A 123,858-nucleotide genomic window follows, 5' to 3' on the forward strand; every position below is an offset into this window, starting at 1 on the left:
CCGGAGGGCCAGATTTTTTTATAAATGAGTTTTTCAAATATGGTACAACATCTTTACTACCGTATCTGCATAAACTTTTAATAAGCTATTGAATGAAGGGTACTTTCCATATACATGGGCAGAAGGTTTTATAATACCTATATTTAAAAAAGGAGATCCAGCCTCACCAGAAAATTATAGGGGGGTCACATTGTTAAGCACACTAGGAAAACTTTTTACCAGGATCTTGAATACACGACTAAATAAATGGGCTGAATACTATCACGTATATATTGAAGCGCAAGCAGGGTTTAGATCGCAAATGGGAACAGTTGACAACATTTTGTCCTGCAAAGTGTAATAAATCACATACTTAACGAAAATAAACATTTGTTTGTCTGCTTTGTAGATTACACGAAGGCTTTCGATTTTATTGTGAGGGATAATCTTTGGCTGAAACTAATCCAAATAGGCGTAAGAGGGAAAATAATGTCAGTTCTAAAATCTATGTATTCAGCCGTTAAGTCAAGAATTAAGGTACAAAATCGCTGAGCGAAAGCTTTATTTGTATGCTAGGGGTTCGTCAAGGGGACTGTCTGTCGCCTTTTCTTTTTTCTATGTACATAAACGATCTAGAAGATACTTTTATGCTCAAAGGTTTTCATGCATCGATTTAGGAATGCTCAAACTATTTTTACTATTGTACGCCGATGATATCGCTATTATTTCCGAAACAGCAGAGGAACTTCAATATGGGCTAGAGGTATTAAAGGATAATTGCGACAAATGGAAACTTACCGTAAATGCAAATAAAACAAAAGTAATGGTTTTTAGAAAAGGGGAAGAAATAGAAGAAATCTTAGATTTGTATATGGAGATGCAGAAATTGAAATAGTTAGTAAATTCACATATTTAGGATAGTTTTTACCACAGGCGGGTCATTTTCAAAAACTTATGAAGCTCTAGCAGGTCAGGCACTAAAGGCAATTTTCAAACTTAAAATGTATATACAAAATTTCAACAATTTTTCAGTAACACACACACTAGATCTTTCGATAAGCTAATTATACCAATTTTAAACTATGGTTGTGAGGTATGGGGCTTTAAAGAATCAAAGAAGTTAGAAAATATTCATTTGCAGTTTTGCAAAAATTTATTAGGCGTACGGTTACAAACACAAAATTCGTTTATATATGGAGAGTTAGGACGAGAACCTTTAATAAATAATAGACTGTATCAGATAATAAAATTTTGGTTTAAAATATTGAAATTAGAAAGAAACCGATATATTAGAAAAGTTTATGACATGATGATACATCAGTTGGAGCTTAAACCAAATAATAATTGTTGGGCAAAATCAGTCAAATCATTATTAGAACAATTGGGATTTCACTATGTTTGGTTAAATCAACGAGTAGGAAATGAAACTTTATTCTTATTTATCTTCAAACAAAGAATAAGAGACAATTTCATGCAACATTGGAATGAATCTTTAGAGAATTCTTCAAGGGCTTCTTCTTACAAACTGTTTTCAACCTTCGTTTTAAGTCTTACTTAGATAATGTTTATGTAATGAAATTTAGAATAGCATTAACACGACTGAGATTGTCAGCACATAAATTATTGATAGAAACAGGCAGATGGCACAAGCCGAACAAAATCGAAAGAAATGAAAGGAAATGTGTGATATGTAATAACCTAGAGGACGAATTTCACTTTTTACTAGAATGTAAACTATATAAAGACCTCAGAGCGAAGTATATACATAAATATTACTGGAAAAACCCAAACATACCTAAATTTACAGAACTGTTATCAACTGAAAACATTTCTACCCTGAAAAAATTGTCCACTTTTGTATACAGGGCTTTTGAAATTCGTAAAACTATCTATTACCCTAACACACTTTTCTCCTCTCTGATATTATATGCAGATAATTACATGTTTATGTAGGTTCTCATTTAATTATAACGAGTTTAGTATGTAGTTAATATGTTCAAGAGATTTGTGTTAACTGACAGAAATGTTTATGATCAAGACAAATGATAGTATATCTAGATAATTACAGGTTTAAGTAGTAGATTCCAACTTAATTATAACGAGTTTAGTATGTAGTTAATATGTCCAGGAATTGGTGTTAATTGACAGAACTGTTTATGACCAAGACAATTGCTTAAAGATATGTCAAATTGCATAGGTATACATCTGATCTTATGTGTATTTGTAAAATCACTAATTTTCACACCGCCATTGACATTACTATTTAAATGTTATATGATTATATGTTATATGTGAACTCATGGGTTTGTAACCTTTTGTTAATAAACTATCTATCTATCTATCTATCTATCTATGTACCAGGTTCCGAGCTTATCAGATGGCCAATGCCATAAATACACATTAACTGATTCTTAATGGGACATCATACTAACAAGACAACAAGCCTGAAATTTCAAAATCAAAACTGATTCTCCGGCTGTAGACACTTGTCCTAGAATTGGATAGGCAAAATAACTGTTAAGCCAGTATCTGTTGAGAATGTATATATAGCCATATACCTGAATCACTGCAACAATCACTAAAAGATTATTATTATTATTGGTTGCAAAAAAGGAAAAGTGTTACATAAGCAAGATCAAATAAATGGCGTGATATACAATAAAAATATAAATAATAATAGCATAACGTTTGTTATAATACACTGAAAAGAAAAAAAAGGCATTATTTACTTCTTTAATATCTTTTAAACAAATTGTCCTAGAAAAATAGTGGTAATACTCACATTTCATTCTTTGTGAAATTTAAATGAAGAAAAAAGCTTCATTTCATCATTTTTGTCAATTTGAAATCTGGTTTTATATTTGTTATTCATTGATAAAACGTAATATGTTGATGTGCTTACAGAGAATTTGTTGTAAAACAACACACATTGCAGTAACAATATTCTTATACATTATGCTAGTAAACTAAGATATCCAAAAACAAAATTTATTATCAACTCAAAAGTTTCGAAAATTTTAACTGATCTGGATTTTAATGAAACATATCAAAAGCAACGCAAGACATAAATAGGAGGTGTCAGGCAAACAATTCATTTGATATTCCTCAGTTTCCATTGAATATCGAGGCCAGATTTGTCAAATTCGGAACTGGACAAACAGAAAGTTACATTGCACCACATACTTTTGCTAAACACTTCCATTACAATGTAATTACAAAAGTATAACGTAACAGTGCTAGATATGTAGTGGACGCAACTTGACCCCGATGGTTGACCTTTATATTATAATGCTTAATGAGGCACAACATATTATTGAAAAGGGGTGTACGTAAAACACGAGCTGCATGAGAAAGTGGAATGTCAATTTATGTAATTATAAATTATTGTATTGAAAAGTTTTAACTGATCAAAAGTAAGTATACATACTTTGATACTGCACTGTGTACTAACTAATTCCATAAAAATATATATGGCTACCCTATTTATCCTTTATTTCTACAATGAAATAATCAACATGAATAATCAGCTTAAGGTCAACCATCGCGGTCAAGTTGCGACTACTATATGTTTCATGGTTCAATTAACAATATTTCTTTGGCAAATAACTTTCTTGGTTGAATGAATTACCACAAGAAAAAACTGATGATTTCATAAATGCAAAATTAACGGAAATAAAAATTATCAATTTGAATTTATCTATGTTATTTTTGTCATAGGTTTTAATTTTTTGTCGTGAAAATTTTGTCATTAGTAATATGACATTATGTAGATATTGCATTCTTGAGAGAGTGATATGAAAAATGTTCCGCATATAGCTCCCTGGTCTTGTTGCAACATGGCCATGTAGTTGTTACTAGTAATTCATTTATATGATTTAAGATATTGAGACTGATTTCTAAAAAGCAACTTTAAATATAGAATAGTCCGTAACCACATTTTTTGAGTAATGTGTGAGGCTCTAGGATTAGAACTCAGCATTGAAAAACGAAAACCGAGCACGACCACTAGCATCAGTTTTTATATTTGACTGAACAAAATGATTATAGAGCTGGAATGCCAGGCTCGGCTGTTGAAATTTAATTTTTCATAGCAAAAAAATGAATGTCGGGCTTGAAACCCGTACCTGACGGTCATGCTCAATGTAAGGCATTTGATAGAGAATGACAGACCGGTTAGAAAATTAAGTTACCCTTGAAACATCGTGACATTATCCATTATCGCGTGTTCTTTTAAAGAGGGTTACTGCGTTGTTTTTGTAGGAGCTGCGGCATAAACAAAACTAGAATTCCGTCGATAACATACGAATATCCCTTGTCAAATGTCGCAACACCGCTTAATGTCGCAGCACTGTTAAATGTCACAAAATCACCTGCCGCTGTATGTCGCACCTTTAACTTTACATATGTCGCAAGAACTTGCCCATCGTTATTTGTAGCAACACCACACAGCAAATAACGAAAGAAATAACTAAGATATGTTCAGGGGCCGTAACAACCTGAGATAAGATTAAGTGTGTACGTGTATGCCATGCATGTTAGTTTTTCAATGTAATTGATTTGATATTTAAAGGTTTGGGCCTGGACGCGGTACTCGCCGCGGTACTTAGAATTATTATAGGTCTAAGCTACACTACGACATTTTATCTCGAGCACCAATATCTTATCTCGAACGCATGGGATCCTTTATCGAATTGACGATGTCTTCTTTCGATCACACGAAATCTTATTTCGATTGCTCGAAATAATTCAATTTAAAAATTATAACATAGTCGCCGATAACTTTCATACACGATACATTTAAAAAAGGCAATTGACCTGTAAAAAATGAAGGCTTTACTAGCCCAGCCCAGTCCAGTCTGATTCGTTTAAGTAAAGGCTGCAACAAGATATATTTTTGTAAATAGCGAAATGTTTGATAAATGCGACATGAAACGGCCTTGCCACCGAAGGATCTCACCCTGATATGTTGAAAGACAACCAGTCATAAATTGATGGACATGCGAGTAATACGAAATTCCACCGACTTTGATAATGCTTGTTCATACAAAGGCGTGCACAAGGGGGAATTCAGCCTGTTCGTTTCATCAATTATATGCCCGCAGTCAATTAACCTAACATCGTACCTGTGTTTTGTACCATGCAGTAGTAGAAAACTAATTAATACCTATTTATTGATCATGGGTTCTATTTCTTTGTTTGAATTTTACAATGAAGGTCATAGTAACTCATCATCATCGTCATCATCACTACTGACAATATTCCCTAACTCTCCCTTTCCATCCCTACACATTTACTGCCCAACCTCCCCGCCCCCGCCCCCCGCCCTTATTTTTTTTTTTACTATTTGTGTCTTAGATTCCCGTATCATCATTCACCCATTTCCTTACCCCTACCCCGTTTTACCGTGTTATTACTAGACGTCTAGCAAAGGCCAAATTGAAAAGTCAGGCATTCAGTCAAACGTTTGTAAAATACTGGTATTCTAAGTTTCACATAAAACATTTTATTATATACCTATATAAATTCTGTAAAAAATTTGCTTGTATTTCACAATTAAGTATGAACAGACAGACAAAAATTCCGTATTGTACCTTTTAAATTCCGTATTGTACCTTCCGTATTGTATGCTGCCGGACTATTTTCATTAATATGCATTACCCGACACATTTCTATAAAAAGCGCACATAAAAACTTCACTATGTTCCATTTAATATCGATAAACATTGAAGATTTCGTTCAAGAACAAAACAAGAATCAAAATGGTAAAGGTATATAATAAAAGGGTCATTATAACAGTAGCTAGATCTGGGACTTTGTATTCGGCTCTCGTGGATTTTGCAAGGTCGGATCACACTCGGCGCTTGCGCGCCTCGTGAGATCCGATCTGGCAAAATCCACTCGAGCCGAATACTGCATCCCAGATCAAGCTACTGTTATGATAACCCTATTGTATTTCTTGAATCTGACTCTATCTTAATTATTACCGTTTCATCCAATCAGCTCATGCCTCATTGAATCTTACGGGTTTCCTACATTTGTTCAACCTATCCAATAATAGCATCTGAACTATCAACGGTAGTGCTGCTTATCTTGCAATGGAAGTACCGTGCGCCATGCTAATTGTCAGTTGCCAAATACCTTATGAAGAATATTTCGAAAACGAGTGACATATATTACAATGAAAGGCCGATGCACCATGCTAATTGCCAAATGCTATAAAGCAATATTTTTATGCTATAATATTCTAATTACGTAATGCAAAAAAAAAATGACAAATATGTAATAATAAATGCAATACATGTATGTAATATTGAGCATAAAGTATTTAGCATTTAGCATTAAAAAATGCCATTTCGGATTAAGTAGTTGAATTTATCATTGATTATTCAATTTATCATGCAACTACTATGCAAAGTGCCTGATATCACTTGCCTGATATTTTATTTTGTTATCAGGTCATTGACCTGATATCAAAATTAAGCTCCTCCCATATGGACTGACTAGTTTTTACATCAGTTTCCTTCAAGACTGAATGTTATTACAGAGTCCAGTTTCAATGTTGCACAACTCTTTTTTTTTCTAAATAGGTTCTGTAATCTCAACAAATTTCCTTGAATATGGTTGTCTCTAATTTTATCACACAGACAATAACACTGATTATCGCAAAGCCCATATCAGCCTCGACCTGATAACATTGATATCAAAAGACAGTAGCCTGTTATTCTCTATTTATTTCAAGCATTTATCAAATGGCCATTACCATGGTACACTGGCGTTTCATATTAAATGCAACGTACCAAATGCTGTATACATGTGTCTGTGTGGAAGGCCGATGCGCCTTTCTAATTAGCAAATCGTTAATGAAAAATGCTTTTTACCAAATGCTTGAATAATATATTGGCTGTCAAACGGTAATTGTTAATGGTAAATGCTGATTGTTGAAACAATCAACGCTAAATGCTTATTGCTGAGTAAATATCTGAAAATATCAGTGGATGAATGCATTCTTTTTATACTCATTGTTCATCTCTCTATGTGATAGTTTAGTAAGCATTTAGTTTAGTAAGCATTTTACAGCAAAAAGTTCCATGGTGATGATGATGTCCCCATAAAAGGTGCAACATATTATTGCTTCAAATCAGTCAGGTAGATTTTTTCAAAGGAGTAAAGTGACATTCATTAGTTGAAAAAAACAACAACAAAAAACCAACTGATCATACATATATATGCATAAAGCCCAATAATTTGAGAATTACCATTTATCATTTGACTATAAGAATTAGTTTGTATAAAAATTAGCATTTGACATTAACCATTTTGTATATAGTAGTAGTAGCAGCAGTAGCAGAAGTAGTAGCAGTAGTAGTAATAGCAGCAGCAGCAGCAGTAGTAGTAGTAGTAGTAGAAGCGGTAGCAGTAGCAGTAGTAGTAGCAGTAGCAGTAGCAGTAGCAGTAGCAGTAGCAGTAGCAGTAGCAGTAGCAGCAGCAGCAGCAGCAGCAGAGTAGTACCAGTAGTAGCAGTGGCTGCAGCAGCAGTACTAGCAATAGTAATAGCAGGAGCAGTAGCAGCAGAATAGTACCAGTAGTAGCTGTCATAGTAGTAGCAGTAGTATCAGTAGCAGTAGCAGTAGCAGCAGCAGCGGCAGCGGCAGCAGCAGCAGCAGTAGAAGCAGTAGTAGTAGTAGCAGTAGCAGTAGCAGTGTTGCAGTAGCAGAAGCAGTAGCAATAACAGTAGCAGCAGTAGTAGTAGAAATAGTAGTAGTAGTAGTAGTAGTAGCAGTAGTAGCAGTAGCAGTAGCAGTAGCGGTATTAGCAGTAGCAGTAGCAGTGTTGCAGTAGCAGAAGCAGTAGCAATAACAGTAGCAGCAGTAGTAGTAGAAATAGTAGTAGTAGTAGTAGTAGTAGTAGTAGTAGTAGCAGTAGCAGTAGCAGTAGCAGTAGCAGTAGCGGTATTAGCAGTAGCAGTAGCAGCAGCAGTAGAAGCAGCAGTAGTAGCAGAGTAGTAGCAGTGGTAGCAATAGCAGTAGTAGTAGCAGTAGCAGTAGTAACAGCAGCAACAGTAGCAGAGTAGTAGCAGTAGCAGCAGCAGAGTAATACCAGTAGTAGCAGTAGTAGTACCAGTAGTAGCAGTGGCAGCAGCAGCAGTACTAGCAGTAGTAATAGCAGCAGCAGCAGCAGAAGAAGAGAAGTACCAGTAGTAGTAGTAGCAGTAGAAGCAGCAGCAGCAGAAGCAGCAGTAGTAGCAATAGTAGTAGCAGTAGCGGTAGTAGTAGTAGCAGCAGCAGCAGCAGAGTAGTACCAGTAGTAGCAGTCGTAGTAATAGCAGAAGCAGTAGTAGCAGCAGCAGCAGCAGCAGTAGTAGTAGTAGCAGCAGCAGCAGCAGTAGAAGCAGCAGTAGTAGTAGTAGCAGTAGCATTTGCAGTAGCAGCAGCAGCAGCAGCAGCATCCACTGCCCCCAACCATACACTCGTGTTCGTTGGAAAGTTCACGCGGCTCCTCGGCTGTTTGGCCGCTTATGTCTTAAAAAATTACGGCTCAGCTGAGAAAAATCTCAAGACTAGAGAACAAGTTTAGTGAAAGCCAACTTAAGAAAATTCTTAGCTGAGACAATTCTCAGACAGTTCTGAGAAAATCTTGAGCTGAGAATTTTCTCACTTTGAGAACGTTAGTGAAAGCGGGGCCTGGAGTTACTTTAAACATGTATAATCAAATTTGCAAAGCATTTCATGCTAGGGAAGTAACATGGATAGCTTTTTAGCTCGACTGTTCGAGGAATAGTGTCTTCGGGGTTATAAAACTAGTTGATATCATCAACATGATCAAGGCCCGTAACTCTGACATGCATTAGGCCAAATTATACCCTCTTTTCGACTTACAAAATGCTGGTTAAAGTTTTGCGTGCAAGTATATATATATAGGTATTACTTAAAGACAAATAGATTTGAAACTTATTTTTTTCCTTTTGTAGATCAATTACCAACATCACTGGGTGAAGTCCCATAACTTTGACATGTATTTTGGGCAAATTATGCCCCCTTTTGAACTTTGAAAATTCTTGGATAATCAAAATAAAGTTTTGTGTGCAAGTTACTATCTTCAAAACAAATGCAGATATTAAATCGAAACTTCACGTGTCTTCGGGGTTATAAAACTAGTTGATTGCATTAAGTTCTATAACTCTGACGTACATTTTGGCCATATAATGCCCCCTTTTGAATTTAAAACTTCTGGTCAAAGTTTTGCATACAAGTTACCATCTGCAATACTAATGCAGATACTGGATTGAAGCTAGTTTTTTAACATTTAGGGTAATATTCCTGTTTCTGGGACAACGATTCGAATAGTAGAGCACTGGCTGTCTCACGGACAGCTCTTTTTTTTGTTGTTGTTGTTTTTTGTAACATTTGTATCAACACAGGGCTGTTTTCATTCTTCCCTTTCCCCAATATTTTTCCTAGTATTTATCTTTAACTTCATCGTTATATTTCTCATTATCAGTTATCTGAATGATACAAATACAAATTATATACTTTTCGTTTTGTTAGGCCTAATATAATCTTAATTGCTAAGGGCCAACCATCTAATGTTAAAACTTGCAGCCCGATCCTTTAAGTTGCTTTTGTATATAATTTTTATACCCTTACATTTTTAGCTCGGCTTTTCGAAGAAAAAGTAGAGCTATTGCACTCGCCCAGGTTTCGGCGTCGGCGTCGCCGTTGGTTAATGTTTTTTTTTATAAAGCCAAATATCTCTGTTACTATCAAAGCTATTGACTTGAAACTTAAAATACTTAATTACTATCAAAGTCTACACCGGGAGAAACAATCGCCATAATGCTGGTTTGAATTTTGACAGATTTATGCCCCTTTTTAACTTAGAATGTTTGGTTAAAGTTTTTGATAAAGTCAAATATCTCTGTTACTATCAGAGCTATTGACTTGAAACTTGAAATAGTTATTTACTATCAAAGTCTACACCAGGAGAAACATTTCCCATAACTCTGGTTGAATTTTGACAGAATTATGCCCCTTTTTAACTTAGATTTTTTTTGTTAAATTTTTTGATGAAGTCAAATATCACGGTTACTATCAAAGCTATTGGCTTGAAACTTAGAATACTTATTTACCATCATAGTCTACACCTGGAGAAAGAAACCCCATAACTCTGATTTGAATTTTGACAGAATTATGCCCCTTTTTAACTTAGTTTTTTTTTGTTAAAATTTTTGATAGTCAAATATCACTGTTACTATCAAAGCTATTGGCTTGAAACTTAGAATACTTATTTACCATCATAGTCTACACCAGGAGAAAGAAACCCCATAACTCTGATTTGAATTTTGACAGAATTATGCCCCTTTTTTAACGTAGATTTTTTTCTCAAATTTTTTACTAAAGTCAAATATCACTGTTACTATCAAAGCTATTAACTTGAAACTTAAAATAGTTATTTACTACCAAAGTCTACACCAGGAGAAACAATCCCCATTACTCTGACTTAAATTTTTGACAGAGTTATGTCCCTTTTTAACTTGGACTTTTTTACTGGCAAAGCTTTAATTCAGAGCCAAGCACTGAGAAACCTCGAGCGCGATGTCTTACGGACAGCTCTTGTTTAACTAAAATTTTGTTCACCTTTGCATTCACGCCTTATAAGTTGTATTGCCATATGGAGAAATAAATAAAATGTGATTAAAGTGAAAAAGCCATCCATCTTGCTGGCAGCCTTATGCAGATTGCTTTCGCTCGTGACTGCAATAAAGTCCAGAGGGGCATCTGGAATCTTCTTACACCACGACCTAGAAATTAACCATGAACATGTGTGACGTTAAACCCAACAAAAATCGTTCAGTGTGTTGATCTGACGTGGGCTGTACATGATCCATTACAGCGCGTTCCGCTGCATATGCTACGTGACGATGAGGAAGTCACATTACACTGTAGAATGGCGGAGACGCCAAAGAAACAAATTCCGGCAACCTGTTGCATTTATCAAACGCCCAATAGATATTGTTTACAAACATCACTTCTTTGTGTTTTTTGAACAATTATGTGCACGAATATTACTATGTAGATGCGAATAATGCAATTCAAAAAGTAAACAAATCTGAAACAACTCATGATTGCGGTAAGGGGAAGTAATCGCAGTGGGTAGTTTGGTCCCTTCTTGGAGTTAGGGAATAGGTATACGTAGTTTCGTGTTTGGCCCGGGTACGTTTTCTAGATAAAACAGATAGATGTATTTTAAAACAGATAGATGTATTTTAAAGCCGTCTATATTCAATTAGTTATTTATGATGCTTTCTAAACTAAAAGACTTTCGCGAATGAGTAATTGTTACATAAAATAAATAAATGCTCGAATTGAATCTTCTAGCTCCTCAGAGACGGTTGAGTCTAAAACTTACCTAATGTATCGGAAGTCAGTCAAAAACGGAAACGGTCATGCATCTGTCTAGATTTAGCTCAAAATTGATAAAAAACTTAATTGTTTTGAGACACTTATGCTGCCACTGTCACATGCTATAAAATGTACAATATGTTTCATCTGTTAGATACTATTAAGTGGAATACCTCAAAAAATTATTATACATGTATGATAATGTTAGACCTTCAGAAAGCTTTCGATACAATAAATCATGATATCCTTTTTAAAAAATTAAAACTGATGGGCGTCAGGTCAATTCCATGGTTTGAATCCTATCTATCAGGTAGAAGTCAGGTCGTTAGTCTAGGAAAGTCAATGGCAAATGCTTATCCGATTACCTGTGATGTGCCTCAAGGCAGCATGTTAGGGCCCCTCCTGTTCCTGTGTTATGTTAATGACATGATTACTAGCATAAAGAATGCAGACTTATTTTATATGCTGATGACAGCACAATTTTGTTTAGTCATAAAAATCCAGATTTTATTTCTGTCAACTTTGGTCAAGTACTGGAAAGTTGCTCAGACTGATTAATAGACAATAAGTTATCCCTTCACCTAGGTAAAACAGAAAAAATTCTCTTTGGCCCAAAGCGCAAGCTAAGTAAGCTTGGATCAGCCTCTGTAAATTGCAATGGATATAGTATAAATAGTTCTAGTCAGGTAAAATACCTTGGTTTATCAATATACCATTTTTACTAGGTGACTCAGTTGTAAACAATATTATAACTAAAGTCAATTGAAAACTTAAATTCTTATATAGACAAAACAGATGTCTGGATTTTAACGCAAGGAAACTTTTATGTTCTGCACTTTTACAATGTCATTTTGATTATTCTGTTCGTCCTGGTATGAAGGTCTGAATAAACGTTTAAAACACAAATTACAGGTAATGCAAAACAAAATTATTAGATTCATAAAGGGTTACTCTCCCAGGGATTCTGTTACTAGATTATGTGCATCTAAATATGAGCCGTGCCATGAGAAAACCAACATAGTGGCTTTGCGACCAGCATGGATCCAGACCAGCCTGCGCATCCGCGCAGTCTGGTCAGGATCCATGCTGTTCGCTTTTAAAGCCTACTGCAGTTAGAGAAACCGTTAGCGAACAGCATGGATCCTGACCAGACTGCGCGGATGCGCAGGCTGGTCTGGATCCTTGCTGGTCGCAAACCCACTATGTTGGTTTTCTCATGGCACGGCTCATATGTTAAATGTAGAAAATAGAGTGAAGTAGCTACGACATAATCATATGCATAGAGTGTTTTATGGCACTTGTCCATCATACTTGAGTAATAATTTTGTTAAGAGTTCCAGATCCACTCAGAAGAATTTTATGTTACCTTGTATTAATAATAACACTTGTAAACAGACATTTTGCTATACCGGATGTAAGGAATGGAATTTTCTTCCTGAAAACATAAAACATGTTAGGCATATTAAAATTTTCAAATGGTTAGTTTTTTTTTTCTTTTTCTTTTGGATAAGCAAACTTCAGAAAGTAAAAGTGATTTTGTATATTACTGATCTATATGTGATATGTGTATCTGTGATAAATAAGTTTAACACAAATGTGATAAGTTGATAAAAAAAGCCGTATTAATTGTGATAAATTTTATGTAATATATGTTATTCATACTTTTAATAATCCCCTGTTGTACCAAAATCTGGGTATTTCTTATATTAGTTTTCCTTTCTTACACTGTATCTCTTAATAGATTAGCATGAACCCCATTGGAGATAAGCTTTTAGTATAATGGGTTATCGGTCTCTAAAATATAACACCTGGCTTAGAATTTTCAGTTTTAGTAAAAGTATGCATCTAACCCTAGTCTTAAATATAGATTTGATTTTATAACTATGTAAAGAAAATGTTTTTAAATGCTGTGGTATTATATTTATTGCCTTGTGTTATGTTTTTTGCTATTGATCCTACATGTCAATAAATAAATAAATAAATAAAAGTATGTTTACGTCCATACGCAAGAGGTCTCACTAGGTGTGCAATTCAGGCTTAAATTTTTACCACATAATTTTGCGTCCTGAAACCAATATTTTACTTGAAACGGTCGTAACAAAGCTGACTGCCTTTCCTGTTACCTTCAGTTTAGTAGTACAAAAAATTCAGTATCGTGAATCTGATATCTATTTCAGGACAAGCAACCAGTATCCCTTCCCTAAGCAAGCTCCACACAACAGCCGTAAATCAACCAATCACAGCACTACCTCCAGCATGCCTCCTCCAACATGCAGGGGATCAACCAATCACAGAACAGCAGGGCAGAGGACAACAAGTGTATATGTGTCATATAAAATTACAGGACAAACTACTCAGAGCGTGAAATGATCCAGCCGTAAGTGCTGACGGGTTTTCATGGTACGCGCGTGCGCTTTTTTTTCAAACAGTTTTTATTTTTCTTGTGTGTTGCCCCATAAAACACTAAAGAGTTTTTCAGTGTGTGTTACCCCATAAAAGAACTTAGAATTTTTCTTTATTTTGTGTGTGTTGCCCCATACAAAACATAAAGTTTTTCATTTTTTTGTGTGTGTTGCCGAATATAAACATAAAGTTTTTCACGTTACACGCATGCGCTTTTTGAAACTTATTATTCATTCTTCGTGTGTGTTGCCCCATAAAACACTAAAGAGTTTTTCAGTGTGTGTTGCCCCATAAAAAAACTTAAACTTTTTCTTTATTTTCTGTGAGTTGCCCCATACAAAACATAAAGTTTTTCATTTTTTTTTTGTGTGTTGTCGAATAAAAACATAACGTTTTTCACGTAACACGCGTGCGCTTTTTGAAATTATTCATTTTTCTTGTGTGTTGCCCCCATACAATACTAAACAGTTTCCAGTGTGTATTGTCCCATAAATATCTTAATTTTTTTCATTTTTTTTTTGTGTGTTGCCCCATACAAAACATAATGTTTTTCAGATTTTGTTGTGTTGCCCCTTACAAAACTTAAGAGGTTTTTCTCATACTTTTGCACCAAACAATAAGATTAAGTATAAACTCAAACCGTTTGAACTAGGTGGCGGCAGGGGTTGGACAGGTGGGTGCGCGCGCGTTTTTTTTTTTAAACTTTCTCATTTTTTGTGCGTTGTCCGATGCAAAACTTAAAATTTTTCATTTTTTTGTGTGTTGCCCCATACAAAATAGTCATAAAGTTTACAAAATTTAAAATTTTTCATTTTTTCTAAAGAGTTTACCAATGTATGATGTCCCGTAAAAACACTTAAAATTAAAATTTTCATTTTTTCTAAAGAGATTACCAGTGTGTGTTGTCCCATAAAAACATTAAAAAAATTCATTTTTTCTTGTGTATTGACCCATACTAAACAGTCATAAAGTTTACAAAACTTAAAATTTTTCATTTTTTTCTAAAGAGTTTACCAATGTGTGATGTCCCATAAAAACACTTCTTGTAGTGTAAAGAAACACACTTACTTTTGTAAGAATTCTAGGTTCAAGTCCTAGCAAGAAGCCCTATGCACATTGACATAACTTTATATGCACATAAACATGATTAGTATATAAATACATATGCAAAGCAGGTCTCTAGCCTGACTAAAAGATGCAGTTTTAAATTTTCAGAGCAAAATGATTATTTTATTTTCATGCATACAACTATTCATATCAATGAACATTTCATTTTCCAACTAAAGTTTCATTTTTTTTATCCCTGACAAGATATTAATTGAAAATAAATTGAGTGACAGCTCTAGGACCTGTTAACTTATGCAGAAAAATGGCCGAAAAACACTGCAAAGTCATAAATACTTGTGAGGGACTAATTTTCATGGATTTCATAGCTGTGTAATTAATTTCTAACAAGCCGAAAAATGCCATCGTTTTTATCTTCAAAAGTTGAATTCCATAAATTCGTGTCCCCATGAAATAACCATTTCAATATAGACAAAGCAGTTATCAACAACAAAAATAAAATGACTATTAAGTCTGTAAAAAGAACTGATCCTTGTTGTCAAATGTTGTACAATTTATTACAACGCTTACTTCGGAAACAAGTTTACACAAGTTTGTTTCAATTGATAATGCATTGTCTCGTTAGTGCCTTGATGATGGTGACTTTCTCCTTGTAACTCAAAGGTTTTGTTGGTTGTTCTGACTGAGCTCCTAGCTTAGCCAGTTTGTCTTCCTCTTCATTGCCTGCAAGTCCACAATGGGATGGAATCCACTAAAGTGCTACTTTGTGGGTTGTACTCAGGCTCTGCATTCTCTTGGCTAGCTGCGGAGCTTTATTGTTGATCAGAGCTTCCATGACAGACAGTGCATCTGTGAGAAAGACGACTGAGGAGCTTTCTTCTGCCGAGTCTTCAATCATTGAGACGGCCTTCATGTGTTCTTCAGTCTCTGCCTCGTAATTGCTGCAGTGTTTTCCTGTGGCTGCGTATAGTGTAGAGAAATTTCAATTCACCGAAATACATCTAACTATATACATAAGTATCAATTATGTTTAATAATGTATATCCATGGTTTCTGGTTCCCCTTAATACAGTGACATAAAAGTTCAAAGTATTAAGTATTATCTGATCAAGTCAGGGGTGTCATTGGATGCCATCCAACTCATTGTTGCCAGATTTTGGATGTACAGTGTGTCATCAGAAAAAATGTCAGAGGTTAAATATGTCAACCATTTTTTGAAGAATCTTAATTAATATTTATTTAAACAAGTTTTTGTGAGGTAAGATACACTCGCTGGCCTAAAATACAACTGGTTACTTAAATCAGTCCAGCACCAGAGTCGGAGTATATGTGCTTTGCTTTTATCTTGAGTAGTATAACATCATCTATTTTTGCACATTAACTTCATCACAACTGTCAAACTTTGTTAAGTATGTCTAAAACAAGGAAACAGCAATGATTTCAATTTAGGAGCTATCCCTGTTACAAAACACTTAATCTCTAATTTTCAGCAAATTGAAATAAAAAAGTCTGCTGGATAGTGGATACAGTTAAATGATTGCATCTCAGTCTTAGTCTTTGTGGTCGGATGGTTAGGGTAGTTGATTTTAAATTATTTGTCCTGCACTGCTGTGTGTTCGAAACCTTGCTCAGGGTGTAGAATTCTTTTATGCGTGGATTTTTACGTAATTCAGTTGACTTAAAGGACAGTGGTTTAAACTAGCTGCCCGCCCATGCCTTAAATAATGCATTGAAAGTTGATATATGACCTATAATTATGTCAGTCTGACATTAAACTTAACAAAAACAAACATTTGTATTCACTAAATTGGTCTAATGGTTTATGTTGTTGAGTGCAATAGGCAGTTACTCAACTGTCTATGCCATAATTATCCTTGCTATATACACATGTTAAATAGTGTCGGCTCATGAGGAGTAGTAATAGTAGTACATGTTATTTAATATGTTTGGCTCTTAGATACAAAATCTGTCATTTATCTCCATTTAGAATAAATGTAATCAGCAGTTTTTCTAGATTCGTCATTTTGTTCATATAAACCGCCTGTTTGTTCAAGAACTCATTTTAACAGAAACCAGTTTAAGTTTATCATTATTTTTTATACAAACCAAAACCTAAAACCCAAACCGGTTTTTTTGCAAACAAAAGCGCCCTTAGCCTATAATAGTCTGCATTAAACCCAAAGATTTATTGCACAGCAGCTGGTACACGCTGGAGTAATTACTCTCGTATTACAATTACACTCGTATTACAACCGAAAATGAACGTATTGTCCGTATTTACCCATGTGTCCGTATTTTTAACGTATTTTAGCGTCCCCCCCCCCCCCTCCCACCCCCATAGACAAATAGTAATAAAATTGATTTTCCGTTAGGTCGATGTTACTTTAAAAGTTCGTAATTAATATATTGTGTCAGCATTATTGTTTTGCATTTCTCTGTAAACTATCACCTTTTATCATTTGACAATTACCTGTAACCCAGGTTACAGCACACAGATGTCACAAAACTACCAATAGATCTAATACAGACCAGTACAGAATGCTTTGGGTTTAGGTTTTTTTTCTATTTACCAACTTAGATCAGGTCCGGAGGCGCCTAGCACCAGTTAAGAGCTGCTTGGTTGGTTTGAGGAGGAGGGAGTGGGGTCAGCGGGTTCCCTTGGAAATTTTTGAAATACAGGAACGAAATATTAGTGGCCTCTGGTGCATTTATTTGGTTGGGGTACTCCCCTCATTTTTTTTTATTGCGGGTGGGTGGTCAGGAGACTATCCAAACTCCCCCCTGGAAACTTTTGAAAATTAGGTATGAAATTGAGTCATCTGGTGCGTTTTGGGGTCTAACTTTCTTTGCCAAAATAGTAGGGTGCATCTTTGGTGAGTATAGGTCACTTCTCAGCCAACTGGGGTGGAGGGTGGGGGCACGAGCCCCTTCGGCTTGGCCCTTGATCCGGGCCTGTAGATATCCATGGAATCATTTCCAAAAACCTGATTAAAAGATAACCAGTACTGGAGTTAAGTATCTAAATTGAATTATTTCCACCTTGCTGTATCAAATTCCTTTAGCAAATAAAATCATTAATAAAATCTGTAAAAAGATCTTTGAAAGCAAAGAATGCAACCGAGAATAATAATAGCAGAATCGGTTTAATTGAGTCTATTCATGAGAGGTAATGAAATGTGCAACACCTCTAACGCCCCCTAGCACCGGCTTAAGCGGAATTCTAATACGCATATGTTGAATGGACTCCATGATCCTAAAGGACCAGGAAATATAACAACACTGAAACCAAGTACGATGTGACTTTTATACAGCCATCTTTTTACAAAAACAAGGAAGACAAAGGCAGTCTGAAAGACAGCTAAATCCCCCGCCACTGCTATGGATAGTGAAAGGGTAAACCTTTGATTTTAGCTGTGACCTTGACCTTGAACTGACATGGCTGACTCATGAATTCTGCACAACGTCTTGATGAGGAGATCATTTGACCCAAGTTTCATGAAAATCCTTCAAGGGGTTTAGGAGATACAGAGCTGAAACCTTTGACCTTCAGTTGTGACCTTGACCTTGAGTTGACATGGCTGACGCATGCGTTCTTGATGAGGTGATCATTTGACCCAAGTTTGATGAAAATCCTTCAAGGGGTTTAGGAGATACAGAGTGGACACCAAATGGAAGGCTCAAACCTTCGACCGTTAGTTGTGACCTTGACCTTGAGCTGGCATGGTTGACTCATAATTTCTGCATATCGTTCTGATGAGGTAATCATTTGACCCAAGTTTTATAAAATTTCTTCAAGGGGTTAAGGAGACATAGAGCGAACATGAAATGGAAGGCTCAAACTTTTGACCTTCATTTGTGACCTTGACCTTGAGCCGACATGACTGACTCATAAGTTCTGCACATCGCCTTGATGAGGTGATCGTTTGACCCAAGTTTGATGAAAATCCTTCAAGGGGTTAAGGAGATATAGAGCGGACACAAAATGGAAGGCTCGAACCTTTGACCCTAAGTTGTGACCTTGACCTTGAGCCGGCATGACTGACTCATGGGTTCTGCACATCGTCTTGATGAGGTGATCATTTGACCCAAGTTTTATAAAATTACTTCAAGGGGTTTAAGAGATATAGAGCGGACACCAAATGGAAGGCTCAAACCTTTGTCCTTGAGTTGTGACCTTGACCTTGAGCCGGCATGGCTGACTCATGGGTTTTGCACATCGTCTTGATGAGGTGATCATTTGACCCAAGTTTTATAAAATTCCTTCAAGGGGTTTAGAAGATATAGAGCGGACACAAAATGGCAGGCTCAAACCTTTGACCTTGAGTTGTGACCTTGACCTTGAACCGACAAGGCTGACTCATGGGTTCTGCACATCGTCTTGATGAGGTGATCATTTGACCTAAGTTTTATGAAAATCCTTCAAGGGGTCTAGGAGATATGGACCGGACACGATTTTGTTACGGACGGAAGGACGGACGCAGACCATTCCTATAATCCCTCCGCCACGGCGGGGGATATGGAATCCCGGTGCGACATGCTTTTTGCTCTTTGCGTTATGCTTATTGCGTTTTGCTTTTTGCGATTTGCTCTTTGCGCTTTGCGTTATGCTTATTGCGTTTTGCTTTTTGCGATTTGCTCTTTGCGCTTTGCTTCTTGCTTTATGCTTTTTGCGATTTGCACATCCATTTGCATCTTTTTACAGCGTCAACAAATAAAAAGTGACTATAATATGCAGTGATGGATGCCTTGTAGATGTTCAACTGCATAATACAACAAATGTAGGTCTTTACACTTCTTGGACAATACACCCTAGGACTTTACTCCTCTCAAAAGAAAGGTGTAAAGTCCAAGGTTATATATATTAATTTACAACTTTTATTCATATCTTATAATTATTTTATTCAAAATCTTGTTGATTGTTGCATTAATCAAACTTTATAACGGTAATAATAAATAAATGTTAATGATTCTTGTCACACTTTTCTGAGTTCAAGATTCAAGAAACTTAGTTCTGGCTACTGTATGTACCATAACTTAACTGACGCTGTTTTTATTTTCTGATGGTCGCGTCCGTAACAGCATATAAACATCTCTGGGCTGACATTTTTTAGCTACAAAAAACTTTGATATGATAAATGATTGATCATAACGAAAGAAACATTAACATCTGCTTAAAAGTATTTTTATTTTTTTAATGACAGTTGATTGATAATGTTTAAAGAAGCATATTCTTAAACACACCAGAATTTTGAGATAGTGTTGTATTATTTCTGTATGGGGGGAGTATGGGTCCTCCCCCGTAAAATTTTGCAATTTGTGATTGCTTAATTCTGAATTCTAAGAGGATTTCAACAAATTATCAGAATAACATATTGAAGTAACAATTTACATACTCTACACAGAATTAATCTGGCACTCTTCTTCAGCAGTGTCCAATATATAAATGATGAAAGAAATGCTGCTCAGAAAAAAAGTGTTATGTTATGATATACAAAAACCTTATTATATAAATAAATTATAAAATATTAAACCTAAATGCAGTTTCTGAACCAAGGATATGTCATTCAGAGTGATATAAATATATATATATATTTTAAATCTGACTTGGAGCCTGATTTTTTTCATTGGTATTGGAGTCAGAATTTTAATTAATTCTAACACCAAAGACAGGAATTTTCTAGAATCTGTTTTACTGCATATTATAGTAATATTACTTTGCTTATTAGTGTATTGTATACATGTGTTTATAATTAAATATGTGTGTTAAAGAACCAGATATGATCAGATATAATCTTGAATAGAATGATTACAAGTAATTTGCACCTATGTAAATGAGTTATGAGATACGATTCTACGAGTTCCCCCTTGGCACTTGTGTATACTGCTAACTTATTAGCTTCATATTTTATATTCTGTTGACTGCTACCGGAACAAACACTACATTGTTTAAAAAAAACATATTGCATATCCTCATGTTGTATATTATATACCTTGGGTGAATAAAGTATCTGTCTGTCTGTCTGCAAATGCTTGTCAATAACCTCGATATCATATTGAAAAAGATATTGTGTAATACTTATTCGAAAATTTACTTTGATATGATTTTAAAACTGTATGATAATCAGTACTAGTTTGTTTATTTCATTTAATAACAATCAATTAACAATGTGCTAATCTAATCACATCTACATTAATGGGATTATCGACAGGTGCTAAAATGATTGTTTGAATAAACTGTTGATTGTTCAATTTCAATTTAATTCATTTCTCTCAAGTCATAATACATGACAACATGAGGTATAACATATATATTTGATTGTATCATGTTTTATGGACGAGGAGCATAATGCTCAAGTCTAAAATAAAATTTCTGTTCTGTTCTGTTCTGTTCTATATATTACTTCAATAAGTAAGGCTACAAAAAAACACTATTATAAAACTTTTCTGACAGTTATCTCACAAGTATAATTTTTGAATATTTTTGAACCATACTTAAGATTATGGAGTAGAATCCATATCTTCAAATAATAACAACATGTATATGCTTCATTTTTCATGATAAGATGGGGAGTTCCAGGGTAAATTTTTAAACTTTGACATTTTTTCTGATGACACACTGTATATATCCAAAATCTGGCAACAATGAGTTGGATGGCATCCAATGACACCCCTGACTTGATCAGATAATACTTAATACTTTGAACTTTTGTGTCATTGTATTAAGGGGGACCAGAAACCATGGATATAAATTAACTTTATGGAAGATAAAAATGATTAATTACAAAACTATGAAATCCATGAAATTAGTCTGACACAAGTATTTATGACTTTGCAGTGTTTTTTAGCCATTTTTCTGCATATGTAATGGGTCCTTCTGCACTTTCAGTATTAATTCAATCAGTAAGGCCTAAAAAATTCTTTGTTTCCGGTAACATGCTAAAAAAATTAGGGTAGGTAGGTCGGAACATTTTTTTTTTGAGGAGGGGGGTGATTTTTCAGAAATTATTTTTGTGTCAAAAAATGAATACAAATAAGGCAGTTATGCCTTTAGAACATTAGTTAGTTGATTTCTAACATCACTGACCATGTTTAAAGCATAAAAAGTGCAGTTTTGCAAATTTTTCTTAAAAAAATGAAAAAAATATTCTCAAAGGTCATAAAAACATTTAGGGTCGGGCCAAAAATTTAGGGTAGGTCGGGATACTAGTAACAAACAATTTTTATACGCCTAAATTTATTTCTATTTAATATCTTGTCAAGGATAAAAACTGAAAATTTAGTAGGAAACTGAAATGTTCATTTATATGAATAAATACTCATTTTGCTTAAAAAATTAAAACTGCACATTTTAGTCAGGCTAGATAACTGCTTAGCAGTTTATGTGCATATAAAGATCTGTCAATATGCAAAGGGCTTCTTGCTAGGACTTGCACCTAGAATTCTTACAAGAGTAAGTGTGTTTCTTTACACTACAAGAAGTGATCCCTTAGCAACAGAGACATTTATCTAAATATTAAATATTACATATGTATGTAATCCTTCAGAAAAAGATACATTTTCTATAAATTAAAACTAAAACAAAAGACTATAATATTGTTTACATCTTATGTAAATATACTGATACAGCAAAGTAGTATGTAAATCATAAAATGCATAAAAAATGAATAAAAAAATGGCAAAGGATAATTAAAAACTCAGCAGTAGCTATTATTTATAAACATTAACTAATACATGTATACTTTGATCACAAGTTATACCTCCTTGTTCAAATTTTATCAAATTGAATACAGAAGTAAGGTTAGACTGATGTCCACTTTAAAACCACTGCATTATATTGTAGTATAAAGTATGTTACTTGTTGACAATTGCAAGATTTAGTAAACTGCCATAATAACCTCAGGATTGCATTCCCTACTGGTCATTTGTGTGCAGATACATATACACACATTTGATATGTATGAAAGTGCAGACATCAAATGTCACAAAATCATATAGTGAGAAAAATGTGAAACCGGGTCCCCTTGCTGCCAGCACTGCTCTCCTGTCAGAGTTAACTGGACTGCTTTTACAACTCATCTCCACATTAGCTATTAAGTCTGAACCGTGACTCGGAATCATTGTAATTTAATTACAATATTCACATACCCAGCTAAAGTTAGGGCTGGAAATTTTATCCCTATAGCCCCCCAATCCATTGGCATCAAGCCAATCTCCAACATCTTTTACCGTTTGCATTGTGACATATGGCACCAAATTCAGAAGAAACTGACGAAAAAGCAGAACGCAAATAGCAACACGCAAAAAGCAAAGAGCAAAACGCAAAAAGCAAATAGCAAAACGCAAAAAGCAAAGAGCAAAGAGCAAAGAGCAAAGAGCAAAACGCAAAAAGCAAATAGCAAAACGCAAAAAGCAAATAGCAAAAAGCATGTCGCACCGGGATTCCATAATTAAATATCCAACAGGAAAAGCCACGTTCAAAAAACGCAGCCTCCCCAAAGACACACACGAACAACTCTCGCACATCACACACAAAAATGGACACAAAAGGACAAAACAAATACAGGAACGCAGTGGGGCACAACCTTGGAACGGTCAGTGGCAAAACCACCACTGGGGAGTTAAAACCGGTTTATGGTGCACCTAACCTCACTCTTACCCTCACCATGTACTAAAGTCACAAGACAGTGTAAATAAAAGTAATCCCCGCCAGGTGAAACCCTAACATACGTAAAGGCAACAGAAGATATGTAATGTAAAACACAAAGATGCCCTTGAAGACAGAATATAAAAAAATGAAGTCCTGTATGTACTCAATGCCTTTGCAGAAGACAAAGCAACAAGGGAAACACCCTTAAGGGCCCGACGAAACAGGCTAGAAGACGGAAATCAAAGTAGCTCAGTCCTGGTGGGATTTATGAACTACTAATCATAGAGTCCTCCACCTGATCCGTCAGACACAATCAAAGAGGAAAGCGCGGCGTCCAACTGTAAAAGGGTTGAACACCAAACATGCGGTGTGTCTCAAAACAGGTGGGTCATAACCTCTTTTCATAAAACGTTTAATTAATTTACTAAATGCAATTGGAAAATTAGCATGACACAAAATCTTACGAAGTTTGTAAACCACGTCCCCATAAAAAGCGGATTTGATATACCTTCTCGCAGAAGTGATTTCAAATTGCTTTTGTATTTTAAAATCAAATCTGAATTACGATAGTAAAATTTGGAAAAGTATTTACGTAATTTATAGTAACGGTAGCCCTGTTGAAGAAGCGTATTTGTAATAAATAAGTTACATTCATTGAAATCTTCAACATGACTACACACTATTGCAAACCGAATTAACTGAGAAATATTTATATATACCCCCATAATATGTAGTCTGGTGTACATCTCCATCTAAATGGGGGAAATTTACAATACTGAAATTAAAATCATCCCTCTTATCATTAATTTAGGTTTGTATGAAATTGTCGTAAATAGAGAAAATATTTTCCACTAAATGATCAAAAAACGGATTATCCATATTAAGTATATATCATCCAGATAGCGTGATGTATTATTAAATGCAGTTATAATGTCTGCCTGTGTATCTTGAGAAAGGGTCAACATAAAATCTCTTTCATAACACTATAAAAACAAATCTGCAACAAGGGGAGCACAGTAAGTACCCATGGGAATACGAATTACTTGTCTGAAAACTGCATTCCTAAACCTGACGTAAATATTGTTCAATAAAAAGGAAAGGGCTTTACAAACTTCGTCACAGGTCCACATAGTAAAATTCTTTACAATGCAACTTCGGAGTTACTTTACAGCTGTGGTATGACTAGGGTCTGATATGCTATGGACTTAAGAGGTCTGGAGTTGACCTTTATATTCCTGCGGGGGAAACCTAAAGTTTGATTTGCTTTTTTGGTTGACCTATTTATCTGGGCGTCCCACGAGAGATCATATGAGATATACACGCCAAGGTATTTGCTGAGGTGACAGATTCTAGAAAAATATTATGCAGGTAATATTGCGAGGGATAGGAAGTTTCCTTCTTTTGACGGGGATAACTCGACATTTGTCGAGATTGAATTCCATATCCCAGTCCAACTCCCGTGCATTAACGAAATCGAAAGTAGGGCAATTTTAAGGAAATCTGATGAAAATAATCACATAAAGTGTATATACAAGTACGATGTGATCAACGACTTCACATCTAAGGTACTTGATACTTGCTATATTCAAGGAAAGTCGCATTTAAGTTTCATAAACATCGCACGATGTTCATCCGAGCCAGTACCCCCTTCTACATTCCATCTTCGTTTGGACTTGTGTGAACTGATAAAACAGATGTAACGGTAAAATAGCAATGGTATATAGGTAGGTCTTTCCGTGGTTCATATGTTTTTATGCACAAACATGTGTTCAGGACGAAAATTTCGATTTTCCGAGCTCCCTGACGCTGGATTTCATTGTTTAGCACAAAGAAGGTCCTGTGCGCGAACAGGGCGGGATCCGTTTTTTCATTTACCACAGAGAGGGATCAGATAAACATACACCGTGACATTAGATGGTGTAAGAAGATTTTGTCACATCCTAACTGAATGGTAAGGGGAGCGCCGGTCCAGTGGTTAAGGTTTCGTCAGCTCAACATGAAGTTCGTGGGTTCAGGTCACACTGGGGTCACGACCACTTTTTCCAGGAAGAGGATTCGAGGGTGGTTCAAATAAGCTTGAAGCTTTCATGAATCACAATCGAGCTTAAATAGATTAGTATTAAGTAACAACTTAGTACCGGTATACGGCATACTGTGCCAGTGGAGAAAAGTTTGGAAAAAAAGTCGCGGAGGAAAATAGAAGACAATTCAGAAAATATAGCTACTGATCCATCATCCATTCCTGATTTTGTATTTTATATGACAATCAACCATTATCCTCCATCATGGATAGTTTTTTGCAGTGTTAAATTTGCAAAAAAAAGGAACTTAAATTCAAAAATGACTCTGGTCGCGAATGAAAAAGATAAAATTTCGAAAGGCACTCTACGCTAATTCTTATGAACTTTAGGCGATAAATCGGGATATTAAAATACATTAGGACATTATTTTTCCAAAAATAAAAAAGCAAAAGGAAATGGATTAGTTTTTTGGAAGTTGAAAAGCAAACTCTCGTGGATAAGGAATAACACACGAGATAGAGGGCGTGGACGGTAGCATGTATCTCCACTACCGTCCACGAACAGGCTCAATGAAACCGAGCCTGCAACATTTTCGTTTTTGACGTGTTTAGCGACCTGTGGAGTTTCCACTTTTTCTATTTTAGACAAAATGTTTTTCCAAAATTAAGACAGGAAATTCTGACACAAAGGGCCCCTTCCAACATTATACTAAATATAAAAAATAAAAATTTCAGATAAAAGTCTTGTAATGACAGAATGAAATAATCATCAGTCATTTATGTTCTCTTTGATAAGCAGGTGCGACTGACTGCAGTACCCTGCTGCACCAGTTGTTGACTGACTGCAGTACCCTGACAAAGAAAATACAAATAAATGAAAAGAATTTCGGTGTTCAAATATTATCGAACCTAGATTTGAGACAGTTGAAAGCAACTGCTGAAGCTTTAGTTCCAGTTAACATTTATTACACAGTTATCACGTTAATTCATGTATTCATTACATAATACACAATGTACCTTTTACAAAAACAGCATCAAACAAACAATACGTTGTATTGCAGCGGCTCTTGCTGTAGGTGAGACTGATTGCAGTACCCTATCTTAGATAGACCATGGCCTCTAACTATCTAAACTCTAAATCTACTCTCCGTCTATACAAATTTCATGCAGTGTATCCAGATAAAAAAAAGATAAAGGAATTTATAGCCAAGAAAGTGTCCAAGAATAGAGACCTCAAGTATAAAAGGAGTGTTTTCCTAACAGGCAGCAATGGTAATTATTTGAGAACAGAAACTGATAAACTAAATTTGGGTGACACTGATATTGTATAGTGGACTAGGCCAGGCCGAAATACGAAAGAAGGGACTGAATTTCTGGTTAAAACATTGAAAATATAAGAGATGATAAAAAACGTTAGTAGTCTTCTGTCGTATAACATGTGACTGACCAGGAAAACAGGGACTGCATCTTTCAGCGTCATAGGCTAATCGGCGATCTGACTCCCAATATTACGCCATATTTGGATGTACTGAAATATATACATCAAACAGAGGGAAATACCGACATCGGTATTCTTGAGGCTCTAACTATCTTTACTAGAGTCGAACAATACCACAAAAACGCAGAAGGCTGGGAGACAAATGATGACAGCACCTTACATAAACACGAATCAGAAATCAGTGAAATGGTGAAGGTCTACAACAGGGAATTTAACTACAAATCAACAAGATTTGTCTGTGATTTTCAACAGCGGCATAGAAGAAACGTAGTAGTGGGTTGACTGAAACTACTGACATACCAATTAAGCCCTGTTCTCGTAAAGAACGTTGTCTATCCCCTGGGTGGTAGTCTTAAAGTGGTTAATGAAAATTATAGATACAGTTTGCAAATAGATACAGAAGGCGGGAACTAAGTGTAGTGTTGTTCAACCTTAAAGAAGGTAACAAATGGAAAAGAGAACAAGGAATATGATTAAGAAAATCTAAAAGAAATAGCTGCAGCAATTGGTGTACCAAATTTACTTATAGACACATCATACAGACTTGGTAAAGTAGATTAAAAAAACTCGAGTACTTAAAGTTATTCTAAAGTGTAGGAAGCAAAGAAAGCATTTCTCGAAAACTCTTCAGACAAGAGAACGCAGCAAAAGGCAAAAAAAAAAAAAGAGAAAGAGAGAAAAAAAAGAAAGAAGAAAAAAGGAAACGAAGAGAAAAAATAAGAAGATAATGAGATAATGAAAACAAAATAGAGACTAACCTACTACTAGTACCACCAACAGAAGGAAATAATCCGATGGAGTTATCTCACCTGTTGTAGGGGTGTGTGTGTGCGCGGGGGAGGGGGGATTCAGGCTGGCAAACACACTAATTTATGAGCTCCAGTCTGACTGTAGTAACATGCACAAACTGCAGTCACACCGATAAATGTTTAGCTAAATAAGATTGGAACTGTTTTAACCGATTTGTAATGAAGGGAATAAACGCACTTTCTGTAAAACATCAAAAAGGATTTTTATTGACGCTTTATAAGCGTTCGGACGGTCACTATGAAATACGCATCGCATATTCTGCCTTGTAAGTGAAGCCAACAGCAGAGACAAGGTATATAATATAAGATTCTTTCAATGGTTGTAGGTGCAGATGGTAATATCCGGCCTCGAGGGTAACTGTTTAGGCGGTAACGAGGTTCCTACCGAGTTACCGCCTAAACAGTTACCCGAGAGCCGGATATTTCCATCTGTACCTAAAACCAGTGACAGAATCTTTTTCTTGCATACCGATTTCAAGAAATAATAATGAAAATAAAATCAATCGAACGGCTTTCTTTTTAGAACTATTTCTTATGGCAGTGTATTTAAACAAAGCGCGGGAAACCAACGTCCGTAAACAGGAAAGACGTCATGACGTTTCAAAACAAATAACAATGTTTAGTTCCGGTTTTGTTTTATCAGTTGCAGCGTAACGTTATCAATTTATGATAAAATAACGTGTTTTGAATCGGGAAATATACTATCAGGAACAAATAGGAACTGTCAAGGTATTGATTTTTTATTCCGTTTTTTTTTAAATAAAATGTAAATTACTACAAATCTTCTACATACATGTAGTTCGTAGTACGTCATTTACAGCACGAGAGTCATCTTACACCCCGGGGTGTAAGATGGATTTTTCCAGCACTGGTTAAAATACCGGAAATCCCCGTCTGGTATGCAAGAATAAGGGCTCTGGAATATTGAGGCAGGCCTTCGGAGGTCCTGTTGCAGCCGTTTTTGTTTGAAAAGGCGCTTCTATCACGTCGTGATCTTGGTCGGCGCGTTTGTACGGTCGTACTGACGCTCTATAAGCTTTTGGACGGTCACCTACAGCATCTTTTTGTTGTGGGCCTACTTTGAGATGATTGGCCCTATGGCTGTATTCGGGGTGTTGTGTGCTTCCGGAAAATCTACCCTTACCTTTTATATTTGCTTAATATGTTATGTTTTAAATTGAAAAGTAAATGTTTCTTGTCTGTCAAATATTAGCTGTTACCATTTAGCCTAAAATATATCTTTGATGTAATAAAACATTTGAATACTCTTCAGTAATTGAATATGATATGATATTCTTCAAACGAAGACAATATTGACTTTATGAAGTAAATATGATATGCCAAAAAATTGACGCAAATTTCTGTGTTTATATGTTGTGGCTGATCCCTTAGTGTGTAAAGGGGTCGTGTTAATAAACAAACAAAACCCTATATACAGCTACAAAAATGTTTTACAGTATGTCAAGTACATATACAACTTTTCCAAACACAGCTATGACACAAACTAGCCTGAAACAATTCTCTTATCTGGACTCTAGTTTCCCAACTAGCCAAGCCGTTCCTTTTTAGAAAGATTTTTAGAGAAGAAAATGAGTATAAATACACAAAATTTGAATAGCCTCAGGAGAAATCCCCTATGAACAAAACATAGGGTCTGGATACAGGCTATAATTATACATATGTGTATAACTTTAATCTTACAACCACCTAGCTTGCATTGTTTCATGAAAGATAGTCTCACTCGTGCGTTTTTACTACATATTTTAGTGCTAAGACAGATCAGTGGAAGATTAAGACTCTTCCACGCGTCCATACTACATATATTACATGTCTGTATTCGCTAAGACAGATGAGTGTAACAAACTATGGAATATTAAAACCTTCTCCGCAGAAAGGACGCTTTAGTATCAAATCTTTTCTTTTCGGTACTTTTTTTAATCGCACCTGTTTTTAGAATAAAATTTTGTTTTATTTTTTGAATGACAAAAGTTGATTTTTTAAATGCCGGGAAACTTTATTTTAAACGATGACTGAGTTAGCAAATATATACAAAAAAGGAAATTGTTCAATAAATCTCGTTTAAAATGTAAATCTCGCGGCTACGAGATTACCTCATTACCGAATTTATTGACAACTTGCGAAAGGATTCCAACCGTTTTTCTTTAACGCTGATAGTTGTGCATTTCTGTTTGACAACGCAGATGAGCTTTATATTCCACATAGCGGTTATACCTTTTCAAAGAATATTTATATGTTAAGGTAATATGATATGAATATATTTGGAATTGTTTAGAAAATCGAACGCACGTCGGCCATGTTTTGATTTCCGACGGAATGACATGACATGCAACTGTCACGCCGAAATAATTAGGCTTATGAATTAATTATTCGGATATACTCATCGTAATAAACTGGTTGCAAAAACGATTGCGTTACCCATTACCTTCAAGACATGCGTTTAATATGTCATGAAAATATGAGGTGATCATTCTTGTGTGAAAGTGAAAGTTGAAATTTTCACTAACCATGATGACATTGGAGTTCCAAAAAGAAACTAATTACAAAAAGTCAGTCCAGTGACATCTGTTAACACAATATCCTTGGTCATATTGATTGCATTAAGGCAATTGTAAAACCAAATTCATAAGGTTTTGTTTCAAGGCTTGGTACTGATGATAAACCCGGACAGATGATAAAGTCGAACACCTTGGAAATATTCGATTGCAATCGGTTATTTATAAAATTGAACACACCATCTAATAGTTTCCACTTACAACACCAACTGGTGTAAACAAAAACAAAATTGGTAAATATTCTGTATAAATAAATGACTTACATAAATTTGTATAAAAAATATTTTTCCAAAATTACTGGGGAAGAGGGTGTTTTTTTGCGCTATGACTAGATACCGGAAAGGGCCCTTTCCGCAAAAAGGACTTAACATGATCGGAAAGGGCCTGCCATATGTTTATTAGGCGCCGTTTATTACTGGAATTTAGTTAATTATTTCTTCATATTTCATTATGACATAATAAAAGAAAATAAATTACAAAAAAAGTTATCAATTTGTTATTTTTAAATGAATTATAGACAAAATACGAGTCATGACATAAACCGCGCTGATCGGAAAGGGCTTAACATGTTCCGAAAAGGGCCTGTCACATGTTTATTCTTGGAAATTATTTAATTATTTCTTCATATTTCATTATGACATAATAAAAGAAAATAAATTACGAAAAAAAGTTATCAATTTGTTATTTTTAAAAGAATTATAGACAAAATACGAGTTATGACATAAACCGCGCTGATCGGAAATGGCTTAACATGATCGGAAAGGGCCTGTCACATGTTTATTATTGGAAATTATTTAATTATTACTTCATATTTCATTTAACAAATGAAAAAGAAAATAATTTTAAATAAAACAATTATTAATACTCGAATTTTAAATGAATTATAGATAAAATACGGGTCATGACATAAACCGCGCTGATCGGAAAGGACCTGCTGTTTGTTTATTATTGGAACTTATTTATTTATTTATTCATATTTCATTTATGAAATAGAAAAGAAAATAAATTATGAATTATGAAATAGCTATTTATGATTTTTAAATGAATTATAGACAAAATATGGGTTATGACATAAACTACGCTGATCGAGAAGGGCCTAACATGATCGGAAAGGGTCTGTCAAATGTTTATTATTTGAAATTATTTAATTGTTTCTTCAGATTTCGTATTTCGTTTAACAAAAGAAAATAAATTAAGAAAAAAGATCATTATCGATTTTTAAATGAACTATACACAAAACACATGTCAGTGCATAAACCGCGCTGATCGGAAAGGACCGGCCTTTGAATATATGCGGCGTAACAAACACGTGCCTCTGATTAGTCCTGATAGAGTTTGATTGGATTATCACACCTATTGATTATATCAATTAATCAGTATATTTGTAAGCACACACAAGTGCCATGTGACAAATAATGTCTTTATATTATAACAATATTTTTATACACTTTGCCTTTTGGACAGATAATAGCCTTTATTGACTTTCATTGCTTCTTCAAACAATGCCGCTAAATGTTTTGGGTAAAAAGTCACCTGATTCTTAGCATGCATGTTTCTTAAGCAAAATGTGTGTACGTTTGCACGGAACAGTGTAAGACGAACTGTATATTCTGTGAGGTAAGTGCAGTTAATATGATAAGCTTTTATCTAATTTTAATACTTGTCGTTATTCTGCAAATTGAAGAATTGAAGAAAAAAAAACAAGTACATTTGGTAGTATTTTTATTTTGCACAAGAAATGCTTATAAAGCCGTAAATATATCAGCCGGCGAACAGTAGTTGACAATGTTGTTTCCTCCGATGTTTAAGAAGACATACCTGAAATATAAAACATATGTATTTAAAAATCATTATCGTATACGTTTATAAAAATAATACGTATTCGTAGATATATAAAAAAATAATTGGTATATCCAATCTGTAATGTTATTTCTAAACGTCGTATTGATGCTTTTATTTTATATTGTATCACTATTTTGTTAATAATGTATGTATTCACTACACGTCATTTCACATACCAACATTTGAATAGGTACTGAAGCTTATTATTATAATGTGTTTTTGGCAACTCACGGTAGTAACACATAAGGCGTAACAGTGTTGCATATTATGCACGTGCATGGCATGTGCACCAACATGCACATGTTTGTTTACTATGATAGTACGTGGTTTACAGATTGTAACTATTTCCATTACTTAGATTAGCAAAAGTTTATAATGTCTTGTTCTTTCACCGAAAGAAAATATTATAAATATTTAGCAAAAATAGAAATTTACTTCTTACCTTGGTTTGTCCTTTAATAATCTATCATACATTGGCCTGAATTTTTTACGTGTTGACATTCCAGATACACCATAGAAGGCACATTTATATTTGAAATGCATATTGCCACTGGTATGCTTTTCTAGGCGTGTAACGTAACTGTCACCAAATATAGCATTATTATTCGAATGTTGCGTTTCTGTAATCAGTCTATGGTTTATATATTATATTATTGAATAAAGCATCATTTACTCAATGGCAAATTATTTTGTCAACGAAAAGCCGTAAAAACATCTAACCCTCTTTAAATATTTTGATTGACACGTAGCAATCAGTGTTTACACAACTTGTTGATTGATAGGTGACATATGAATAACCTGTCCGTTCGTTAATTATCGCGTATTTTGCCTATAATTCATCTAAAAATCAAAAATTCATATATTTTTTTTCGTATGTTCTTCTCTTTTTGATTTGATAAATGAAATATGAATAAATAAATAAACAATTTCCGATAATAAACATATAGCAGGCCCTTTCCGATCATGTTAACCCCTTTCCGATCAGCGCGGTTTATGTCATGACCCGTATTTTGTCCATAATTCATTTAAAAATCGAATATTGATAATTTTTTTATCTTAAATAATTTCTTTTTCATTTGTTTAATGAAATGTGAAAAAATAATAAAATTAGTTCCAATAATAAACATATAGCAGGCCCTTTCCGATCATGTTAAGCCCTTTCCGATCAGCCCGGTTTATGCCATGACTCGTATTTTCATTTAAAAATAACAAATTGATAACTTTTTTTCGTAATTTATTTTCTTTTATTATGTCATAATGAAATATGAAGAAATAGTTAAATCAATTCCAATAATAAACATATGGCAGGCCCTTTCCGATCATGTTAGGCCCTTTCCGATCAAATATCACGGAAAGGGCCCTTTCCGGTATCTAGTCATGCCCGTTTTTTTGCGCATGCTCACTGTCGAAACATGAAGGCCTGACATTTGTTAACTTTTCATTACTTGATCAGGAATGACTGTTGCAGCTTTTTGGGGAAAGTTTCAATACAATAATACCAAGAAAATTTTGTAAATGACAAAGGGTTCGAATTTATCATCAGTCAACGTTCATAAAGTCCCCTTTTTACATACCCCTTTCAGGCCCTCACTTCGTGTGAGTTTGCTTACTAAATATAAATTTGAATTATGTAAAGTTTTCAGCAAAGGTTAAGCTTTATTTTGATACCGACCATTGATTTAAATTTGCAGAAATAAAAAAGTTACAGGTAAAAAAACCTCATATTCTGTTCGGGTTTATCATCAGTACCAGTAGCCATTTTCTCGTTCTGCCGAGTCCTTTACTCAAATCACTGTCATTTTTAAGCTCTTTCCAGTAATCAACAGATGTTTTCTCCATTTCAACTGTTATGATTAACCACAATATGCAAAAAAATCGGATACTGCTGCAAGTGAAATTTTCCAATGGCTTGATCAAATTATGAGAAGGTTCAGATTTATTAGAAAGACTTCAAAGAGGCGTATCACGGGAGTAGTCCAAATAATTTGACATCAGAACTGATTCTAAGATATTTTTGTGATAGAGCAAAATCCGTCTGACTCTCTTTACGTCAAAACCCAGTGAAGACCTTTTCTTTGGTGAATATAGATTTAGATAAAAACATCATCAGGCAATATGCGTACATGATGAAATCGTAAAACAAAATAAAATTAATCATTTTACACTCCGTACAGCTGATAGTGCGGTTGGTCATTATCGATCACATGACACAAATCGGCACCATGTAAAATTTGTGTAAACTTTAGGATGCGTTGTTTACAAACTTGTGTTTTGCCGTTTATTCACATAAACATCTGTTGAATATATGGCAGAAAAAAATGGATATTTTTTCAAGGTATCATAAAATTTCCAAAATATTTTTGTTTTTAAATACTAATTGTTCAAATGCAATTTAAAAATTGCTGAATGTTCAACTCAGAAAAGGTCCTTCCTATGTTGATGTGGAGGAGAGATATTGAACTATGCAAAAATTAACATAGTATCGCGACTCGCGTACAATTAGTTGGACTACCCAGGGAGTCCATATTCCGATGACAAGGGAATCATCCCACATAAATGCAAAAAAATCAGTATGAAATATAGAAAAAGATACATACTATTAAAGAATAAACCCTCCGCCAATTTTTGCACCATTTTTCATCACAAATGCAATCCAAATATAGTCCCCAGAGCTTTAATATAACAAGTGCACAGTTATTTTAGGCACTCATTTAGAGTGATTTGTGTCAATGAAAAATGCTGCTTGTCGTTCGATTTTTCTGATGTAGTTGAAGGTACTCGTCCTCAGTTCAGTTGAAATTGTTTGACAAGCTCATTTCCACAAAGTTTGGCATATGAAAATAAAAAATGATAAAGTGAGTGAAAATAAATATTACATACTGGTAAAAATGCACGAAGAATGTAAATTGTCTGCATTATTTCAAAAGCATTACAATGGTTTTCAACATTCTGCACAATATTTTTTTGTTATTTATAAGTATATCTTGCAAAAGTCTATGTCAGTAAGTTTAAACCATGCACAAGTGACAAGTCACTTTCAGAGTAAGTACTCACTTTTTATGGAGTTTTGAGGGAAATTATTTTTTGCCTAAAATGTGTGGGTTAGTCCCTTTAATGGTGTAGAGAATTACCTTTTTCTAAAAATATTAGAGAATGGACCACAAAGTAAGTATTACAAATTATTAACCTTAACCTCCTCGAGGTTTCCTCTAGGTCAGTTTCACTTTGCATCAACAAATTCGCCAATCAGAAAAAGTTTGTGCCCTCAGGTCCAAAGTTGGAGCCAATACTCTGTGAGAGGCGATATGCCACTTTTGGTTGAGATAAAATAATAATAACATAAATTTATTTCAATCATTTAGAAATTAGATATCATTTAACAACGTCAGTGACATCAAAAGCCACATTTCTTTTCATTGTTTTGATTTTGCTACAGACAACATTAACCAATGTGTATGTAATTATCTAATCAGCTGTATTATTAAACTCATCAGTTTAATCCAATTAGGGATTTTTCTAGAGCGGAAAATAGCAGGGCACAGCGCCCTACCCTTTTTGAGCGGCGTCCTTCTGCTCGAAACCAAACTGCCCGTCAATCATCTGTCAAAATATCAAATGTCCCAAATAACTGTCAATCATCACACAGGTGCTGTGTATTTGCCCAAGGCGTGTATGCAGTAACAGTTATTAAATGATGATTGTATCATAGCTCGGGGTTTTTTCTTAACTAATTTGGTGGAGGTAAATCGTATACACTGAGTTTATGGTGCAGTAACTGAAAGTGTGCAGGTATTAAATACCCATACGTTAGTTACTGCACTGTTGGCGCCCTATTGCGAGTGTTCAGCGCCCTTTCAACACTGCCCCTTTGACTCTTCAGCAGTAAAGTAGTTCTAACCAAACTGCCCGTCGATCATCTGTCAAAATATCAAATGACCCAGATAACTGTCAATCATCACACAGGTGCTGTGTATTTGCCCAAGGCGTGTATGCAGTAACAGTAATTAAAAGATGATTGTATCATAGCTCGGGGTTTTTTCTTAACAAATTGGGTGGAGGTAAATCGTATACACTGAGTTTATGGTGCAGTAACGGAAAGTGTGCAGGTATTAAATACCTGCACGTTAGTTACCGCACTGTTGGGTAGGAAAGTATGCCAGGAACATGTATTTTATTGATTTTCTGCTCTCCCATTGGTTTATTGTACCCCCCGACAACAAAGTTGTAAGGGGGGGTATACTGGTTTCAGGTTGTCTGTCTGTCTGTCCGTCTGTCCGTAGACGCAATCTTGTACGCACCATCTCTCCTCATCCCCTTGACACAATTTAATGAAACTTCACACAAGTGATCAGTACCAACAGTAGTTGTGCATGGGGCATGTTAGGTTCTTTTAGAAAAAAAATTTGCAGAGTTATGGGACTTTGTTTTTAGCTCACCTGAGCAATGCTCAGGTGAGTTTTTCTGATCGCTCGATGTCCGTCGTCTGTCGTCCGTCGTCTGTCAACATTTAGCTTGTGTATGCGATAGAGGCTGTATTTTTCAATTAATCTTCATGAATATTGGTCAGAATGATAACCTTGATGAAATCTAGGCCGAGTTCGAAAATGGGTCATCTCGGGTCAAAAACTAGGTCACTAGGTCAAATCAAAGAAAAACCTTGTGTATGCGATAGAGGCTGTATTTTTCATTTAATCTTCATGAATATTGGTCAGAATGATAACTTTGATGAAATCTAGGCCGAGTTCGAAAATGGGTCATCTCGGGTCAAAAACTAGGTCACTAGGTCAAATCAAAGAAAAACCTTGTGTATGCGATAGAGGCGGTATTTTTCAATTAATCTTCATGAATATTGGTCAGAATGATAACCTTGATGAAATCTAGGCCGAGTTCGAAAATGGGTCATCTCGGGTCAAAAACTAGGTCACTAGGTCAAATCAAAGAAAAACCTTGTGTATGCGATAGAGGCTGTATTTTTCAATTCTTCTTCATGAATATTGGTCAGAATGATAGACTTGATGAAATCTAGGCCGAGTTTGAAAATGGGTCATCTCGGGTCAAAAACTAGGTCACTAGGTCAAATCAAAGAAAAACCTTATGTATGCGATAGAGGCGGTATTTTTAGCTCACCTGAGCAATGCTCAGGTGAGTTTTTCTGATCGCTCGATGTCTGGCGTCTGTCGTCCGTCTTCTGTCGTCTGTCGTCTGTCAACATTTAGCTTGTGTATGCGATAGAGGCTGTATTTTTCAATTAATCTTCATGAATATTGGTCAGAATGATAACCTTGATGAAATCTAGGCCGAGTTCGAAAATGGGTCATCTCGGGTCAAAAACTAGGTCACTAGGTCAAATCAAAGAAAAACCTTGTGTATGCGATAGAGGCTGTATTTTTCAATTAATCTTCATGAATATTGGTCAGAATGATAACCTTGATGAAATCTAGGCCGAGTTCGAAAATGGGTCATCTCGGGTCAAAAACTAGGTCACTAGGTCAAATCAAAGAAAAACCTTGTGTATGCGATAGAGGCTGTATTTTTCAATGGATCTTCATGAATATTGGTCAGAATGATTGCCTTGATGAAATCTAGGCCGAGTTCGAAAATGGGTTATTTCGGGCCAAAAACTAGGTCACTAGGTCAAATCAAAGAAAAACCTTGTGTATGCGATAGAGGCTGTATTTTTCAATTCATCTTCATGAATATTGGTCAGAATGATTGCCTTGATGAAATCTAGGCCGAGTTCGAAAATGGGTCATCTCAGGCTAAAAACTAGGTCACTAGGTCAAATCAAAGAAAAACCTTGTGTATGCGATAGAGGCTGTATTTTTCAATGGATCTTCATGAATATTGGTCAGAATGATAACCTTGATGAAATCTAGGCCGAGTTCGAAAATGGGTCATCTCGGGTCAAAAACTAGGTCACTAGGTCAAATCAAAGAAAAACCTTGTGTATGCGATAGAGGGGGTATTTTTCAGTTGACCTTCATGAATTTTGGTCAGAATGATTACCTTGATGAAATCTAGGCCAATTTCGAAAATGGGTCATCTGGGGTTAAAAACTAGGTCAAATCAAGGAAAAACCTTGTGTATGCGATAGAGGCTGTATTTTTCAATTGATCTTCATGAATTTTGGTCAGAATGATTACCTTGATGAAATTTAGACCAAGTTCGAAAATGGGTCATCTGGGGTCAAAAACTAGGTCACTAGCTCAAATGAAAGAAAAACCTTGTGTATGCAATAGAGGATGTATTTTTCAATTGATCTTCATGAAATTTGGTCAGAGTGATTGCCTTGATGAAATCTAGGTCGAATTTGAATATGGGTCATCTGAGGTCAAAAACTAGGTGACTTGGTCAAATCAAAGAAAAAACTTGTGTATGTGATAGAGGCTGTATTTTTCAGTTGATCTTCATGAATTTTGGTCAGAATGATTGCCTTGATAAAATCTAGGTCGAGTTTGAACATGGGTCATCTAGGGTCAAAAACTAGGTGATATCTAAGAAAATGCTTGTTTTATCGCAAGAGACCAATTTTTTGGTCCAATCTTAATGAAAATTGGTCAGAATATTTATTTCCATGAAATCACTTGGTCAAACATGTTTTACACTGTTATGGTGTGTTTCTTAGGTGAGCGACCTAGGGCCATCTTGGCCCTCTTGTTCAATTGATCTTCATGAATTTTGGTCAAAATGATTACCTTGATGAAATCTAGGCCGAGTTCGAAAATGGGTCATCTCGGGTCAAAAACTAGGCCACTAGGTCATATCACGTAAAAACCTTGTGTATGCGATAGAGGCTGTTTTTTTCAATTGATCTTCATGAATTTTGGTCAGAATGATTACCTTGATGAAATTTAGACCAAATTCGAAAATGGGTCATCTGGGGTCAAAAACTAGGTCACTAGGTCAAATCAAAGAAAAAACTTGTGTATGCAATAGAGGCTGTATTTTTCAGCTGATCTTCATGAAATTTAGCCAGAATGATTACCTTGATAAAATCTAGGCCGAGTTCGAAAATGGGTCGTCTGGGGTCAAAAACTAGGTCATTAGGTCAAATCGAAGAAAAACATTGTGTATGCAATAGAGGATGTATTTTTCAATTGATCTTCATGAAATTTGGTCAGAGTGATTGCCTTGATGAAATCTAGGTCGATTTTGAATATGGGTTATCTGAGGTCAAAAACTAGGTCACTAGGTCAAATTAAAGAAAAATCTTGTGTATGCGATAGAGACTGTTTTTTTTCAATTGATTTTTATGAAATTTGGTCAGGTTGATTGCCTTAATGAAATCTAGGTCGCATTTGAATATGGGTCATCTGAGGTCAAAAACTAGGTCAGTTGGTCAAATCAAAGAAAAAACTTCTGTATGTGATAGAGGCTGTATTTTTCAGTTGATCTTCATGAATTTTGGTCAGAATGATTGCCTTGATAAAATCTAGGTCGAGTTTGAACATGGGTCATCTAGGGTCAAAAACTAGGTCATATCTATGAAAATGCTTGTTTTATCGCAAGAGACCAATTTTTTGGTCCAATCTTAATGAAAATTGGTCAGAATATTTGTTTCCATGAAATCACTAGGTCAAACATAGGGCCATCTTGGCCCTCTTGTTTTTTTGTTACTATACTGTATATATAGACACAATCTTGTGCGCACCATCTCTCCTCATCCCCTTGACACAATTTAATGAAACTTCACACAAGTGATCAGTAACAACAGTAGTTGTGCATGGGGCATGTTAGGTTCTTTCAGAAAAAAAATTTGCAGAGTTATGGGACTTTGTTTTTTTGTTACTATACTATATACATAGACACAATCTTGTGTGCACCATCTCTCCTCATCCCCTTGACACAATTTAATGAAACTTCACACAAGTGATCAGTAACAACAGTAGTTGTGCATGGGGCATGTTATGTTCTTTCAGCAACAAAAATTGCAGAGTTATGGGACTTTGTTTCTTGTTAACATACTATGTACATACAGTCTGCATATGCAATCTTGTGTGTGCCTAATCTACCAAACCCTTGCACACAATTTAATGAAACTTCACACAAGTGATCAGTACCAACAGTAGTTGTGCATGGTGCATGTTACATTCTTTTAGATAAATATTCTGCATTGTTATGGGACTTTGTTTTTTGTTACTATACTGTATACATACGGTCTATATACATACAGTCCACATAATTATGCAATCTTGTGTGCGTCAAATTGCAGTGTATTGTGTCAGTGCATGCGGGGGGTACATTCATCACCTTTAGTGATAGCTCTAGTTTACCAGGGCTTTACACATTTTAAACCAAGGATTTGAAGTACTCACTGAACTGCTGTATATGGCAATGTGAAACGCCTACTGAACTACCATATACGGATGACTATGATTCAAAACAGAAAGAACATAAAACTCACGGGTAAACGATTCATACTCGTACGCCTTCCTCGTACAAATCGTTTACCCTCGAATTTCAATGCTCTTTCTGTTACTTACCACCTAAACAACAATCATACTATCTATGACTTTTTTTGATAATTTTTCTTCAAAATACTATTTAATTTATATGAAATTAATTTTGTTTAAAAGAAAAATAAACTACTCAAACTTTACTAAACATAATGGCAGTCTTAGATTTTAGCATAGGCTGTTAGCGCGGAGAGTAGTTTCCCTTTACCGAAATGGTGAAAATCGTAAACAAACTTATTTTGAAGCTGGAGAATCTTCTTGAAAGAATACAACTGTTGTTACTGACTGATTACTTTTATCTGATGCGAAGGTTTTCCAAGAGTTGTAGATAAAAGAATATGCAGAGCTTTTGCAAAACACAGAAGTATGTTTGTGTGTATGGCTGTGTATTAATACTGCTTGTTAGAGAAAGTTGCTTATTCATGGTAGTCTTTATTTGTGGTGAATAAGTCCGAGTTTGAATGACTGATTTGTAAACCTTTGTTTCAGTGGCAAGTATGACAATCGTAATGAGAGGTAGCCCTGCTGGCGGAGACACCTCACAGGAAGCTCAGCAGCCTGGGGCAAATCCAGCCACAGCTCCCACAGCACCAGCCACAACACCACAACCAGTACCCCCTACTCAGCAGTCGAGTCCAAGCACACAGCAGGGTGAAGAGAATGGACAAGGGGATGTAAATATGGAACCAGGAGAGGATGGGGAACCAGACTTCCCAATTCAGGAACTTGCACGTCTTGATGAGATGATTAACAGACCACGTTGGGTTGTGCCTGTCCTTCCCAATGGTGAACTTGAAGTTTTGCTGAATGCCAGCATTAAACTTTGCAGAGAAGGTAAAAAGCAAATCTGTATGATTCATATTATATCATCAGGTTTTATTTTCCTTATACAGGGGAGGACAGTTTCTTTCCACAAACAAATTTTTCCTGTGTTGGCGAAAATCCTTTTGCTGAAAAAATATTTTTGTAAAAAGTGGCCCTTTTATGAAAAATTCATTCAGTTTGCATATTTTGCAACAGATTTTAAATAGCTTTGGTTTGGTATTGAAAGTAAACAATCATGTTTTATAACTGGAAACATTTTACAAAAACCACTAACAATCAGTTGCAGAGGGTACACTTAGTATCAGGAATGTTTTGACAAGAAGATCTGAAACTTACCCTGCTAATCTTAACAGTACCTTGTAAGGTGTGTGAAGAGGCAACTTCCACATCAAATTAAACTTGTGAATAGTCTTGGAGAATTGCTGGTTGTAGAAATTTCCATAGATTTCAGCATCAACAAGTGAAACTCATGAAACAACTGGGGAAACTTCCCTAAGCTGCCGTAATTTATAAATAACATCACTTTCGGCTTTGGTTCTTTATTCCCCATCAAACAAATGATCTTAAAAAAAGCTCCCAATGATGCCAGATTGATGTATAAGCCTAAATATGACAAGGCATATTTAAATAGTTGGAAAAAAGGGTACATAAAAATCTCAAACTTAAAAACACTTGATTTTTTTCTGCTAAAAATGGTGGGTTCCTTCCCCTTTTCCTAAATTAAATCCCTGATTACATTTTTGGCAAAAATAGAGAATTCTAACTTCCTAAAAATGGTGTTAAATAAGACATGATTGTAGACATTATGTAACATGCATTTAAATCTTGCACTGAAATAGCATTTAATACCATGTTTGCTCTTGACTTGAGTCTTCTATACCCAAAGTGGTAGCATAAAACAGCAACCGGGCAATTAATGTCTGATTATGAAGAATGCAGGGGTGAGTCACTTTGGCCCTGTTATCACTAGTTACCATCTAGTCATTTTTTTTTAATTGTAGGACTTGATACAAGGAGTGAGGCTTGCCAGAGATTTTTCAGAGAAGGTTTAACAGTCTCTTTCTCAAAGATTATGACCGATGAGGCTGTCAGTGGCTGGAAATATGAAATCCATGTAAGTTTACTTTCAAAAATGATTATATAGCTTTGGTTACTGAAGGTTACATAATTCATTTGTAGAAATAGAATTTGTTATGGTAGTTTTGCATGTTTGATAAACCGGCAGTAATGGTGTAACTTTATTGATCCAGATACAAATGTAACGTAGAATAAAGCGTGGACTTTGTTTACTGAATGAAAATTATTTCATGAATTAGTGGTAATCTGTGAGTAAATTTATTACAACGGCAACCTTTCTTTCATTCTAAAGATAAAATACCATTTTAAAATGTTTGACACATAAAACAAGTAAAAATGATGTCTTAGAATCAACATGTAATGTTTGGATCTCCTTGATCCTGGGCAAATATCCCAAAAACAAAAAGCAAACCAACCTGTACATTTTATTTCACCATAATAATATTTTTATAATCCTCTTGTTTATTTATGACTGAGAAGTTTCATTAAAATCTACATTGTAGAAAAATTTCAATCAGAAAAATTGTTAACAAAATTATGATCTTCCCACAGACTCCGGACTATTATGAAAAGTTCAGTGTAGCCCAAATTTTTCCCATCGGTCTAGCAAAAACTCCAGAACACGACCTTATTTTTTATTAGACCCAGGGCATATTGTGATTGGACCATCAGTCAGTTTGTCCATTTGTACGAACCTGGACTTACATTAATGACTCAATTTAGTTCATACTCGCATTTAGTTTAGTTTATACTAATTTATTTTAGCTCGATTGTGATGAAAGCTTCAAGCTTATTGGAACCACTCTCAAGTCCGCTTCTTGGAAAAACCAGTACTGGTGTCATATGAGAAGTCATGGTCATGACCCCAGTGGGGCTTGAACCCATGACCCCTAGATTGAGCGGCAACACCTTATCCACTAGACCACCACTCCCCCTTACTCGCATTTAACAACCCTTGTGGCAAGACCAAGACCTACAAACTGGCCCATATATAGATGACTTTAACCTTTATCCATTCGTATGAACCAGATTGCCTACAACCCACTTTAATGACCCTATTTAGTTCATACTCGCACACAACAACCCTTGTGCAAGACCTACAAACTGACCTATATCTAAATGACCTTTACCCTCATATGATCTTCATCTTCAAACTTAAAACCTTTATAAACCGCATTTTTGGTCCTACAGCCCACATAAATGTCCGAATTCAGTTCATACTCGCACTCGGCAATCCTTGTGGCAAGACCTACCTATTGACCTATGTAGATAACCTTGACCTTCATATGATCTTCACCTTTAATCTTCCTAAAAAAAACCACATTTTTGGTCATGCACCCAGGGGCATGATTTTGCATTTTGAAAATGCAGCCCCTTGATTGCCAGATTTTAAGTCTGTTCTGAAGAGTTGAAAAATTAAGGTTTAATGAAGTTCTACATTGTAGGAAATTTTTATTAATCTGAATATGTAAAACTACCATAACACTAAAGGCAGATTTTTAATGAGTTAACAATTATTAAGGAAATATTTGTAAAATCTTGAGTTAAACATTAAGTGAAATTGTATAAACTTCCTGAATCATTACAAACAGAAATTATCATGAGTTGATAATCATATTCAGTTTTTTGCTTTTTGTGTAACAGTCCAGGTCTCTCAAATTATTGCAATCCTTCTAGATTAGTTTGAATAAGTTGATTATAGATGCTTATGAAACACCAATTTTTACAGTTCAGAATATGTACATGTATGTCTTGTATATTGCAGAAATGTATATTGAACAATGCAGCCAAGTTAGTAGAGTTGTGTGTAGTGAAGTTGTCCCAGGACTGGTTTCCTCTGCTAGACCTTCTTGCTATGGTTTTCCATCCACAGTGCAAGTAGGTCATAATTTCACAAGTTCTTAGTTATGTTCATTGTTTAGTAATTGGCAAGTTATTTTTCACTGTAAATATATTAGTCAAGACTGTAATTCTTGTATAATAAGGTTATTATAACAGTACCTTGATCTGCAGTGTTACAACAAGTGTGACCTGGTCTGGCAAAATTCACTCAAGCCGAATGCTTTGTTGTAGATAAAGTTAGTTACTGTATAGTGTTTTTGTTTATTTCATCTGAACCAAAGGTTCATGGTGAGCTTTTAGTAAAGGTTGATGGTCTGATGTCCACAATTTTCATAAATATCCTGTCTGAAACTACTGCTCAAAATTACACCAAACATGTACCATCCTCTCAAGTTTGCTCAAATAAGGGAACTTGGCACCTTACAAGGGCTGCTAGAGCTAAAAGTAGAAAAAAACATCAACACAGCTTCTCACAAACAGCTTTATCAAACTTGGTCTGTATTATCACTGTAAGGTCCTCTTGCAAAATAGATTCAGATGGGAGCACTTGACTCCTTTAGAAATAAAAAGTTTTATCAGTATAGCAGTGATTTTGTTGTTACAATATTTATTGTGTTTATATGTAGGTTTCACACTTACAATGGAACGCGATCCTCGGATACAGTACCTGCAGGCTCTACACTACCAGATGATGCACTGTTTGCTAGACCTCCTGATCCTAGAACTCCAAGGGTAAGTTAACATATCTCACCTGCTTTTGAAATATTTGTTAGTCAGCAGGGGTATTTTTTCTTTCCTTTGCCATTTTGTTCTGGGTGGCATGTTGCCTTGTCTGATCTACTATGACACTACAGAACTGTAATTGAAGATTGTTATGTAAATCAAACCTCAGTTGATCTTAAAGAATTAGAAGATTGTCTGTTAGAAAGTTATATGTCTGAATGGTCTGTTTCAGAATTGATAACTTAATGTGCAGTTTAAATCTGAGTATGCTACAGAAAAGTGTCTTCAGAGTAACTTATCAAAAGTCGAAAGGTCACATTTAGCTAGTTTCATTGTCAAATTTTACCTTTGAAAGTTGGAACTGGTAGATATTTTGGCCTTAAACCAAACAAAAGAATATGTCAATTTTGTAACAGTGGTCCTATAGAAGATGAAATACATTTTTTACTGAGCTGTCTTGCTTGTACAGATATCAGAGTAAATATGATGAACAGAGCATTAGAAAGTAAAAACATTTTTCTACCTCTATCTTGTGAAGACAAGCTCAAATATTTGATAAATACCCATTATGTTCTTATGGCTAAATTTATTGTAAATGCTGTGTAGATGAAACTCCCTCTTGTTTAAATAATTATACAAACTTGAATGCTCGCGAGTGATATTTTGCGTTACACTATTTATGGAATTTTAACATATTGATTAGCACAGTTGACCATGCTTTAGTATACCTCGTTGGGCATTTGAAGTCGGCAGTATTATTAGTTTTTGTGCGAAACATCTATTTCACTATTTTTCCAACAAAATATGTTGAGAATTTATTTTTATAATTCTTTCAATGGTAAAAATATTTAATGATTAGTTGCATAAATAAGTTACATCTTAATAGTGACTTACTGGCCCAATGTGGCCAGGTGTTGTAAATTGTTTCCATTGGTTTTGTACATATCAAAACTTACTTTCTGAAGAAGAAAATTGATTACTGTGTTTCATGCATATAGACTGAATGCTATTTTAAAGTCTTTGCATTTATACAATATTAAAAGAAGTCTGTGATAGATTGTGGGGGTAGGGGGTACTATAAGAGTAGATCAGTCATTCAGCATGCATGGAGTCTTTGAAGTAGCCTGCTTGAAGAGTTTTTGGACTTTCTAAATCCCAGGAAAACAAGGTTATTTGGACATTTTCTTTGTCCCCATGCTGATATTGTACTGAAAATTGTTTCTCAAATGATATTTTTATATGTTTGTTATCTTGCAGGGTTGGCTAGTAGATTTAGTGAACAAGTTTGGCAGTTTAGAGGGTTTTCAGATCCTACTTGACAGATTTATCAACAGTTCTACATTGTCTGTTCCTGTAATAGCTGCCCTTGTCAAGTAAGTGTACATTTGATTAACATGCGGTGGAATACTGTAATATTTAATTGCACAGATCATTTTCCTGGTATTAAACAAATGGATTTGAAAATTTTTGTGAACTTTTCGGACCAAAAAAATTATGTTTATGTCTCCCATTGCACAGTGGTGTGGAAGACGTATTGATTTACTCTTGTCTGTCTGTGTGTCCATGTGTCTGTTTGTCACGAATCTTGTCCATGCTCTTAAGTTGAAAAGTTCTCATCTGATCTTCACCAGACTTGAACAAAATGTGTTTGTCAATAAGTCCTCGGCCAAGTTTGATAACCAACCAAATCGGCCCAGGCACTTCGTAATTATGGCTCTTGTATTACGAAAAATACTAATGCCAGTGCTACAGGTCTTGGTGCATGGTTGACTCAGATACATTATGGAGAAGAAATGCCAATCTAGATGATTAGGCAGTTGTGGGAGACATGCGCTTTTCTCAAAAGTAGCTCTAGTTTGATAATAATTCTAAAATTATAATTTGCAAGTAAAATTCATTGGTAACGGTTGAGTTAGAATGAAAACTCTCTTGGTGAGAAAGTATTTGCTCTGCTAAAAGATAAATTATGCATTCTTACCTGTTAATCTAGACTTGCAAATCCATTTGCAGTAATTGTTTCTAAGTTCTGCTGTTTCATTGTGCTTCTGACTGCTACACCTCTACTGTGTAAATGGCTATAATCATTGACAAACTTCTTAATTCAATTTCAGACCTTTCGGATTATGTACAGAAGTTCTTACACCACATACTGTGCAGAAATATTTTATGCCGATCGTGGTAAGTAAACATAAAGTGTGTGCTTTATTTTCTCTGATGTTAAACTGTGTTTAACACTTCAAACATGCTTCTGATATGAATTTATGAATGGCTAATTTTAGTAACTGTGCAATAACATAATTTTTGGCACAGTTTTTAGCTCGACTATTCAAAGATGAGTAGAGCTATTGAACTCACCCATGCGTCCGCGTCCGTGTCCCGATTTGGTTAAGGTTTTGTATGTAAGCTGGTATCTCAGTAACCACTTGTGGGAATGGATTGAAACCTCACACACTTATTCACTATGATAAACTGACCTACTTTGCACAGGTTCCATAACTCTATTTTGCTTTTTTACAAAATTATGCCCCTTTTTCGACTTAGAAATTCTTGGTTAAGGTTTTGTATTTAAGCTGGTATCTCAGTACCCACTAATGGGAATGGATTGAAACTTCACACACTTGCTCACTGTCATGATCTGACATGCACTGTGTAGGTCCCATAACTCTACTTGCAATTTTTTCAAAATTATGCCCCTTTTTCGACTTAGCAGTTTTTGGTTAAGTTTTTGTATGTAAGCTGGTATTTCAGTATCCACTTAAGGGAAAGGATTGAAACTTCACGCACTTGTTCACTTTTTGAGCTGTTAAGCTCTGTGAAGGTTCCATAACCCTTTTCCCCATTTTTACAAAATTATGCCCCTTTTAAGGTGGAATGCGCCCCAAATTTTTTTCCGAATTTCGTCCTGAAATTTATACTGTAAAAAATTCAGGATATATGCAATTGAATACCGATTTTATTTTGATGCCATTTTGTTTGAGGTTTTTCCTATTGTGTCACAAACATGGCCCCTGACGTCGCTTTTCGTGCAAAGCCCAGCTCTGACTGCTCACGGCATTTTTCCTTTCCTGCGCTCTGAATGTCACATAAATGAAAAATACAAAATAATTGTCACTTTGCATGCAGAAAATGCCACTCGATGGTATAAAATTTAGCGAAAAAAGATTGACGCTTAAGACGTCAGAGGCGAAATTGTCACGTCAAAACGGAAAAACTCGCATCGAGTTTTGCTGCAAATTTTGCCTTAAAATCCAATTTGTGAAAAATTGGCTCGATAAAAAAACGTATAACTTTGGTATGTTGTTTAACGGTATTTGTACTTTTAGCCAACACAAAGATAATTAGGGGTCACCGACTTACATTTTTCAATATTTGACAATGTTTTACCCCTACCCCAATATGGTTTGAGGCTTTGCGACGTTAGCGTTTAAAACTATGTTTTCAGCTTACACAAGTCACGTTCGTTAATCTTAGAGACAGTATTTTTAGTTAAGACTGTGACTCAGTCCAGACTTGAAGCACCGGTATAAACTACAGACTCCGGTATATACCGGGTTAACTAAATTTGAACGAAAAATATCTTAAATGTATATATTTTGTAACCATGGTGATACTAACCCTAACTTTTAGTCAGTATTTTATGCTTATTACACTAAATGCGTGCGGACATGCAAAATTATGCATATTTTTGCCGTGAGCTACAATTAATGATACCATTAATGCCATTAATGGTGAAAGGAAAACACTTGACACAATATATGTTTTGTACTACCCACTATTTATTTCCTATTGATGTTTTCGAAATGCAGATTCAAAGCTCGAATAATAGTTGTCTTTTCGGTTACTCTCGCTTTACCGTTAACCTTTTCTCCTAAAACATACCGCAAGCCATTCACACAGTCCCTTGCAAATGCTAGCTGTAAATGATCATAGGAAAGTCCGGTGACAGCTATTTTCCTTGCTAAATACTTGGAAATTATTTTGTTCTCCACGCAGAGTTTTCGCTCAATTTGGTTGCGATTTCTTTTAACAACACTTACATTTTTTAAATATTTCAAAGCATGATCAAATTTTATGAAAGAAGATGATGCTCTTTGTTCGAGATTTTTGTGATAAACAAATGCATAAGTGCTTGCGTATCTTCACATGAGTCATGTGCGTTGTATTTACAACCGAACTCCCTCTGATATATATTTACTAGCGATGCTGAAACTCCCTTTTCTGATATAGATCTAAACAGTGGTAAAGTGTCAACATATCCATAAATCTGTTCAGATAGCTCGTCCAGACATCCGGCTTTAATACAACTTTTTACCAAGATTCTCATGTCAAATTGTTTTCCATTATGGGCAACTAAAATGTTATGTTTTTCATCCAACAACCGAATCCATTCAATAAAACTTTTCAAATCATCACAAATGGTGCGCCCGGGGAGCGGTTTTCCTTCTTTGTATAAAACCTTTTTATCGTTTATTACAGAAATCGTAATTCCGGTAACTGCCGACGTTTGTTTAGTGATGTACCCGTCGGGAACGACATACTGGTTGAATTTTGTGCCGTTCCTGGACATCGCAGAAAGTTGCACAATTTCAGCTTCGTTCCCTAGTGACGTAGTTTCAATGTCGTAAAATATGAAATTTCCGCCAATGGTTCCTGCATTTTCGTTTGCTTGGCAAAAGTCTGTAGCATCCGGTTCTTATTTACATATATCAGTTTTCTTCATTAAGAGGGAAGTAACTCCAGAAGGTAGTTTCTACATTGAGATTTTTTATTCCCCTGGCTCCGAACATAGGTATGTATGGTTCAGCCATCAGATAAAATTGTGCTATTTTAGAGGCGTAAAATTTTCTTACAAAATGTTTCCAGTATTTATATAAAAATAACCATGCAGCCAGGGAGCCAGGCTAGGGATAAACAGGAGACAGGGAAGTTCCCGCACGTACGCGCTATAACTCGCTTAACTAGTGCGCGTGATTATAGCACGTGGTCGATAACCATACAGCTGATATATTGATTTCGGTGATGCTTTAAGTTAAAATATTGTTTGCTTTTTTTTTTAAATGAAAGACAGTTTTAACACATTTTTTAAGCTTAAGCATTTGCATAGCATCTGGTATATTAGGAATAAGGTCAGTAATTCGGTCAAAAATGTGCTTCCTCCATGTAATCGAAAGAAGTCCATAATAAATAAATCCTAGTTTTCCCAATGTTTGCGCAAAGTCGTGTAGAATGAGTGCTTTAATCACAGTTTTCAGTACTAGAATACATTCTGCATGAAATGAGACGGTGTAGGCAAATCGTACACTAGCTCCTAGACTATGATGTACCTTTTTACACTTTTTATGATTGAATGAATTGGACAGAGCCAGTCTATATCACATGTCTAATATCATAGTCTGAAATTTCAACAACATTGTGAAAATATCTAACATAGACTGGCTCTTGTCTCTATGAAATGGAATTAGAAAAATAAAAAGGAGAAAATGTAGGAAGTATGTTAACTGTCAGTCTAGGGGGCAAGTGTATGCAATTCGTAGACATTCGTCTCATATATCAGAGATAATAATGATTTATTACCATATTCTTCTAACATAGCCATTGCCTCATCAAAAGTTATTTGATCAGTGTTGGTGTCATCTGCTGCACAGATCTCTTTGTCGTCTGCTGCAACCCGATCAGTATTTGGTTCATGAAGGAACGTGTCTCTTATGTTATCGCCATCACATCATTCTGTGACAGTCGCTGGTAACATACAAGCTTGTGATGCCGTCTTTTCCTCTTCGCACGCATGGGCACATGAATCTCGTGCATTTTCCTCCATAACTTTTCCAACTTTCCGTTCATGTTTTTTCAATGTTTTATGGTGTATTGGTGGTATCCCTAATGTCACAAGCAAGCCATTCATGTGTATTTCTCCTATACCTGTGTGGATCATGCCTGTTCAAATTAATTACAATAATGGTGAATTAACGTACTCTTTGTGTACCTACGGAAAGATCGGGAACTGTCAATTTCAATAAATACTCTTTTTAATTTTCTTAATTTCATTTGTTTTACATAATCAAATTTGCTTCAAAAATCACGAATTTAACTCAAACTTCCTACACAAAAATCTAAAACATTTTGGGAAGCGCAGTGGTGTAGAGATAGAGCTTCTGACTCCTAAATCGAAGGTTGCGGATTTATATCCTGTCAGCGGAATTTGACCGTAATTTCCACATTTCCTTCTCTCGGTGCGAATCCTGGTCAGTGTGTCATTATTGGTTATTCAGGGTTTACTTCATGGTAAGTCAGGGTTTTCTTTATAGCCATACGATTCAAAGTAGTACAACTATCAGAGCCTTCGGGTGAGACAGGAAGTACAATTACAAAGATGTACAAATGATAGGTAAATAAACTATTAATGAAGTCATACATATTAGAAAAGATGTTATAAAACTCTCACTGATTGCAGCTTTCAGATTAACTGAGTACGGAGATTTTGTCAAAGTCTTATCAGTTTCTCCGGAAGCCCTCGATGTAGAAATTGTAGTTTCCTGTCGACATTTTGAACACTTAAATTTCACTAATGAACAAAGTCCATAAATGTTTTCTGCGATGATATCCTTGAATAAGAAATGTCGTTTACATGATTTACACCCTTTATCAAATATCTCGCCAAAATATTTCATATCTACAATTCTTCTTTCCGGAACATGTCCGTAATCACATGAATGTTTCAGTTTATTACTTGTTTTTAAAAAATCTGACTTTTTCTTCAACACTTTCTTAACAAATCTCCCCTTATGTCTTTCAATACTTCCATGTGGATCCATTTTATCAATCCGTTAAATGTTTACGTGTGAAGGAAATTTGACATCAAATGACGTAAGATGGAGAAAATGACGACATATGCAGTTTCACGGATTTTTTTAGATTAATTTGTCAGATAAAACAAGATTTAGCGTGTCATTTCTTAATGGGGGTAGGGGTAAAACATTGTCAGATATTGAAAAATGTAAGTCGGTGACCCCTAATTATCTTTGTGTCGGCTAAAAGTACAAATACCGTTAAACAACATACCAAAGTTATACGTATTTTTATCGAGCCAATTTTTCACAAATTGGATTTTAAGGCAAAATTTGCAGCAAAACTCGATGCGAGTTTTTCCGTTTTGACGTGACCATTTCGCCTCTGACGTCTTAAGCGTCAATCTTTTTTCGCTAAATTTTATACCATCGAGTGGCATTTTCTGCATGCAAAGTGACAATTATTTTGTATTTTTAGCTCACCTGTCACAAAGTGACAAGGTGAGCTTTTGTGATCGCGCAGTGTCCGTCGTCCGTCGTCCGTGCGTGCGTGCGTGCGTCAGTCCGTAAACTTTTGCTTGTGACCACTCTAGAGGTCACATTTTTCATGGGATCTTTATGAAAGTTGGTCAGAATGTTCACCTTGATGATATCTAGGTCAAGTTCGAAACTGGGTCACGTGCCATCAAAAACTAGGTCAGTAGGTCTAAAAATAGAAAAACCTTGTGACCTCTCTATGAGGCCATATATTTCACAAGATCTTCATGAAAATTGGTCAGAACGTTCACCTTGATGATATCTAGGTCAAGTTCGAAACTGGGTCACGTGCCATCAAAAACTAGGTCAGTAGGTCAAATAATAGAAAAACCTTGTGACCTCTCTAAAGGCCATATTTTTCATGGGATCTGTATGAAAGTTGCTCTGAATGTTCATCTTGATGATATCTAGGTCAAGTTTGAAACTGGGTCACGTGCCATCAAAAACTAGGTCAGTAGGTCTAAAAATAGAAAAACCTTGTGACCTCTCTAGAGGCCATATATTTCATGAGATCTTCATGAAAATTGGTCAGAATGTTCACCTTGATGATATCTAGGTCAAGTTCGAAAGTGGATCACGTGCCTTCAAAAACTAGGTCAGTAGGTCAAATAATAGAAAAACCTTGTGACCTCTCTAGAGGCCATATTTTTCATGGGATCTGTATGAAAGTTGGTCTGAATGTTCATCTTGATGATATCTAGGTCAAGTTCGAAAGTGGGTCATGTGCCATCAAAAACTAGGTCAGTAGGTCAAATAATAGAAAAACCTTGTGACCTCTCTAAAGGCCATATTTTTCATGGGATCTGTATGAAATTTGGTCTGAATGTTCATCTTGATGATATCTAGGTCAAGTTCGAAACTGGGTCACATGCGGTCAAAAACTAGGTCAGTAGGTCTAAAAATAGAAAAACCTTGTGACCTCTCTAGAGGCCATATATTTCATGAGATCTTCATGAAAATTGGTCAGAATGTTCACCTTGATGATATCTAGGTCAAGTTTGAAAGTGGGTCACGTGCCGTCAAAAACTAGGTCAGTAGGTCAAATAATAGAAAAACCTTGTGACCTCTCTAAAGGCCATATTTTTCATGGGATCTGTATGAAAGTTGGTCTGAATGTTCATCTTGATGATATCTAGGTCAAGTTCGAAAGTGGGTCACGTGCCATCAAAAACTAGGTCAGTAGGTCAAATAATAGAAAAACCTTGTGACCTCTCTAGAGGCCATATTTTTCATGGGATCTATATGAAAGTTGGTCTGAATGTTCATCTTGATGATATCTAGGTCAAGTTCGAAACAGGGTCATGTGCGGTCAAAAACTAGGTCAGTAGGTCTAAAAATAGAAAAACCTTGTGACCTCTCTAGAGGCCATACTTGTGAATGGATCTCCATAAAAATTGGTCAGTATGTTCATCTTGATGATATCTAAGTCAAGTTTGAAAGTGGGTCACGTGCCATCAAAAAGTAGGTCAGTAGGTCAAATAATGAAAAAACGTTGTGACCTCTCTAGAGGCCATATTTTTCATGGGATCTGTATGAAAGTTGGTCTGAATGTTTATCTTGATGATATATAGGTCAAGTTTGAAACTGGGTCAACTGCGATCAAAAACTAGGTCAGTAGGTCTTGAAATAGAAAAACCTTGTGACCTCTCTAGAGGCCATACCCTTGAATGGATCTTCATGAAAATTGGTCAGAATGTTCACCTTGATGATATCTAGGTCAAGTTTGAAACTGGGTCACGTGCCATAAAAAAACTAGGTCAGTAGGTCAAATAATAAAAAAACCTTGTGACCTCTCTAGAGGCCATACTTTTCATGGGATCTGTATGAAAGTTGGTCTGAATGTTCATCTTGATGATATCTAGGTCAGGTTTGAAACTGGGTCAACTGCAGTCAAAAACTAGGTCAGTAGGTCTAAAATTAGAAAAGTCTTTTGACCTCTCTAGAGGCCATATTTTTCAATGGATCTTCATGAAAATTGATCTGAATGTTCACCTTGATGATATCTAGGTCAGTTTCGAAACTGGGTCACGTGCGGTCAAAAACTAGGCCAGTAGGTATAAAAATAGAAAAACCTTGTGACCTCTCTAGAGGCCATATTTTTCATGAGATCTTCATGAAAATTAGTGAGAATGTTCACCTTGATATCTAGGTAAAGTTCAAAACAGGGTCACGTACCTTTGAAAACTAGGTCAATAGGTCAAATAATAGAAAAACCTTGTGACCTCTCTAGAGACCATATTTTTCAATGGATCTTCATGAAAATTGGTCAGAATTTTTATCTTGATAATATCTAGGTCAGGTTCAAAACTGGGTCACATGAGGTCAAAAACTAGGTCACTATGTCAAATAATAGAAAAAACGACGTCATACTTAAAACTGGGTCATGTGGGAAGAGGTGAGCGATTCAGGACCATCATGGTCCTCTTGTTCATTTATGTGACATTCAGAGCGCAGGAAAGGAAAAATGCCGTGAGCACTCGGAGCTGGGCGTTGCACGAAAAGCGACGTCAGGGGCCATGTTTGTGACATAATAGGAAAAACCTCAAACAAAATGGCATCAAAATAAAATCGGTATTCAATCGCATATATCCTGAATTTTTTACAATATAAATTTCAGGACGAAATTCGGAAAAAAAATTTGGGGCGCATTCCACCTTAACGACTTGTATTCATTCAATTGACAAGGCTGTTGAATAGTCGAGCGTTGCTGTCCTCCGACAGCTCTTGTTCAGTAATGGAATTTTCACACCTTGTATATCTACTAGGTGCCAATGTAATTTTTATGCCAGGATCTCTCGAAATAATATTTTTAAAGTAAGGAGTTGAATAAATGTTAAATAGGTAGTAGTAAAAGCATCAGTTTTTTAACTTGACTATTCAAAGAACAGGTAGAGCTGTTGGACTCATTCATTTATCTGCAGTTTTTGCAGGTAAGCTGGTATCTCAGTACCCGCTTATGGGAATGAATTGAAACTTTACACACTTGTCCACTATGATGATTTGACATGCATTGTACAGGATCCATAACTCTGTTTTGCACTTTTACAAAGTTATGCCCCTTTTTTGACTTATATTCATACACTTCACAAGGCTGTTGTAATGGAGCGTTTTTGTCCTCCGAAGCTCTTGTTCTTAATTTGTTGTCTCATTTATTTCAGGAAATTGTTCCAAAGTTCTTGGATGGTCTGACAGATGAAGAGTTGAAGAAGGAATCCAAGACAGAGGCAAAAAATGATGCATTGTCATCCATAATCAAAGCACTGAAACAGCTTGTCTACAAACTTCCTAACCAGGAAGATACAATCAAAAGCTTGGAGATATTCAGACTCAAAATGATCCTAAGGTTAGTATGGACTTCCATCCCATTGTCCAAGTATGTGCATTTCTCTTATTTTAAAGGATCCAGCTTGGCAGAGTGGTTAAGGTCCCATGCCTCTCACGCTATGGGTCTGAAATGCTGCATTTGGTGTAGAATTTGTCTTGTTAGGAATCTGTCCAGTTGGCTTGCTTAAATCAGGCCTTAAATAATATCTGATTGGGCATGTTGGGTAAAGCTGGATAGTTGCTACATGACCTAAATTAGTTTGGTGGGATGTAAATATTAAAACAGACAAACTTACCAGGAATGTCTGCAGGAGGAAGAATGGCATAACTATTGGTCCTTTTCAGATTCATGGCTTGGTTTCCTCGTCTGCAATTTCAGTTAAAGTCGTAACAATGTATTGCACAGATTTTATCTAAAATAGTCAGCTGTGATTAAATGCATAGATATATTGTATTGTCTTTTATGCTCTGATGTTTAAGTTGTGTCCTTGAAAAATGGAGTAGCATATGAAATTGCTATTGTCCTTCATCTTGTTTGTCTTACCCCTCAGGCACATTTGAAGAACATAGCTTCAAGTTTTCAAATGTTTGATATAACATTGTTATAACATAACATTATTATAACTTTGCATTAACAATATGTTTAGTTCCATGCAGAGTCATTTGACAGACCGTGGTTTGTGGGATGCATGTTCGATTTATATATCGTATGTTGTTATTGCAGATTGTTACAGATATCATCATTTAATGGGAAAATGAATGCCCTGAATGAGGTTAACAAAGTGATCGCTAACGTGTCATTTCACTCCAGTAGACACTCTCAGTCTGAGGAAGATGAATGGCTTACAGCTGATAAAATGGCGGTAATTTATACACTTGCTTCTTTCTGGTTCATCTAACTATTCTGAATTATTTGGATATAAGTGATCTAGTATTTTTTGTTCACTGTTTTCTTCCAACTTTGCTGCATGATTAAGAAAGAATATCTTAGACTTTAGATTAAATGAAAGTGGGAGCCTGTTCAAGGTTCAGTTAAACAAAATCATGTTTAAAGAAACATAAAAGTTGTGTCCAGTTACATGTAAGGCAGTTCATTTCAGTGTAACACAGGACTTATTAGGGAATAACTTGGATAAAAAAAATGTGTGTTTCATAGTGGTTGAGGTCATTCTCATCCAGGATGGTAAGGGTGAAAGTACACTGTAATAATTCATGTTGTACTGATATAATTCACTTGGATAAATATGGAATAAATAGATTCTATTTCGTTTGTTTGTAGGAATGGATACAGGAGAACGATGTATTATCTATTGTGTTGAGAGATAGCTTACATCAGCCACAGTATGTTGAGAAGTTGGAGAAGATTCTACGCTTCATGATCAAAGAGAAAACTCTGTCATTACAGAATTTAGATAAACTTTGGGAGGCTCAGGTACTTTAGGAGTTGTATTGTTCAGTGTTATGCAAATGCTTCATCCACATGAATCGAGAAGTGTTTTGATGAAAATGAATCTTTGCCAAAGGCATTTTGACCACAAGCACTTACAGAATTTAGTCCTTGTGTTGAAAGAGTTTGTTTATAGTAATTGACAGTTTATTACATACATGTAGGTTGGTGCTTTAAAAGAATATTACGTCAATTTCAGTTTGACTAGAGAGTGCAAGTTACAGAAAACACAGTCATGTCCAAAGTTTCCTGAGTTCCTTCACTCTAGTTGTAAATCACAATGGCATGGTACCTTGTTTTAAAGTTTATTTGAGAGACTATTGATAATATTAGAAGTGGGAAATAATAAAAGGGAGGAACGACACATCAATAATATTAGTTAGATTCCAGGATTGATCTTGCCACTCCTGATATCCCTGTGATTTATTATTGAGACATGAGTCTTTTTCCTTGCTACTTTAGACCTACAGCCAAGAATTTCCGATGCTATCATAAGAATGTGCAAGTTCACACTTATTTCATGCATCTGTGTTATATTGATGTTTTATTAAGCTATGATTGCTTACATTTTCAGTCTGGGAAACATGATGCTATAGTGAAGAATGTACATGATTTGCTGGCAAAGTTAGCTTGGGATTTCTCACCAGAACAGCTGGATCATCTTTTTGAATGTTTTCAAGTGAGTTGATCTTGTAATGATAAGAGTTTCTCACTTGAGAAAGTAAGAATCAAAACACTCCTTTGTTCATGACAGAAGTTGAAAAAGTTCTGCTTGTGGTATATGAGCAGTCAGACCAGAATATAACCCAAATCCTTGACAACAACAAAAAATGTCAGAAGGGAGCTGCTATAGTGATGTAAAGATCAGGTTTTTGATCACATTATTTGCTGGCACTTCAGTTGTGTGTAACATTTTGTATTGGTCAAAACTGACTGACAACACATAAAAAGCCCACGTTGAAACTATCATTAAACCAAGTTCTCATGAACATTTTTTGGATCAACTCTTATTTTGAACCTTTTGATATAGGCTTGATCGATGTGTACTTCTTATAAAATTTACAAAAAAGAAAAAATTCTTTGGCTATATTATCTGTTTTGGATCTTGTGGAATTTGATTGTTCCGAATTTTCCCAGACCATACTATTCTACATGTGTTGTGTATTTCCAGGTAAGCTGGGCACATGCATCAAAGAAGCAAAGGGAGAAATTGCTAGAATTGATTCGACGTCTAGCCGAAGATGACAAAGAGGGTGTCATGGCTCACAAGGTACTTTACTGCATAAACATTATAAAATGCGCTACATAGACACTTTTAATCGTTGTGTGTTTACTTCAGCTAATTCAAGGACATTAATTATTAGCAATTTATAACACCCGCAGTTTATTTACGCACATATGCTTTATTTACTTAATTTTTGTGTCCTTGCTTAACTTAGTAAGGAGAGCTAAGGTACAAAGATACCTGGGTTGTTACTGGTACTGAATTGAGAAACACTGGTTAGGTGAACTGCCTGCCCTTGCACAATTGAAATGCTGTAGCAAAATGGCATAGAACCTAAATTAACGAAATTTGTGGATTTGGGATTGAGTGAACATGATGTCTGCAATTTCTTTTATATTGGGTCTACATTTTGATATGAAGAGGTTTCATGTTTAAAACTTTGAACTAATTTTATTTCTGTGCAATGCTCTTAAATGACTTAATACATTACTGTATTGTCACAGCATTGTTTGTTATTGTTTTGAAGGTGTTGGGTCTGTTATGGAACCTTGCCCACAGTGAAGATGTTCCCACAGATATAATGGACCAGGCTCTATCAGCTCACATCAAAATTCTGGACTACAGCTGCAGTCAGGTTGTACTTTCTACATTGATTTTAGACCAAAGTTAACAGTTAAAGCAAGATCAGAACTTTTCACAAGGAATTAATTTTTGCTTTTTTTTAAACATTGATGCACATGAAAGTGCAACAGGAAACTAAATTGATTTAAAATGAAAATCTTAAAAACACTGCATCAGGTAATGTAGTGGCCGTGTTCATAACAAGCAGGCGTAAATATGTTTTGGCATGCCTACAAGTATTGTAATTTCAGATAAGTAAGAAAAATTACTTGACTGTAGTTACAAACATTTGGTATGTAGATCCATCCACACAAGGTTTTAATCCCCCACTACAAGTGGTGGGGGTTATAGGAATTGTCTCTTCCATCTGTCTATCCATAACACTTTGTGTCCACTCAGTATCTCCTAAATCCCTTGAAGGATTTTCATGAAAGTGGTCAAATGATCACCTCATCAAGACAATGTGCAGAACTCATGTCGGCTCAAGGTCAAGGTCACAAATCAAGGTCAAATGTTTGAGCCTTCCATTTTGTGTCCGCTCTGTATCTCCTATACCCCTTCAAGGATTTTCAAATTCATTGATATCATCATACATGGACTATAAAAATACTTAACAACCTCAGTGCTTCCACCCATCCACCCTTTCACTATCCATAACGGTGGCGGAGGATATAGCTGTCTTTCATACTGCCTCGTTTTGATTACATGAATTTTATACCTAGTGAATGTATTCAGTACTAAATGTAACTATTCATGAAATACTTGCCCTGCATAAATATCTGACTTTGCAGTGTCTCAACTGTCAAGTTTAAGAATTTGTTGTTTTATGCTAAGAAATTTTCTCAGTATATGTCATAAGGAGCCTCTGTGGCTGAGTGGATAAGGTCGCTGACTTCGAATCACTTTCCCCTTGATGTAGGTTTGAGCCTTGTTTGGGGTGTTGAATTCTACATGCGAGGAAGACATCCAGCTGGCTAACAGAAGGTCGGTGGTTCTACCCAGGTGCCCGCCTGTGATGAAATAATGCATGGAGGGGCACCTTGGGTCTTCCTCCACCATCAAAAGCTGAAAATTCCCCATATGACCTATAAGGTTTGTGTGACATTAAACACAACAAAAGCAAAGTATTTTCTATATATACATTGGTGTCTCTGTTGCAGCCCTTTCCCACTACAGGTTTTGTAATCCTTGAAAATGTAGCTGACAGGAGACCAGACCATTTTACTGTATTTGGTGTTAAAAAAAACTGTCCTCTTACCTGAAAAGCCAGTAACAAGAAACTTGTTTATCAGAATAGATCACTTTGTGGTCCTGTATCAAAAGAGCTCAAGTCTGTCTGATTTCACAGAAAAATTGGCAGTTTCATTCATTATAAAGATTGATGATATAGAATAGCTTTCATAATGACATTAAATGAAGTATTGAAAATGTTAAAATTTTACCAGGACCGTGATGCACAAAAGATGAGCTGGATCACTAAGTTTGTAGACGAACTCAAGAATGACAAGTGGGTGTTGCCAGCTCTGAAACAGATCAGGGAAATATGCCAGCTTTTTCCAGAGGTATGGACAATGCTACTGCATTTGTATAATGATTTAGGAAAGGAAATTTGAACGTTTTATGAAGCTACCATGAGTGACGTTCATGAGAGGATGGAAAAGATTTGGGAAGACTTTAAAAAATAATCAGTTTGAAACTGAGCTGTATGGTGCCCTAATACAAAATAAAAGAAAAAAGTAGTTCTATGATTTATAAAACAAGTAAACAATGGTCAGTTATCATAGTAGTGTTAGCATACAGACATGTATATAAAGACTGCATTATTGAGCCTGAAGGTAGTCTCTGTTTTCAGATGGTCTTAATTCACAGGTTGAAATACACAGCAAGTGTATAAATAATGGTCTTCAGAGGCAGGCTGTCATATTATTATGTGTTTACCAGATTATTACTTGAAATAATGATGTATGTCTTTAAAATACATGGTTTTCCTATGCCAATGAGGTATTGTGTTCTTGTGCTGCAGGATAGGGTACATTTTATCGATTTGATGGAATATGTAATATATTAGTAGCAATACCTGTACAATAGGTTATATTGAATATTTTCTACAGGCACCACAGAACTTCCCTCATGTACCAAACAGAGTGAGTCATGTGTACTACAGGAACTCTGTGATCAGTGTTCTCCAGTCAAACCATGCTATAGTTATGGCAGTGGCACAAAATCTCTCTGCATATATGACTAAAGCGAGAAACTACTTCAAAGGTGAGAATGAAAAAATGTGTTGATTTGATCTACTCTATATTTTACTGTAAATTGTCTTACATAGCTGTATGACATTTTTTTACCCATGCCAACTGTGCAAATTAGTCAACTGATAGTAATTAGTTGGGACTGAAAGATTTTCCTTCTATTATTTTGTCTCTACTTGGTACTGCCATGCTGTTTGAACCTCATGTGATCTGTAACTCTGACATGCTTTGAGGGATTTCAGGTAGCTTGAAATTCACCACAACAACAATTAGTACTTGGCAGGATAGTTGTAAAGCAATTTAGTTTCTATGCTAAATCTGTTGAATCCCAACATGTACGTTTAGTTCTCTATCATACAGAGACTTAATAGGCAGAGCATGTCAGTTGTGCTGCTGGCCAGTTATTGACCAGTTCATTACAAAGATGAGTTCATTTTGCCAAAGATCACTGACAGTGGTAAAATTTTAATTCAACAAACCCTTTCATATCATCCTGTAACTTTGTTAAGCATTGATAAATTTTAAAATAATTTGGCACATGTGATCAGATACAGGATACTGTGAAATCATTTATATTCATGGGGTAACTAATTTTTGTGGTTGAGTCAATCCACGAAATTTAATCTCAACAAACAAGTAAAATTCCCATTCATTTTATGTCCAAAAGTTGAAATCTGCTAATTCAAATCCCCGCGAAATTGCCGTTTTGACCAAAACCCAGAATTTAATGCCCACAAAATTAAATGATTTTACAGTAATACGTAACTTTGCTGTTGAGTCAGATTTTGACAGACCTACTTTCCTTGTTCAAGATGATTTGCATGTAAACTACAGATCAGTGATGTTTATAAATGTTCTGACTCTTACTGTATTTGCAATTAAGTAAAAGTTATATTCAAAACAAAGGAACGTGTAGTGATTGCAGTAGTGAGCAGTAATCATGTGATGTCTTGTTTTCTTCAGAGCATCCAAATGTGGACCCAGCTAATATTTTGCCAGATGGAAGGTTTAATCATATAGTTCAAGTGCAAGAACGGTTAAGATTTCTCAGGTAATGTATATGTATGTTACAGGTTATACCAATATTCTTTTGATATATGCATAAAAATGTTTTCCACTGTTGTCATAAATCATTTTAAATAACATACTATTTGTCAGGTATGAAATTTTTTGCCTCTTAAGAGGTACTTTCTAATCATGTATTTGTCTGAATTAAATCTGCCTGTACTCTTTTCAGTACTGTTTTCAGTTCTGTTTGAACAGTGGCAGCTGCTGGATTATAATTGGATAAAAACAGCTGCATAAGGTTGTATCTATATTATGATTACGTTTTACATTTTCAGATTCCTGTTGAAAGATGGTCAGCTGTGGTTATGTGAATCTCAGGCCAGACAAGTGAGTATCTGTTCTAGTTATGGTAAAAGGATAGAATATAGAAATTCCTTACTGGCTAACAAATTTTAACCTACTGTCAGAGATCTCCTTTCTTTCATGTTGATTTACTCATGGAAGTGTTAATTGAGTATTGCGTGTTCGAAATCGTGATCAATTAAAAAGGCTTTATATCAATATTGCCAATATATGGATATAGTAACATAATCTCTGTACCTGTGTTTAAATCCATTAATGTGACATTTCTGATCATGAATTATTTGTAATTTCAGATCTGGCATTGTTTAGCTGAAAATGCAATATATGCTACAGACAGAGAAGCCTGTTTTAAATGGTTTGCTAAGGTAACAGCCTCTTCAGTTTTCTTTCTAAAGTTTTGTTTGTTTAATCATTTCATATTTTGATAAGCTAGTGAAGTTATTTTTTTTATATCATTGATACATTGAATACTTCTTAAGCTCCTCGCTGAGTGGTCATTTAGTGAATTAGGTGGTGGCAGGTCAACTGGTAGTCATTTATGGGGTCTCTCCTGAAACTGACCAGTGGTAGGGCAGCAGTCTGAGACTGGTCTCCTCACTCAGTTTTATTACCTAGGACTCTCTGTCTATTTTACCATAGCATGTGGACTCTTTTTTAATGATTCAAGTAAGCTTTTTACAAGGGATGGCAACAAATATTCGAATATTCGTGTCATGAATGAATATTCGAATATTCTTTGCCAGATTGACATACGTGATATTGACAGATTGTACATGTATTTTTATCCACAGTTAATGGGAGAAGAACCTGATCTAGACCCAGAAATCACTCGAGAATTCTTTGAGAAGAACATTCTTCAGTTTGATGCTTCACTTTTGTCAGAAAATGGAATGAAGTAAGATATGTTACCTGTAAAATTGTTTCATCTTTGGGCATGTACATTTCTGTACAGTCTAGCTCTGTTTTGGCTAGTCTGGCTGTTGTTTTGCAAGTGACAGCAAAATGCCTGTTCGAAAACTATAGTATTGTGAAAGATTTTTGAAGGTAGAATAAAATTCCATTTTATTAAAAGTAACAGTTTTATCACTTAGTTATGTCTAGTTTAGACCAACTGCATCTTCTTAATAAATGTGTCCATTTTTGGCTGAATGTTATAACACCTATTGTATGATAACAACAGTACATGGATATTTTGGAGCCTGAGTTGTAAGAGACAAGTTAAGCCTCACATTACTTCCTCCAGCTGCTTGCAACAAAACTGTTCTATATTTCAGTTGCTTTGAGAGATTTTTCAAGCATGTCAACTTAAAGGAAAACAAGTTAATCCAGAAAAGAAGAGGAGGATACATGATGGAAGATCTTGAACTTGTTGGTTATGACTACCTCTGGAGGGTATGAGCACACTGATTTAATTTTAAGTCTTTTAACAATAGAAAATAATGCATACAGAGCAATGCCACTAGGAAGACTGGGGCCACCATTAGCTGAGTACTTATTAGTCCCCTACTGGTTGAAAACCACTTTCGCGGACTATAGGAATGCGCTTTTCCGTCATTCCGTCTTTCGTCCTTCTGTCATTCCGTCATTTTATTATTACTTGGCACAAATGTTCCCCATGATGAGACGATGTGTCATGTGCAAAACCCGGACCCCTACCTTAAAGGTCAAGGTCACAATTGGAGGTCAAAGGTCAACAGGGCTTTTTTCCTGTCCGGTCCATAACTCTCCCATCCATAAAGGGATTTTAATATCACTTGGCACAATTGTACCTCATAATAAGACGATGTGTTGTGCACAACTTTCAGACCCCTGGCTCAAAGGTCAAGGTCACACTTAGTAGTCAAATGTTAACATGGCATGAACAGGGTCTGTTTCGTGTCCGGTCCATAATTCTTTCATCCATGAAGGGATTTTAATATTACTTGACACAAATGTTCCCCATGATGTGACGACATGTCATGCGCAAAACCCGCTCCCTAACTCAAAGGTCAAGGTCACAATTGGAGGTCAAAGGTCAACAGGGCTTTTTTCCTGTCCTGTCCATAACTCTCTCATCCATGAAGGGATTTTAATATCAATTGGTAAAATTTTACGTCATAGTATGACGATGTGTCATGCACAACTTTCAGACCCCTAGCTCAAAGATCAAGGTCACATTTAGTAGTCAAATGTTAACATGGAATGAACAGGGTCTGTTTCGTGTCCGGTCCATAACTCTGTCATTCATTAAGGGATTTCAATATTACTTGGCGCAGATGTTCTCCATGATGAGACAACGTGTCATGCACAAATCCTGGAGCCCTTGCTCAAAGGTCAAGGTCATACTTAGAGGTCAAAGGTCTAATTCAAGAATGACTTTGTCTGGAGCATTTCTTCTTTATGCATGGAAGGATTTTAATGTAACTTGGCACAAATGTTCACCACCATGAGACAAATTGTCTTGCGCCAGAACCAGGTCGCTAGGTCTAAGGTCAAGGTCATACTTAGAGGTCAAATTCAAGAATGACTTTGCCCGGAGCATTTCTTCTTCATGCATGGAGAGATTTTGATGTAACTTGGCACAAATGTTCACCACCATGAGGCACACTTTTTAGCTCACCTGTCACATAGTGACAAGGTGAGCTTTTGTGATCGCGCAGCGTCCGTCGTCCGTGCGTGCGTGCGTAAACTTTTGCTTGTGACCACTCTAGAGGTCACATTTTTCATGGGATCTTTATGAAAGTTGGTCAGAATGTTCACCTTGATGATATCTAGGTCAAGTTCGAAACTGGGTCACGTGCCATCAAAAACTAGGTCAGTAGGTCTAAAAATAGAAAAACCTTGTGACCTCTCTAGAGGCCATATTTTTCAATGGATCTTCATGAAAATTGGTGAGAATGTTCACCTTGATGATATCTAGGTCAAGTTCGAAACTGGGTCAACTACGGTCAAAAACTAGGTCAGTAGGTCAAATAATAGAAAATCCTTGTGACCTCTCTAGAGGTCATATTTTTCATGGGATCTGCATGAAAATTGGTCAGAATATTAAACTTGATGATATCTAGGTCAAGTTCGAAACTGGTTTACGTCCGGTGCAAAACTAGGTCAGTAGGTCAAATAATAGAAAAACCTTGTGACTTCTGTAGAGGCCGTATTTTTCATGGGATCTGCATGAAAATTGGTCAGAACGTTCATCTTGATGATATCTAGGTCAAGTTCGAAACTGGATCACGTGCCTTCAAAAACTAGGTCAGTAGGTCTAAAAATAGAAAAACCTTGTGACCTCTCTAGAGGCCATATATTTCACAAGATCTTCATGAAAATTGGTCAGAACGTTCACCTTGATGATATTTAGGTCAAGTTCGAAACTGGGTCACGTGCCTTAAAAAACTAGGTCAGTAGGTCAAATAATAGAAAAACCTTGTGACCTCTCTAAAGGCCATGTTTTTCATGGGATCTGTATGAAAGTTGGTCTGAATGTTCGTCTTGATGATATCTAGGTCAAGTTCGAAACTGGGTCACGTGCGGTCAAAAACTAGGTCAGTAGGTCTAAAAATAGAAAAACCTTGTGACCTCTCTAGAGGCCATATATTTCATGAGGTCTTCATGAAAATTGGTCAGAATGTTCACCTTGATGATATCTAGGTCAAGTTCGAAACTGGGTCACATGCCTTCAAAAACTAGGTCAGTAGGTCAAATAACAGAAAAACCTTGTGACCTCTCTAGAGGCAATATTTTTCATGGGATCTGTATGAAAGTTGGTCTGAATGTTCATCTTGATGATATCTAGGTCAAGTTCGAAAGTGGGTCACTTGCCATCAAAAACTAGGTCAGTAGTCAAATAATAGAAAAACCTTGTGACCTCTCTAAAGGCCATATTTTTCATGGGATCTGTATGAAAGTTGGTCTGAATGTTCATCTTGATGATATCTAGGTCAAGTTTGAAACAGGGTCATGTGCGGTCAAAAACTAGGTCAGTAGGTCTAAAAATAGAAAAACCTTGTGACCTCTCTAGAGGCCATACTTTTGAATGGATCTCCATAAAAATTGGTCAGAATGTTCACCTTCATGATATCTAGGTCAAATTTGAAACTGGGTCACATGCCGTAAAAAACTAGGTCAGTAGGTCAAATAATAAAAAAACCTTGTGACCTCTCTAGAGGCCATACTTTTCATGGGATCTGTATGAAAATTGGTCTGAATGTTCATCTTGATGATATCTAGGTCAGATTTGAAACTGGGTCAACTGCGGTCAAAAACTAGGTCAGTAGGTCTAAAATTATTAAAATCTTTTGACCTCTCTAGAGGCCATATTTTTCATTGGATCTTCATGAAAATTGATCTGAATGTCCACCTTGATGATATCTAGGTCAATTTCGAAACTGGGTCACGTGCGATCAAAAGCTAGGCCAGTAGGTATAAAAATAGAAAAACCTTGTGACCTCTCTAGAGGCCATATTTTTCATGAGATTTTCATGAAAATTAGTGAGAATGTTCACCTTGAAGTTCAAAACAGGGTCACGTACCTTCGAAAACTAGATCAATAGAGAAATAATAGAAAAACCTTGTGACCTCTCTAGAGACCATATTTTTCAATGGATCTTCATGAAAATTGGTCAGAATTTTTATCTTGATAATATCTAGGTAAAGTTCAAAACTGGGTCACATGAGCTCAAAAACTAGGTCACTATGTCAGATAATAGAAAAAACGACGTCATACTCAAAACTGGGTCATGTGGGAAGAGGTGAGCGATTCAGGACCATCATGGTCCTCTTGTTTAGAATTACGTCCCTTTGTTGTTACTATAAATAGATTACATTTTAACTTTTTTATTTCTGGCTGTAGGGAAAAATCGAGACCACTTTTCTGTGGTACAACATGCATGTTACATCCAATATTTAGGTGTATTTTGATCTATCTCTACCTGGTAAAGATTTTCTTGTGGACTTACATTTTATAATTTTTTTTTTTTTTTTAGGATTAATTTCACTTTGTTGTTACTATAACTTTTATGATAACTTTTTGTATATTCGGCCAAAAAAATTCCAAATGAAAACAACTGTACGTTTTTATATATGCAAATTTTAATCCAAGTGCTTTGTTATATTATATTGTATATATAGTACAATATTGTTTATACATCATTGACAGATATCAGTTCATTATGTTATACTGCAGTAAAGAAAATTAGGCGCCTTCCAGTAGGGGACTTTGTATTGCATGGCAATACTTCATTCACTTGTTATCACTAGCTTCAAATCACATGCCCCAAGCGCTTGTAGGTTCTAACTCTGCTTGTTTTGTGACGTGGGTAAACCATCCAGTATCCTTGATGAAGGTCATTGGTTCTAACAACAAACCATGTGGAGAACTGAAATTTGTTTTTTGGTCTGCAGAAGGTGATTAGCTTATCAGTTGTTTTAATTGGAAAGGAAATATTTGCCTTTTTAGTGAGACACTTTATCTGTAGTGGTGTTGTAATCTGAGACTGTTCTTTTCTGTTTTATAAAAAATATTTTACTGGTGTGGATAAATGTTGCAGGTATTATTTCTTTTTGACTGTATGAATATCTTAGTACATAAGCAGGGTTCGAATTTAAGCTCGCATACTCGCGAAATGCGAGTGCAAATTTCAAACTGCAAGGTGAGATTTCAGACACCAGCATTTTTTTGGGAGTGAAAATTTTTGGCCGAATAATGTGCATTTCTAACGGTCGTCTCGATCTTACACTGTTCTTTCTTTCGGAGCACTCTTTCATCTTTCGTCGTGAAAGGACGTTTACACTCGATACTTGTCCTGTGCGCATGTCTTTTCAACTGCTGACAAGTACCTGCGCCAATTTTGATGACGTTTACCGCATCCGGTGGTTTTTTTTGGTAATCCATTAATAAGTTACTATTTATATAGCGCAAATACGATTGGCAGGATTTGTCTCCTGGATGTTTGTGTTGATGTTCTAAGAAAGTAACATGTCGCGGAAAATGCAAGTTGTTTTTCATTTAGCAAGTTAAAAAATTACCACTTGCGAAAAAATGCAAGTAGAAAATCAGGCTAAATTCGAACCCTGCATAAGACTCCTTATTTGTATTGTACAAACTCTGTAGTTTGGGGCAGTAAAGATTCTGATGTTAGAGATTAACACACACCTACATTTGAAGTAAAACTGTCTACAGTGTCTTGTATTACATGTCTTGAGTGTTTCTGTATGATCAGGTTGTGATGCTGGCGCCGGAGGATGTAGCAGAGAAAGCTATTGTGCTGCTAAAGGATACATTCACAAACCTTGGTCCTCGCCTCCAGCAAAGTCAAATAGAAATCCATGAGGACTTTATACAAACAACAATGGACAGGCTCAAGGTTTGTTAAGAGATTTCTTCATTTTAGATTGTCAACTGAACATGTCTGGTGGTGTTATTTTTGTTTGTTTTAGACTGTGTTAAACAACATGATATTAGCACTGAGTTTTGCATTCTGTGATTGATTAAATAACAAAATTAACAAAACAGAATTACAGGGCTTTTACTGCAAGACTTAGAGACACTGAGAAATATATGTTTATATATAGCACTGCAGAAATTTATAAATAGGACATTTTTTCGATGATTCAGTCATCTATTTGAAGTGACGTAAACTTGCTGAACAATTTCAGGCATTGTTTGACACAGTGTCAATCCTAGAGGAAGATAAGGAGTCTACAAAGAGTATGATGCAGGAGACAACACGGATGATTCGTGTGTTGACTGTATTGAAGGAGTATGTGAATGAATGTGATGAACTATTTGGTGAAGAGAGGTCTATATTGCCCCTTAGCAGGTCAGTAATTTAATATCTTATTAAAATTGCACAATCCGTCTGTCTGTGCATGTGTGCATTTATCCATCCGTGTAAATTCTTGTCCAGGCTGCAACACTGCCATTCATAAAGGGATTTTGAAATAACTTGGCATAAATGTTCACCATAATGAGACAATGTGTCTTGCGTCAGAACCAGACCCTTAGCTCCAAGGTCAAGGTCACACTTGGAGGTTAAAGGTTAACATGGTCTTTTTCTTGTCTAGTCAATAACTCTGCCATTGTTGAAGGGATTTTGAAATTATTTGGCAGAAATCATTCCCATAATGAGACATGTCATGTGCAAGATCCAGACCCGTAGCTGTAAGGTCAAGGTCACACTTGGAGGTTAAAGGTTAACATGGTCTTAAAAGACTTTTTCTTGTCCGGTCCATAACTTGGCCATTGATGAAGGGATTTTGAAATTACTTGGCATAAATATTCCCTGTATTGAGATGATGTGTCATGCGCAAGACCCAGACATCAAAGTCACACTAAGAAGTCAAGGTTTTTTGACGAGCTTGCTTGCGGTGAGCTCGATGTAGTCGCCACTTTCGGTATATGTGTGTGTCCATGCATGTGTTCTTGCATGCGTCAGTCTGATTTTGTCCAGACCATAACTTTGACATGCATGGACCAGTCTTGTTTATATTTGGCATGAATGTTTACCTCAATGAGAAGGTGTGTCCTGTGCAAACCCCATGTTCCTATCTCAAAGGTCAAGGTTACAGTCAATGGTCAAATTGAAGTTTGTCCGGAGCATTTCTTCTTCATGCATGGTGGAATTTTGATTTGACTTGGCATGAATGTTCACCATTATGAGACGGAGTGTCATGCGCAAGAACCAGGTCCCTAGGTTAAGGTCACACGACAGCTGGCGGGCTTAACATTCTGCCCGTGGGCATTCTTGTCTTGTCTGGTCCATATCTCTGTCATTTATCAAGGGATTTGAAAATAATTTTACACAAATGTTAACCATATTGAGAAGGTGTGCCATGCTTATGATTTTTTTCGCAGACAACTGTACCATTCTTGGGCATGCTTCGGGGGGCATTTGTCACCAATAGTGACAGCTCTTGTTTCACATCAGAAGCTAGTTTTCCAGCAGCTTTTTGACATTATTCACTTAAAAAATAGCATTAGCTCAGTAGGTAAGAGCGTTGGTCTACGGATCTCGGGGTCGCGAGTTCGATCTCGGCGGCGTATGTTCTCGTGACTATTGATAAACGAATTGTGTCTGAAATCATTAGTCCTCACCTCTGACATGTGGGAGTTGGCAGTTACTTGCGGAGAACAGGTTGTACTGGTACAGAATCCGGAATACTGTTAGGTTAACTGCTGCGTTACATGACTGAATACTGTTGAAACGTTGTTAAACCAAAACAAAAAAAACAAAAAAAAAAAAATGCTGGCAAGACCAGGTCCCTAAGTCAAGGTCACACTTGACAGCTGGCGGGCTTGACATTCTGCCCGTGGGCATACTTGTCTTGTCTGGTCCATAACTCTGCCATTTATCAAGGGATTTGAAAATTATTTGACACAAGATTAATGTTAACCATATTGAAAAGGTGTGTCAGTCTCTCGGTCAAGGTCAAGGTCAGGAAATGATGTGTGATTTTTTTGCAGAGAACTGTAGCATTCTTGGGCATGCTTCAGAGGCATTTGTCACTAGTAGTGACAGCTCTTGTTTCACATCAGAAGGTAGTTTTTCAGCAGCTTTTTGACATATATTCACTTAAAAATAGCAAATGTTATACTTTAATGAGTGTTTTTAAACACTCTGTCATGATGTCCTGGGCACTCATATTATTTGATGATGATGGATAAACATGTCTCTAGTGTTTTAAATATAGGTTTGATGTCTCGTAATATACGCTTGAATTAGTATCAACTTTTGTTACAGGGCATGTCGTGGTAAACTAGTCACGTTAGTTGTGAGATTTCCAAATCAAGGCAGGCAGGTAGATGATATAGAGATCTGGTCTCACACTAATGAAACTATAGGTAAGAAAATTTATTATGACAATGATAAATTATTGATGTCTTTTTGGAAAAAAAGTGTAATTACATGTCTGGTATCAATATTGTTTCTTAAAAACATCTCATAAACTCATTCATGATTAAAGCATGTCTGACCTTTCTCATGCACGTGCACATATATTTACCAAAGCAACCTTAATTCTATTTTCACCTTAAACATAAAAAAAAGTTATCATATTGTCATATTGCTATATGATCTGCAGGTGCTGTGAGGAGACATATATTACACAGGGTTAAAGCCAACACAAATGTTAAAGTAGATCTATACGTAAATGGTGAAATCCTGGAACCAGGGGAGGATAAGAGATTGATATCTCAAATTCCACTGAGAGATAAAATGGTAAGCTGAATGGTGAACTTTTCATTCTTGAAAAAAATCTTTGTTTAAATATTATAAACTACATGTCCTTAATATTGTACAAACACTTGTCAGTAATGTAAGGAATACATTGCTGAAAAGGAAGATTATCTTGTGTTTTTGTTGCATTAATTTTCAAAGTAAAGTATTGTGAACTGGTGACATTTATTCATTTGCATTAAATTTCGTGTGTTTTGACCAAAACAGCTATTTCAGAGGGATTTGAATCTATGGGTTATAAAAATAAATAATAAATCTGTGTAGAAATAACTTATGTTGACTTTTTGTGATGGTTTGTCATTTCAGTTGATTACAGCAAAGTTGGTGCATGTTGGCAACTCTATGCCATCTAGTCCAGACTCGAGTTCAGATAGTTCAGGTGGTTCCCCACATCATACATTTGATGGACCAAATGTTGAGGCTGAGAACTGCCTGCCAGGCGTGGTAAGTCCAGAGAGGGATTTTGTACCTCAGCATAGCTGTGTTTACTACATCATACTTTATGTCTCCTAAAGTTTTGGTTAGGATGAATTAGAACTGTTTAATGGATGTTCTCCATATCAGAAGGAAAGGTCATGGTCTTCTTCAGTTGAGCAACATTTTGGCCTCTTGGAAATAGTTACTTCAATATAAATGATAAATTTGTTAATGGAATCTATCAAGAACATGCATGATCAGACTGATAAATATTCAGCATTGAATTAAAATAATGTCCCAAGGTTTTCAGGTACTTATCATGAGAAGGATATTTGGCAGTTTGAAACCCTTTTATTGTGGGAAATTTCAGTATAGATTTATCTCACTTGCTTTTTTTTTCAGTTGATGTCTAACAATCAAAGATATGCTCAGTTTTTGTTTCAACTATCGGACCTGGGGTGTTCATTGCAAGTGCCAAAGTTAAGAGATACCGGAAGAACTCTGCTAAAGTTGATGCCAGCAGGTAAATAAAATGAGATCCAAGTTATCTATCTCCTGTTGACATATTATCAAAAGATTGGCCACATCTTTTTGTAAAACAAAAACTTGTCGAAGTTTTAAAGTGCTGAGTTTGTGAAAAATGATATTGTTAAACTGTGTAAGTTACCAAAGTTTAAACTGATACACTTATGAATTTAGAACAGGAATTATGGTTAATCTCAGAATATTATAATATTTTTGTCATTGAGTTAGAATTTTCTATCAATACAAGTCTGCCAAATTTGTATGATGGACAAATAAAGCATTGAGATGATAAACTAGGAATTTACATGACATTGTACAGTTACTCTATTTGATAATATGTTCTGAAAGCAACCAGTAAAGTCTGTAGGTTTATGCTGTATTAATGCTTGTAGACAATGAACAGATTATTTGTTTAAAATTTTTACAAGAAAAATCTGATCTCTACACACTGCACAATGTACAAATGGCAGCTATATGACAGTACATTATAAAGAGAACATAGTAAATAGGTTTAAGCTTGACTTACGTATTTGTAGGAAATGTAAGAGATGTAACTTATAATTGAAAATAGAACATGATAGTACACATTATTTCAGATGCGAGTTCAAAGGAGAAGTTTCGGACAATATGTTCTGAGCATGTAAGGTCTGTAACAGGAACAGGAATGTCACAACAGTTAGAGGCTATGTTTTTCAACTCTTCACCTACACAAGTGCTCTACAATATAGAGGTATGCATTTTATAGTATTACAGTAAATATAAAACAAAATTTTAGTGTGCTAAAAAGACGATTTTGTCATCCACTATACATCTAAGAAAGGAATGAAATAGCTTGAGTAAGTAATATCTGTCAGACAGAGTGGCTGCATTTGTATGTAAAGCACCTTGAGTTGTGGAAAGGGTGCTGTAAATAACCTGGTGTAATATGTGTCCTTGACAGCTTGAGGGAGAAGCTGTGTTTAATATCATGCATCCTCTTGTAAAAAGTTGTTCTTTAAATGCTTGGCCAAGTGGTTAAGGTGGCTGACTTTCATACCTTTTTTGCTCTCACCTTGCTTTGGGTATAAAATTCTTCGTGTTAGGAAGCCGTCCACTGGCTTACAGGTCAATGATTCTACCAAGGTGCTTGCTTGTGCCTGAAATAATACCTTCAGGGGTACCTGGGATCTTCCTCCACCATCTAAAGCTAGATAGTCACCATATGACGTAAAATTGTACTTGTGTAATGTTACACCAAACAAAAACAAAATTTAAATAAACATTTTCAGACATACAGCAATGAACAGTGAAGTGAAAAGCTTTTATCATATTTTCAATAGCTAAACTTAATTTACTTGATGCTTGTCTCGGTAATTTGGGTATGTTTAAAGAGAACTTTGTTTATTTTTCAGGTGGCTTATAGTTTGTTAATGCCATCACAAGATCCAATGGCAGAAGATGCTTTTGAATTCCAGGTAAATACTGGTGTATTCTTGTATGATCAAATATGACAAATAAGCTTTTTTGCCTGTATGTTTTTGAATGATCTTTAAAATGTAAATGTCTAATTATCCCCTGCAAAAGGTAGAGGGATATAGATTCCGGCAGTTCGTCTGTCTGTCCTGTGCCTGCATCCATCCATTTTTTCAGCCATCCTTCCATTTTAAATGAAAAAGCTTAAAACTCAAAAAGCATTGTGGCTAGAATCACCAAACCTCGTATTAATTAGCAAATGACCTTAAAACCAGTAGTATTTCCCCCTTTGACCCAGTAAAGACAGTGTGTTTCATCTTTATTTGTTAAAAAATAGCAATTTTCGACTTTTGTTTAAATAACCTATTGATGGATCTTTGCGAAACTTTACACAAAAGTAGTTATAATATCAGTATCAGTAGATCAAATATGGATTTTTATTGGACAGTGTTGCACTTGCAGCTTTTGTAGGGATCTCTAAGTGCAACACTACAACAATATTGATATTGCCAAGTCAGAAATACTACCAGGGTTGGTGTATTATATAACCAAGAGAAAAATGATGCTTAGCAATAAGCATTTTTTTAAAGACCAATGTTGGCTGTGAAAGTTTAGGATATATTTTGTTGTGCAGTTCTGATATATGTTTTAACTTTCTTTTCATTGCAGTATAATTTTATTCGAAGTGGAGGTGTTCAATTAGCATTGAATATGATGACCAAAAACAACTTCCTACCTAATGCTGACTTATCAACTAGAAGGTACGTTTCATATGAAGCAGCTGTTTACAAGTTGTATAGCTAATTTTTGCTGGCTTTTCATAACATCACTAAAGACACTAAACTACTTCAGATGTTTAATTTTTAGTATCTTTGCATTCACTGCTTAGTAGGCATCTTAATTCACTTCACAGTAGTTATCAAATTATTAGCACCTTGGAACTCATTCAAGCTGCAAGGAGATAAGCAAAATACTGGAGTTATCTAGGGACTGTGGTGATCCAAACAGAAACAAGTTGAGGAAAATTGCTGTGGATCACATGAATTGCTTGAGTGAGACTGGGTGGGTCAAGTCATAGATATGTGATTGAGCAATTTATCATCGTAGGGGGGGGGGGGGGGGGGGGGGGGGGTGCGCATATAGATTTGCTCTTGTCCGTCCGTCCTTCCGTCTGTCCGAAAATGTTGTGTCGTGCGTAGCTCTGAAAGTATTTGATGTAGAGTCACAAAACTTTACAGGAATGTTGGTCAGCATGTGTAGTTGTGCACCTGGGGTTTCGCGTCCGGATTCATTCAGTCATGTAGAAGTTATGGCCCCTGACTTTGTAAAAATTGGTCATTTTAATGTTGTGTCGCGCCTAGCTCCAAAAGTATATGACCTAGAGTCACAAAACTTTACAGGAATTTTGGTCAGCATGTGTAGTTGTGCACCTGGGGTTTCGCGTCCGGATTCATTCAGTCATGTAGAAGTTATGGCCCCTGACTTTGTAAAAATTGGTCATTTTCATGTTGTGTCGCGCCTAGCTCCAAAAGTATATGACCTAGAGTCACAAAACTTTACAGGAATGTTGGTCAGCATGCGTAGTTGTGAACCTGGGGTTTCGCGTTCGGATTCATCCAGTCATGTAGGAGTTATGGCACCTGACTTAGTAAAAAATTGGTCATTTTAATGTTGTGTCGCGCATAGCTCCAAAAGTATTTGACCTAGAGTCACCAAAGTTTACAGGAATGTTGTTCAGCATGTGCAGTTGTGCACTTGGGGTTTCGCGTCCGGATTCATCCAGTCATGTAAGAGTTATGGCCCCTGACTTAGTAAAATATTGGTCATTTTAATGTTGTGTCGCGCATAGCTCCAAAAGTATTTGACCTAGAGTCACCAAAGTTTACAGGAATGTTGGTCAGTTATAGCCACTGACTTAGTTAAAAATGGGTCATTTTAATGTTGTGTCGTGCATAGCTTCAAAAGTATTTGACCTAGAGTTTTTGGACCCTGACCTTGGAAAAAATTGTCATTTTAATGTCATGTAGTGGGGGCATCTGTGTCCCATGGACACATTTCTAGTTTAAGTACTTGTTGTTTATTATACTATTTAATTGAAATGTTACAGGTTGGCGTATGTCTCCGTGTTGAAGATGTGTAAGCTGATGTTGACTGTAGTGGGGTATGCCAAGTTACAGGTTGTAGTCGATGCATGCAGTAATGAGCCACGTGGTCCTCCCATCACGTCGGCTGAACATAGTCATGCTGTTATACTTCAACAGGCGTTACATCATATACCTAACCATACAACCGAGTTCACCACAAGAAATGTTGCAATTAGGCTTGGGCAACAGCTTGCTGAACAGGTACATATTATACATTACTAATTTGGTTCATATCTTTGTAATTTGAAAGGTAGATGCCACAAAAATCCAAGTGTGTATAAATAAAGAAGCACTTAGACTTCATTCTCCCCTGAAAATATTCGTTTGGTATTTTATGTAAATCTTGTGTTTTGATTTACAAACGTTCTGAATGATGCTTTCCCATGTCAGTGTTCCAGATAATTTTTTGACCCCATGGGTAATTACCCCCACTTTTCAGAAGATGGGGGTAAATTCAAAATTCCAAACTCGGATAAAGGGTAATTTAAACAATAATTACCGTTACTATAGAGACAAAGACAGACATTATAACAACACCATAAACTGTCCTTTTTAGTAAGTTTTATCCAAGGATACAATTTTTTCCAACTTTCAATGGTAGATTCTGTGATAGTCCTGGCTTCCAAAACTCTAAATGCCGCTTTTTATATTTTATTTTTTTCATAATTCCGTCCAAATCCAGTATATAAACCGAGAGAGCTGAAGATCTTAAGCTAATTCTGTGACAGCCACATGCGACTTTTTATTTTTTAAAACGGCAGAAATAATGTCTTCGATTATTGGTTGCACCAAGTTCTTAGTCGGTAGAGGTGTTTTAACCACAAAAACTTATCAATTTTTCTCTGTTTTGCTTCGGAAGCCATGATAAAAAATAATGTGTCTACTTTCGTTTTAATAGAACGATCAAACGCTTGATTTTGATAAGTAAATACATAAAATTTCTAGAGCGCCTAGACGACGCAGATGTTCAAGTAGACTAGTTTACGGTTTCTAAGACAGGAAGAACGTTTTAGCGAAGTTAATAGTGGTTACCCGTCGCATTGTTTATACGAAAGTAGTGACATGTTTTCATTTGAATATATATTAAGGTACGCTTCAAGTTTTAATGTCGTGCGTAAGTTCAAAGTCATGTATGTATAATGTACGCATCAAAATGAAATCATGTGCGTTTTTAGTTGATTTTTATGCGTAAAATACGCCGATACGCAGCTTATCTGGAACACTGCCCATGTATAATCTGAACTTGTATAATTTCAAGTTGTTGACCTTGAGTTTGTAAAAAGTCCTATTTTGCTTCAGATAGATAAAGCCTATCATGTAGAAAATTAATTTCGTGTGTTTTCAGTGGTAATAATCTATGAAGTTTTGTTCACTCCTTCAAACAGTGGCAGAGTTTTAATTTTAGCATAAAAGAGGTAATGTATTTTTTTGTTTATGTAAAATTTTGCTACCTCGAATTGCATGGCTGTAATGTAGTTTTCATTTTCTCCTTCACAGGCAACAAGTGTGGTACCAGATTTAAATACGATCAAGGCGATACAGAAAATAGCGTGGTCATCAGGGAGTGGTTCCCTTCATCTAGTGCATGCCTCCAATGATGAGATACATAAGGCTCATGAAAAGGTAATGTCACAGGTTAGTCACACTCTGTTTACTTCTTTTCTTTTTCTGCATATTTCCTTCTCTACGTCTTTTATTATATAAAGGTGGAAAGGCGAATCCACATCAAAAAATCAGTGAATTGGTGATTGATATAGCAGTTCCCATGCTTCAGTGGAGCATTATGTACATCTGCTTTTAATTTTCCAGTCATAGCATGACACATGATGGCAGATGAAGTGTAGTAAAGCTTATCATACTTTTCTAAAAATAACTTTTCCTTCTTTCTGTCACCTTTGTGAGTTTTACATATATATTTCTCTTTAGTAAGAATATATGCACAGTTAAGCTTAACAGCTTTGGTTCAAAACTGAGCTGACAGTATTCCAAGTCCTCTCCATAACTTCTAAATGTGTGTACAACTGTGTCCTTTAATTACTGTATTAAGATATGATTTTTAAATACATGAAATGATTTGACTGTTGTCGTTTGCATGTCAGTGTATTATTTAGGATATATATGATGAAAATGTCGATATGTTTTATGCATGCTCTTTTACTTGAATGACTTAATCGTTTATCAAACTTCATTTGGCTGCTCTTATGACAGCTTTATGTAGATTCACTACTGAATACACCAGTGAATGAGGGAAGTTTGTTTTAATTAATATTTTACAGGATTTAACACCTGACCCAGATGACTTATCTGTAGCCCGGGAGGCGATGGAAGTGCTAACTGTATGTATGTTGCTGTGTCCCAGTGCCACTGAGGCCCTGCATAAAGACAAGGCCTGGCAGCTGTTCATTATAGACAACCTTCTACACTGTAGAAACAAGTATGTCCTTTATTCTGATATGTCCATAAATTTGCATTCAATTTCTTTGTTGATTTTGCCTGCAAAAATTTGTTACTTCATTTATGGTTTATTAAAGGACGTTTCATTGGTGGAATGCAATCTTGTATAAATCTAAATTAGTAAAAAGCAAGAAACAGTTTGTCATTAAAACTGAATCTCAAACAACTTTTATCATTGAGAGAACTAATTTCTTACCATTGAAGATTATGTTTATAGTCATAAAATTTAATAAAATGATTTTTACCAGTGAAAAGCTTATTACAGCATCATACAACAAACTGAAATGCAAATAGGAAAATATAGTATACTTATTACATTACAGACCAGTTCGACAGTCCTCTTCAGAACAGTTTTTCCTGATGGCAACCAAGTGTAGCAGCAGCCACAGACCAGTTGTGTTCTTTATTACTCTCCTCTTTACTGTTCTCTCCGTAAGTATTGCCAAGTTTCTTAGCAAGTACTGTATAGTTTTATAGGCTAATATCACTAAATTGAAATACTTTACAGTATCAGATTCTTCCAAATATTACCAGGATATGGTTGTAGTTACTATCTGTCTGCTTTCCCAATGCTTTCAAGCATCCTTTGATATCTTCCAAATTCAGTTGGTAAAATTTGATGGTTATCTGTACCATCTATTTTGGAGTCCCTGAACTTAGAATATTTGTAATCTATAGATGAGTTAGCTTTTTCTGTCCAAGGGTCAAAGTCACGTTGAACTTGCCAAACATGTAGTTTCCGAGTTAAGTAAAAGATATGCAATTTTATTAACATTGTACATAGAAGCAGACTATATATTTACACCAGCTTTTCTGTTTTAGAATTTAGCAAAAGACAATGCTAAGCAAGCAAGTGAATATTTCCAGTTACTATGTAGGTATGTATCCTGTAATCAAGTGTTTTCATACATTAAATATAATTTAATCTTGTAGCTGCACTTAACATTTAATGGAAAATTTAACTGAGCCTGAAAATACAGACCTAACAAGAATGTAAATGGTGTAAGTAATGTCCTTAAAACAGAAACTTTTATTGTGTATTATTATAAATCCTGTGAATTAATTACCCAACATAGTATGTCAGTGAAAGTTAGCTTATACTGCTAAATCATTAATTTTCATGGGGACTAATTTTCAAAGATTTCGTAGTGTGTTGGTCCATGAAATTAAATCCCAACAAACATAAATAATTCCTCATTTTGAAAACAAGTTTCAAAGTCTGTGAAGTCCCCACATAATGTTTGTTAGGGCAAAAAAAAACCCATTAAATTTTATGTCAATGATTTTACAGTAGTATGAAATATATAATTACAAGCTGCTTCTTGATGATAAAACATCTGCAGTCTATATACTTCAGCGCATATAAGGCAGGTATCCGTCATTTAAATTTAGTGATAAATACACCAGTCATGTATTCAGAAATATGCACATGTATATCTGCATTTTATGGTATGCATATTCTGTAGTAGTAAGTGTAAGAGTTACCTTTCATTTACAGGTTGTTGAATTATGCATGTAGTACTGATGTTCATCTACCAAATGCTGAAGTGCTACTGAATAATGAAATTACTTGGTTAAAACGGGTTCGGGTAAGTTAATTACATAGCTTTTTAGTTTCTAACATCAAAATATAACTCAAATGAAACCGTGCTTAGGGTAAACTGTGTTTTATTTCATGTGAACAGTAAGTGCATAGCAGAGTGTTACTTACTGAAATTTGTACTCCCAAGTTTCAAATGTGAATTGAAAAATCACTGCTGGTGATGTAAACATACATAAAATTAAACACTATCATTAGTAAAATATCTTCCAGTTCTGTGTCTTTGAACAAATGGCATCACTTGTAACTTATTTCATAGTGCTGTTATAATCTGATTATAATTGGCTTATCAAGTTTCAGTGAGTTAATTACTTTAAATAGAAACACAAATTTCTGAGATGATGTAACTTATTATTAGTTTTACTGGATAAAGTTGCCCATCATTTTGAGTAAGGTATTTATGTCTCCCCCAGGAGACATATTGTTTTTGCCCTGTCCGTCCGTCCGTCTGTCCGTCCGTCCATCCGTACGTCACACTTCATTTCCGAGCAATAACTGGAGAACCATTTGACCTAGAACCTTCAAACTTCATAGGGTTGTAGAGGCTGCTGGAGTAGACGACCCCTATTGTTTTTGGGGTCACTCCGTCAAAGGTCAAGGTCACAGGGGCCTGAACATTGAAAACCATTTCCGATCAATAACTAGAGAACCACTTGACCCAGAATGTTGAAACTTAATAGGATGATTGGTCATGAAGAGTAGATGACCCCTATTGATTTTGGGGTCACTCCGTCAAAGGTCAAGGTCACAGGGGCCTGAACATTGAAAACCATTTCCGATCAATAACTAGAGAACCACTTGACCCAGAATGTTGAAACTTCATAGCATGACTGGTCATGAAGAGTAGATGACCCCTATTGATTTTGGGGTCACTCCGTCAAAGGTCAAGGTCACAGGGGCCTGAACATTGAAAACCATTTCCGATCAATAACTAGAGAACCACTTGACCCAGAATGTTGAAACTTCATAGGATGATTGGTCATGAAGAGTAGATGACCCCTATTGATTTTGGGGTCACTCCGTCAAAGGTCAAGGTCACAGGGGCCTGAACATTGAAAACCATTTCCGATCAATAACTAGAGAACCACTTGACCCAGAATGTTGAAACTTCATTGCATGATTGGTTATGAAGAGTAGATGACCCCTATTGATTTTGGGGTCACTCTGTCAAAGGTCAAGGTCACAGGGGCCTGAACATTGAAAACCATTTCCGATCAATAACTAGAGAACCACTTGACCCAGAATGTTGAAACTTCACAGGATGATTGATCATGAAGAGTAGATGACCCCTATTGATTTTGGGGTCACTCTGTCAAAGGTCAAGGTCACAGGGGCCTGAACATTGAAAACCATTTCCGATCAATAACTAGAGAACCACTTGACCCAGAATGTTGAAACTTCATAGGATGATTGGTCATGCAGAGTAGATGACCCCTAACGATTTTGGGTTCACTCTATGAAAGGTCAAGGTCACAGGGGTCCGAACATTGAAAACCATTGCCGGTCAGTAACTTGAGAACCACTTGACCCAGAATGATGAAACTTCATAGGATGATTGGTCATGCAGAGTAGATGACCCCTAACAATTTTAGGGTCACTCTGTTAAAGGTCAAGGTCACAGGGGCCTGAACATGGAAAACCATTTCCAATCAATAACTTGAGATCCTCTCGACCCAGAATGTTGAAACTTCATAGGATGATTGTTCATGCAGCGTAAATGACCCCTATTGTTTTTGGGGTCACTCCGTTAAAGGTCAAGGTCACAGGGGCATGAACATTGATAACCAGTTCCAATGAATAACTTGAGAACCACTTGACCCAGAATGTTGAAACTTCATAGGCTGATTGAACATGCAGAGTAGATGACCCCTATTGATTTTGGGGTCAGTCTATTAAAGGTCAAGGTCACAGTGGCCTGTTCATGTAAAATCATTTTTTGGAAATAACTTGAGAACTACTTGACCTACAATGTTGAAACTTAATAGGATGATTGGACATGCAGAGTAGATGACCCCTATTTATTTTGAGGTCACTTGATCAATGTCACAGGAGCCTGAACAGTGACTTGAGAACCACTAGGCCAGGTGTGTTGAAATTTAGCGGGATGACTGGACATGCCAAGTAGATGATCCTATTTGCAGCCAACCATCAGTGTCTCTTTGACTTTCGCTCCTGACCCCTATTGACTTCTTGCCTATAGGACTTTGCATTGGGGGAGACATGCGCTTTTTTACAAAAGCATTTTCTAGTTTTATCTGAAAACATATTTGACCTAGAGTCGCCACATATCATAGGATATTTATTCAGCATGTGAAGTTGTCCACCGGAGGTTTTGCTTGGGACTTGTCTCGGTAAGACCAGAGTTATGGCCCTTTGCAGTCAAAAAAATACATAAAGGGACAACAAATCATCATTTTGCGTACCAAAAGTAATTGACCCGAGTCGTGAAACTTTATAGTAAGTCCAGATTTGAAGTAATACACCTAGGACTTTGTTTGGGATTTCACTCAGCCAGACCAGAGTTATTACCCTTGATTTAGTCAAAATAACTCAAAGAACCTGAAAGTTTGTTTGTAGTATATCTAAAAAAGTATTTGACCTAGAGTAATGAAACATAGGAATGTTGTCAGCATGTGAAATTGTTTACCTGGGAATATATTTGGAATCCCCAACCACCACCCTAAAAAATGATTTACTCTTTATATTTCTTTTATCTTGTATTTCTTGATGATTTATAGTATCCATATGCCTCCCACCTCCTCCTACAATTACTCACATCCCAATCCAAGGTGTTATTAAAGTTTACTTAGTCTTGCATTGTCAGCAAGAAGTAACATATGACCTACAGTGACAGGATGTGGAGGCACCATTAAGTTGCTGACTTGTTGACATCTTAAGTATGACTGTCGCCGAGGATGCTTTTCTCTTGGATGTTATTTTAGCAAACTGATGTGTGTGCATCTTATAAAAAAATGATAACATTTTCTTTCATGTTTGAAATCTAAGCCTGCAGAATACACCTTCCTTTGATTTTGTTGATAGGACCAGGTGTTGACCACTGGAGAGAGTCATGTAGAAGAGACACTATTAGAGGGTCACTTAGGGATCACTAGGGAACTACTCTCCTTCCAGTCAGCAGAGAAAAAGTTTCAGATGGGCTCTCAACAGGGAGGGGCAAACTTGATAAAAGTAAGTTTGTATTCTTTTAATTGAGTTAAGCCTAGAGTAGCACAATAGTAAAAGTGTTTGTTTGTCACAATTTTACGTTTCTTATAATTTTATGAGAAACAGTTTACGACAAGTATAAAAGAATATTTGAGTGAAAAGAATATTTAATTTGAATATAAAAGATAGTTATTAGGAATGGTGATCTGAGTTAAACACAATCCTATAAAATGATTTTTTTGCTGTCCAGTGTTGAAATCCTAGGAGGTTTATAGTGTTTGAACTGTCTTTCTGCCCCATCTATCATACTTTCTTGTGTACCAGACTCCTGCAGTTTCCATCTAACTGAAATGAAACTTAGTATACATCATCAATGTAAAAATAGACATGCACATATTTTTTAGGACTTTAATGTCCGATAATTTTTTTTTTTTAGTTATATTCCTTTCTGGTCTGAGAAATATTAAAACTGCGTCTTAAGATTGTGTACTCAATTCCTCCTACAGTTTCAGTCTTATTAGAATGAAATTTGGTATGTAGTGGACATGCACATATTATCAGGACTTTCATTTTTGATAATTTTTTCTGAAGCAATGGCCTTCATTAGACTTAAATGTTAATTACATTGTGTACTCAACTGCTTGTATAATTTGTTTACTCAATGACTCTTTCAGTTCCCAACCAACTGAAATGAAACTTGGTGTATATCATCAGCATCAATTTGACATGTGCATAAAATGTCGGAAATTTTATCTGTTAAAACATCTAGTTTATTTCAGAAATCTTTTGTCAGCCTCCTCTTTTATTAGTTTTGATATGATTTGCAGGTGATCTTTTTGAATGGAATTTTGAGTCGTCATAGTTAAGGGCTCTGTATTATAGAAAGACATATGTTTGTGGGGAATTTAAGTAGACATACTTGTATAATGATAAACAGAATAAGTCAACCCCAATTCCTTAGATAAGATAAAATCACAAAATGATGTTTGTATTTGTAGGAGTTGGTGGAAGATTTCGTGTTTCCAGCATCAAAAATAGTGCTACAGAGTCGGAAATTAAATGGGGAGTTTCCGACCGACCAGGCAACACCTGTTTGTACATCCCCAGCAACTGTGATAGCTGCATACGATCTCCTGGTAGCTTTGTGTACGGGATGTGTACCTAACCTGAGGTCACTGGCAGCCATGCTTATTGATATGTATTATAGTGGTAAGACTGTAAAAATAATCCTTGCAGTAGCTAGAAATTACAGTTTAACAAGAAGATTGTTCAAGACAATTTTTCAGAATTATTGATCGAATATGTAGTAAATGATATTTAGGTGAGGCTAAAGTTTCGCAATTTTGAAAATTATATTGAGAGCAAGGGAGAATATTAGCATGTAATTGCCAATTTCCAAAAGATAAAGGGCTATTTATAACAAGAATAGTATTTTCTTGATGAATACAGTTTGCAAAATCTTGCAATAGAATTTCTGATTTTACTGCATTTATTTTTTAGCTCACATGTCACACAGTGACAGTGTGAGCTTTTGTGATCGCGCAGCGTCCGTCGTCTGTGCGTGCGTCCGTGCGTAAACTTCTGTTTGTGACCACTCTAGAGGTCACATTTTTCATGGGATCTTCATGAAAGTTGGTCAGAATGTTCATCTTGATGATATCTAGGTCAAGTTCGAAACTGGGTCAACTGCGGTCAAAAACTAGGTCAGTAGGTCTAAAAATAGAAAAACCTTGTGACCTCTCTAGAGGCCATATTTTTCAATTGATCTTCATGAAAGTTAGTCAGAATGTTCATCTTGATGATATCTAGGTCAAGTTCGAACCTGGGTCACGTGCTGTCAAAAACTAGGTCAGTAGGTCAAATAATAGAAAAACCTTGTGACCTCTCTAGAGGCCATATTTTTCATGGGATCTGTATGAAAGTTGGTCTGAATGTTCATCTTTATGATATCTAGGTCAAGTATGAAACTGGGTCACGTGCCATCCAAAACTAGGTCAGTAGGTCTAAAAATAGAAAAACATTGTGACCTCTCTAGAGGCCATATTTTTCAATGGATCTTCATGAAAATTGGTCAGTGTTCATCTTGATGATATCTAGGCCAAGTTCGAAACTGGGTCACGTGCGGTCCAAAAACTAGGTCATTAGGTCTAAAAATAAAAAAACCTTGTGACCTCTAGAGGCCATATTTTTCCATGGATCTTCATGAAAGTTGGTCTGAATGTTCACTTTGATGATATCTAGGTCAAGTTTGAAAGTGGGTCACATGCAGTCAAAAACTAGGTCATTAGGTCTAAAAATAGAAAAACCTTGTGACCTCTCTAGAGGCCTTATTTTTGAATGGATCTTCATGAAAATTAGTCAGAATGTTCACCTTGATGATATCTTGGTCAAGTTTGAAAGTGGATGATGTGTGGTCAAAAACTAGGTCATTAGGTCTAAAAATAGAAAAACCTTGTGACCTCTCTAGAGGCCATACTTTTCATGAGATCTTCATGAAAATTGGTCAGAATGTTCATCTTGATGATATCTAGGTCAAGTTCGAAACTGGGTCACGTGCCTTTAAAATCTAGGTCCTTAGGTCAATTAATAGAAAAACCTTGTGACCTCTCTAGAGGCCGTACTTTTCATGAGATCTTCATGAAAATTGGTGAGAATGTTCACCTTGATGGTATCTAGGTCAAGTTCGAAACTGGGTCAAGTGCCTTCAAAAACTAGGTCATTAGGTCAGATAATAGAAAAACGTTGTGACCTCTCTAGAGGCCATATTTTTCAATGGATCTTCATGAAACTTGGTCAGAATTTTTATCTCAATATCTAGGTCAAGTTCAAAACTGGGTCACATGAGCTCAAATACTAGGTCACTATGTCAAATAATAGAAAAAAAACGACGTCATACTCAGTTCAAAACTGAGTCATGTCGGGACAGGTGAGCGATTCAGGACCATCATGGTCCTCTTGTTATCCCCCGACGAAAGTCGGAGGGATATAGTATTGGCGTTGTCCGTCCGTCCTTCCGTCCGTCTTTCCGTCCGTCAGTCCGTCCTTCCGTCTTTCCGTCCGTCCGTCCGTCCGTCCGGAGCCATATCTAGGAAATGGTTGGGAATATTTATTTAAAACTTCATATACATGTTCACCACAATGAGTTCTTGCGGCCCGTCAAGTTTCAGTCAGATTGCCTAAGTAACACCAGAGTTATGGCCCTTAGAAGTTTCTAGTGTTAACTATATAGGGTACTATTAATATGGCAATTTCTGCATCATAACTTTTGATATATTTGACCTAGAACTATGAAACTTAAACAGAATTTAGATCACCATAATGTGGTTGTGTACACACAATTTCATTTGGATTTATTTGTAAATTAAGAGTTATTGCCCTTTAATTGTATAAAAATCCACATATTTGTACATAACAAACTTACCATTTGGTACAATTTCATTAAATTTCTTTCATTCTTTTCCATGAACATTTATTGTAAACATGTGAAGTTGTGTACCCACACCTGGTCACCCCCTTACCTTGATCACACACCTCCCCCCTTATCCTCTGACCCCCCCCCCCCCACTCCCACACCCAAAAAAAAAAAAAAAAAAAAAAAAAAAAAAAATCATTCCTTATTTTAGATTTTTTCAAACAAACTTCATATACATGTTCACCACTATGAGGTTGTGGGCCCATCAAGTTTCAGACAGATTGCCCAAGTAACACCAGAGTTATGGCCCTTAGAAGTTTCTAGTGTTAACTATATAGGGTACTATAGATCTATAGATATGCCAATTTCTGCATCATAACTTTTGACATATTTGACCTAGAACTATGAAACTTTAACAGAATTTAGAGCACTATAATGTGGTTCTGCACAGACAATTTTGTAAGGATTTCTTTTTGTAACTTTAGAGTTATTGCCCTTTAATTGTCTAAAAATCCACATATTTGTACATTACAAACTTACCATTTGGCAGAATTTTATTAAATTTCTTTCATTCTTTTCTGTGAACATTTATTATAAACATGTGAAGTTGCGCACCCACACCTGGTCACCCACTTGCCTTGGTCACACCCCCTCCCCCTCCCCCACCCCCTCCCCCCCCAAAAAAAAATTTTTTTTTTTTTTCATTTCTTATTTTAGATTTTTTTCAAACCTTCCAAGTTGTACCATTCCCCCACCTCACTTCCCCATCCAGTCATGCCCACCACTGATCATGCATCTTCTGCCCCCCCCCCCCCCCACTCCAACTTCACCCTTTTACCTTTTTTTTTTTTTTAATTTTTAATTTTCAATCAATATTTATAATCAACATGTGAAATTTTGTTTCCTCTCCCATTCCCCTGCACCCCCACCCCTTAAAAAAATAAATATATACATATATCTATATATAGATATATATATTTCCATTCCTTTTTTTTTTTAAATGTTCAAACCTTCAACATGTTAAGTTGTGACTGCACAAACCTTGCCCTCAGCCGTTTCAAGATATCTTACCTGTGTTCTCTTAAGGACATCTGATCTTTTAAGTTCAAATGTACATGTAAAACAGCAACACCTGGTGCCAAACCACTCAAAGACAATATTTCATTCCAGTTAAACTTCAAGCTCACATTTCAATTAACTGCATTTAATTTTAAAAGCTAAGCTTATTACAGTAAGCATATCCCATTCAAAATAAATTCTTTAGTCAGGATCAAAGTATCATACATTTATTATGTACTCTTTAATTAAACATTTGTTTTCTGTTAAATTGATTTTGACTAATGGAGTTATTTGCTTCTTATTAACATCCTTAACTTTTTGCCGGATATATCTTTTTGCCATTCCTCACCACAAACCCTTTCGGCGGGGGATACCAATTCATCGAATTTGCTTGTTTATTTTAGTTTTTTTTTTTTACACATTTAAAAATAGTACAACTTGTGAATTTAAAACAGTTTTGAATGCTAACAAAATATACAATTGACTACATTTTGCATACATTTAATAAAATGAGAACCAGCTGTTGATTATCAAAATGCGAAATACACTGACTAATATGGAGTTAAGTAACAGTTTAAACTTCAGTTTCTGTATGCTTGGTAAACATTCAGTATGACTCAAAGGCCAGTTTTCTGAAGATTGTTTGTTTTTCAGGGGATGTGCCCTTACAGGAGTGGGAGTTTCTACCACCAGTTGGGGCTCGGCCCCAAAAGGGATTTGTTGGTCTGAAGAATGCAGGGGCAACTTGTTACATGAACTCTGTACTTCAGCAGGTAAATATATCTTGGAAGAGTTTTTATGCCCCTTAACTTTTACCCTGCTAAATTTCTAAAATGGACTGGTCTATCATTTAATTTGGGCAATTTTCGAAGGGGTGTTCACTGAAAATTTACTAACTGAATAGCAAACAGTGCAGATCTTGATCAGCCTGCACAGATGTGCCGACTTCCCTGAGCTATAAAGATTTTGTACAGAACTGTTAATTGTAATGAGATGCGTCATGTGGACAACTGGAGTCTGTACAACCAAGGTTAGAGGCAAAAGCAGACTGCTTTTGAGGGCTTTTCACTTCCAAGTGACATCACTTACTCTGTGTTATAATATTATGTAACCTCAGTACTATATATAGCCATGTTTTAAAATGCTTATTGTTAACAAGACAGTATAAATATAGACAGCCTAGGTAATGAAGCAGTATTTGAACAAATTATTTTAATGAAAGCAACATAGATGCAATATTATGTATATTTGGTATTTGCAGCTGTTTATGATAGAGCCAATTCGAGCTGGTACTATGTCAGTGGAGGGTGCAGCAGATGATGTAGAGGAAGATTATTCCTCCATGGAGAAGGGAGAAGGAGAGGTAACAACTCGTGTACATTCTTATTTCAGATAAGCTTCTTACTATCCGTTTAACCTGAGTCTTTTGGTCTCTGTGGCAGAATGGTTGAGATTGCTGCTTTGCAGTCATTTGCCCCTCACCATTACAGGTTCAAAATATTGCTTTAAATGTAGAATTATTTCATGTGAGGAAGTCGTATTCCAGCGGGCTTTTGGAATGTCAGTGTTTCTACCCAGGTGAGCCCCTGGGGCACTGGGGTACTTCCTCTCTCATCAGATGCTGGAAAATCACTATATGATGTATAATTGTGTGGGTGTGCCATCAAACCTAACAAAAAAGGGGTATAGAATCTTAAAGAATGGACTATGAAAGTGGAGCCAAAAATCGTATTGTCATTGCAAAAAGATACATCGTTTTACAAGAATGAGATAATTTAAAATAGTAGGCTGTATATGGAAAACACTAGACTAAGAAGTTGTGATTTCAGTCCAAGGACAAGGCATCTATTCTCGGTATAGGCAATTTTATCCTCCAGAACAGGCTCATAGTAGGCAGGTGATAATTACTAATAGAAAACAATTTAGCAATTGTGCAGAATCTGGGCATACTTATTTGGGTTTACTGAATTTTATCACATAACTAAAATTATGTTTAAAATACAGCTTAAAATACCATGAAAGTGAAGATAAAGTATTGTTTGTTTTAGACAAATGTGGACATGGCAGAGGAGGAGAGGAAGGACGAGGAGAAGCCTGTGTCGAACAGAGATGAGGAAAGAAAAGAATATAATCTTGGTATACTCAAACAGATACAGCTTATCTTTGGTAACCTCTATGCCAGCAAGCTCCAGTACTATGTTCCTAGGGGATTCTGGAAACATTTCAAGTAAGTGCTTCTCATGATTTCTTTATATTCATTGCGTTTTGGAAACTATGTAAAATATTTTCCTGAGGTAACAGGAGCTATTTCTTGAGGCCAGTATGCAGAAGCCAGCAAATATAGATCTGATCACCAATTAAGAAAGTAGTTTTGACTTTTCCTATCTGTAATAGTTACAAGCAGAACATATTAAGTATGACATTGCCAGGGTGTGAACCCATGATTTCGCATCCTGGAAGTAGATGCTGTTCCACTAGGCAATCAAGGTAGATACATGTAACATTTAGTAATAAGTAGTGATGAACGCTTCATACAGTAATGAAACTTTTCTTTTGTGCTTCATCCATTTGCTTGCCCGAGCCAGACTGATTTACTGATAAGTAACCTGTCATATTTTTTTTTTTTCAGATTATGGGGTGAGCCAGTGAACCTGCGGGAACAGCATGATGCCCTAGAGTTCTTTAACTCCCTTGTAGACAGTGTGGATGAAGCTCTGAAAGTGCTGGGACAGCCTACCATACTTCAAAAAGTGCTTGGAGGCTCATTTGCTGATCAGAAAATCTGCAAAGATTGCCCACATAGGTAAACTTGTGCTAAAATACTTAATCATTAAGATAGGAGAGATACTTTGGTAGGCAAACTTTGTATTAAATAAATAAATAATTAGGAATGCAGGTTAAACATAATTATGCAGTTACAATATTTTTTTTTCTAGATCTCACTTTATGAAACTCATATGCAGAATTTCATCAGTCATTAGATGTAGGGGTTTTTAAATGACAGTAAAGCTGTTGAGAGTGACTGAAATTATGATATTACCTTTAAGCATTGCTACAGACTAGACAGCAAGAAAAGTTGCCCCTATATGTTATAAATAGATATTTGAAATTGGTAGGTTGCAGCTTTTGTCCTCAACATCTAATTCAGATAGGGAAGTTGTCATTTAACATACATAGAATGGGTTAATGTTGATAAAGAAAATACGGAACACTGGGTAACAGATAGAAGAAATGAAATACTATTGAAAATCGATGTTCAACCCAACAATATGTTATACAGCTTTCCAGACATCAGAATTGGCTGATATATATTTTGTCATTTCAGGTACCAGAGAGAAGAACCGTTTACTTCATTGAATGTAGATATACGTAATCACCATAATTTATTTGAGTCATTAGAACAATATGTGAAGGGTGACCTGTTGGAGGGAGCAAATGCTTATCACTGTGATAAATGTAATAAAAAGGTGAGGCTTTGTGTATAAAATATTTCATATTGGCATTTTTATGCCACTTTGGGGGCATATAGTTTTGCCCTTGTCCGTCCGTCCTTCCGAGAATGTGTCGCGCCTAACTCCAAAAATATTTGACATAGAGTCACAAAACTTTACAGGAATGTTGGTCAGCATGTGTAGTTGTGCACCTGGGCTTTCTTGTCCGGATTCTTTCAGTCCTGTAGGAGTTATGACCTCTGACCTAGGAAAAAATTTGTGTCCTTTGTCATGTAGTGGGGGCATCTGTGTCCCATGGACACATTTCTAGTTATTCACCTGAAGTGTTTGTGTGTCAGAACTGTCTTGTTGCTCTGTCCATCCACTTTATTTTTTTTTTGTCCAGACAATAACTCCATTGTTCATAAAGGGATTTTAAACATACATACTGAAGGTGATTCATCAGAGATTCTCGTTTTAGTAATAAATACATAATTACTTTCAACAATGTATTCTCACACAGTTTGCATCCTTTAATACAAAAATGAATCTGTTTACTTAGAAAATATTCTTTCATCCAGTTGGCATCTTTTATAAAAAGTAAACTGAGCTAAAACTTCTGTTTACAGATTGCTTTTGCCTTAACTTATAGAACAATATGTTGTTGTATATCCTACAGACTACAGTATGATTAAAGAATGGAATTTTTTTTCAGGTCGATACTGTGAAAAGACTTGTGATACGAAAGTTGCCTAAAATCTTAGCCATACAGTTAAAAAGATTTGATTATGACTGGGAAAGGTAAGTTTAAAATCAGTTCATGTTTTTAATTAGAATATATGTTTGTAAAGAAACTATAGTCTACATTTATTCTGCACTTTGTGCTAAGCTTCAGCCTTTAAAATGAATATAAAAAAACTAAAGTGAAGAATTTTCATGTTGTTTTTTTTCAGGGAAAGTGCAATAAAGTTCAATGATTATTTTGAATTCTCACGTGAATTTGACATGGAGCCATATACAGTTCAAGGACTGGCAAAAATAGAAGGTTAGTTCGTCTACATGTACCAATTTCATACAGAAAGTAATATTTTGTCTGGATGATAGTTGTAATGTTCACTGGCATTTCATTCATAATTGATATGGTCTTACAACAATATTAGACATTTTATCCTAAGATTGTTAAAAGAAGACATCTGCTATATTCATAACACTGGTTTTGTCCAGTCCTTGTAGTAGGGAACTTATGTGATGGTGCAAAGTTCCCCATGGCAGAGTAATTTTGGCTGGCTACTTTGAGCTTCATGCTGGTCACTGATGCAGGTTTAGGTTTTGCATGTGGAAGCTACCCACTGACTGCTGGAATGATGGCGTTTTTAACAGTTTCTTAAAAAAAGCAAAGTGGAACCTTGTTTTCTGCCATTCTGGTAGGAATGTGAAAATGGCCATATCGCAGCTTATGATATATTTACTTGAGTTTGTATGGTGTATATTTACAGGTGAGATTATTGATGCTGACTGTGATGAAAAGGGACAAAGTACGAAGTACAAGTTGATAGGGGTTGTTGTACATAGTGGACAGGCTAGTGGAGGACATTACTACTCTTATATTCTACATAAGTAAGTCTGTTCTTTTATTGAACTTGATTATGTTGTTTCCTTATAGGAACGATTAAGTATATTTGACAGTGATTTTCTTTCTCTGCTTTTTATGAAGAATTATTGAAGTGTGTATATATGTTAAAGGTCAGCCATACCAGTAGTACCTATGACACACTTTAACAGGCAAGTGTGTTAGGTGGAGCTATGGTACTTCCAGTTATTATTAGTAAAAACAGTCCTTAAGTCTACATATGTACTACCAGTAAGTTTTTAATGGAATGTAGTAAAGATCAGTTCTAGTGGTGCAGTTGATTGTTTCCTAGTTTAATTACACCTGTTGATTGCCTCTTTAAAGTATAGTGAGATATTATCTCTGAATGTGTTTACAGGGGTGAGGGTACTCCAAAGTGGTACAAGTTTGATGATGGTGATGTTTCTGAATGTAAGATGGACGATGATGAGGTTAGTCAGTATTTGAATATACTTAGAGTCTAAAGGCTCTTTATTTCAATCTCAGAATGATGAATATAAAATGTTGTGTTATTTTGAATGAAACTAATCGAATCATATCATGTTGAAAGCATATCAGTGTACTTGTCATGATTTTTAATGACAGCAGTTTCATCATGCCCCAACATTTAAGACAATTACTACTGTAACTTGAAACAATAAAAGATATAAAAGGAGTGAATATGAAGGGTATAGGAACCAAAATTTTCACATATCAGTTCCAACACAAACTCTCTTCAACAGAATTTTAGTGCAACAATCAACCTCACATCAACAGAATGTTAGTGCAATAATCACTTAACCTCACATCAACAGAATGTTAGTGCAATAATCACTTAACCTCACATCAACAGAATGTTAGTGCAACAATCACCTAAGCTCACACCAGCAGAATGTTAGTGCAACAGTCACTTAACTTCACATCGACAGAATGTTAGTGCAACAGTCACTTAACTTCACATCAACAGAATGTTGGTGCAACAATCACAACTTCACATCAACAGAATGTTAGTGCAACAGTCACTTAACCTCACATCAACAGAATGTTGGTGCAACAATTACTTAACCTCTCATCAACAGAGTTTTAGTGCAATGATCACTTAACCTCACATCAACAGAATGTTAGTGCAATGATCACTTAACCTCACATCAGCAGAATGTTAGCGCAACAATTACTTAACCTCTCATCAACAGAATTTTAGTGCAATGATCACTTAACCTCACATCAACAGAATGTTAGTGCAACGATCACTTAACCTCACATCAACAGAATGTTAGCGCAACAGTCACTTAACCTCACATCAACAGAATGTTAGTGCAACAATTACTTAACCTCTCATCAACAGAATTTTAGTGCAATGATCACTTAACCTCACATCAACAGAATGTTAGTGCAACGATCACTTAACCTTACATCAACAGAATGTTAGTGCAACAATTACTTAACCTCACATCAACAGAAATTTAGTGCAATGATCACTTAACCTCTCATCAACAGAATTTTAGTGCAACAATCACTTAACCTCACATCAACAGAGTTTTAGTGCAATGATCACTTAACCTTACATTAACAGAATCTTAGTGCAACAGTCACTTAACCTCACATCAACAGAATGTTAGTGCAACATCACTTAACCTTACATCAACTGAATGTTAGCGCAACAGTCACTTAACCTTACATCAACAGAATGTTAGCGCAAGTCACTTAACCTCACATCAACAGAATGTTAGCGCAACAATTACTTAACCTCTCATCAACAGAATTTTAGTGCAATGATCACTTAACCTCACATCAGCAGAATGTTAGTGCAATGATCACTTAACCTCAAAATCGACAGAATTTTAGTGCAATGATCACTTAACCTCTCATCAACAGAATTTTAGTGCAACAATCACTTAACCTCACATCAACAGAGTTTTAGTGCAATGATCACTTAACCTCACATCAACAGAATTTTAGTGCAATGATCACTTAACCTCACATCAACAGAGTTTTAGTGCAATGATCACTTAACCTCACATCAACAGAATGTTAGTGCAACGATCACTTAACCTTACATCAACAGAATGTTAGTGCAACAATTACTTAACCTCTCATCAACAGAATTTTAGTGCAATAATCACTTAACCTCACATCTGCAGAATGTTAGTGCAATGATCACTTAACCTCACATCAACAGAATGTTAGTGCAACAATCACTTAACCTCACATCAATAGAGGAATGTTAGTGCAACAATCACTTAACCTCTCATCAACAGAATGTTAGTGCAACAATTACTTAACCTCTCATCAACAGAATTTTAGTGCAATGATCACTTAACCTCTCATCAACAGAATTTTAGTGCAATGATCACACCCTTTGAGCAGGCATATGAATCCCCTTCAGTGATAGCTCTAGTTTATGTCTAGCAAATTCTAAGTAAATGTCTTGCAGTATTGTGTAATACTGTTGTTCCTTTTGAACATAATTGTGTTAGATGGTAAAAGAAGTATAATTGTATAACTTCATTGTACTCTTAGATTTTAATGTTTATATGAAATTCAAGATGGATTTACTGATGATTTCAGGAGATGAAGAATCAGTGTTTTGGTGGAGAGTACATGGGAGAGGTGTTTGACCATATGCTCAAGAGGTAAAGTATTTCTTACAAGAAACAATCAGTTTTGTTTTTATCAGATTTTGAAGCCAGTTGAAGTGAAGCTTGTCATTATTTTATTTTATGCTGCAAATTTGTGATTTTGATTTAGAGGGATGTATGAGAGCGAACAACTGCACTTTGTAATGATTTGCACACAGGTGGCATAAATAGGTGTCAGATAAATAGATGGAACTAACATGTTAATTCTGTATTTCAGCATGTATAATTCATCAATGGATACTTATATTTCGTTCCATGTTTCAGAATGACATACAGGCGACAGAAGAGATGGTGGAATGCCTATATTTTGTTCTATGAACGTGTGGATGATGTGGAGGATGAAAAAATCTCCAAGACAATACAGGATCTTAGCATTAGTAGTATGTAACAAATGATTTATTCATGTTGAGCAAGAAATAATAAATTATAATTGTGATTTGTATATTTCTCTTAAAGTGCAGATGAGTAAGCCATTTTATCAGTAAGTGAAATTGTTATGATAGAAGACTATAGCTAACAGAAGTTCATGTCATATTGACTTAATTGACTCAATGTTACGATTAGTTCATACGTACTTGATACTTTCAGACCCAAAACCGAAGATGCCAAAGACAATAGAAAAGTGTGTGCGCAAACAGAATATAATGTTTATGCATGAGAAGACACAGTTCAGTCCCGAATATTTCCAGTTTATGAAGAGATTATTGACATGTAATCAGATATATACACATACAAGTAGTACACAAGATAAACTGGTAAGTCTCTGTGTTAGTGGGGACATAGTGGAAATAAAATTTGATATTTAGTGAGATTTTCGTATTAAAATTATAGAAGCCATGTTTATGACAGTTGTCATTTAAATATGTTATCTTCTTATTTCATTTAAAACATCTAAATTTTAGAATCTGAATGTTAAGCCCAACATGCACTAGAGATTTTAAAAAATATTTGAACTTACATACATTGACTCTGTTGTCACATAAATATTTAAAGAATTTCTTACCTTCAGTTTTATACAACTGGAAAGTTGTTACTTCAAATATTTATAAATGCTGTTTTGATCTTTCAGTCACAAGAAGCGGAACACTTGGCAATGTTGAGCACTGAACTTGCTTCTAAATTCCTATTTACAGTGGGCTTTCATACAAAGAAATCTCTAAGGTAGCATAATTATGTTTTAAGCTTTCAAAAAAGAACAGTTATTTAGTAAAATCATCTTGTATTTAGTCATGAATTTTGAATGAAATTGGCTATATTTCAAATAAATTTACTTACATAGAAAATTCAGCTGAATTCATGGTAGTAAATTTGATAATTTTATATGAAAAATGGAATATAGTCATTTAGTTTGCTTATATTCAGTTGAGCAGTGAGGACTTCATTATAAGTTTGTAAAGGTGTTTTTTTTAAATGCAACATGATGAGATGCATGCTGATTTGAATTTGAAGAGAATAAAGCATAGCTTGGATGCTTTAGATTTTTAGCTCACCTGTCACGAAGTGACAAGTTGAGCTATTGTGACCGCTTGATGTCCGTTGTCCGTCAACAATTTCTAAAAAAATTTTCTTCTTGAAAACCACCGGGCAGAATTACACCAAACTTCACAGGAATGATCCTTGGGTGGCCCCCTTTCAAAATTGTTCAAAGAATTGAATTCCATGCAGAACTCTGGTTACCATGGCAACTGAAAGGAAAAACTTTAAAAATCTTCTTGTCCAAAACCACAGGGCCTAGGGCTTTGATATCTGGTGTGTAGCATCATCTAGTAGTCCTCTACCAAAATTGTTCAAATTATCCCCCTAGGGTCAAATATGGCCCCACCCCGGGGGTCACATAGTTTATATAGACTTATATTGGGAAAACTTTGAAAATCTTCTTGTACAAAACCACATGGCCTAGGGCTTTGATATTTGGTATGTAGCATCATCTAGTGGTCCTCTACCAAGATTGTTCAAATTATCTCCCTAGGGTCAAATATGGCCCTTTCCCGGGGGTCCCAAGTTTTACGTAGACTTATATAGGAAAAAAAGTTTAAAAATCTTCTTGTCTGAAACCACAACACTTAGACCTTTGATATTTGGTTTGTGACATTGTCTTATGGTCCTCAACCAAAATTGTTCAAATTGTACCCCTTGGGTGAAAAGAGGCCAGGGCGCCCTGGGGGTCCCAAGTTTTATATAGACTTTTTAGCTCACCTGAGCACTTTGTGCTCAGGGTGAGGTATTGTGATCGCTCACCGTCAGGCGTCCGTCCGTCCGTCGGTTGTACGTCCGTCCACACTTTCCTTTAAACAACATCTCCTCCTACACCAATAGGCCAATTTTGATGAAACTTCACAGGGATGTTCCTTGGATGGCCCCCTTTCAAAATTGTTCAAAGAATTGAATTCCATGCAGAACACTGGTTGCCATGGCAACCGAAAGGAAAAACTTTAAAAATCTTCTTCTCAAAAAACTAGAAGCCCTAGAGCTTAGATATTTGGTGTGAAGCATTGCCTAGTGGACCTCTACCAAGTTTGTTCAAATCATGACCCGGGGTCAAAATTGACCCCGTCCCAGGGGTCACTTGATTTTACATAAGAAAATCTTAAAAATCTTCTTCTCAAAAAACCAGAAGCCTTAGAGCTTAGATATTTGACATGCAGCATTGCCTAGTGGACCTCTACTAAAATTATTCAAATCGTGACCCCGGGGTCAAAATTGACCCGCCCCAGGGGTCACTTGATTTTACATAGGAAAATCTTCAAAAAATTTCTAAAAATAAACCAGAAGGCCGAAAGCTTAGATATTTCACATGTAGCATTGCCTAATGGACCTCTACAAAATTTGTTCAAATTGTGGCCCCCGGGGTCAGAATTGACCCCGCCCCAGGGGTCACTTGATTTTACAGAGGAAAATATTTAAAAAATCTTCTTCTCCAAAACCAGAAGCCCTAGAGCTCAGATACTTGACATGTAGCATTGCCTAGTGGACCTCTACTAAATTTGTTCAAATTTTGACCCGGGGGTCAAAATTGACCCCGCCCTAGGGGTGACTTGACTTTACATAGGAAAATCTTCAAAAGTTTTCTAAAAATAAACCAGAAGGCCTAGAGTTTAGATATTTCACATGTAGCATTACCTAGTGGACCTCTACAAAATTTGATCATATCATGACCCCCTGGGTCAAATTGACCCCGCCCCAGGGGTCACTTGATTTTACATAGGAAAATTTTCAAAAAATTTCTAAAAATAAACCAGAAGGCCTAGAGACTAGATATTTGACATGTAGCATTGCCTAGTGGACCTCTACAAAATTTGATCATATCATGACCCCGCCCCAGGGGTCACTTGATTTTACATAGGAAAATCTTCAAAAAAATTCTAAAAATAAACCAGAAGGCCTAGATCTTAGATATTTGACATGTAGCATTGCCTATTAGACTTTTACAAAGTTTATTCAAATCATGACCCCTGGGGTCAAACTGCCCCTGCCCCATGGGGTTACTTGATTGTACATAGAAAAATCTTTAAAATTTTCTAAAAATAAACCAGAAGAGCTTAGATATTTGACATGTAGCATTGCCTAGTGGACCTCTACAAAAAGTTTTCAAATCTTGTTTTTAAAGTTACTTAATGAAAATTTCAACTATATTTTCTCATAATTCTTTTGATTGATTTCTATTATCATCTTTTGACCTTGAAGACTTGTCCTTAAGTGCAATGATAACAGGTGAGCGATATAGGGCCATCATGGCCCTCTTGTATAGGAAAAAGCTTTAAAAATCTTCTTGTCTGAAACCATACAACCTAGGCTTTTGATATTTGGTATGATGCATTGTCTAGTAGTCTTCTACCAAAATTGTTCAAATTATGCCCCTGGGGTTAAAAGAGGCCCTGCCCTGGGGTCACTTAGTTATTATGTGAGTTATATAGGAAAAATACTTAAAAAATCATCTGATCCTATTTCCAAGACTGTTTAATTATAATTACCTGATGACTCCAAGTAATATGATGTCACTTAACTGTGACCTTGACCTACTGACCTACTTTCTTGTTTTTTAAGATACAGCCTTGAAATTTTGATGACATACACAGTTTTGCACACAAATCATAAAACTGAATTTCATTGACCATGAATGTGACCTACTGACTTTCTTAATATTTTATCATCAGTTTGACATTTGAAACATGTAGCTCATATTACTCAGGTGAGCGATCCAGGGTCATCATGACCCTCTTGTTAATATGATGTAACCACTGTTCTTTAGAAAAAAGATCTCTTTAGTTAAAAAAACAGTTATGTATCTCCAAGGTAGAGTATACTTCCAGTCAACTATACAAAGGCAAACAACTTTTCCAGTTGGAAAACTGTCCAGATTGACAACATTCATCAGCAGGTTTTAGTCTCTCTGGTTGTGTTTCGATACAAGAATTGCACTGCATATGACTGTGATCATTCTGTTTCAGTTGTATTTTTATGTGTTCTGTGCCTCTAACCTAACTTATGTTTGCTGTTTATAGAGGGTCAGCCACAGAATGGTACGAGGCTCTTACATGTAACCTGAGGTCTAGTAAAAAAGTGAGGATGTGGTTTGCCCAGAATGTCATGTTTTCACAGCCAGGAAGATTTGCGGAGTACCTTTTGGAGTGCCCTAGTTCAGAGGTATTTACTACACCAAAACATATTACTGATTTAAGTGTTGTTGTCATGATTAGTTGACTTGGACAGTTATTTTGTTCAGAGCATTTTTATTCACCCGAAGGGGCGTATTCTGTTATGATGCCTGTGTCCGTCCGTCCGTTAGCAATTTTATATCCACTCTGTAACTCTATAACCCCTTGAAAGGATTTCGAAGAAACTTGATGCAAATTTTCACCACATCAAGACGACTTGAAGAGCGCATGTTTTGGATGGCTTACTTCAAGGTTAGGGTCATAGTTAGGGGTGAAAGGTCATATGAGTTTGTTTCATTCATGTTAACTGCTTAAGGATTTTAAAGAAACTTGGCACAAATGTTCACATCGAGAGGACTTGCAGAGCGCATGTTTCGGATGGCTCGTTCAAGGTCAATGTCACATGTAGGGGTTAAAGGTCATACCTTCGGGCATATATTTCTCTGCATTGTGGTGCTCTTGTTTGTGTTGTGATGATAAATTGATGTATAAATATAAAATGAAATGATGCAGAAAGTCTTATTAGAACGTTTTAGAAACCTGCGGAAGAAAAACAGAATATTTAACTTGAAATTTTGCATAATTTTTAAGGTACGGAATGCATTCTGCAAGGTTGTTGTATGCCTGGCTCACTTTTCTCTCAATGATGGTGTGTGTCCACCTCCACTATTGCAGGGTCTCTATGGTAAGTAAGATCTGTTATACATTGTCTTAGCTTGTCTAAAAAAAATACCTTGTTTAGGGGATGAACAAAGCTGTATATAAGGCCTTATGTTATTGACATAAAATGGATATTTTCCAGTAATTTGTTGGAAATGTAAGTTAAACAAAATGCAACAAGTGAAAACTTAAGATATGTGGGATTTTAAAAGCCCAACCTTTAAGTACCAGGATCAGGAAGTCCCCTTGCAAGGCCCTGCTTGCTGCCACATACTATTTGAATGAAGATACGTTTTTGTTCTTTTCCTTAAATTTTGAAGGTCATTGATAACACTTGCTAAATGTTACAAGGGCAGCACAAGTACAGCCTTACAGATAGCTAGACAGCAAGCAATTTTACTTAACTATTTCCCCCTCCATCAAGTACACACACACATACATAATCCTGTATGTACCAGTAGGTCATTTTGACTTTCATGGATAATGTCTTTAGTAGTTTGTCAATACAAACTTGACTCAATATTCAATAAATTGTTTGAATGTTCATTTCAGCTGGCCATTCTGCAGACCCAAATGCAACGTTGAGTGACCATCTACTGATGGCTGTATTAAACCTACTGAAGAAGGAAGTGTCGGAACATGGTCGACATCTACAACAATACTTCCACCTGTTTCTCATGTACTCTAACCTTGGTGTGGCTGAGGTATATACTTGTGTTGTTCCCTCATTAGAAGTTTATATTATGAACAGTTTGACAAACACATCTTTAATGTTGAACAGAATGGTCAGATTTATCTGACATACTAAATTGTGTTGAATTTGATTTCTTTATTGGAGCCAATGCTCTCCATGACAGTTCTCATACAAAAGATAGGATCACATGAAATTTCACAAAGGTTTTCGAAAAAAAATGGAACAGAGGCTGGTTCTATAATTCTGCTTTACATTTTAACAACTTTACTGTCCCTATTTATACTTTGATATAGACTGGTTAAGTAAGTTTCTTTACTAATGATTATTTAGGTAATATAGAGGAATGTGAATATTATGAGAAATACCTGAATGATAAATTGAAAATATCTGGTATATGATGTCTGATTCAGATACTGGTAGTAAATAAATCATGTGCTAAGATTTCTAATGGTCATGTATGCTCCCTGTAAACACTTGTAGTTTTCATTAATTGATGTGTTTCACAAGTGTTTAATGCTTTTCTGCTTTTACAGAAAATGCATTTACTGAAGTTGAATGTACCAGCGCTATTTATGATGGTAGCTCTGGACGAGGGACCAGGACCACCAATCAAGTACCAGTATGCAGAACTAAGCAAACTGTACTCTGTAGTCTCTCAGTTAGTACGATGTTGTGATGTGTCCTCAAAATGTACCTCATCTGTGGTAAGTAAGGGTATTATATATTTATGCCAATTTATTCTTTTCCTAGTTTTTATTATGTGCTAAATTTTAACTTCTTGCATGTGGAAATACATAAAAGAAAATTGCCCTTTATCTGATGCCAGAGCTTACTAAGGCCATTTTAATAATGCTAGTGGGGATAAATGATTGCTTTGGTTTTAATTGTTTTTCAGCTTGTTGGGATTTTCAGATAAGTACAAAAAATCTTTAATACTTAAACATTGAAGTGTATTGCAGATTCCTATATGCTTCATCTTCATCCCTTTAACCAGAAGAAACTGCAGCTAATGTTAGCCAGGTGCTACATTTAGCAACTGGGGTTTTATCAGTCGATGTTATTGCTTATGTTAACATGTCATTGTGCTCTTAGAAAAGGTATCATAACTAAGATTATACTATTAACAGAAATGGTAAAAGTATCTTACTTTGTGTATTTTACTTTGTGTATATTACAGCAAAACCAGGAACCATCACCCAATCCATATGGAGACCAGATACTGATGCCTATCCAGGCTCAGGTAGCTGATATACTCATCAGTAGAACCAGTTATGTGAAGAAACTTCTCGAAGATTGTAACAACTCGGAAGATACCACCAAACTGTTGCGAGTAAGTAAATGTAGTATTAAAATAACGAGATTGTAAGTTGCATAGTTAAATCATAATATTCAGTGTAACTCTGGAGCCAATCCATGGAATTAATGCCTTTATTGTTTCAAGGATAACACCATATTCCATGTAGCCGGTATTTTGTGTGTCATTATGGGGGGAGACATATTGTTTTTGCCTTCTCTTTCTGTCTGTCCGTTCGTCCACACATTAAGCTTGTCCGGCTTTCATAAGTTGAACCGCTGGCCGGATTAAGACAGAACTTCACAGGAGTGATCAGTACCAAGCCTAGTTGTGCACATCGCCGACACATTCTGATTTGCTGCACAAAATGGCTGCCAGAGCTAAAGGTATACATAGGGGGAAGTCGTATGTTTTTGTGACAAAAACACCTAGTTATGAATTGGATTTAGTATTTAGGTGTTTTTACATGCATGTAAACAGATGTTTTGGTTGGCAAGAGATAAGGGACTTGCAATTTTTGCATGGTGATATGTTTGATAGTTTGAAACAGATTAGAGACAGCAATTTTTGTTCGTACAATGTATGTTTTACTAGTGTACAACAGGTAAGGGTCTGTGGTAATGCTTAGAAAAAATATAAATGATTTAAAGATAAGCTAAGAAAGTTGGACATTAATCATAAATATCGTGTATGAAGGGTTGTTTTTTTTTCTGGAAAAAAAAATGATACATTGCAAATTATATGTATATGCAGAGGAATGCTATTTTTTTTTTAATTTCAGTACTGTTGCTGGGAGAATCCACATTTTTCATCCACTGTCCTCAGTGAACTACTGTGGCAGGTATGTGTTTCTACTGAAAGAATAATAATACTTCTAGGGGGTCAATGTTGCTAAGTTTGTTGACTTTGAATCACTTGCCCCTCACCAATGAGGGTTCAAAACCTCACTTTCAGTGTAGAATTCATTGAGAAGCTGTCCTGCCAGCTTGTGGAAGGTCAGTGGTTTTACACAGGTGCTTGCTCATGCATAAAATAATGCATAGAGGGGCACCCAGGGTCTTCCTCCATTACCTAAAATCTGGAAAAGTTAACATATTAACTAGATTGTGTCCATATGTCTCTTTACCCAACAAAATCAAAAACTAAACACCAATACTGTATGCATAAATGTTTTGATGCTTTAATTTTAATGCAGTTCACCATATGCATTTGAAATGTTGTTTATAGATTGTCCTTAAAGTCAGTAGGATGGAATAGTCAAGCTCAATAAATCCTGTTTCAGGTTGCGTATTCATACACATACGAGCTACGGCCGTACCTAGATCTTCTACTACAGATGTTACTGCTGGAAGACTCCTGGCAGAACCATAGGATACACAATGCTCTCAAAGGTAAATACCATCAGCTAAAACACCATCAGCTATCTGTTTGTTGCAACATTTTATTTTGGCCAGCAACTAGGTAGCTTTGTAGTTGATAACTCTTATTTTATCAAAAAGAAAGATCAACAACTTTGAAAATTGAAAATTTACTGAAACATTTCAACTTGTTAATTGCTTGGGGAACTTACTCAGTAAATTTGTTTCCTTGGATCATACTAGAACCAGCGTAAACAGTTCAACAGCTGCTATAATGATACAAAAGGTAGATGGTTGTGGACTCCACAAAATAGCTGTTACAATTGATATCTCGGAATTTTATACCAATGAAGTTAAATGCATGGTTTCACAGTTCATGGCTGAAGTCAGAAGTGATACCTATTACATGAGTATTAAGTGTACCTATTTTGTTATCTAGGTATTCCAGATGATCGGGATGGATTGTTAGATACTATACAGAGATCCAAGAGTCACTACCAGAAGAGAGCATATCAGTGTATCAAAATGATGGTTGCATTGTTCATGCAGTAAGTCTTATTTTTCAATAAAAGTAAAAGCGTGATGCTGTTAAATCGGTAATTTTTGTAGGGGGACAAATTTTCATTGATTTTATGGTTGTATCAGTCCATGAAGTTAACATCTTCTGAGCAAAGGAAAATCTAAGAATTTTGAAACTGACAAATTTAAAAGATCAAAGAACCAATGATAAAAGTGGTCTTAGTTAACATGTGGTCTCCCAACACTGCTAATACTGAACTATCTTCATTTAATTGAGAAAAGAAGATGTTGACATTCCAAACCAGTTGCTAGAAGTTACCATTTACGGAAGCGGGTGGTATTTCTAGTATATGACCATATAACTTGAAGCCTCGAGTTTATCCCAGAATGTTAATTTTCTAGCATAGAAACAAATTCCTGAAGATTTCTAAGGACAAATTTAATCACAAATTGAAGGCTGAATTTAAAAAAAAACTTTTATTAGATAAAGGAGTTACTTTGCCCTTATAATGGAGTGAGTAACTTTGCCAGGTGCCTATGTACGAATTCCAGGTGAAATTTCCATATATTCTTAGATGTGTATAAATGGTTAAGATACCCTGCACCATCAGGTAAAACAGCAAAAAATGGAAGCATACACAACACGGATTTATTTGTTATGTATAGGATTATGTGACATAACTGTTATGTTAAGTTATAGAGTAACAATAGAACACTGATGGCTTGAAGTCACAAGGGAATGAAGGAAAATGCTCGAGTTATATGAGGTTTAGAGCTATCCATTTAGAAAAATATAAGAAAAAAATGTCCAGGGACAAGATGAATTGCTCAAGTCTACTCTGGTGCTCAAGCAATTGGTTCTTAAGTGAGCAGTTTTTCACTTTACACTGAGTTTCCCTTCGTTTAACAAGGATTAAATACTTCAAGAATTTGAAGCTAAAATCTGGAAATTGTTATGGAGATCAAAGACGTGCACTTTTTATTTTGAATCTAGCATTTGTTTATTAGAATGAAATCAATTCTTCTATTTCAGTTGTCCACCAGCCCAGCAAATGTTGCTAAGTAACAGTGATCTGAAGAGACGCTGGACCATGGCTGTGGAATGGTTAAATGATGAGCTTGAACGAGTAAGTTGTGAACACAAGCATTTTTCGGCGTCGGCGTGAGCCTTAGCGTCACACAGATGTTAAAGTTTGCGTACCACCCCAAATATTTTCAAAGTCCATTGAGATATTGCTTTCATATTTTGCATACTTATTTACCATCAGGACCCCAGTCTGTAAAAAGGAGGAGGCAACTCTATCAAGCATTTTGACTGAATTATGGCCCCTTTTCGACTTAGAATATGCTTATCGTAATGTTAAAGTTTTACTCATTGCTTACATTATACTATCAAGCACTGAGAATAGTTGAGCGTGCTGTCCACTGACAGCTCTTGTTGTCAAAAATAATCTGTAGAAAAACAATTATATTTTGGACTAAATAACATAACAGTATATAAAGCAATTGTATTACTTATTTGACAAGGTATACAGAAGTCACTCATTAACAAAACTACTTTCAAAAGGTGAAATGATTAAACCTAGACAAACAAGCTCTCAATGGATATGTCCATTGTTTGGCCCTGGATGTTGTGTTGCACGTTGGCCGTCAGTCAGTGTCAAATCGGTGCTTATCCTGAAGAGCAAATTTACAGTTCTTTTGTTTATTTAGAAGGAAGTACTGAATGTTTTTTTTTTTTTTACAGCATTTGTCAACAGATTTGTGGTTTTATGAACACTTATTGATTACTTTGTCCCAGTACTTTTTGCTTAATTATTGACAGAGAAGACAAGGTCTGCAATAAAAACAAGGTCTATAATAATCAATCTGAAGATAATTCTGTAGGTTGATAATAAATAATCCATATGTGCCTTGAAACAATATTCATTTTTATGCCCCCAAAGGGAGGCATATAGTTTTTGAACCGTCTGTCCGTCTGTCGGTCTCTCAGTCTGTCAGTCTGTCCGCAATTTTCGTGTCCGGTCCATATCTTTGTCATCGATGGATGGATTTTCAAATAACTTGGCATGAATGTGTACCACAGTAAGACGACGTGTCGCGCGCAAGACCCAGGTCCGTAGCTCAAAGGTCAAGGTCACACTTAGACATTAAAGGATAGTGCATTGATGGGCGTGTCCGGTTCATATCTTTGTCATCGATGGATGGATTTTCAAATAACTTGGCATGAATGTGTACCACAGTAAGACGACGTGTCGCGCGCAAGACCCAGGTCTGTAGCTCAAAGGTCAAGGTCACACTTAGACGTTAAAGGTCATTTTTCATGATAGTGCATTGATGGGCGTGTCCGGTCCATATCTTTGTCATTCATGCATGGATTTTAAAATAACTACGCATGGATGTGTGGCACAGTAAGACAACGTGTCACGCGCAAGACCCAGCTCCGTAGGTCAAAGGTCCTAAACTCTAACATCGGCCATAACTACTCATTCAAAGTGCCATCGGGGGCATATGTCATCCTATGGAGACAGCTCTTGTTATTTTATACCTATATGAACTCTGTCATAAGTATAGCGTGTATTACGACCAGATAGAAAACAAACTCCGTATTGTACTATGAATCTTATATTGTGTATGTTCATTAATTGCTATTTCATGACCTGACACAGTTCTATAAATAGCACACACAAAAAATCCACTAAGTTCTGTTTTGACTCTGTGGCCGAGTGGTTAACGTCGCTGACTTCAAACCATCCATCTGGCTTACAGAAGGTCGGTGGTTCAACCCAGGTGCCTGCTCGTGATTAAATAATGCATGGAGGAGCACCTGGGGACTTCTTCCACCATCAAAGCTGGAAAGTCGCCATATGACATATACTTGTGTCGGTGCAACGTTATTAAACAGAACAAAATAAATAAATAAATCTATTTTGACTCTGATACACTTTGAATATTTCGTTTAATGAAATAAACAACAAACAAAAAGGTGGAGGTGTAAAATAAAAGGGTCATTATAAAAGTAGCTAGATCTGGGATTTTGTGTTGGCTCATGGATTTTTTTAGGCTGGATCACACATAGTGCTTGCATGCTTTATGTGATCCGGCTTAGCAAAATCCATTTGAGCTGCATACAGCTTCCTTGGTCAAGCTGTTATTATGATAATGCTATTACATTGATAAGTGATATTGTAGTAAGTGACAGTTTACTAAATATAAATTTGTATTTTTACAGAGACCATACCCGGGCAATGCACAGTATACTTACAACAACTGGTCACCTCCAGCTCAGTCAAATGAAACATCCAATGGGTCAGTATTTATACATTTATTCACAGTATTTACAAATTTGGAAGCATTGAATGGAAATGAGTAACAAAGAAATTTAATGTTTTTATGTATTTCATTTTAGTTTTCTGCTGTCACTGCTGGGAAGTTTGAGATTCACTCAGGATATTTAGTTGTTTTTTGGGTTTTTTTTGTGGGGATGTCATTTAATTTACTTGCGATAGCTCAGTGGCTCTCATTAGATGCCCTGACATTCAGTATTTATAAAACAGGTGTTTCTGCACCATTGTAATATGAAGGGAAGCATATGATGTCAATTTGGTTACTGTACAGAATGCATTAAAAACAAACCACAGTGCACAAAATTAGTATGTTTCTCAATGTATGAAAAGTTAATTGTAAATTGCAATCTTACTGAAGCATTGTATTTCACTGAAGTATCAACTTGTCAACATTTTCAGGTATTTCCTAGAGAGGTCACAGAGTGCACGGGTAACCCTGGCAAAAGCAATAGAGTTATGTCCTGATCCAGAGGAGGTAAGTTACTAAAGTTACATAATGCCCAAATTTCATACTAAAAGAAAAAAAAAAGAAATAAGTGTGCTAGGTTTAAGCAAACTTGAAGGAAAATAAATTATTTTCAGTTTTACATAAAATTGGTTTAATCACGTAATTGTATATTTCTATCAGGATCAAGAGGATGCTGATTTAACAGATGACCAGGAAGGATCACATCTAGATGATTCACAACAAGGGGTCAGTCAGGAAGATAGTGAGAGGTCACAGGGTCAAAGGTCGGCAGATGGCAGGCAGGTCCAGAACAATCAGGTCAGTTATAAGTTACTTGCATTATTATAGTTATTCTTACATCATCAAGTGGTTTTTGTCGAACCTGCTTGCGGAAGCGAAGACACAGTCTTCTAAATGGCTGTGCATCCATCCGGTTTTGTTTGTCTGGACCATAACTTTGACATGCATAGAGCAATCTTGTTTATATTTGTCACGAATGTTAACCTCATTGAGGTGGAGTGTCATGCGCAAACACCAGGTTCCTGCCACAGGTCATGTCAGATCTTGTCCAGTTCTTACCTTTGACATGCATTGAGGAATCTTGTTTATATTTGGCATGAATGTTTAACTCAATGAGACGGAGTGTCATGTGCAAACCCAGGTTCCTATCTCGAAGGTCAAGGTCACAGTTAAGGGTCAGAGGGCGGGCTCGACATGTTGCCTGTGTGCATTTAGTCTGTCTTGGTATTTTAAAGATCCTGTATGTGTGTCAAAGACTGTAGTCACAGTGCTGAAAAATTGCAGACAAATTGTAAAGCATGGTTAATCACTGGCTTTAAATGTGGTTGTTTTTTGGGGGGAGGGGGTGCAAAGTTTACTTATAGATCTATTTCGAGGAATTAAAATTTTTTGTAGCTTTTAAAAATATTTACTAATACTACTATTCATGTTGGATATATTTCTAGGTTACTGTAGAGAAGTCACAGCCGGTACAACCAAACAACCAGATCAACAATCAGTTGAATACACCATCAACCAGTGAACAACAGACTACAGTAGAAACTGGCGAGGAGGAGGAGAAGACCGAATCAAAGGTTTGTAATTGATGTAGCTGACACATTGCCTTTGTAACATAATGAGAATACCAGAGGAATCAGTCCCTGTTGGAGGTGAAACTTTTGGGTGGTGATTTAACATCCGTCTCCATTTAATTGCAGTATATTAGAGAGCAAACACCTCTAGATAAAAGCAGACATTTTCTTTCTTATATGGAATTCAAGAACATCAGCATCCTAATAAGAAAATATTTGTAGCTCGTCTGATTTTTAGCTCACCTGTCACAAAGTGACAAGGTGAGCTTTTGTGATAGCGCGGCGTCCGTCGTCCGTCCGTGCGTGCGTGCGTGCGTCCGTCCGTCCGTAAACTTTTGCTTGTGACCACTCTAGAGGTCACATTTTTCATGGGATCTTTATGAAAGTTGGTCAGAATGTTCACCTTGATGATATCTAGGTCAAGTTCGAAACTGGGTCACGTGCCATCAAAAACTAGGTCAGTAGGTCTAAAAATAGAAAACCCTTGTGACCTCTCTAGAGGCCATATATTTCACAAGATCTTCATGAAAATTGGTCAGAATGTTCACCTTGATGATATCTAGGTCAAGTTCGAAACTGGGTCACGTAGGGTCGAAAACTAGGTCAGTAGGTCTAAAAATAGAAAAACCTTGTGACCTCTCTAGAGGCCATATTTTTCATGAGATCTTCATGAATATTGGTCAGAATGTTCACCTTGATGATATCTAGGTCAAGTTTGAAACTGGGTCACGTGGGGTCAAAAACTAGGTCATTAGGTCAAAAAATAGAAAAACCTTTTGACCTCTCTATAGGCCATATTTCTCAGTGGATCTTCATGAAAATTGGTCAGAATGTTCACCTTGATGATATCTAGGTCAAGTTCGAAACTGGGTCATGTGGGGGTAAAAACTAGGTCAGTAGATCTAAAAATAGAAAAACCTTGTGACCTCTCTAGAGGCCATACTTTTCATGAGATCTTCATGAATATTGGACAGAATGTTCACCTTGATGATATCTAGGTTAAGTTCGATACTGGGTCATGTTGGATCAAAAACTAGGTCAGTAGGTCTAAAAATAGAAAAACCTTGTGACCTCTCTAGAGGCCATATTTCTCAATGGATCTTCATGAAAATTGGTCAGAATGTTCACCTTGATGATATCTAGGTCAAGTTCGAAACTGGATCACGTGCGGTCAAAAACTAGGTCAGTAGGTCTAAAAATAGAAAAACCTTGTGACCTCTCTAGAGGCCATATTTTTCAATGGATCTTCAGGAAAATTGGTCAGAATGTTTACCTTGATGATATCTAGATCAGGTTTGAAACTGGGTCACGTGGGGTTAAAAACTAGGTCAGTAGATCTAAAAATAGAAAATCTTTGTGACCTCTCTAGAGGCCATATTTTTCATGAGATCTTCATGAATATTGGTCAGAATGTTTACCTTGATGATATCTAGGTCAGTTTTGAAACTGGGTCACGTGGGGTCAAAAACTAGGTCAGTAGGTCTAAAGATAGAAAAACCTTGTGACCTCTCTAGAGGCCATATTTCTCAATGGATCTTCATGAAAACTGGTGAGAATGTTCAGCTTGATGATATCTAGGTCAGGTTCGTAACTGGGTCATGTGCGGTCAAAAACTAGGTCAGTAGGTCGAAAAATAGAAAAACCTTGTGACCTCTCTAGAGGCCATATTTTTCAATGGATCTTCATGAAAATTGGTCAGAATTTTTTATCTTGATGATATCTAGGTCACTTGTGCTCAAAAACTAGGTCACTATGTCAAATAATAGAAATAATGACGTCATACTCAGTTCAACACTGGGTCATGTGGGGATAGGTGAGCGATTCAGGACCATCATGGTCCTCTTGTTTAAAAAGTCTGCGAGGTATTGTCGTCACTTGATCGTCGGCATTGGTTAAAATTTTTGTTTAGGTCCACCTTTTCTCAAAAACTATAAGAGCTGCAGCTTTGCAAACTTTGCACACGTCATTAGGTGACTGAGAAGGCCAAGAACCATAACTCTAACCAGCATTTTATTAGTTTTATGGACCTTTTTGTATTTAGAAATTCTGAACTATAACACTTTCCTTGCATACTGACCAACACTTGCAGATGAGGCACTGGTAGGCGGTGCTCTTGTTAACCTTCCTAGCCATTTTAACTTGGTAGCTGTTACATTATACTGATTTTATGCAGAAATGATAATCTGCTGCAGTTACATAAAGGTATTGGGTGAAATATTTCAGACTGCAGCAGTTTTTATATGAAGTGAAAAGAGACATATCACTGTTCTGTTTTGTTGGTAGTGATATCCACCAAGCTATGGTTATTGTCATTTTCTTGGGGGATTTTCAAGACAGGAAAATGATTTGAAACAAATTAGCGAAACTTTATTATTTGTTTTCTTATTTTGTTGATAGGTGGTGACAGAGGAAGAGGAAAAGGTGGAGAAACTGACAAAATCCAGTCAGGATTCCACAAAATCTGACCAGGAACCCAGTTCCTCAAAACCTGCACCAGATGTGGGAACTTCTAAATCTGCACCGGAATCCAACACAAAATCCACAAACAAGGAACCAAAAACTGTCAATAAAGACAAAGGAAAACCTGTTTGAAACCTCATCTTTGTTATATCTGGATAACATGATTATAGAAATTTTATTATGAAAGAAAGCAAGTTCAGTTTTATGGGGGGTGAAAAAACCTTGGAAACCCGGAGAAAAACGATGAAATTGCAAACATACATGTGCTGTGGTGTAACTGTTCATCTGTAGCAAATGTTTGCTTCAGTGCCATTCCTTTTTTAGAAGAAAGAGTTAAGAACTAGGTCTTTGAGCATGGAAAATTTTGATGCAATCGTATAACAACTATACAGTGATGAAATTATCATATTTTTCAGTCAGTTGGAACATATTAATGATATTGTTCAAGCGAAAAACAGGGTGTAGTGTTGTATCAAGATATTTGAGTTGAGCTATGGTCTCTAAGGTTGGAGATAGCATGGCTTTATTGAAGAATTAAATTCTGTATATATAATGTAGTTTAAACTATTTGAAAATAAGTGGATACACAGACATAAAGATGTAGTAACAACTTTACTGAAAAGAGAAATTGATTTACTGAAACTGTACTTGATTTGCACTGTTTCTTATTTTCTATAAGGAGATTCACAAGGATGTTTTGTTTGTATCTAAATTTTTAAAATAGTCTGTTTTATTTTATAAATTGTAGTGACTACAGTTACAAAATTAAGGAGTATGTGATGATTGAATCAAATGGGAGATTTGCATTCATGCATTTTCAAAGTTACAAGCTATTGCTAATTTCCAAAGCATTTAATTGTAACTTGCCTATACCAAAAGGTGTTAAAATGAGCTTATTGTTGCAATAGTTTCATATGGAAAACAACATTTATGCTCCAGCTGCTGTTGTAAAGAATCTTGTTTTTGCTAGGAGTATACATAAAAGTTGTGAAAACTTAGGGGGGGAAAAATAATGTCTGTGGACAGGTAGTGTTGGGAAGCTTATATCAAAAAGGGAGGTTTAATTGGGGAATTGTCTGCGAACCAGACCAATTGTTTTTCTTTGTTTTATTAATGAGATAAAGTATGGATAAACTGTAAAGTATTCATGATGTTTAAAACCAGTGGAGGGCAACATTGAAGGCTAAATTGAACTTAATATGTTTATTATAATATTTCCTGTATTTGTTAGGTGAAACAAGAGTAAATAGGGAGGTTGAGATTTATGTATAAGCATGTAGACCTGTGTAGAAATTTTATCTACATAGTCATATGTCAGAGAAAAATTGGAATTAATTAATTAATCAGTTGTCTCTTCGCATAAATACCCAGGGTTCTAGACCGACCGAGTGGTTACTGTCACTGACTTCCAATCACTTCTCTCCTCTGTCAGCTGGGTTAAAGTCAATGCTTTTGTTGTCCTGTAAAGAAGCCATTTATATGGCGTTAGGAAGGTTGTGGTTCTATTCAGTGCCCACATGTGCATGAAATAATGTCGGAGGGGCATGTGGGTTCTTCCTCCACCTCGTCACGGGTGCAAGGTAAAACTAAAGCAACAAATCTCAAAACTTTCTATTTTCAAAACTTTTTACGCTCCGGATGCTTAATGTGAAGGCACATTTTGAAATTTGAGGGCAAGAAATTTTGTAGTTTTGGCCTAAATGGCTGTTTCACAAGAATGCAAATTTGTGAATACATAAACTATATAGGAATTTTTTGAGATTTTATTTCATGGATTGACTAAAGTACGTAGTCCACGAAAATAAGCCCCCCACCCCACCCACCCACAAATATTAATGGTTTTACAGTATTAGAATTTGTTAGAAATAAGCCTACATGAACAGTACTTACACAAATCTCAATCTCTTTAATGACTTGTAAATCTAAGGAGATAGATATTTATCTGTCTCCCTGAAGGAATTAAGATTCCTTTTTATTTTGAAAAGAATGTGCTATTGTTACTTTGATGCATTGATGTAAATAGATATATGTGAATACTGTCTTCAGACCTGTTTTACATCTACCTGTGTACTGTTTGCTTGCTCTTTTATTCTCTGGCTTTTACTTGTATGTTGTATTTAAGTGAGTCATTGTGTTGATACAAAGGTGTGTACATAAGACTGTGTTATACATATTCTATAGTGTAGATACAGCAGGTATAATGTAGATGTATAATAGTTACAACAGCTTGCTTGATGATGTAAATGCTTTCATCATGATTATGTCATTATTATAGACATTGACTGTGGACACTGACCAGTCACCTGAGCTATACCAAGTGAAAAGGATCCTTACGGTATTGTCCATTATTACTTACTTTATCAATGAAAAAAAAACAAACAAACATAGTTTTGAAGTGCATGTAGTCTGATGGTTCGTATATCTAAATTGATATCAGAAGTCATTTTAGCATACATTAAATGTTTATACATGGAAACTTGTGGTAATAACGGCTCCCTGCCATTTGATGTTATTGGAGTGGATGTTGTTAGAATGAATGTTACTGGAATGAATCTTATTGGAGTGGATGTTATTGGAATGAAAGTATTGCAATGGATGTCATAGGGACTAGTAGCCGGTATTTTTGTCTTTGCTTTAAATCTAAATTAAAACTATAAAAAGGAGTATTGAGTAAGAAAAACATCTTTCATTTTTATTAGCTTGATCCTTTACCTAATATGACAAAGGTAAAGATAAAATGTAGCTTCAAGCAATTTGGGAAAATATACCTATAGTGAAAAATTTCTATAAATCTAGTTGGCTTCTCTGCGGTTATTTCAATTCAAATTGTTTAGGCCCCTCTGCATGTAGTTGGATTTCCTCTCTATAGATAAAATATTACTTGTATTCAATTTTTTTTTAAACATTGCTATCAACTGAAGACCTATAAAGATGAAATTAAAATTTAAAGTAATAGTTTTCCTTGCCGGACATACAAGAAATATGTTCACTGATTAATGATGCTATAAGGATCGTTTTACACTTGGTTTGACTTATTACTAGGAATAAGATGCTTCAGTTTGCAGCAGTTGTTTTAATGTGTTTTAAATGTTGCATTATGAAATTTCTTTTATATTGAAAAATAGAACATATTTGCGAGTCAACAAAATGAAACAAAGAAATCACCAATGTTAAGAGTTCCAATGTATGATAAAATGGCCTTGCTGACAAAAAATCATCTTAATAATTATTGATATTAATTAATTAATATTAATAAAGGGGTGCTAAAATTTAAGACTGTATGGCCCCAACAGCAAAACATTGTTAATTTATTGACATAGCTTGTCTAATGGAAATGGGGGATTTTGAATATTGTGGAACAGTTCAGTAAATATTTAAAACAGAATTGATGATTTAATGTATCTGGAAGTGCTAAATTAACGTTTTCCACATGTGTTTCAGCTCATCTTTTGGTTTGTTGTGCTGAAATAATGAAATGTTGGTAAAGAAGTGATAACAGTAATTAAGTTTCATTATGCTGTCAGTTGATATATACACTTTTTTCATACTCAAAAGCTGTTGTTGCATAAACAGTTGAGCATTGAAATCCTGCAAGTTTTTTTTTTTTGTAAAGGAGAATGTTGAGGTATGTATTATAGTGTGCTGTACTTGATGTATAGCTTTTTGTTAAGGTTCTTTAATTTATTGTTCAACATTTTGTATTCATATTGAATAACTATTATTGTTGCTTGAATGTGATTGTTCCATAGCAAGAATCTAAATTATTTTATAATGAAGTAAAATTTTGACACTTTGAACATGTTTGTTATTACTTACTGCACTGTTTTCTCGACTGTTATTGGGATATTCTAACACAGTCCGATTCATTTTCCTATTAAACAAAGACGGCAGAAAACAGTGAATTATTATACAACAAATCACTGTTCTGACGTCACAATTATTACGTAATGGCGTGAAACGGCATAGCGGCGCGCTGGAAAAGAAACCGATTGAAAACGTGCAAATATTTAATGAATGTCGTCAAGAATGTACTTAAAAATCCTTGGTAACGTGTTAGAATCGAAATAATATATCTCATTCAGTGATTTGCTCTTGAATAAATCGTTGTTTGTCGTTCAGATGCGTATTATATCACTCGGACTGAGCCCTAGTGATATAATTCCTTCGCATTTGAACTCCAAACAATGATTTATTCAACGACAAATCACTGGATGAGATATATTACTTTTTAAATCTAGGAGAGGAAGACTACAGTGTCTATAGTATACACCATAGCATACACTAAATTGTCTTTTTAGCACTGGCCGACAATAGGTATCACGGCTTAAATATGGCTATAAAGACATCCTGCATTCAAATATGATACATGCAGTTAACCGACAAGTAGAAACTCGAAACGGGGTCAACGTCTATAACAAAGAGTGTACAAACCGAAATTATCTTAAAAATGGTCGCACTGCACCTCCACATATGACCTTTCCTGACATCTAGGGTTACCATAGGTACTCGAACAGTCTCAAATGGTAGCCAGAAACATTCGTACCCAGCCGTGTATATTTCGTATGCCCTGTCCAGTCCTTTCAGACATGACCATGTCACCGATGAGCTCCCCTTACCCATAGAGATAATAACGTCTCCAGTAATAGCCAGGACAAAGTACTACTATGTACGTATATGCCGAAGTCATGGGGAACCAAGTCGAAAACCTTTTGACTTGGTAAAAAAAGTACTGTTTGAAAGACGTGCCTTTAGCGCTAGGGTTATATTAGATACTCGATTTTGGTCTAGAACGGTTGCTACACACACTGCCCTATACTTGGCCGTAGAGACTTGAGCATAGTCTTACACAGAAATGGCCAAAACAATTGTGCTTCTCTACCGACACATCCTACTTCCCTTACGTAAAACTTGGTCAGAATGTTTTTTTTTATCATAAAGTCTTGGATGTTTTCGAATCTGGGCAACATGGTACCAAAAACTATGTCACTGTGTCAAATCAAAGGAAAAACTTGTATACAATCTAAGAGGCCACTTTTTTTGCTCCAGTCTTCCCAAAACTTTGTCAGAATGTTTGTTTTTATGGAATCTTGGACAAGCACGAATCTGGGTCATGTGGGGTCAAAAACTATGTCACTAGGTCCAATAAAATACTTCACACTCAAGAGACCACACTTTTGGTCTAATCTTAATGAAAATTGGTCAGAATATTTGTTTCCATAAAATCACTAGGCCAAATTTGTTTACACTGTTGTGGTGTGTTTCTCAGGTGAGCGACCTAGGGCCATCTTGTTTACGAGGTCAGATTAATTTACACAACAAGTCAGTAAATACTTCAAGTTTTACGCGTTTCCTTAAAGGTGCAAAATAAAGACAAATGAATAGACATAAATCTTTAAAAAAGACTACAAATTTTGAAATATAGTACTAAACATTACGATAGCCGTGCAATATTCCCTTGAAATCAACAGTGATAAGTTAATTAGACTTCTCATGGGTTTTCATGCGTGTAGCGAATTATTGAATGTTTAATTTATAGCGTGTATTGGTCATTCTACCAGACGTTTCAGAGCTGTTCACATCTAGACATTCTTTAGCGATTTTAGACCACCTGGTAGCGGAAGAATTATGTCCGAGCAAAATGAGCTTTCTCGTATGGAGGCACTTATTAATTCGAAATTTCAGACTTGAACAACGTATAAATTCTACTCAGCGAGAGCTTTCGCAGTCGCAGTCGCATATTGTTGCATTTCAGGTAAACCAGCTAGCTGTTACACTTTTAAGAAGAAAGGACATGAACAGCAATATAAGGTAAACGCAGGAGTGCTATATAAATTACACCACGCTGACGGCTACATCCAAGAAGCTGCTAGAGATTCTTCGATAGAAGCTGCTTAGAATGCTCGTCAAAAAGTTGTCGAAGACATTGACATTTTAAATTATAGACAGAAATGCATAAAGTTGACAGATCCCTCTGAACATGGCTGGAAAGTCATTCAGAAGTACGAGACGCAGCCGTTGGCTGAAAACGAAGAAGATGAAAATATATTTCAACGTGCGCAAATTCAGGCTGACAGAAAAGTTAGACAGGAGCGTTTCAGCAGGTCCAGACGTTTTGATCCGTATAGAGAAGTACAACGTATACCAGCTATTGGGCAGTCTACGCAGCAGAACAGGCAAGCATGGACAAACACGGAAGCCTTGTTCCTGCTTCAGGTGCAACAAGCTTGGTCATTGGCGAGCAGATTTGCGGTCACTGTGGAGAGTACGGAAAAATGCTAATCAGATACTTAAAGTAAACTTTTGTTTTGTATCAAAGACAGAAAATTTTTGTTTTGTATCAAGGGCAGAAATACTGTTAAAAAGTGTACGTTGTTTGAGCCCGAATCTATGGCTTGTCCGGTAAGCGATAGAGAAGTAGCAAGTTCGGTCGGGGTCGGATTTACCCAAACGATGTCGAATTTACACAACGACAACAGTCATAATAAAATCCACTACATTGACGATGTAGATGCAATCACTGGGCAGCGTTTTATACTGAAGACGCAGGAAAGATCTACTTTTGTATTTATTTAATGATCATATCAGTCATTCTGTCAATTTCTGAATCAAAAATTGCTTCAACGTTGTTATGCTAAAGGAATCGAATATGCACGAAATTGCTCTATGTATCTTTGTTTGTATGCATTTACAATAATGTGTGAATGCTCAAATTTCACATAACTAGGTACATGGGACGTAGTTTTAAGCAATTGCATTTTTCTATCATTCATTTTCGAAGGGGGACAACTTTTTCAGAATGTTCATACCAAGAAATCTAAGCCAATTTGCTGGCTTATTGGCGAAATTGTCTCCCTTGAAAACAGCTTATCGAGTGTATCGATTAGCCGTTATCGGTCTATTTACGCCTATTGAAATATAGAAGGAGAAAATCTTTAACACGTCAAATGACATCAAAAGCATTATCTGACAATATTTATTAAGTTATTGAAGTAATCTGCAATATTTACATTTTCTTTCAATATAATTTTTAATAAAATAAATTATGATCTTCTTGCTTCCCTAAGCGTTTGAAATAAGTAACTAATTTTGATCCCGAGTCCCATTGATTTCTGTAGGAAATGACATATTTTAAGCTTTACATGGTCTTTTTAAATGAAATATTTTCATATTTATGCTCATCTCACAACATTTATTAAGTTATTGAAGTAAACTAGAAAAGTTAATCTTTCTTTCAATGAGTTTATTTGTAAGTTATTCTTATGTCTTCTTGCTTCCCTAAACGTTTGAATATCACTGAATTTACTAATTTTGAATTTTTTGTCTGTCTTAGTACACGTGGGATAAACTGGTACAAGTGTCTGAATTAGATAGACATGTGTGTCGATCTAATTCCGTGTATTAAAAAAGTTATTTCAATTTACATGTCTAAATAAAAAAAAAAAATCATTTTTAATTTATTTAAAGCAGCATGCCTCCAGATCGTTCCACAACAAAAAAAATATTTTTTTAGATATCTTGAAATAAATGCTATATTTCTTAAGAAGGCTTTAAAACTTAATTACTTACAAACTTTATGTTACGGAAACACTTAAGAATTTGTTGTTTTTACTACTTTTTACGATTAAAAATGAAAAGCGTTTGTCACGCTTTTACTCCAGGTAAGCTGTTATAAATATCTATATTTTGGAGTTATTATTCACTACTTCAGCTATATCGCTATTGGTTACGACGAAGGGAAAATGTCTTTATTGCCGCGGCGGTCCGGGGTTCGATTCCCGACGCGGCCATCTTTTTTTCTTGATTTGGAAGTTTTATAATATGTTAGAAACAAAAAATCATATTCTAATGTTCATAATATGATCAAACTTCAATTTGAAAGAAAGATTATTTTTAGCCAAATCTGGAGGCATGCTGCTTTAATACCAATTTTCACTACTAGACATTATTTACTGCATTAAAACAAAGAGCTATAAAATATACTTCTTTGATTAAAACATAACATAACATAAAGTTGATTGATTTTAATAAATTTAATAAATAAAATAAATTAATATTGTACATGTAAATACAACACATGGACAATGAAAGTAATATTCACATTAAACATTAAATTTTGCCGTTTACTCTTTTTTCGAGTTCCCTCTTTTTTCACATATTTTACTTAAAAGTAATGGGCAAATATGAAAACATATTATTTGGCTGCAATTATTGTAATTATTGCATATTTGTACATGATAAACCCCAATCAAGCATCGTAAAATAATCGTTTGACAATAAGTTAACCGAATGTTGACATATTTCTGTATATTATGGTAACTAATTGGATTAGTGTCTGATTGTCTGACATGCCCCGCGGCTAGAGACAATTATTACAGCTCTTGTCTAAACACTTTAAAGTTAAAATCTAAATTATAGATATGAAGTTATTAATTTTGATAATATATATTACCGTTCAAAATCCAAATTCACATTATTGTAAAGTAAAATGCATTTATACCACGGATCCATGGTATTTAAAACTTACAAAAGTGACAAGACATTTTTTAAGGAGACCCGAAATACACATTTTGCCCTAAAAATAAATAAATACATATTTAAAAAATACTCTGCGTAATAGGAATAACATGCTTCCCGACAATTTTGAAACAAATACCAGATTATCATTCAAAATCACCAATTTGAAGAAAATGCAATGTTATGTATATCAGAAAATAGACTTGTACGTCGATCTAATGTCCGTCTTTGGCAAATTAAATAAAAAGTGTTATTTCAAATTAAATGTTTGAATACAAATATTTAAAATTAAAAAAAAATACTTATGAATTACTTTGTTTAATTCATTAACTTTAAATTTATGATTCACATATATTTTTGCCTTTAAAAGATATAATAAAGTTACATACATAAAGTTACGCGAGTAATTGGAATAACATTCCCGACTCTCAATTTTGAAACAAAAACCCGATTTCCATTCAAAATCACCAATTTGAAGAAATTACAATGTAACGTTATGTTACAGAAAGTAGCCTCGGACAAGTTATAAACTCCGCTCATTCCATGTTGTTACAATACCCCTAACAAAACCAGTATAAAGTCAAGATTATCAAGATAAGAGAGATACTCGCGTTAAAATGGTATAAAGGGAAACAATCAAATTTAAACAACTTGGCTTAATAATCAAGGGACAATACTCTTCAAAACACGGTCTCATTTCTGGACATGTTTAAATATACGTCGTAAGGGATAACGCGATAGAACATGTAATGGTCAGGAAGATTGTTGGTAAAGATTTTGTTCATTATTTAAATATTGACATTCCTTTGAGTTGTAAGATATAAAACAAGAGCTGTCGGAGGACACCCTCTCGACTATTTATAAAAAAAAAATCTATAAAATTGCAAAACAGGGTTATGTAACCTGTACAGTGCACACCAGCTTATGACAATGAACAGGTGTGAACATATGCACTGCCTGTCAGATTATGACAGTGAACAGGCGTATGAAGTTTCAGTTCATTCCCATTATTGGGTACTGAAGAACCAGCTTACATACAAAAACTGCTAAGTCGAAAAAGGGGCATAATTTTGTAAAAATGCCAAGTCGAGTTATGGAACTTGTGCACTGCTAAATATCACTGGCTGATTCTTGATTACGTATATTTCCTTGCACTTATTTTCAGTATAGTTCTTAGCTATTAAGCGGCTGTATTAAGTACTTTAATATGTGTACCTGTATTTGCTAACAAAGAATAACTGTATCTTTTGTATTTCCATGATGGTAATTACACATGTTTTACATGAAAAAATGGAGACATACAAGTATCCAGTTACAAATTGTCAGTGACATAGATAAACAGTAGTTATGTATTCTCTTTTACCTCTCTTTTAAGTGTATACCTTTCAGTAACACACAACTAAGCACCTCAATACTCCAGGATTAAATTGTAGCAGGTCACAAAACAAATAGTCATTGTGATATCTGCAAAGTATAATAGAAAAGCTATTAATCAATTTAATGTTCAAGTCAGTCCTTCGGTAATAACACAGATATATCGGTACAATAAATACAAACTATATTAAAAATAAGCAAATTTATATCAGCCTACCTCCCTCAACACAAATCCCAAAATACTCAAAGTATTCCCTCATAATATCTAAATGCGCATAGAATAATTACGTCCATATATCATGATATATTAAACATCAGCAAGTATAAACAATCGAGGATTCCTTCGATTAGAAGCAAAAACAACCCTGGCATTTAAGTGGCAGGGGCCAGTTTCGCATTTGGCCCGGGTACGTTTTTTAAATAAAATAGGCATAGGTACTTTACAGGCATATATATTCAACTGGTTATTTATGATGTTTATAGAACTAAGGATTCCTGCGTACGAGTGATTATTGTGTAAAATAAATATGTGCCTAGCTCCATGTAGACGGCCGGGTCTAAAACTTTACGTGAGGTAACTGAAGTCGGACGAATTGGAAACGGTCATCCTTCCATCCAGCTTCAGCTCAAATTGGCGGAAAAAGTAAACGGTTATGAGATACTTTTCTTCCGACCATTATTTTCGTCTGCCCACATGCTTTAAAAATATGCATGTGTTTTAGGTCAGTCATTTGCAGATAATACGGTACAGGTCGCGCAAAGTGTGCATTTTGGGCCATTTTTGTCCCTGAAACCTGCATTTTACTCGTTTTTTGTCACAGAAGCAACAGAATCGGCAGGCTGAAAATGTCACATACTTAAGTGCTATGTCTATGCAAGACATTTGCTTAAAAATTGCCTTGAATTTATCAAAATTGGATTTTTTTCGCACTGGTATCAGCGCAGAGTTGTGGAATTTTCATACTTACTGTCCCTTGCCACCATAATTTGTAAACGACCTTCTTCTTCCATGTGCAGAACTGAAAGGACCCAAAAGAAGATTAAATCGCAACAAGTATATTAATATACCAACAAGACATTAGCTAAAACGGGTCTTTAAAAATTAATTAATTTTGAAATTATTCTGAAAAGAGATTGACGGAATAAGTTTACCAACGAAGTTGTGAAAAAATATTCATTCAGGGAGGGCGTAAGCTTTCCACCTGTCACCTTGAAATATAAATGTGTTATACTAGTATTATCAGAATGATTTTCACAAAATCTATGTGGAAAGAAAAGGTAGGTCCCAAGGTTGTGCTGGGTCTTTAATAACAATGTCCATGTTTATGAGCGACATTCCTCTGAGTTGGTAAATTTCTACGCACGAAATATCCGATATTCACATGCAGAAATATCAATTTAGAATAAAATTTCCATGTAGTAACACTATTTACACTATTATGATTATTTTCACAAGTGTTTTGCAGTCACATACGTCGCAGGAAAATTTGACTTTATAACGTACACTAGCAATTCCATTTCCGGAGTCGCAACCACATAATTCATGATGTATTTTTTATTTTGTCAATTCTTTCCACATAATCACGATTTGAAGCAAATAAAAATGAT

General features: G+C 35.7%; 1 protein-coding gene across 2 annotated transcripts; it reads left to right on the forward strand.

Moving 5' to 3' along the window:
- Positions 1-29,858: 29,858 nt before the first annotated feature.
- Positions 29,859-116,159, forward strand: LOC123555846 (probable ubiquitin carboxyl-terminal hydrolase FAF-X). Of its 2 annotated transcripts, none has more exons than XM_053548377.1 (64): positions 29,859-30,079; positions 41,181-41,525; positions 42,518-42,630; positions 44,359-44,471; positions 45,062-45,167; positions 46,416-46,531; positions 47,270-47,336; positions 55,639-55,823; positions 56,529-56,667; positions 57,084-57,236; positions 57,826-57,930; positions 58,423-58,521; positions 59,003-59,110; positions 60,543-60,659; positions 61,209-61,362; positions 62,313-62,400; positions 62,693-62,744; positions 63,014-63,085; positions 63,512-63,615; positions 63,995-64,112; positions 68,915-69,058; positions 69,351-69,514; positions 71,435-71,535; positions 71,775-71,911; positions 72,236-72,373; positions 72,749-72,869; positions 73,468-73,601; positions 74,263-74,325; positions 74,993-75,084; positions 76,431-76,668; positions 77,965-78,102; positions 78,744-78,901; positions 79,245-79,353; positions 79,744-79,799; positions 80,420-80,510; positions 83,564-83,710; positions 84,685-84,895; positions 88,812-88,930; positions 89,419-89,520; positions 90,206-90,384; positions 90,787-90,960; positions 91,483-91,624; positions 92,304-92,389; positions 92,542-92,633; positions 93,085-93,205; positions 93,577-93,649; positions 95,766-95,830; positions 96,101-96,216; positions 96,425-96,591; positions 96,906-96,997; positions 100,339-100,480; positions 101,083-101,176; positions 101,704-101,855; positions 102,379-102,549; positions 103,023-103,175; positions 103,921-103,980; positions 104,422-104,530; positions 104,937-105,045; positions 106,050-106,143; positions 108,249-108,325; positions 108,763-108,838; positions 108,992-109,129; positions 109,777-109,905; positions 112,300-116,159. In XM_053548377.1, exons 2-64 carry the CDS (start codon positions 41,189-41,191, stop codon positions 112,492-112,494), a joined length of 7,815 nt encoding a protein of 2,604 aa, XP_053404352.1. In that variant the 5' UTR covers positions 29,859-30,079; positions 41,181-41,188; the 3' UTR covers positions 112,495-116,159. The 2 variants fall into 2 exon arrangements, with proteins under 2 accessions (XP_053404352.1, XP_053404353.1); XM_053548378.1 differs by having other exon boundaries at positions 29,860-30,079; positions 77,965-78,090.
- The last annotated feature ends 7,699 nt before the right edge of the window (positions 116,160-123,858 follow it).

Source organism: Mercenaria mercenaria, chromosome 7, assembly GCF_021730395.1.
Source record: "Mercenaria mercenaria strain notata chromosome 7, MADL_Memer_1, whole genome shotgun sequence".
In the NCBI taxonomy this organism is placed as follows: domain Eukaryota; kingdom Metazoa; phylum Mollusca; class Bivalvia; order Venerida; family Veneridae; genus Mercenaria; species Mercenaria mercenaria.

What these genes read in the sequence shown, in the direction of transcription:
- LOC123555846 (XM_053548377.1), top strand. Translation starts at nt 41,189, where the DNA reads ATGACAATCGTAATGAGAGGTAGCCCTGCTGGCGGAGACACCTCACAG. An exon ending in TTCCACTGAGAGATAAAATG is followed by an intron (nt 71,912 to 72,235) that starts GTAAGCTGAATG and finishes TTGTCATTTCAG; the next exon opens with TTGATTACAGCAAAGTTGGT. An exon ending in TGGAGAAGGGAGAAGGAGAG is followed by an intron (nt 89,521 to 90,205) that starts GTAACAACTCGT and finishes TGTTTGTTTTAG; the next exon opens with ACAAATGTGGACATGGCAGA.